Source organism: Cannabis sativa, chromosome 2 (genome assembly GCF_029168945.1).
Source record: "Cannabis sativa cultivar Pink pepper isolate KNU-18-1 chromosome 2, ASM2916894v1, whole genome shotgun sequence".
Classification (NCBI taxonomy): domain Eukaryota; kingdom Viridiplantae; phylum Streptophyta; class Magnoliopsida; order Rosales; family Cannabaceae; genus Cannabis; species Cannabis sativa.
Genome location: NC_083602.1, coordinates 82,641,879 through 82,786,057, shown reverse-complemented (window position 1 = coordinate 82,786,057; position 144,179 = coordinate 82,641,879). Strand labels below are relative to the sequence as shown.

The 144,179-nt window shown below is 35.3% G+C and overlaps 2 protein-coding genes across 10 annotated transcripts; both read right to left on the bottom strand.

Annotated features, from left to right (window-relative positions):
* Positions 1 to 28,739: 28,739 nt before the first annotated feature.
* On the bottom strand, positions 28,740 to 69,611 carry LOC115719013 (BEACH domain-containing protein B). Of its 9 annotated transcripts, none has more exons than XR_009686415.1 (42): positions 69,422 to 69,611; positions 68,766 to 68,999; positions 67,988 to 68,051; positions 67,562 to 67,796; positions 67,031 to 67,210; positions 64,110 to 64,430; positions 62,992 to 63,214; positions 62,451 to 62,519; positions 60,742 to 61,197; positions 60,220 to 60,544; positions 58,215 to 58,676; positions 57,963 to 58,121; positions 57,672 to 57,821; positions 55,505 to 55,660; positions 55,302 to 55,343; positions 54,800 to 55,144; positions 52,906 to 53,079; positions 52,553 to 52,713; positions 52,141 to 52,456; positions 51,581 to 52,013; positions 51,119 to 51,455; positions 50,829 to 51,017; positions 49,655 to 49,916; positions 49,386 to 49,571; positions 49,087 to 49,305; positions 48,622 to 48,795; positions 48,159 to 48,274; positions 46,967 to 47,419; positions 46,619 to 46,829; positions 44,129 to 44,350; positions 43,527 to 43,994; positions 43,115 to 43,444; positions 42,561 to 43,013; positions 42,107 to 42,153; positions 41,578 to 41,671; positions 33,468 to 33,674; positions 32,828 to 32,953; positions 32,356 to 32,724; positions 32,025 to 32,256; positions 30,139 to 30,899; positions 29,679 to 29,734; positions 28,740 to 29,240 (listed from the first exon to the last, which is right to left on the bottom strand). XR_009686415.1 is itself a non-coding variant. In XM_061110940.1 (40 exons), exons 2-40 carry the CDS (start codon positions 68,885 to 68,887, stop codon positions 30,202 to 30,204), a joined length of 9,786 nt encoding a protein of 3,261 aa, XP_060966923.1. In that variant the 5' UTR covers positions 68,888 to 69,043; positions 69,422 to 69,596; the 3' UTR covers positions 28,740 to 30,201. The 9 variants fall into 9 exon arrangements, 2 of the variants coding, with proteins under 2 accessions (XP_060966923.1, XP_060966924.1); XR_009686416.1 differs by having other exon boundaries at positions 68,766 to 69,072; positions 69,422 to 69,596; XR_009686417.1 differs by having other exon boundaries at positions 28,740 to 29,259; positions 68,766 to 69,043; positions 69,422 to 69,596.
* A 510-nt stretch (positions 69,612 to 70,121) lies between these two features.
* LOC133034547 (uncharacterized) lies at positions 70,122 to 81,727 on the bottom strand. Its single transcript, XM_061109652.1, has 3 exons — positions 81,508 to 81,727; positions 80,518 to 81,393; positions 70,122 to 70,504 (listed from the first exon to the last, which is right to left on the bottom strand). Exons 1-3 carry the CDS (start codon positions 81,725 to 81,727, stop codon positions 70,122 to 70,124), a joined length of 1,479 nt encoding a protein of 492 aa, XP_060965635.1.
* Between the last annotated feature and the right edge of the window lie 62,452 nt (positions 81,728 to 144,179).

Genomic DNA, 144,179 nt, shown 5'->3' with positions numbered 1-144,179 from the left:
AATGGATTCTTTTCTTGGCCTTTATCTCTTCTGGAATAGTTGAAACTTTTCCTTAGATAAATAAAATCTATGTCTAGAAGTCGAGAAGGTTCTATAGATTTCTAATAGAAAAATGCTCAGTATCTTACTAAAGTAAGTTGCTTGCACTAGAGTAAGTAAAATTACCAGGCATACCACAAGCCACAGGTTTAGATAAACTCAAACCTTTAATACTAGGATCAAGAAGTTTTGTTAAGTCCATTGAATAGACTTATTTTTCAAAATTTCCTTTCTTGTCCTTGTAATAGAAAACTTTTTGTCACTCCATATGAATGGTTTTAACCATAGTTCTCTTGGCTTTACTTCTTAGTTCCTTATTCTGACTATCCATTACTTGTTTAAACTAACAATGGATTTTAATCATGAGTGTCTTCCAAGTAATAACAGGGTGAGTTCTTTAAAACCCTCCCACTACGACAAGGTACCGTGACTTTCTGTCTAAGAACATAAATGGCATTGTCTTCATCCATTGTATCAAGACAACAGAGGTAGTGGGACCATCTTATATAGAATAAGATGATTAAACACTTTGGAATCAAAAAAAGAACATCTCCTCTACTTTGCTACTTTATTTTAAGACTTAGTCATTTTCTTATAAAAGTAGTATTTGTTGAAACAAACACTTTCTTATCTAAATGACCATAGGATGGTCCACCCCTAATCACTTAGAATAGCTAACAAACATGCAAACCATAGTTAATTGTTCTAGCTTTTTTTAAATTCACGATTAGGACATCCCTGAATCTAGTAATAGTTTACACTAAGTACACAACCATTCCATCATTCTGAAATTTTCCTATCACTAGGGTATGTCCCTAGAAGGACTCAGGAAATTGCTAGTAACTAATCATAACCTTATACTATCATCAATATGCAAATCAAATTTCTTGGAGGTAAGTTTGAATACAATTCAAAATTCAACTTAATGATCTTTGAACTGCATATCCACTTGTTAACGCAGATTTTCGTTAACCAAATTTGAGCTTGAATAGTGATAAATTTGCACAGAAAAATAAAAACAGTAAAAGAATAATCAGAAAATGATGAACACGAAGGTTTTTACATGGTTTTCCAGTTAAAATTCTGCATAGTACATGAGTCAATCTTATTAGATTTCTAATACTATTTCAGGGGCTTCTTCCTTATGATTTTTTCGTCCCCTTTCTCAGTCTAACCTGCCTCTATTTATAATTACATAATCAGGCAGTTAATTGAAGAGTTGATTAATTTCTTTACAGCAATTATCCCCTGAAAATGGGGGATTCTATTACATCCCACATAAAATGAATGCGGTTAATATTTGAAAATCACATAGCTGTGATTGGCTCGCTTTTACTGGGTCAAGGTAAACGTGTATTAAATACGTTGCAAATCATATCATCTGGGCCGTCTCGCTAGGAACATGGCAACAACAACCCTAGTAGCAAGCTGGAGCTTTTACTACATCTTTCCGAGGTTGATAATGTAATTCTCATCTCCTAATACATAGCGAGGTTGATGCCTCACCTTGTACACTTGAAGTTGTATGGTTTCTCGTTAATGCACAAATTAACTGTTTGCATATTTTTATCTCGCCTAGGACCATCCAAATAACTGAGTTATAAATATACTCTGTCAATTTCGCCTTTAACGAGTTATTCCATTTCAAATATGATTACTATTACATGTGTTGATTCCTATTCTCCCCAGTCTAACACGTGTCCTCCTTTGATGTGATAGCCAAATTTTGGGTTTAACAATTGCTCCTTAAAAAGTTTTTTTTTAAAAAAAAAAGTGCTTCTTAATGATTACGGAGGGTATTTTTGTCACGATTTCTTTTGAAAAAACACACATCCTCTGATATTGGCAGTTTTGCGGTTTCGAGGCACATCAATAGCATTAATGGTCTGTCTTTTCCATTTCCCTTCTATTTTCATCCATTAGATCTTCCATATTATGATCTGATGGTTGAAAAGTGCAAGGTATAAAACTATAAGAATCAAATTTTCTACCATTTTCATCTTCTCCAAAAATTTGTGCTTTCTGAAACTTCCACTCGAACTCTCTGAACTTGTGCATGCCATCCTTATCTTTGACATTCTTCCTACGAATTTACTCAGACCCGCTCTTCAAATCCTGGTATTCAAAAAATTTACCCCACCAATCACCACATCTTCTCTCGCAGAAATCTTTAGCATTCAACTTTTCAGCTTCGCACAATAAGTATCTCATTCTCCTTTTATGTTTATTTAAGTTATGGCTTGTGTTACATCCCACTACTTCGTTTGGTTCAGCAATTAAGGTTCGTACTTCCTGGGTGGTTTTTTAGGGTTTTCCCATAGTTTAGGCTTATCATATTCCTCAAACTTCTAGTTTGATAAACTTTGTCCAGGAATTTGGATTTTCTTTCTTTTGCAAAGATATCCCAATCTTTTTCAGAGGTTTATTCTCCAGAATCTACAATGCCAAAATGTCCCAAACATATAGCATGTCCATATAAACCTAGAAACCTTGGACCTCAATCCAAATTGGAAGTAAACGATGCCAGGATTAGAGATCATTTGATTAAGTCGAAACAAGAAGAGACTGTCAGTCGTTATAGGCTGTTTTTACAAGAGATTTTTGAGGGTAAGTGTTGCTTTTTGTGAGATGCTGCCTGGCCTGAGACCTTGTGTTTATCTTCTATTCCACTCGCAAGACCAATGTTTTTACCCAACGTCATTGTTGCTTTTGAACTAGGTGACCTTGAGTTTGAAATCATGTCTTCTAAGCCCCGCAAATCAAAGACCCTTCAAGACCCCAATGTAAGATTTGAGGTAGAACTTATCGAGTCCAAGGTTAAGTCTATTGGGGCCTACATTAGTGGCATCCTTCAGTCTTGCAGCATTAGACAACGGAAGGGGTACGTTATCAGGTCTGTGGCACCTAGGGAACTCCGTTGTTATCCTCCAAAAAGGTGATCACATGACATCTCGCTTTCAAGGTGTTCCCCAGTTTCCCCAGGTTGTCTTTCTTGAGCGTTTTGGGGATTCTTTTGGGCTGCTTCCTACCCCCTGGTTCGTGAGTCTTGAGGTTTGCCTCGTGGTTCTCTCTCTCCAGGTTTAGGTTAATTTCGGGAGCTATTCCCTTGTGCCGCCCTGGGTGCAGCTGCCTCACGCTCTAATTCAACATTACGCCAGTTTGCCTCTTCCAATCGACGCCTGAGATGGTGGTTTTCTAATTCGATGATTGGTATATACTTTGTTGAATCATAGGCGCCATCCTCATCAACTAGATTGGGAAGAGACCTGCAATTTTTCATTCTAGGCCCTTCAAGTCTGGTTCCTAGATTCTGGGTTTTCCCAGAGCTTGTGGTCCGTTGAAATGATAAGTCAAAAGATCCTTGTGGACTCATTGGCTCTTTTCCAAGATGACAAGTGGTTTCTTCATGAGGATTATTTCCTTCGTTGTTAGCCATAAAGAGGATTATTATTTTTCATGTAAGGAGGATTTTTTCTGAGCTTTTTCACGAAGGCTCTCAATGAAAGCACCAAAGTGTTAACGCAGATTTTTCGTTAACCAAATTTGAGCCTGAATAGTGATAAATTTGCATAGAAAAATAAAAATAGTAAAAGAATAATCAAAAAATGATGAACACGAAGGTTTTTTACATGGTTTTGCAGTTAAAATTCTGCACATGGCAACAACAACCCTGGTAGGGAGCTGGAGCTTTTCCCACATCTTTCTGAGGTTGATAATATAATTCTCGTCTCCTAATACGTAGCGAGGTTGATGCCTCGCCTTGTACACTTGAAGTTGTATGGTTTCTCGTTAATGCACAAATTAATAGTTTGCATATTTTTATCTCGCCTAGGACCATTTAGTCAACCGAGTTATAAATATACTCTATCAATTTAGCCTTTAACGAGTTATTCCATTTCAAATATGATTACTATTACGTGTGTTGATTCGTATTCTCCCCAATCTGACACGTGTCCTCCTCTGAGGTGATAGCCGAATTTTAGGTATAACACCACTAAATATTTTTCCACCCCTATCAGTTTGCAAGATCTTTAACCACTTACCTTAACGGTTTTTCACCATTGCTAGAAATTCATGAAATTTCTCAAACATTTCAGATTTCTTTGCATAAGGTAAAATCTAGAGTGATCGTCATAAGAATTCGACGATAAGTCATATCCACCCTTGAATGTACATCCATATTCAAATATAGAGGGTCTTACTTTCAAGTGGATATAGGCATATTTATGTTGGGTTTTATGCCCTAAATAAAACTCCATTTCAATGTAATCTTTATCCTTTAAATATCAATAAAGAAACAGAAGTATTTTTCATCACTTTGTGAGTCATTTGGTTCATGTTATCATTTAGTTGTTCATTTGATTTATAAATTCATCCAAACCCATATCACATTTATATTCTTGTTTATTGTGTCGTCAGCACAGTGGAAAGTAATCAAGATTATGTGATTAAATATATATTCCTAAATTTATTAGTACACAAGGTTTAACTGATATGTGAATCTACAATATAGTTTACTTGCACCTTGGATAAGTGCTATGTTCTTTCGTGAGCATTGGTTAAAGTAAAGCTTGGGTTGATGCATGGAGAATGCATCGGAAGGGACCGATATTGAACTTTGATTAGATATATTAAACTTACCGTAATATCTATTCAATTCAATATCACCTAGTTGATCCTAGATCAAATAATCTTAATCCTGATATGGTTAGGTTCAATCTCAGGAGTATTACACATGTTCTTTCATTTGTTAGTTAAGCCTACATTTGGGTCAGGGTGATATGTACATTTTAGGAACATGGTAGTGCAATTGAGTGGGAGCGCTAAACATAGATATGGAATCTATAACTTCTATCTAGCAAATAGAAGTAAAATGTTGATTTCCTTCGAGCTTGGCTAAACAAAGATAAATGGTTGAGTACTCATTTCAGTTCGCTGAAATATCATTTATGCGAGGCTAAGTGTTTTAAGGATAAAATACATTGAAGGGTGTAACGGTAATTTAATCCATATACAATGTAAATCATCTATAGAGGATTATTGATCGTTTGGGATTATAACAATGGATAATTGATAGTGTATCTATATGGTGGAACATATAGAGCGTTCTATATAGCTGAGAGTGCAATTCCAAGTTCTATGCGTGGATGCAACAAGGAATTAATAAGTCAGTGAATTTACTTGGTAAGTTCTTGGTTTGCTTATTGGAAGCTCGGATATATAGGCCCATGGTCCCCATACTAGTTGAGACAATACTACTTGTAAGACTCAGTTAATTGATTTTGATTAATCAATTATAATTCTAAAATTAGACTATGTCTAGTTTGTGAATTTTCACTAAGCAAGGGCTAAATTGTGAAGAAAGAGTTTCTAGGGTACATTTGTTAATTAAGAGACTTTGGTTAGTCTAATTAATAAATATATTAAATGAAAATATTATTTAATAATTAATTTTTAGTTATTAAATAATTGGAATAGGCATTTAAATAATTAAATTGGAAAGTTGGCGTTTTTGAAGAAATGAGATGCATAAATGATAAAATAGCAAAATTGCAAAAGTGGGGCCCATTATCTTTTACCGAGGTCAGCCACTTATGTAAGTATTTATCATTTATTTTTTCATTATCTTAATGCCAAATAATTCTAACCTAACCCTAGGTGGTTGACTATAAATTGGTAGTGATGGCTTTAGGAAAAAGATGATGCATTTCCTTCAGAGAAAAACTGAGTGCCTTCTTCCTAAACCTAGCCGCCACTCTCTCTTCCTCTTCTTCACTTCTGAAAACCGAACCCTATAGTGAGTGAGTGAGTGACCACACACATCAAGTGGTACCTCAATCATAGTGTGGAAGATTGTGAAGAATCCAGATTCAAGAGAAGGACATTCGGGCTCAGATCTTAGTGATACTCTGCGACAGAAAGGATACAAGGGTTAGAGATCTGAGTGGAAGGAGACATTATATTCCACTGCAATCACTGTAAGGTTTCTCATACTTTATATGTGTTTATTTCATATTATTTTAGAAGTTCATATTTAGGACGTTAAACAACATACTTGTTAGTAAATCTAAGATCCTGGTAAAATATTTTCAAAAATTTACTCTTTGCAGAGCATGATCTTGTCAAAACCACTATGAACAAGATGCAAATGCCATAAATACATTGAACTGTTGGGTTTTATGCCCTAAATAAAACTCCATTTCAATGTATTCCGGATTATTCAATATCAATAAAGAAACATAAGTATTTTTCATTCATTTATGTATGTTTTGGTTCACCTTATCAATTATTTGTCTATTTCATTTATAAATTCATCCAAACCCTTTTCACACACTTGATCCTATTTATTGTGTTGTCAGCACAGTGGAAATTAAACATGACTATGTGATTAAAGATTCCTAGATTTATCAGAAAACTAAGTTTTACTGATATGACAATCTACAATAGAGTTTACTTGCATTTGGAGAAATGCTATGTTCTTTATAGAGCATTGGTTAAAGTAAAGCTTTGGTTGGATGCATGAAGTATGCATCGGAAGGGACCGATATTGAATTTTGACATAGATTTATTAAACTTACCGTAATATCTATTCAATTCAATATCACCTAGTTGATCCTAGATCAAATGATCTTAATCCTGATATGATTAGGTTCAATCTCAAGAGTGTTATTCGTGTTCTTTGATTTGTTAGTTAAGCCTACTTTTGGGTCAGGGTGATACGTACATTTTGGGAACACGGTAGTGCAATTGAGTGGGAGCGCTAACATAAATATGGAATCTATAGCTTCTATCTGGCGAATAGAAAGTAAAGGATGATTTCCTTCGAGCTTAACCAAAAAAAAAAATAAATGGTGGAGTACTCATTTCACTTAGATGAAATATCATTTATATGGGGTTAAGTGTTTTAAGGATAAAATACATTGTAGGGTGTTACGGTAATTTGATCCCTTTACAGTGTAGATCCTCCATATAGAGGATCATTGATCAAATTAGGATTATAACAATGGATAATTAATAGCGTGTCTATATGGTGGAACATATAGAGCGTTCTATATAGCTGAGAGTGCAATTCTAAGTTCTATGAGTGGATTCAACGAAGAATTAATAAGTCAGTGAATTTAAGAGGTAAATTCTTGATCTGCTTATTGGAAGCTCGGATATATAGTCCCATGGTCCCCACACTAGTTGAGACAATACTACTTGTAAGACTCATTTAATTGGTTTTGATTAATCAATTATAATTCTCAAATTAGACTATGTCTATTTGTGAATTATCACTAAGTAAAGGCGAAACTGTAAAGAAAGAGTTTATAGGGTATATTTGTTAATTAAGAGACTTTAGTTAGTCTAATTAATAAATATAATAAATGACAATATTATTTAATAATTAATTATAGTTAATAGTTGAAATTGATATTTAAATGGTTGAATTTGAAAAATGGCATTTACGTTTAGGTCATATAGGTTTTGATAGACTCAATAGGCTAACCAAGGACGGTCCATTGAAAAATGTCGTCTTAGGTGAATTGCCAGTATGCGAGTCTTGCCTAGAAGGAAAAATGACCAAATGTTCTTTCTCTGCAAAGGGAGAGCGTGCCAAACAACCCCTAGGGTTAGTGCATTCAGATGTTTGCAGACCTCTGAATGTAAAAGCCCGAGGTGGTTATGAGTATTTCGTCACTTTCATTGACGATTTCTCTAGATACAGTTTTCTTTACCTAATGCAAAAGAAATCTGAAACGTTTGAAAAGTTTTAGGAGTTTCATGTTTTGGCTCAAAACCAATTAGGTAAAACATTAAAGATCTTGCGAGCTGATAGGGGTGGAGAATATATGGATATGCAGTTCAAAGATCATTTAATTGAACTTGGAATTGAATCCCAATACACTGCCCCAAGCACTCCACAGCAAAATGGAGTTGCAGAAAGAAGAAATCGCACTCTTTTGGAAATGGTTAGGTCTATGCTGAGTAATTCAACTCTGTCTATGTCCTTCTGGGGATATGCTATTCAGATGGCAAACGACATTTTAAATGTTGTTCCATCTAAAGCAGTCCCTAAGACACCCGTCGAACTATGGAATGGTTGTACACCTAGTTTACGACATTATAGAATTTGGGGGTGCCCTGCTCATGTCTTGAGAAAGAAAGAGGGCAAACTGGAATCACGAACTGAAGTTTGCATGTTTGTCGGAAATTCTAAAGAGACTAGGGGTGGACTGTTTTATAGTTATAAGGATAACAAAGTGTTTGTTTCTACAAATGCTACTTTTCTTGAAGATAACTATATTAAAGACAACAAACCGAAAAGCAAAGTTGTATTAGAGGAAATGCTTACAGATATCACTCCTTCCAATGTTCCGTCCTCTTCCACTCAAGAAGAGGATAATCCCACTCCTTCAGTCGAAACCACTGAGAAAACTACTACTAAAGTTCATGTTCAGAAGATTACCGCTCCTCGTCGTAGTGGGAGGGTTTCTACAAAACTGTCTCGTTATGGCTTAGAAGGTGAAATCAATATGGTCGTTGGTGACGGTATTGAAGACGAACCATTAACCTATAAATAGACAATGGCGAGTCCAGAACGGAAACGATGGTCAGCTGGCATGGATTCAGAAATGGATTCCATGAAAAAGAACAAAGTCTGGGAATATGTAGACGCACCCGATGACTATCGTCCAATCAGATGTAAGTGGTTCTACAAGAAGAAAAGAGGTGCTGGAGGCGAAGTCGAAACTTTTAAAGCTAGACTGGTCGCCAAGGGTTATACCCAAAGAGAAGGTGTGGACTATGAGGAAACTTTTAGTCCAGTCGCCATGCTCAAATCCATCCGAATTCTTCTCTCCATCGCAGCCGCTTTCGATTAATGGGGTTCTTGAAGAAACCATCTATATGGAGCAACCATAAGGCTATGTTCTTCCAGGGCAGGAAAAGAAAGTTTGCAAGCTAAATAGGTCTATTTATGGACTTAAGCAAGCTTCTCGCTTGTGGAATAAAAGTTTTGATGAAATCATCAAAACCTATGGCTTTCTTCAGAATGAAGATGAACCTTGTGTTTACCAACTCAAGGAAGACCAAGTAGTAGTATTCCTGGTCCTTTATGTTGACGGCATTTTGATCATTGGCAACAATATCAAGAAAATGACTGACATCAAGGAATGGCTAGACACTCAATTCAAAATGAAAGATTTGGGTGAGGCTGCCTATGTTCTAGGTATTCAAATTATTAGAAATCGGAAGAACAGATCCCTTGCTCTCTCTCAAACAACTTACAGTGATAAAGTTTTAGAGAGATTCTCCATGACCAACACCAAAGGGGTGACTATGCCTTCTAGATATGGTATCCGTCTATCTAAGAAACATTGTCCTACTGATCCTCAAGAGATAGAGGACATGGGAAAAGTTCCTTATGCTTCTGCAGTTGGAAGTCTAATGTATGCAATGTTATGCACTAGACCTGACATCTGCTATGCAGTAGGAATCGTGAGCAGGTATCAGACGAATCCAGGTCAGGAACATTGGAATGATGTTAAGTATATTCTGAAATACTTGAAGAGTACAAGACCTTATGTGTTAGTCTACAAGGTTGGTGCTGTTGGGTTTTATGCCCTAAATAAAACTCATTTCAATATAATCAGATTTGCTTATTAATATAGATCAGAAATAACATTTAATGTTGCATGGTTCACATGATTTACTTCATGATTATATGTACATAATGTATGAATTCATCTGAAACCCTTTTCACATACTTGATCCTGTTTATTGTGCCGTCAACACATTGGAAAGTAAACATGACTATGTGAATAAAGTTTCCTAGATTTATCAGACACAGGGTTTTACTGATATGATAATCTACAACAAGAGTTTACTTGCATTTGGAGAAGTGCTATGTTCTTTCCAGAACATTGGTTAAAGTAAAGCTCAGGTTGGATGCATGGAGTATGCATCGGAAGGGACCGATATTGAACTTTGACTTAGATTTATTAAACTTACCGTAATATCTATTCAAGTCAATATCGCCTAGTTGATCCTAGATCAAATGATCTTAATCCTGTTATGATTAGGCTCAATCTTGAAAGGCTATTCGTGTTCCTTGAATTGTTAGTTAAGCCTACTTTTAGGTCAGGGTGATACGTACATTTTGGGAACACGGTAGTGCAATTGAGTGGGAGCGCTAGCATAAACATGGAATCTATAGCTTCTATCTGGCGAATAGTAAGCAAAGGATGATCTCCTTCGAGCTTGACCAAACGAACATAAATGGTGGAGTACTCATTTCACATAAGCTGAAATATCATTTATACGGGGTCAAGTGTTTTAAGGAATAAATACATTGTAGGGTGTAACGGTAATTTAATCCCTTTACAGTGTAGATCATTCATATAGAGGATCATTGATCACATTAGGATTATAACAATGGATAACTAATGATGTGTCTATATGGTGGAACATATAGAGCATTCTATATACTGAGAGTGCAATTCTAAGTTCTATGCGTGGATTCAACGAAGAATTAATAAGTTAGTGAATTTTAGTGCTAAATTCTTGATCTACTTATTGGAAGCTCGGTTATATAGACCCATGGTCCCCCCCACTAGTTGAGATAATATTGCTTGTAAGACTCATGTAATTGGTTTTGATTAATCAATTATAATTCACGAATTAGACTATGTCTATTTGTGAAATTTTCACTAAGTAAGGGCAAAATTGTAAAGAAAGAGTTTATAGGGGCATATTTGTTAATTATGATACTTTGTATGGTTCAATTAATAAATATGATAAATGACAATATTATTTAATAATTATTTATAGTTATTAAATAGTTAGAATTGGCATTTAAATGTTTGAATTAGGAAATTGGCATTTTTGAGAAAATCAGATACAAAAGGTGGTAAAATTACAAAATTGCAAAACCTAAGGCCCAATCCACTTATGTATGGCCGGCCACCTATATGTATATTTTAAATTGATTTTTTCATTATTTTAATGCCATATAATTCAAATCTAACCCTAGTGGAATGCTATAAATAGATAGTGAAGGCTTCAGGAAAATTACACTTTTCTTCTGACTTTTTCTATTCAGAAAAACTGAGCCTTCTCTCTCCCTATCTTTAGCTGACCACTCTCTCTCTTCTTCCTTGATAATTTCGAAATCCTTAGTGTATGAGTAGTGCCCACACACATCAAGTGATACCTCAATCATAGTGAGGAAGATCGTGAAGAAAGATCATCAGCAAAGGAGTTTCAGCATCAAAGATTCAGAGAAAGAGATCCAGGTTCAGATATTGATAATGCTCTGCTACAGAAAGGAATCAAGGGCTAGATATCTGAACGGAAGGAGTCATTATATTCCGCTGCACCCAATGTAAGGTTTCCTAAACTTTATATGTGTTTATTTTATCGTTTTAGAAAGTTCATATTTAGGATGTTAATAAACATACTTGTGAGTAGATCTATGATCCTGGTAAAATAATTTCCAACAGGTGCTTTAAATCCCATAGGCTATACCGACTCAGATTTCCAGGCATGTCTTGATGACAGGAAATCTACATCAAGAATGGTGTTTACCATTGGGGGTGGAGCAGTGGTTTGGAGGAGTGCTAAACAAACTGCTATTTCAGATTCTACCATGGAGGCAGAATACATAGCTGCTGCAGAGGCTGCCAAAGAACTAGTCTGGCTGAGAAAGTTCTTCACCTGTCTCGGTGTTGTGCCTGGAGTGGAAAAGCCTCTAGTTTTACTTTGTGATAACACTGGAGCAATAGCCGACAGTAAGGAGCCTCGAAGCCACAAGAGAAGCAAACATATAGAAAGGAAATATCATATCATCAGAGAATATGTGGCAAGAGGGGATGTACTGGTGGAAAAAGTGGATACAGAAGACAACTTAGTTGATCCATTCACGAAAGTATTGGCAGTGACTGCATTTGAAAAGCATCGTCAGAATTTATGATTAATTGAGATGTACTGATTAGTTTTATATTAGTGCAAGTGGGAGTTTGTTGGGTTTTATGCCCTAAATAAAACTCCATTTTAATGTAATCCGGATTATTCAATATCAATAAAGAAACATAAGTATTTTTCATTCATTTGTGTATGTTTTGGTTCACCTTATCAATTATTTGTCAATTTGATTTATAAATTCATCCAAACCCTTTTCACACACTTGATCCTGTTTATTGTGTTGTCAGCACAGTGGAAAGTAAACACGATTATGTGATTAAAGATTCCTAGATTTATCAGAACACTGGGTTTTACTGATATGACAATCTACAACCGAGTTTACTTGCATTTGGAGAAATGCTATGTTCTTTCCAGAGCATTGGTTAAATTAAAGCTTGGGTTGGACGCATGGAGTATGCATCGGAAGGGACCGATATTGAATTTTGACATAGATTTATTAAACTTACCATAATATCTATTCAATTCAATATCACCTAGTTGATCCTAGATCAAATAATCTTAATCCTGATATGATTAGGTTCAATTCCAAGAGTGTTATTCGTGTTCTTTGATTTGTTAGTTAAGCCTACTTTTGGGTCAGGGTGATACGTACATTTTGGAAACACGGTAGTGCAATTGAGTGGGAGCGCTAACATAAATATGGAATCTATAGCTTCTATCTGGCGAATAGAAAGTAAATGATGATTTCCTTCGAGCTTAACCAAACGAAAAATAAATGGTGGAGTACTCATTTCACTTAGCTAAAATATCATTTATACGGGGTTAAGTGTTTTAAGGATAAAATACATTGTAGGGTGTTACGGTAATTTGATCCCTTTACAGTGTAGATCATCTATAGAGAGGATCATTGATCAAATTAGGATTATAATAATGGATAATTAATAGCGTGTCTATATGGTGGAACATATAGAGCGTTCTATATAGCTGAGAGTGCAATTCTAAGTTCTATGCGTGGATTCAACGAAGAATTAATAAGTCGGTGAATTTAAGAGGTAAATTCTTGATCTGCTTATTGGAAGCTCGGATATATAGGCCCATGGTCCCCACACTAGTTGAGACAATACTACTTGTAAGACTCATTTAATTGGTTTTGATTAATCAATTATAATTCTCAAATTAGACTATGTCTATTTGTGAATTTATCACTAAGTAAGGGCGAAACTGTAAAGAAAGAGTTTATAGGGTATATTTGTTAATTAAGAGACTTTAGTTAGTCTAATTAATAAATATAATAAATGACAATATTATTTAATAATTAATTATAGTTATTAAATAGTTGAAATTGACATTTAAATGGTTGAATTTGAAAATTTGTATTTTTGAGAAAATGGGATGCAGAAATGATAAAAGAGCAAAATTGCAAAAGTGAGGCCCATATCCACAAGCCATGGCCGGCCACTTGCATAGGGTTTATCATTTAATATTTTTATTATTTTAATGCCATGTAATTCAACCCTAACCCTATGTGGTATTCTATAAATAGAAAGTGATGGCTTCAGGAATGTAACACAATGCATCTCATTCCTTTCAGAGAAAAACCTGAGCTATCTTTCTAAACCTAGCCGCCACCTCTCTTTCTTCTTCTTCTTTGATTGTTTCGAAATCCCTTTGTGATAGAGTAGTGCCCACACACAGCAAGTGGTACCTCAATCATAGTGTGGAAGATCGTGAAGAATCCAGATTCAACAAAGAAGGATATTCGGGCTCAGATCTTGATAATACTCTGCGACAGAAAGGATACAAGGGTTAGAGATCTGAGTGGAAGGAGATATATTATTCCGCTGCACCCAATGTAAGGTTTCTCATACTTTATATGTGTTTATTTATAATCGTTTAGAAGTTCATATTTAGGATGTTAATCAACATACTTGTGAGTAGATCTAAGATCCTTGTAAAATAATTCCAACATGAACTGTGGTAGTGCTCTTTGATGACTTAGGTCTAGTTACAATAAAGAGTTCTTAGAATAGTTCCAGTGGATTCTGGTCACAAAACACAGAACTCATATTCCATACATAAACATATAGTTTGGATCCATTGACAGAAAATGAATATTAAAACTTGTGAAAGTCAGACTGTTTTGTCCAATGTATTCTAGGAAATTGCCATTTAAAATTTTTATTTGGAATCTAAAATTTAAACTCAAAGACTTAAATATACCAAATATACATGAGTAATTATTATTTCTTGGACCACCACTACTAATCTATCTCTAAGTTTAATTTGCCTAAAGTAAACATATACAAGTAGGAGATTTCTAAGATTAATGATTTATATCATTTCGGGATAGAATGTCGGGAATATAGTCATCTACACCATTCAATTTCATAAGAGAAATTAGAGTGACATCATAAGCAGATAATTTATAAATCATTCATCCAATGATATACTATTTAAGCAAATTCAAAATGAAAAAGCTAAGAGGAAACCTTAAAGGATAATTTCGATTAAAATAAGAATCCAACGATATTCCGGTAGGCGAGAGTCAAAGTTATTATTATTTTATAAACTTCTTCATTGTTTCATATTGTTAATACTAGTCTAAGTTATCATCTTTGGATGTAGAACTAGATGTTGCATTTACAAATACTTTTCTGTTGAGATCTAACACTATTATGTTTGTCCAATGGATGACAATCCTTTGGGATTTGTCTCATTAAAACAGCAAGCTAAGTTAGACCAACAATGAAGATTCAAAATTATACTACAATTAATAACATAAAATAACATGGTTCAATATAAATTCATGCACAATTCAAAAATTATCATACAATTAGAAAGTAAGAAAGACATGTGAAAATACAAAACAAGCACATCTTAAATAATTTTTAAAGTTTCCAACAAACTGATACAGTGTCCCGGTAGGCGAGAGTCAAAGATATCATTCATTGAATAGAGTAGTCAGCTCATCTAAAATGGACACCATTCTAGCAACCTTTTATTCGATCAAAACAAGAATCCAATATTGTTCCGGTAGGCAAGAGTCAAGATTATTCTTATTTTATGAGCTTTCACCTTTGTTTCATACTTCGTAAATTTATCTCTAAGTAGTCACCGTAGGGGAGAGAGTCTAATAGAGGCGAAAACTTACAAAATACTTATCATAAGAGATCGTTATGGTATTAAATGCTTCAACGAATAAACATCCATAAGGGGGACGAAGTCTAGCGTCTCGAGGTTATATTGAAAACAATTAACCATGTAGGACCAACAATGGAGATCAAATATCCTTATAACTAAAGCTCATTATTTTAAAGAGTTGTAATTGCATTTGATACTTATTTTAAACTATTTATTTTAACATATATTTATTTAATTAATATTACTAATTTAGATAACTCTAAATATAAATTTTAATTTAATATTTATAAAATTATACCTTAGGAAGATCTGAAAAATAAAGAAAAATATTTTCCATCCTTAGTATTAATTTTCCAATAAATATTATGAAAATTACTTAATTTAAGTTGGTCCAAAATTAATTAAATAATTTTCAACTCAAATTTAATTTTCTATAGATAAATAATTGAATCAAAATTCAATGTATAAAAATACATTTTCGAAATCACTTAAAATAAAATAAAATAAAACTGGAAAAATTATTCTAATTTATGTTGATCTACAATTAAATAAATTAATTTTTAACATTAATATAATTTTCCTATTTAATTAAATCTCTTAAGAAAAAATATCAAATATTTAAGTGTCTTGAATAAAATTAACTTAAATATTAATTTTCTTATTTAATTAAATATATCTAGAAAAATACCAAAAAGTCTACCTAGAAAATATCTATCTAGATAATTCTTAAACTAATTACTTATCTTCTAATTAAAATATAATATATTTTAGTCTTTTTATTTTAAATAAATTATTAATGAAAATTACTTGATTTAAGTTGATCTAAAATTAATTAAATAAATTAATTTCAAACTTTAATCTGATTTTCAAAACAAAATTCAAAATATCTACATTAAAAAAATGTAATTTTGAAATTTAAGTGGGAAATGATCATTAAAATAAAATAAAATATATTCTGAAAATTATTCTAATTTAAGTTGATCAGAAATTGAAAAATTTCCAACATAAATTTAATTTTTTATTTAATTAAATTCATTAAAATAGAAATAATTAAGTATCTAGAATAAAATCAACTTAATTATTATTTATAATTTAATATCTAAGAAAAATATTCTAATTTAAGTTGGTCCAAAATTAATTAACAAATCAATGTTCAACTTAAATATATTTTCTAATTAATTAAATTTCTTAAAATAGAAATAAATAATTAAGTATCTAGAATTAAATCAACTTAATTATTAATTTAAATTTTAAGTTCTAAGAAAAATATCCTTATTTAAGTTGGTCTAAAATTAATTGAATAATTAATTTTCAACTTAAATATATTTTTCTACTTAATTAAATATTAGAAAATATAAATTAGTTACTAAAAATCACTCTCTAGAATCTGTCCTATAAACTAAGTGTGTTTTTCTAAATTAATTTTAAAATAATCCAATGAAAAATTAATTCCATTTATTTCAAAATTAATTATGTTGCTAATTCAATTTTAATTAGGTTAAACTAGTATAATTAGCCTAATACAATTATATAAATAAGGCCACTGGGCCTTCACAATTGAGATATGTCAAAATATTTTAAATTAAGTTTTTTTCAAATTTCTACAAAAATATCTACGTTATTTAAATTTTTAAAATACTATTCATAAATTTCTAATAAGTAAAATGATATAAAATATCATTTATCTAACTTATAATTTATAAATAATTAAATATTTAACAAAATAACCAATTTTAAATTTAAAAATATTATGGTTATAATATCTATAAAAATATTAAGGTTAATTTCAAATTTATTAATTATTTAATGTATCTTATAAGATAATTTTAATATAATATTTCAAATTAAAAGGATAAAGTTATCTTGTAATTTAAACTATGGCTAATATTAAAATATCTGATCTTATGATTAAATAATATATAAATATTAAAGAAATTAAACAATTTTAAAAATATGACCATAATTAAAAAATAAAATAATCAATTTTTAAATTTAAATCTCAAAATATCAAAAAATTAATAATAATCTATTAAAAATTAAATATTATTATTTTAAAATTGATATTTAAGTTTAGATATATTAAAAATAATATTTTATTTTGATTTTTAGGGTTTGAAATTGGAAAAATTAAAAAAAAAAATAGAAAAATCCCACAAAAATTGAGTTTGGGGTGTGGCTGCCAGCAAGGCTGTACGTGTAGCCCTCGAGAGGCTGCAAACAGCCCATACGCGCGCGCAAAGGAGCTTGCTGCAGGGTGTCTGACCGAGTGTCAAGAGGCAACTATTTGGACACCCCTAAGTAGGCGGAACATGCGACACTTGCTGGCACCTCGAACTTGCAAGTCAGCCTAAATGCGCCTGGAGGCTAACAAGATCGAAGGTTAGGCACGATACATGTCTTGCACATGTTGAGTGCAAACAAGAAGCATGAGCAAGCAAACATAAATCGTCCCCCAAGGACCAATCTCACACAACCCACAAGTAAACAAACAGACAAATGGCACGCAATGGCCCAACAAAGGCAACAAACAACCATCACATAGGAAACACAAAAGCAAGCACAAGAAGTATGAATAAACATCATTTTACTATTATATGGCCTTGATAAGGCAAGTGAGTACACAGCTGAGCCCCTACCATGCTGGTGACAAGGTGCTTCATAAGTCACCAAGTCACCCCCCTAAAGAGCTTAATGGGGTTTTAAGGGATTTCCAAGAACATATATGATTATAGCTCTCTATACATATTTAAATGGAAATACAAAAGAAAGAAAGCTAATCAACAAAAGTCTCAGCACCCCAATGAGGTGCTTGGTGCAAGACTTGACTAATGATCAAGCACCAAGGCATGCTCATGTTACACAATGGCCCCGTTGTGGGTATACCATGGAGTAGCATGCCACATTATCCCCCACTTAATTGTTTGGCATCCTCGACGAACCTGCTGCATGATCTTCAGTCTTCTGCATAAACTGCTGCAAGTCCTCCGCCTTCTCCCAGCTGATCTCGTCATCAGTGAGGCCCTTCCATTTGACCAGGTACTCTTTTCTCTTCTTTCTCTTCACACGAATTGTTCTTTCGGCAAGGATTTATTCTAATTCTCTGCTGCTGCATCGTTGAATGCTGATGTCGTCCCTGGTAGACTGGTTGCACGCTGGATCTTCTGGATCTTCATGATACGGCTTAAGGTTGCTGACGTGAAGGACCGGGTGTATCTTCATCCAGGATGGTAGTTCAACTTTGTAAGATGCTAGGCCAACTTTGGAGATGACTTGAATAGGGCCCTCGAATTTGCGTACGAGTCTGATGTCCTTGTCCCCTCGGAATCTCAGATGTTCTGGTCACAGTTTGATCAACACTAAGTCACCTGCTTTGAACTCTAGCGGTCAGGGTTTTTGATCTGCCCACTTCTTCATTTTTTGTAAGGCTTTCTCTAAGTATGCTTGGGCAATCTCTGTATTCTTCTTCCAGTCTTTTGTAAAATTGAAGGCCCACGGTATCCATCCGTGGTATTCATCCACTGTGTGGGGGTAACAGTTGTTGCTGTCCATTCACAACTTCAAAAGGGCTCTTGTTCGACGAAGAACTCTTCTGAGAGTTGAAACAAAATTGAGCTACGTCTAGTAATTTCAGCCAATTCTTCTGGTTGGCATTGACAAAGTGCCGCAAATAATCCTCCAAAATCCCCCAATTCTACCATATGGTGTATGTTTTAGAGCCAAAATATAAGTTTTATTTTAGTGTATTTAAACTACGGGGTTTGGTAGGAAACTCTACGTTATCCTTTGCAACTGTTGAGTAGTGTTTTGAGATAAACACTTATTGGTTTATCATTGTTATGGCATAGGGCCCGGGATCATAGATCGTTCTCCAAGCAGGTCGACCAACATCTTGAACTGAAACTCAAGGTAAGAAAAGTATAATGCACACATGGCATGACAGGTTTTGTGATCATCGGCTGTGTGATTAGATAGTAATAATATGAATGTGACATACAACTTCACTTTATTAGGTGATATGATAGATGAATTTTAAATAGTGAAATAAGTTTGCCTGATTAGGCAATATGATTTATAAATACACCTGATTAGGTGATATAGTGCCAAGTTATGGCATAAGCTTGTCTGACAAGGTGATGTGGTATACGAATGCAAAACTATGACATGAGCTTGCCTGATTAGGCCATGCAATATATGTATATAATAAATGACAGGCTATGGCATAAACTTGCTTGAATAGGTAATGTAATATGTGGATACCGATATTCAGGTTGTGCTTGTGAGGCAACCGATATAAAGTCATGACTATGAACCAAAACCGTTGTTAGGTTTCCAACTGGCAGCGTACCTTATTGGATACAGGCGGTAGTAATATGAAAATGTCTGGTTATGGCATAGATCGAAATCGTTGTTAGGTTTCCAACTGGCAGCGTACCTTATTAGATACGGGTGGCAGTAATATGAAAATATCTGGTTATGGCATAGATTGAAACTGCTGTTAGGTTTCCAATTGGCAGTATACCTTATTAGATACGGGCAACAGTAATATGAAAATGCCTTGTTATGGCATTGATCGAAACCATTTTTAGATTTCTAACTAGCAACATACCTTATTAGATACGGGCGACAGTAATATATGAGTACCAAGCTATGATACAGACTCCTCTGATTAAGCGATGCAATATATTGGTGTCAGGTTGTGGCACAGTCTCCCCTGATTAGGTGGTGCAATGATATTATATTCACCTCATTAGGTGGTGCAATGATATTATATATGATATTACATTATGACACAGGCTTACCTGATTAGAAAATATAAATATATGTGCATATCTATTTCCATACATATGGCTGGTTATATTACCTATTGTTGAATATTATGGTTTAATCATTTTATGATAATGAGATATATATATAATTAGCTATTTAATGTATACTTCTTTATTATTTTCCTTACTAAGTCTACGTGACTCACGGGTGCTCTGTGGTGCAGGTAAAGGTAAGAAAAAGTTAGAACAGCCATGAGATGACTGTCTTCTCCAACAATGTACCTATTGACCTCACCGGCATGCGTGTTGGACTGTATCTATTGTGTGCTTTGGTTTTATGTTTTTGAGGTATCGTTGTATATAATCCTTTTGTAAAACTTTTTATAGCAGGGATCCCCGGAATACCTTTTTAAAGTCGTTATAATGTCTATTTTTAGTGTTTTATTTTTGTCAAGTTTTTAATATTCTCACGATTTTTAATAATTAATTAATGTATTAGTATTAAACTAAGTTATAAAATCACACGTGGCGTCCCTATGGAATAGGGCGTTACACGTACTTCCTCAAGTTGTTGTATATTGTGAACTTGTTGATGTGTTAGTCCATCCCCATGGACTATCCTTAATGACCAATTTCGGAGCATCATCTTGCTCCAGGACCTCCTCTTCCATTTTGACTTCGTCTTGTTGGATCCTCTTAGGCATAGTTTCTGTAAAAAGAAAAAAAAAAACCTAAGTAGTTAGCTATCCAAACTAATATAGAAAGGGAGCAGGGGAGTCCTCTCCCATAAACTGCTTGGAGAGGTCCCAATTAAACCTACCATCCAGAAACAAAAACCCTCAGGGGTCATTCATTCCAGATGGAAAGCTAGGAACAATGAAGAGAATAAATGGAGTGAAAATTAACAAAGTACCCAAAACCAGAAGGATCTTGGGCATGGAAAAATTTTGCCAGCACTTCTGGTACAAAACGACTTATCCTAGGAATTCCTAACATTAGAATCTAAAAACAACATGGTTTATGACACCTAAATCTATCAACGATAATAATCGTAGAGTCAGAAAACCCTAATTTCATTCAAAACAAAGCATGCAAATGCAATGTGTGCTGATAAACTCAAAAAGCACAATCAAAGAGAAAAAAATTGAATCGATACATATATGATAGTGAAAATAGAGATGTCAAGGTTATCATTGCTGGGTTCGGTTGAAGAAGTTGATCACACTTTTCACAAAGACAATATGTGAGGGCAATCAACAAATCAATTTCTGTATTGAAATCTGAAATTACAATTTCCTCTAGCATAAAGTTCACAATCACTGGGGGTAGATGATTTGGAAACTCTCAAGCCCTAATCCTCAGTAGAAGTTAAATGCAAAGATCGACAACACATTCTAGATTGATTTAGATGGCTTGGCTCTGAGTTCGGTTTTAATTCTCAAAGAATGTAGAGAAAACTTAAAGTTTTGAAAGGTTGAAAATTGAAAATAGGGGAAAAGTGGTAACTGGAAGTCGTGAAGGGTATTTATACTCAAAGTAGCAATCCACGTGAAAAGGAATGGACGATTCCGATCATGTCTCCAGAAACACAAACTCCATCTAACGGTTGGGGATCACAGCTGTCAAGGCATGTCAACTCAATTAATGCACGCTGGAATTGAAGCGCATATCAATAATGAAGATGTTACTATTTAATTTTTGCACCAAAAAGTGAACATCTGTCAAAATAACCGTTTTTAGAAAGCAACTTCTCGATAAACGTGTTCTTCCACTACTAGGAAAATGTCATGTAGATGTACCACGACTGAAGATGGAAGTCACCTTCCATGATCGATTAACACTTGGAAAATTATAATATTACTTCTAATCCTCCACATGTCCACACTAAGGGAATGATGCAAGCTTCCACCATACATAGCATTCTGGAAGCTTGGGGGTAAATGTTATTTGTGTTTCTGACACGGGACACGTCGAATCCAAGTCAGCATCAAAGGCCCACAAGTGGGTCTCAAGGAATAAAATTTGGGCCAAGCCCAAATTATATAGGACCTTCTATGAACGTATCTTAGCTACGTGATCAAATGATCTTCTGCCAGTGACAGCTCGTATCCGGAAGCAGTCCAGTACCGCGATGCCGAAAGAATCAGATAGCGTGTTCCTGGAAGACCAGTCTAGTTTCCCTTTTTATTCATGCACACAGATAAGGAAACAAATGCTTCCCCAATCTCGATAGAGGTTCATATCAAGCTAAAAGGGGAAACTTCCTAAACAGAGACCAAGCAATTAATTCACAATTAATTGCCCACAATTATGGGACACAGTTTTGACCAATTTAGTTTGTATCTAATCTGCCTAGTTAGCATATTATGTCCTTCGTGGGCTAAACTTCACAAGACAACCCAAGTTATGTAATTCAATGTAAACTCCCAAATAGAGGAAAAAAAAAGAAAAACTAAGTGTAATTCTCTATATACTATAAATACCCAATGAATCTTACGAATTAAGGGTTGAATTCTATTGTAGTATTTTCTCTAGCAAACTTGAGAACTTATATGCTCATTGTATTCCTGAAAGTTTTTCTAGCTTAAAGTTACATAATAATATTTACTCGTGGACTAAGGCTAGTTAACGCCCCAACTATATAAAAATTATTTGTCTTTCTTACGCTTTCTCTTTTAATTGTTTATTTCTTCAGTTCTAATTATTTATAATTAGTTTTTCCGAAATCTCAGTAAACATCATCGTTTTAAGTTGATTCACATTTAGGTTGTTAAATTACAAATTTATAATCAACATACATATTAGTAAATAAATATCCTTCTAAAATAAGTTCCAACATGTACGCCCTCTTCAATTTGGGAATATGCACTTCAAACTACGAATTACATTTTGAATGTAGTTCCATCCAAAGTTGTGAGTAAAACACCACTGGAATTATGGAAAGGATGTAAACCTAGTTCATGACATTTTCTTATTTGAAATTGTCTTATAGAAAGGATGTAAACCTAGTTCATGACATTTTCTTATTTGGAATTGTCCAGCTCGTGTGCTTTAACCTAAATCTGGAAAACTAGATTCGAGGTCTGAAGTGTGTATTTTTGTGGGATATGCTCCAGAAACAAGAGATGGATATTTCTGTAGTCCATGTGAGAAAAAGGTGTTTGTTTCAACAAATACAACCTTCTTAGAACATGACAATATGAATAACTATAAACCCCGGAACAAAGTAGTAATAGAGGAAATAATGACAAACAAGATTTCCTCTCCACCATCTTCATCAGTTAATGTTAAATCAACCAGAGAGACCATAACTCTTGAAAAGGAAAATCCGGTGCAACGTCGTAATGGGAGGATTGTGAGACAACCTGTAACATCCCCACTTCAAGCCTTTATTGGACCCTTACACCCACGGAATGATGGCTCTTATACACGAGTATGTCACTATGCCTGCTTCATGGAATGACGACTGACCCTACAAACCACCCGAGTGTTTCCAGCGTGCTTTCTCCTCACTTGCACACTTCTTGGGAAATCTTCCCAGGAGGTCACCCATCTTGAAATTATCCCAGGTCAAGCACGCTTAATCGTGAAGTTCTTTTGCGATGGGCTACCAAAAAACAAGACGCACCTTGTTGATATAGGTTGTACTCATCAATCCATTTAAGCCCTCTTCAACTGTGTAGTCCCATACCTACACAGTCTCAGGATCATCACACATGACCTTCCCCAGGCGATGTGGGATTGTACAGCTCCCGATCTTTTTCCTTCAAATCACAGGGCTTTGACTGTCATAATCACCCCCTTTGGGAGTTCGACGCCCACGGAATGATGGCTCTTAAACACGAGTATGTTACTATGGCTGCTTCATAGAATGATGACTGACCCTACAAACTAACACGAGTGTTTCCAGGATGCTTTGTCTTCACTTGCACGCTTCTTAGGAAAACTTTCCAGGAGGTCACCCATCCTGAAATTACCCCAGGTCAAGCATGCTTAACCGTGGAGTTCTTTCGTGATGGGCTACCGAAAAACAAGATGCACCTTGTTGATATAAGTAGTACTAATTGTTGGAATATGTTTTACGAGGATCTAGATTTACTACCATGTATGTTAATTAACATCCTAAATATGAATATCTAAAACAATGTAAATAAACACATAAAGTTTCATAAAACCTTACATTGGGTGCAGCGGAATATTAATGGCTCCTTCCACTCAGATCTCTAACCCTTGTATCCTGTCTGTAGCAGAGTATCACCAAGATCTGAGCCCGAATGTCCTTCTCTTGATTCTGGATTCTTCACAGCCTTACACACTATGATTGAGATACCACTTTATGTGTGTGGGCACTCACTCTATCACTCAAGGTATGATAAAAATGATGAAGAAGGAAGAGAGAGGTGGTTCGAATATTGAAAGAATAGATGGCTCAATTTTTTCTGAAGGCAACAAATTTCATCATCTTTTAAGTGTGAGCCATCACTTTCTATTTATAGGCAACCACCTAGGTTTAGGTTAGGATTTATTAGGCATTAAAATAATAGAAAAATTAAGTGGGAAATACTCATCAAGTGGCCGACCATAGTTAGTGGGTCCCACTTGGGAATTTTTCCACTTTTGATAATTTTTCCTTATTTTCTCAAAAATGTCATTTTTCCAATTCTAACTAATCAAATGTCAAAACTAATTATTTAATAATTAAAATTAATTATCAAATAAAATTGCCATTTAATATATTTATTAATTAGACTTAATAAAATCTCTTAATTAATAAATGAGACCTAGAATCTCTTTTCTTCACAATTAAGCCTTTGCTTAGTGATAATTCATAAACTAGACATAGTCTAATTTTAGAATTACAATTGATTAATTAAAATCAATTATCTGAGTCTTACAAGCAGTATGGTCTCAACTAGTATGGGGACCATGGGCCTATACAACCGAGCTTCCAATAAGCAGAACTAGAATTTACCAAGTAAACTCCCTAACTTATTAATTCCTTATTGCATCCACTCATAGAACTTGGAATTGCACTCTCAGTCATATAGAACGCTCTATATGTTCCACGATATAGATACGCTATAAACATTTAACCATCGTTATAATCTCAATAATCAAAGATCCTCTATAGATGATTTACACCGAGTAGGGATAAATTTATCGTTTCACCCCTCAATGTATTTTATCCGTAAAACACTTAGCTTCCTGTAAATGATATTTTAGTGAACTAAAATATAATCACTAAAATAAGAGCTCTTCCACTTACCTCTATTAAGCCAAGCTCAAAGGAAATCATCATTTCACTTCTATGTCCTGATAGAAGCTATAGATTCCATATCTATGTTTAGCGCTCCCACTCAATCACACTACCATGTTCCCAAAATGTACGTATCACCCTGACCAGAAAGTAGGCTTAACTAACAAATCAAAGAACATGTATAGCACTCCTGAGACTTAACCTAAGCACGTCAAGATTAAGATCTTTTGATCGAAGATCAACCAGTGATATTGACTTAGAAAGATACAATGGTAAGATTATAATATCTTTACCAAGATCAATATCGGTCTCAGTCCAATGTATACTCCATACATCCGAAACTATACTTTTCTAATTTCTGGAAAGAACATAACACTTATGCAAAGTGTAAGTACACTTCATCGTTGATTATCACATCAGTGTAAATCCAATGCACTGATGAATCAGGGACTTTGTCTTTTGAAGCATATAATCACAATCACATTCCACTGTGTTGACATCACTGTAATTGTAAATGACTATATGTTCTGGACTTACCAGATTTTGTATATATTAAACCATAAACATCAAAACTACATGTAAACATAAATGACTTCTAATCTTTCATTGATAACAAATCATATTAGATTGAAATGGGTTTTATTTAGGGCATAAAATCCCAACACTAATAAATCTTTTTAAGCCCTCTTCAACTGTATAGTCCCATACCTACACAGTCTTAGAATCATCACCATGACCTTCCCCAGGCGATGTGGGATTGTACGACTCTCGGTCTTTCCCCTTCGGATCACGGTGCTTTGACTGTCACACAACCTATATTCGCTACCAACTAGAACCACACGTTCTTGCATCATATACAGAAAAAGATGATCCATTGACTTTTAAAGAACCAATGGAAGTACCAAAACGGCTCCCGGAGAGTCCTAGAGGAAGCACCCAGGAAACTATTCGCAAGTTGGGTAATCCCAAGTCACCCGATTTCCCAAAAGAGCAAAACCTCCAAGAATGGGTGAACAACTTCACCAAAGCAAAAAAAAAAAAAAGCTAAGAGATGCAATCATATCATTTAAAAGTCATAAAATATGACTACAGTACGATTTTCCAAATATCAGACGCCCAGGTTGACATCGGATAACTTTTCAATCACAGGACTGTCAACCTGGTCGTAGGGTCCTAAACAACCTTCAGTAAAATAACCATACCTCGCTCAATACTACTCCAATTGAAGCAATTACAAGTGCATTAGAAAGCTCTTTTCAATCTCTTTCTACGCATGTATCACACTCATACATCAATTCTAGAGTTTTTAAGTCAAAAAATAGCTCCTAAGTCGAAGTGTGATTTTTACTGCAGATAACTCGAAAATAATCCAACAGACACGATCTGACGTCTAAAAATAAACGATCATCATCCGAATTCAAAATGGAGCATCTCAACTCATTGAATCTCAACTCATGGTCAAAATCACTCCAGATAGAATATTCCCAAAATATTCCATATTTTTGTAATATGGGTAAATGGCGGCAAAACTCCCAAAATTTTCATTTTGGTTTCACTTAACCCTCAAAACCTAAATTTGGGCGGTAAAACCCCCAATACTCGTGTTCTGTTAGCAATTTAACACTTCCGTCTAAATTTAGCTGTTAACTGCCAAGTTGGATTGTCCACGTGGACACAATATACACGTGGCACAATTTTATTGGCCGACATAAATAATTATATTAAAAAAATTAAAAAATTAAATTAAATTAATTTAAAATTAAAAAAATATATAAAAATTAAATAATTTTTCTTTTTTTTTTCTTTCTTTTTTCCTTTCTTTCTTTTTCTTTTCGTCTGAAACATCTCTCTCGCTCTCTCGATCTCCTCGGCAACCCCATACAACCGTACACTGGATCTCTCAGCCTAAGGTTTGCTTCATATACCAAACTATTAGTCGCATCAGCTCTCTGGCTTTCTGCCAATTCCTACATATATATATAATTAATTATTACTTATAAGACCACAAAAAAATCATTACGAAATTAAATTAATTACCATAAGCATCTTGGAGATGTTGCTTGCACCAAAAACTTTGTGGACAGCGGCAAATTTTTGAGGTTCTCGAGGTGAAAAGTAGGGAGAAAAAGGACATTTCTCGGCACATCTTCTTCTCAAAAGCTTACAAGCAGCACAAGGTGTTATGGTGTTAAGGTCCCAGCAGCTGCTGTAAGGCAGGGGAAAAGGACCTTGTAGAGGACGAGAATGGTGAGGGAGAGGAAGGCCAAGGCGGTGACGCAGGGGAAAAGATAGGATGGTGAGCGGTGCATGATTCGGGCGGTGGGTACTAGTCCCTTTGCAAGCGGTGATTTTTTTGGGTTTAGTTTTAGGAAGAAAAGAAAGAAATAATAATAAAAAAAAAAACTCTAATCCTAGAATCAGGTGGTGAGGTCTGGGTCGTAGTGGCGATGGATCGGAAGGAAGGGAATGGTGGTGGGTGGTGCTTGGCGGCTAGGTTAGAGAGAGGAGTCGAGGTGGCTTGGGGTGATCGGAGAACTGCCGGGGTGGCTGCCGAGGAGATCGAGAGAGCGAGAGAGATGTTTCAGACGAAAAGAAAAAGAAAGAAAAGAAAAAAAAAAAAGAAAAGAAAAAAAGAAAAAAAAAAAAAGAAAAATTATTTAATTATTTATTTATATATTTTTTTTAATTTTATTTTAATTTTTAATTTTTTTAAATAATTTTTACTTGGACCATCAAAATTTTGCCACGTGTACATCGTGTCCAGTCCAACATAGCACTTAACACCTAAATGGACAGAAATCTTAAATTGCTAACAGAATATGAGTATTGGAGTTTTACCGCCCAAATTTTAGTTTTGGGTTAAGTGAAACCAAAATGAAAGTTTTTGGAGTTTTGCCGCCATTTACCCTTGTAATATTTTATTGTTATTTTAATGAACCTCCATTCTTATAAATTGGAAGCTCCTCCTCTAAACTCATTTTTTACATTCTGAAAAAACTTCGTAAGATCAAAACATCTCTTTTTAAAATTTAATTTTCTCTGACTAATTGCCTTATAATTTTCGTGAGAAATAAAAGCTCTAAATAAACGTAACTCCATTATCATTACAACACCAAGAATAAAATACTATAAAATTCTAGTCTCTTAATTACTTTCATTTCTTACTTTTGTCCTCAATCTAGCCGACGATATTAGCCAATTCTTAGCATCAACACGAATCACCCATTGAAATAAGTACTCAAATATTATCCTTCAATTTATCTTCTCTTCTCCTATTTCTTTTAGGATTTTATATTATTTTATAATAATATCACTATATTAGTAATAGTTAAAAATATTTTGACCATAAGATCCTAATGATAATTTACACATTATACTACTGTTCTAAACTGGTAAAGGATTAAAACTCCAAAGCCAAAATAGAATATAAATTAACTTATAATTAAAAAAAAATGTCATAAATTATTTGTTCATCATCTCCCTACTCTTTTGGAAATGCTATCGTTGGGTTTGGCATTGGTGGCCTTTTCAAGCATGAGTTTGTTCAAATACTCTTCTTTCTCTTGTCACCAAAAATAGTCCATTGTGGGCATCCTCATTTTTTTTTCTTAGAGAAAATGATAGTTGTATTAATCATTGAAACACATGAGATACAACAGATATAATTGAAGGTAGAATTATCATCCAGCATGACAAATGTATATCACTGCTAGAGCAAACAAGGCGGCCAAAACATAAGCCACAATAAGAGCAGATCTATTTACATACGAGAATTTTTGCCCGAAGAAAATTGGATACAATATTCTATTATCAGACAAACGAAAATGAAACTCATTAGGACGAGTATGACCTCGATTGACTCTCCATGTACAACTAATAAAATCAATTTCATAGTCAAATGTTTGTTGCAAATCAAGGAGTAAGATTAGCTTCCATTTCTTCAGTCTTGAAATTGTCCATAACAGGCTTGGAGATAACTGCAAGTACAGCCATTGCAGAGCCTCCTAGAACAACCTCAACACCAAACATTCAATTCGAGTCAAAAACGGCATCTGTGTAAAGCTTCAGCCCACTTCTTGAATAGTAAATGTGGCCGAGAAAAAGCAATGTGATGATGCTGAAATGCCATGGCTCTGAAAGAGAGTGCATTTTCTTGTTCAGTAAGAGTGAGGGTGTTGGTCAGGTTGTCAACCAGGTGTTCCAAGGAAAAAATGGGTCAACGATTCAGAGAAAAAACAATAACGTAGCAAATGGACGGCAGGACAGTGGAGATAATGAAGCAAACTGCTATAAAATATCAAGGAAAATACTCAACTGCCACAGAGCACGAAAAGATGGACAGACGTTTTTCAAAACACAAAAATATCCTCAATAAGTATTTTTAAAAAAAAAATAAAAACAGAAACAAACAAACTCAACAAAAAACGCATACATGAGGCTACACTCTTATCATAAAAAAAGCAAAGTATATGTACATAAAAACATATAACACAATCAGAAATATATACGTACATACTACATACAAGAATATAGATATAACATATTAATATTGATAATTAGCAGTTAATTACCTTTTAACCTTGAACTGCTATGAAATTAATTCTTCAAAAGTATTTCTACATGCTCCCTGCAAGAATGATTACAAGTAAGCAATCTTCGTAGAAATGCCACACTTTCGGATTCATACAGTATCAAAGGGGAAGCAGGGAAAAAAAAATTGTTTGCATGGCTACAGCACTGATTGTAGCAGAAATCGTCATATTTTCCAGTGAAACTCATCTTGTTTCTTCTTTACATTTATTTTACTATGGCCAACCATGACAAAAGTAGTGGAATTTCCAATGACACCAGCTACATTGACTTCCACAGGCCATATCTCTCTCTCCACAATTACCTTAATAATTTCATAACTTCCAAAGTAATTAACATTCTCATCCAATAGGACTTCACCAATCCCTGATAGTTAATAGTGCTAAATCTCATCAAATTCTAAAGAAAAATACAAATATTCAAGAAAAGGCTGCAGCATACCTTTTAACATCAATATCAGAGTTAGTCATTAGATCTTTTGGTACTCCAACCTGAATTGTTAATCTATCCTGCTACAGAATGTTTGGACTTAAAATTTCGAGGCACGTTGCCTAGGCGTTGTTGAGGATTTTCTATAGAGTACACAAGTAGGCTTCCATCCTTGGTTCCTGCTAAGAAGCATTCTTCTGGGGTTACTGTCAGGGACGTTATTATCTTTCCAATTCCATTATACTTTTTTATGACCTCAAGTGAATTCATGGAGCGTACAACTATCTGCCCTTGGTCTCCAGCACAGACCAGAAACTCACCACATCTACTCAGCTCAACACAGTTGAGGCGTCCATTGGATTCAGAAGAAGCAAGATGCTTACCATTTATTGAATATAAATGCAAACTGAGATCATCATCAGCATAAAACACGATTCTTCCATGCTGAGAGGCAACAAGCTTAGATAAAGCACAGTTATTGGGATGGCGTAAAGATCTTACATATCTTCCCTCCCTTAAGGTATGGAAAATACAGGTTCCATCTTTTGATCCACTGATAACTATGTCAAGCTCCATGCTAACAAACAAGCATGTGATTATATCATCATGCCCACAAAGAATATGAAACGGAGTTTCAACGATTACACAGTCTTTCCTTGGGAATTCCATCTGCGCAGTACGAAATTTCTTTTCTGCATTTCTTCCACGAACTTCCCAAACCATAACTGTGGTGTCAAAACTTCCAGTAGCAAGGACGCTTCCATCAGATGTCACTGCAGCATCATTGTTAATTTTAAACCAATAACTTGGAAGAAACAAACTGATAAAGAGTTATTTTGACTGAAATTTCCAAACATAAACACGACAAAACAAAAAGAAAAAGGGAAGGGACTTGGATATCTTTGTTTTCAGTGTAATAATATTTTAACAAAAAATGTTCTAAATTTCTCATACAATAGGAAACAGGAGATTTATTTTATTTATAGACATGTTTCAATCAATACAACTTATTTTGTAGAGTTTAAATTTTCATATAAATTTCAGATTTGCATTACTTTTTCTTTTTGGCCTTCTCCATTTTGGGGCCATCATGATAAGAAACAGAGAAGAATTCAATGCCAGCTGTATTACTTATCTCTTTAAGCATGGCAAATCGTTAAATTTTGGAAATATAGTTGGTACCTTACCCAGAAAATAACACCTCCACTATACTAGCAATGGAGGGAATTCACACCCAAGACACTTTTTTCCCTTTTAAAGAAATATATATTTATTTATGAGAAATAATTGGTTAGTGATTGTTTGTTTTTAATTACTATTTCTAGGTACTTTTATTATTTTTGGTACATAGATAAAGCGAAAATTCATTTTTTTCTTTTAAAATAATGTAGTTACAGAAGACCTTGCAAATTTTCAAGAAATTCCAAATAATTTAGCATGCTGAAACCAGTATTCAAACAGCCAAATTACACACATGTACAAATATCTGATGTCAACCTCCTAAATTATTCAGAATTTTCTAAAAAATTGCATGAGTCTGTAACTACATTATATTATACGCTTATAAAAAAAATGAAATTGCAACTTATTCATATGTACGGAAAATATTAAAAGAAGACAATTACTATTATCGTGGTACCCTTTATATATGTGTGTGTGTGTACACTAAAGACAGAATAAATTGTGGGAAAAGCAGCAGTTTCCTTCCTTTCTACGCATTGAGAAAACATTGAGTTAACCTATGCAAAAAAAGTCACAAGATAACCAACAATATGCTTGGTGTAAACCATTGCAAGGTTAGATATTTTATCCTGTTCTGCATTGCATACATCATCATTGTTTTTAGACTCTTGACTCTTGAGAAGATACTTCAACCAGTCCTTGAGTTATAAAATTACCTGCCACACAGCTGACCACATCCTTGTGCTGTCTGATGCTTTGTACCATTCTGCCATCATTCAAGGATATAACTTGGAAGCTGTTTTCCCAATTGCCACAAGAGATCAAAAAATTCTCTGATGGTGTTTGCATTGTTGCAAAGCATTGTGCTCCAAGTTCAACACTTTCAGCCAATGGGCTTCCAATTTTTCTTGAAGATAGAATATCAGAACCAACACCAAAGAAGGGATCCTGTAAATTTTTGATAGAATGTTTATCAAATGTATACCCTACAATAGGTCTGAAAGGTTTAGTAATCTATTGATACAAATATAAGAACTGAAACCCTACTTGAGAGCCCGAGAAGGTAAAATTTCCACCAGATTGCAATTGGGTTGTTAACCACATCTTAACTGACAAGGTGATCCCCTGATTAATAATGACAATATTCGAGTCTAATATATGAACATATAACACAGAAGATGGATAGCTTGTACTAGATACAATAGAGGTTAAGTTAATTGAGCCAGGTGCAAAGTAAAGAGGATGAGCAATCGGAATGGGTGGTCCCCTTCTTGGGTGTTTTTTGCGGAAGATCTGGATAGGTGTCTGACCAAAATTTGCAATTTGGTCTTCAATTGCTGATCTTTGCAAATCATCTTCCATGGTGTCTAAATCAACTGCACCTTCATAAGTTAAATAGTAGAAGACATTCCCTGCCTGTACAAGGAGACCAGAAAGTACGCCACAAATGAATGTCAACGAATTCAAAATCATAAAACAAAAAAACAGAAACAGAAAAAGACAAGATTTTAGAGGATACCTCCACTGCAGGTTTCCCACGCTGCTTGTAACCAAATACCAAATCTATCCAGTGATGAAGGTTTGAGCTAACATATTCACTTTCAAGAGCCTCTCGATTTTTACGAACAAATTCTTCAGGTGAACCCTGACAAAATAAGTACAAAATCATAAATATTTACCATTTACTATAGGGAATCTCGGCGGTTCCTTATCTATAATTAATGGTGATACCTATCACCATTTACCATGATGGCTGGTATCGTTTCAGTTTTTTTTTAGCATAAATCTGATCTTTTAGGTTTGTATGAATATATCTGATTTTTTTTTTTTTGGAAAGACAGAGGTCACTTGTCTAATGACTTCCTCCCGAATGTTATTGAGTATGAACATACATATATATGAGTTAATAAGAAATCTGGAGCAGTTTATCCAAGGGGGAGAAAAACATAATTCCTTTTATGCTCTAGGTGGTGGAAGGGGATTTGGTTGTAGAGAATAAACTGCTACATCTAAATTATAAAATTTAATGGCATTTGCATGTATCAGAAATATTTTGGACTTTGTTCAGAAAAGAATGGCATCCCATGAACACTTGGCCCAAGGAGGAAGAAAGAAAATGAATACAAAAGTTCAAATTGGTTGTGAGTAAATGCACATACCTTCGCCCAAGGAGGAAGACAAACATCACTAATCAATTCACCATCTTGTTTCACCCCTAGATGATAAGTGTTTGAGTTGACGAGAAACTCTGGCATGTAAAAAAACTCAGGTATTAACTCCTTTACATCACTTGTATTAGAAAGGCAGTTCCGATAGGTGCCCTCAATGCTTTGGAATAGCCGATCTGCATGGTCAAATTTACCACCCTGACCAAGGCACTATGTTAGATCCTTTAACCAAGAATCTTGATGCACAAAAACAAACAGAATGAAATGCAAACCAATGTAATGCACCAACAAAAGCATAAATCAATGAAGCTATCATTGGAATTGCTATAGTGTATACCCAAAATAAAATTTTAATTTTTTTTTTTTTTGAAAAAGAGAAAAGATCCTTTTGTCATTGACAGGATCCTTCCCGATAAATATTAGAAGCCTCCCTTGTGGTGGGAGAAAACCATAGTTACAGTTAATAACAAAACATGACTTCTAGGGCCAAAGTACACCCCACTTTGCCTCAGAAAAAAAGAGGAGGATAGATACAATCATCTACAACCCCTATACAATAGTTTCCCATTCTCTACACAAGTCTAAAAAGGATAGGTCCTCAAAGTGTTTAGTTCTAAAGACCCAAGTAGCTGTCCAAAATTTAATTTGCTCCCACACCTCCTCTTCTGATTTAGAAGTCCCTTCAAAAATTCTGGCATTTCTTTCTAGCCATACGGCCCAAATTGTTGCTAATATCGCTGATTTCCATAGCTTTGTTTTGCGTTTACTTCCGATTAGCTTGGATGCTATCAAATGTGATACAGACCGTGGCATGACCCAAGACAATCCAAATTCTCCCAACACGTATCGCCATACTCTTCCAATAAATTTGCATTCGAAGAACAGGTGGCCAACACTTTCTCCGCTTCCTTTGCAACATACGCACCATCCAGGGGAAATATAAAGGAAAGGCTTCCTTTTTTGGACCTTATCGTGTACATTAACTTTTTCCAAAGCCAGAAGCCATCCGAACACTTTAACTTTAGATGGAGCACAACTTTTCCATAGGGACTTCGTCCAATCCAAATCCCTAATTGATGGATTTGATACCATCCAGGAAAAAGCTGATTTACAAGAGAAGACACCAGAAGGATCTGGTCTCCAAATACGGCTATCCTCCGATATGCTCAACACTCTTACATGTTCCACTTTTTGCATCAACGAAATAAGGCTTGGTAACTCTCTATCCATTAAATTCCTTCTGAATTTGAAATTCCAGCTCTCCACCCATCCACCTGGTAATCCCTCGTCAACTATCAATTCCTTTATAGGAGTGTTCCTCCCTTCTGAAATCACTGCTAGGTCAGGGAATGCACTAACCAAAGGATAATCGTCAATCCAAACGTCTTCCCAAAATCGAATTCTATCCCCTCTTCCGAGTTTAAAATGTACCAAACCCAGAAACTCGTCATACAAATCTGAGATGTCTCTCCACGGACCTTTAGGAGATAGGCGACTTCCTTTCTTAGAGTCCCAGAGGTTATCAGCCCTACCATATCTACTGACGACCACCCTGTGCCACAATGAGTTCTGCTCTAGGGGAAATCTCCACAACCACTTCATAAGCAAGCTTTTGTTTCTTAATTCTAACCTTCCAATTCCTAATCCTCCCTCGTGTCGGGGCCTACAAACCTCATCCCAAGCCACTAGATGCTCCCCACCTGAGGACTCACTACCTTCCCATAAAAAATCTCTCATCATTTTCTCCAATGCTTTAGTTACCGACCTAGGTGCTTTAAATAGTGATAGGAAATATAAAGGAAGAGAAGATAGAACTGACTGAATGAGAGTCAACCTACCCCCTTTAGATAAGAATGCGCATTTCCATCCATCGAGTCTTTTAGCACACTTGTCCATAACTGGTTCCCAAAAACTCCATTTCCTAGGCGAGCCCCCCAAGGGCAGCCCCAGATATTGCAATGGCCAACTTCCTACTTCACATCCAATTCTCCTTGCAAGCCTTGAGACAATCTCCTCATCCATACATATTCCCAATAATTGGCTTTTGCTCAGGTTAATCTTTAGTCCAGATATAGCACAAAAAGCTTCTACAACCCTCAACAATTTGTGTAACGATTGTTCATTCTCCACAAAAAATATTGTATCATCTGCGAACTGAAGGTGACTAACTTGGACTCTCTCCTTTCCTACCAAGAAACCGGAAATATTACCGGTGCTGACAGCCTTATTCGTCATTCTCCCCAGCACATCCACAACCAGTGTAAATAGGAAGGGCGAAAGTGGATCACCTTGTCTGAGTCCTCGCGACCCGGAAAACTTTCCCCTTGGTGCTCCGTTGATGAAGACTGAGAATGATGTAGATGATATACACCCTTTGATCCATTTCCTCCAAATCTCTCCAAAGCCTTTCTTGCCCAAAACTACGTCCACGAACTCCCATTCGACTTGGTCATAAGCTTTTTCAAAATCAATCTTAAATACCAAGCCACTTCGACCTCTACTTCTATAGTCTTCTACTGTCTCATTAGCAATGAGAACTGAGTCTAGTATTTGTCGACCCTCAACAAAAGCCGACTGAGTTTCAAGGATAGTCTCCCCCATCACGCCCCTGAGTCGAATAGAGAGCATCTTGGCAATAATCTTGTAAACACTTGTTATCAGACTGATTGGTCTGTAATCTCTAACCCTGCAACTGCCCAGCTTCTTAGGAATTAGGCAAATGAAAGTTTCGTTGATGCTTCCTTGAATACTGCCATCTCTTTCAAACGACTTAACCACTTTCATCAAATCTTCTTTGATTACCTCCCATTGAGACTGAAACAAAGCCAAACTGAACCCATCCGGGCCCGGGGCTTTACTGCCTTCACAACTGAAAACTGCCTCTCTGACTTCGCTCTCAACAAACGGTCTCTCTAAGTGCCTAGCAGAGTCATCTGGTATTGCGTGCCAGTCTATTCCTTCAATGCTATTACCCGCTCTTCTTTCAGAAGTATACAAACTTGAGAAAAAAGAAATTATCTCCTTGACTATTTCTTCCTTCTCCTCAAGAAATGATCCATCTTCTCTTTCAATTCTGGAGATTGTGTTCCTAGATTTCCTTGCATTCAACAAATTGTGGAAGAATCTTGAATTTGCATCGCCTTCCTTCACCCATTTACATTTTGATTTCATCCAAACACCTCTTTCTTCTTCAAAGACCAATTGCTGCCATTCTTTTTTGATTGCCCTTCTCTCCTCCATTAATGATTGGTTCCACTCATCGGAGGCTTCCAAACTATCCAGAAGCATCAATCTTCTTTCCATTGCAATTTTGATCACGTGCTTATTGCCATATGTCTTTTTACTCCATTCCTTAATGTTTCCTTTGACTTCCCTCAATTTACTCATAAACTTAGTACCCTCCCAACCGGCTCCTACAACCTTCTGCCACCAACTCTCAAAACTCTTAGAGAATGTGTTGTGCTCCAACCATTGATTATCAAAACGAAAAGGACTATGTCCCCAGGATGGGGGATTCGAATCAAGTACAACTGGACTGTGATCCGAAACAATCCTGACTAGCATCTCTTGCCTCACAAAAGTGAACGCATTACTCCAATTGTTGGTGAAGAAAAATCTGTCCAGTTTGCAGCAAATAGGCTTATTTCGAAAGTTCGACCAAGTAAATTTTCCATTATCCAGCTTTGGGTCCATTAGCTTCAATTCTCGCACCAATTGATCAAACATCTTCATACTCTTAGTCCAAGAGTTACTATTTAGTTTCTCTTGCACCCTCCTAACCACATTAAAATCCCCTCCTAGACACCACATATCACCACAGATAGCACTTAGCCCAGCCAACTCATCCCAAAATGCTACCCTGTCTTTATACGAACATGGACCATATACTCCAGAGAACCACCACGGTCTTCGACCTTCTGCTTCAATTAAAACTGAGATGGAAAATTCACCGACCAATGACTCCAAAACATTGATACTTCTAGTATCCCATATCAACAACGTACCTCCTGATCTTCCTATGGCCGGCAACAGAATCCATGCTTTAAACCGGGATCTCCAAATACTACCAATGAACTTTCTGTCAACGGATGCCTTCTTCACTTCTTGTAACACCACCAAATCCGGATTCACCTTACTTAGTGTAGCTTTGATTGCCTTTCTCTTCATCTTGTCTCCACTTCCTCTAACATTCCAAGTTAAAATTCTCATAATGATCTTTTTGGAAGCCCCTCTCTTTTCTGACCTTTCTCATAATTTATGTTAAAAGTCAAGTTTTTGAGTTCTCTACTGCTCTTCCTTCCACTCTTGAGGCACTGACTCTTTTGATGCTCTTCATTCTCTTTAAGTATTAGATTCATGCCCATTTCCGCCATGGATTCAACTAGCTCCGATTTCGAAAACAACAAAGTATTCCTCTCTTCTGGATCAACCACTTCCATTCTTTCTTGTTCCGCAACTAGCTCATGAGGCTCTAAGTCACCTTTGAATCGATCCTCCTCTTGCCAAAGTTCCTTGATATGACACAAAGTATCTTCATCTTCTTCTTCTTCATCATTTTCTTCTTCAGTTCCGGAATCATCTTCCTCCTCCGAATTGTCATCTTCTGAGCTGAATTCAATAACTTCTTCCACTCTTGGGTCTTCATCCTTATCCAACTCATCAAGGTGATCTTCCCCGAAAATCTGCTCACTTCCAACATCGCTGCCATAAGAAAAGAATTTTCTTTTTCTGATGTAAACTTTCAGCTTCTTTTTACTAATTGTTTCCTCCCCAAGTAGGCCTTGTTCCGTTGCTTGTAATACTGAGTTTGCAACAATTTTCTCTTTAACATTGAAGTCTTCCCACAAACTAATAGCTGCATTTTTAAATTCTTCTCTTCTCTTCGGTCTGACTGCCTTGAGGATGCCTTCAAAAATTAAATTTAGTTTCTTCAGGGCAGCTGTTGTTTGACAAAATGAGGGTACCCGATCAGCCTTTTGGTCCAATAGAATAGTATATGGGCCCAAATGTTTATACTTAAGATGGCCCATGTCACTTCTCAGCATCTCCACACCCACTGAATGGGCAAACTTCACAAGCGGCCCACTTGAATTCTGGTCCAACCTGTCTTTTGACCCCTCACACTCCAAGTAATTAATTTTGGGCCTCTCCCCTTCATAAACTCGGCCCACCTTAAATAAATTACTTTCCTGGCCCAATTTATTAACAATATTTTCTTCAAAACTTTGCCACATGTACTTTAAATTGATAAAGGTACTAGGTATTAAAAATGATCTCACACGTGGCCCTTCTAGGTCCCTCATCAGCCGCCTAAACACCTTTTGAATAAATATCACATCCCTAGATTTCTAAGATTTCATTTTGGAAATTCCAACCGCCTCCATACCATTAATTTGCGCGTGTACATCAGTATCGATACCCACAAAATCCTCTCTGCCCGTTGAGTCCTTCCCTGTCAGAGCACCGATCACCATACTTCCTGGAATGACTGAGTTCTCCACTCCAACTCCGGTCACCATAGCCACCGATTTCGCCACCAATAATTTCTCAGGAAGATTCGTTTCAGCTTCTTTGTTACTGTCGATGTCGTTCGTGTCCCAGCCAACCGTCTCGAAGTCGACTCCTCCAGAAACCTCATCGCTGCCAGCCAACTCCACAGGTTCTGGTTCGACTTCTAGCGAGCAGGCGGCTTCATCCTTCTCGAAACCTGACACCCTTCCTAGCTCTTGATTCCTCTCTTCTTCTCCGACTTCTTCATGATGTCCAGGGTCCCTCTCATCTTCGATCCTCCTTCCTATTTCAAAATCTTGATGCCAACATGTATTAAAAAAACCACTGAACTTGTATCCCAAATCATTAAGCTTAAAGAGTTCTAGCTTAAAAACAGATTTTTCAGACTCTAATGACAAGGATTCTGGCACAAAACCATTGTTATCCCCCTCAAGTTTGATCCTCAAATGATGGAGAAAGTTCATTTCTGCTGTATCTTTCCCAACATCTAACAATCCCCCACACAAAGCTCCAATCTTTCGAAATACCTTCATGTTCCATATATTCAAAGGTAAGCCTTTGACACCAATCCAAGAGCCACGGCATTCAACTTTGATGTCCCTATTTTGCTCCTCTACTGACCATCTCTTGAAGGAGACTTTGGTATCTCCTGTTCCCGGAATACTCCAAATGCCTTTCTCCAAAAAATACACTACTTCGGTCTCATCTCTGCACCAAATGATGGTTCGATCATCAAACATTTGGCTCACTTGCAGTTTTCTACCCAACTCTCTTGAAAGATTATAAAAGATGCAGCTCCACGATAACCCGCTATTATCTCTAAACATGATAACCGCCTTCTTCCAATCTTTTCCATCTTGTTTTGCTTGCATAAACTCATGGAAATTCCTCTGTTTCATTCTTCTAAGCGGGAAATCATTTTTTGGTCTGAAACTTCCATTTGCTTTAGGTAAAAAATCCCAAGATCCCAGCCCTTTATTCTTCCAGTTAGAAAATTCCACAGGGGCCTTATTAGCAGTAACAAGCTTTTTGACAGCACCATTCTCTACCTGAGAATTCTGATTGGTCATTGGTCTCCATGGCTCCTTCACTACATTTGCCCACGATCTCTGGTTCAACAATCTTCCATTACTTGTGTATGCTTTCTGTGGAGCTCTAATCTCGTTATCAAATGCTTGCTCTCTCTTCATAGTGCTGTTGAGACACCTTAAAAATTCCGACCAACCATTTGCCTTCTCTTCTTCAGGTATTATGACTGTTTTCATCATATTGTTCTTAAGCACTGAAATCTTCAAAAAGCTTCCTTTTGTGTTCAAGAAGTACTCCACGAGATAACAGCTAGAACTGTTTCGAAACGATCGTTTGAAACTGACCCTTCGCCTTTCCTCTTTCTGCTGGACTTCCTTCACTGTCTCGATGATCCAATCCACAGCATCAATCGTTACAGCAACCTCATACCCAAAATGTCTAGTTCTTTCACAAATGCGGACCGAGCCACCATCACAAGTCAAAGTGATCATGAACACCTTGTGCTTAGTGTGGAAACTCCAATATTTTCGGATTTTCGGATTATAATTCGAAGCAGTACCATTTTTCCAGTCAAAACCAGTGGGGTATTGACCTTTTTTCTTCCCAAAACCAGTGGGGTTTTGGTGCTTTCCATGGCCAGAAGGACCATGGAACCCCCTCGTGTGCATGGCACAGTTCTCAATCAGAGGAGAGAGAAGAGAGAAAAAAAGTATGCACCCTTACCTATTTTGACATAGTATACTATATCCAGAATTTTATACCCACATTCCCAACCTTATATATTTCCGATAATTCGAAAACAGAGGAAGATTACAAGTACAAGAAAAGGTGTGGTTCATAACAAGTATACAGAATAATAAAATTTTAATTTTTTCAGTATCCTGTGTTGATGTTATGAGTTAAATTGTGTGGCATTGTCGGTTCATTTTGTAAGAGTTCAGATATTTCTATCTCGAAATGGTTGAGAGAAAGGAATTTTGTTAAGTAATTTATATATTTTGCTTCTTTTAAAGACTTAACGTTACATTTTTGTTACTTCCGTCAGTATCATTCCGTCAACTGATGGACTAATTATGTTGGCATGTGTTAGCATATTATTGGTCCAAGTCAATTACTTAATTAATAAGAAAAACAAGAATCATATTTTAATTTTTTTAAAGAAAAACAGATTTTTAATAAATAAATAATATTAACTAATAAATGTTGTTTAGTTTTTTTTCTAAAAAAAATTAGAATTATATAACAAACCTTTTATTGAATATATGAGATGGACTACTAATATGCTGACACATGTGAGCTTATCAGTTTTAATAAGACTTGATGCAGATTGGTAATGACGAAAGTAACATGAAATTAACATTAGGTATTTAATCGGACAAAGAAGAAAAATGGTATATGAGTGTATCAAACCGAAAATATTATGTATTTACGCCTCAAATGCTCAACTAAAAAATGATTGATCATCTTTCTCCTTTTTCTTCGCACCCCAAGATTGATCATCTTTTCAAGCATTGGGGGCAGTAAGAGAATTAGAAACAACATCAAATGTTTCTTAACATACCTGCAAGTTCCTGTGAAGAGAAGTAAAAGGCTCCAATCGAAGAAGATAATAAAGTACAATTCCCATGCTTGAGTAATGAGACCCGTAGTAGAAACTGCATAAGTGAATAATAGCTGTTAGAAAAGGAATATTTTTTTGAAAAAAGGAGAGAAGAGGGCCAAAGTCTTTGGCCCCCAACCCCATTATGAATAAAAACCCTCTCTTGTGGCAGAAAAAAACCGTGGTTACAAAGTAAAACTAAATTCCAAAACTTGTAACAACTCTAGGTACCCTAAAAACAAACCACTGCCTCATAAAGTTGATTAAAACAATCAACCCCCTAGAACGCACATACACAACCAGATCTCTCACAGTGGAAGAAAACACAAGGCAGCTGTAAAAATCTTACAGCAATGTTCTCCATTCTCTAATTAAGTCTAAAAATGAAACACTTTCAAAATGCTTAGTCTTGTACACCCAAGACTGTTAGAAAAGGAATATTAAGGAATCAATAAAACCAATTCATCCCCAAAAATGGGCTAGGTATTACCTGGGTATATCTGGATCAGAGAAACTACGATATCTCTCTTCAAACACCTGTAAAATGTAAATCATTCACCATTAAGATATTTTAATTAACTTAAAGAGTCCGTGAACTCCTTTGAAGGGGACCCTTTCCAGTATATTTCTTCAGGATGGTGTGTTTTGTGTCTAAAAATAACTAAAAGAGTGAGACAATAATTGTTGATAAATTGAAGGTTTCCATTTTCTTCGTGGCATAGGATCTTAACCGAGAACGGAGCAATCCTGAAAATTTACAGGATTAGTGTCCATGGATATTTCAGGCAGGAAAACAAAAAGGTTGGTAGTAGCTGTTATGGAAGTTTGGTGGTCTATCCGGAGTGAAAGGGTTTTGGAGGATAAAGAAACTGATGCGGAGTTTCTCTAGGATAAAATTAAACATTGTGTGCTATTACAATTTGAAAATAGAAAATAAAACAAACCTCAAACCGTTTTGAATCCAATGCTCCAACTGGCTTTGAGAGATCCCGGAAGGTTGATGATTTGTTAAAATCAAGAATTTCTGAAGAGTAATCAGCTAAGATCCAGGGGAAAACAGGATATTGTGTTAGATCATTATAAGATCTTCCTGCCAGTGTATTGAGAATCATTAGATATTCAAAGTTTGTTATATCCCTTTTTCTCCATCTTTCTCTCGCAATATCTGCCATCACCAGTGCTACACGTCTATCAACAAATGAAATAACACCACTCTTGTCCCTACCACTTCCCTTTGGGAACAAATATTCATTTCTAGTGGCAACTATCAAGGTTCCAACATCTTTTGCGTCCTTAAGTGATGCAAAATTAAAAAATACGGGAGCAACTGAATCACTGAAGAATATTTCTATAGCAGTGTATCTTAGCAAGTACCGAGTCCAGTGAACAGCTTTTATCTTCGAACAGTCATAAGAACACATGCCACAAAAAGAAAAATGCAAAACATCAGACAATATACAAGATTTACAGTGGTAAAAGTAAGTGTTCAATTCCCTACCTTGCTAATGTTCCATCTCCTATGTCGCTTTATGTTTTTTAGTTGTTTCTTCTTAAGCTCATTTTCATGTATGTCTTCAACGTTATCAGCAGAGGTACCCTTCTCAGAATATAGATCCAGATCTATTGGCATTCTCAGAGATTTTTGCTTTTGATCAGGCTTGGTTGTGTCAGAACTGCTTGAAGCATGGAAGCCTTTAAAAACTGATAATCCTCCAGTACCTTCAACCAAAATTTCACCAAAGAAATGCAATACACTTTTCTTAACTGCTAATCGTCCAGCTAATTTTCTTTTTGTAGTTATAAGTACGCAAGGAACTGATGTAAGAACCTGAAACATAAATCCACTATCTATTAGCAAAACCAAAAACATGTACATAAATGTCCTTCCATATAATCAATCCCACGTATACCTCACTACTTTCTGCCTCTAGTGAAATCAAAGAAGAATCTTTTCTCTCTTGCACCCAATCACTGGAGTCTTTGACTAGCTCAGGGAACGGACTGTCTAAGAGATCCTTGGCAATTGAGGCCTTCTGCCCAGAGTGTTCAGTATCGCTTTCATTAGATTCTGAAATCACCTCATCGGTTATCCTACGAACTCCTTTCAGCAAAAACTGCTTCATCTGTTCAGGAAGATTCCCAGCTAACCCAGATTTACTGTCATTCATGGGAACTGTAACCTCATCGCTAGTCACTGAGGATGGAGGATGACAAAGCCTTTCATCAAAATGATAATTCTGCCTTAGCTTTAGTCTCCTTCTCCAAGTATCTTCTTCCTTGTCAAGTTTCCAATGTTTTTCAGATTTATCTGGAATTTGGTTAGCAGACCATGGACCTCTTTCATCAATCAATGCACGAAACATGTGTATCCATTTTTCCTGTTAAAGAAACATTTTAGTATTGCAGTGTGACAGGATGTCCTGAGCCATATGAAGTGTACCAAAAAAAACACTAAACAGTAAGATAAAAGGGCATTCTTTAAAACACAGAAAATGGCACAGAATTCACATACAACTATGTTTTGTTGCTCTTCCTCATGAGTAAGTTGGAATGCACCTCTTCTGCTCTCATCTGAAGCTAGAATGGAGTTAAGGCTGCTTTCTAAATCATCTTCAAATGCTTTCCTATTATTTGATTCTGCAGATGAATTTTCATCCATTCTTGTGCTGAGGTCATGCAACTGTCTGATGCGATCAGTATTTAGTGTTTTTACATAACTTGTCTCATCAGCAACCTGAAAATTAAACTAGCGAGTTAATGCCCAGACAACATTATTACGGAAAATAGTGAATGAAACAGCACTACTCGTATTATTGATAAAAAAAAGTAATACAGCACACGGGGTTCAAAAGCAAAACCAGCCCAGAAGACAAAATTCCTAAGCAGCAAAACACTAGGAACATTCTTACAGAAAACACAAACACTGTTAGTATTACACAAAATACTATCATTTTCTACAAAGATCCGAAAAGGGAACATCATTGAACTCTTAAGTGTTGAACAGTGATATATGGCTACCTAATGTCTTGCTTTATTCCAAGTAGCTTCTACACATTCTTCAGAATCTTCAAATATCCTTTAAGGTTTATTTTAATTGCTTTGATTGCTGTAAATATCAGTCTCAACTCTCTTTATTTAGCTGGTTTTGTTTCCTATACAAAAAGGCCAGATCTCATCCATTTCTCTGTATAAATACCTGGTTGTGTGTCAATAAAACATAAGAAACTATTCTCGAAAATGTTTCAAGTTTCACAATTCCTACTTCAATTTTCCTTCTCTCCTATTCTAGGCACCAAAGTACTACTGTATCACAGTACAAGGGACTTATTTATGATTTTCTTATAAAAAAAATGATTCCAAACGGTATTGGACACTATCCACGCAACCATCTAACACACTTTACACCAGCTTCTATTGTGCATAGAAAATTTCCTCGATTTTGAGAGGCTTCCTACCATCTTTGGGTCTTAATCCAAGAAATTACATACTATGGGAACTCCTTTTCTTGCTCTGGGCAGCTAAAACGACATGTTCATTCTCGCTTCTGTTACACCTTATGGATGCGTTTAGTTGGGGGTAGTGGAAGGGAATGAAAAAAAAAAAAAAATTATTCCACTCCTTTATTTGGTTGCATTTTAAAGTATTGGAATGTCATTCTAATGGAATGATTTTTCCACCATTTTAGGGAATGGCTATTCCATTTCAAAATAAGTGGAAAGACCATTGGATGCAAGATGAAAAAAAATTAATACTTTTTTCATTTATTTTTTTATGTGCATGTTAAATTTAATTTCAGTCCTTTTCTATTTCTATTCTCATTCCCCCTACGTTCCTAGTTCCTTTCATTACTAACCTTCTCCGTTTGATATTTCTTGTACCAGAACTTCATGGTAAGCAGATTGTCCAAGCAATTTTTCTAGCTTCCTCCATCTTCAGAAGCTTCCTCTTTTAGGAATGACACTATTCTTGACGCCTCCCCTACTTATTCCATTATCATCATAATTTTTCTTATGTTTTGAAATACCGCCACCAACAACTAAAATAAATTATTTCTGAATTTTCTTTTCAGTTTAATGTATCTTTTCTTTTTACTACAGCTTCAAGGACTTCAGCCATCCACACAACAATGTCCACGGTGATCACTAGCTCCTAGCCTGAGAATCTAACTGACGCTACATGTTCTACCAAGGACGACAAAAAGACTGTTCTATTGTTCTATCCTAAAACTCCAACACTTTCTAAATCTAACTAATATATAACTTGAAAAATCCAACATTTGGACACATAACATGTGAACCACAATTATTAGTCATAAGGGCATAATATACTTTGTGCAAAAGTATTAAAATAAAAAATAGAGTAAAATTTAAATGAAAAGCCCCACAGGTTGTTGGTACAGGATTTATCTCCTCAAATAGCTATTGGGCCAACTATAATTGGCCCCAAGACTTTAAGGAACCCCAAACATAAGTTTAAGGAGCGAGCCTAGCATAACCCTTGCTTAGAATATTGAGGTTTCCTCAAAAAAAAAAAAAAAAAAAAAAAAAAAGAGAAAGGCGAATATGGAGAGCCTTGTGGTAAATTTAAGTAGAGAATGGAGAGCCTTGTGGTAAATTTATTACCTTTTTTGGGTTATTGATCTTCTGTTTACTGGTTTTTTGATTTCGGTTCTGGTATAGTTTTCAAAGTTGTCTCTTTCTGTTTTAGAGATATAATGTTTGTATCCACGGTTTTCCTCCGCCACAAGTGAGGCTTCCAATAATTTTTGGGGAGGGGTCAGTCTAAGACAAGTGACCTCTTTCTCTTCTTTCAAAAAAAAAAAAAAGAGAGAAAACATAAAGTCTCTCTTCTTTAATCTGACATTAGCCTTACAAGGCAGAACTTCTAAACTTAGTTGCACTTTCTTTATAATTTGGCCACTTTTTTCAGCATTTAAAATGATAAAAGTATTCAGAAAATTTTTAAATTCTTTAAGAATCACTAAAATATTTGAGAGACACACCGCTATAAGCACTCGATCCTTCTGAATTAGATTGTGAATAGATCCCAATTCTTTAAGATTGCTGCCTGCATCTGAGTCATCTTTTCCCATAATGGTGGATGCTAGCACTGATTTGCCACAATTTACAGTTTCTCGAATCAAGTGTGATACAACTTGAAAACGGGCGCCATCATTTAACGTTTTGCACTGTGAACGAACAACAAGCAAAGACCTGGCCAGTGTCGATTGAAAGTTACATTACATAAGAGAATTTGATGAATAGAATGAGACATCATAGATTATGTTGGCAACTATAATAAAACATATCTGGTAATTTTAAACTTGTTCGGGAGGCATAAGAAACAATACCAAATGAACAACTGCAATCTGTTCTTGCTTTGCTCATCATCAGCAGCTAACAAACATGGCAAAAGTTGAATAACCTGTTGTACACATCGTGATGCTCTTTCCAGAGAAGATCTGCAGAGGTAAATGATTACAAGTCGAAAGATTATTCTTGGGCATCTTTCTCCTCGTAAAAGCATGGCCTTATCAATATTTTTGTTTGGTTTTCCACCTAATGCACTGCCAATGCCTCCTGATACAACAACCGCAGCAACTTCTGCAGCAGGAATATTCAAGGACTCCACCAAGCCACGTGCTCTTTGGCCAAAGGATGGACCTACTTGGGGTGAAGATTTCGGTAACATTTTGCTTGGCCCCTTACCATTCATCTCACTTATAATTATCCATATGTTATCATATAAATGCCACCACTTGTCATCTTCATTTGTAGTTGGCTGATTAGAACTCCATGAATTTCTAAAATTTATCAAGTGAAACTAGTATTGGTAAGATGCTAAAACACAATGAAAACAAGTAACAGAAAAATCTGCATAGTTCTGAAACCACTAAAACCTCACATGCAACCTTCTGGTATAGGTTCACCCAGCGTGCAATACACTAAATATGAAATTGAGGGAGAGCTAAAGTTAAAACTATTGCCAAGCTTGCTATAATGTTTTGCAAACTGTATTAGGTCTAGACACTTTTCAAATTATGGTAGTTGGTCAACGTATGGCAATATTAGGCACTCTTACAGCATGAAATTACACAGCAATGACAATGTCCTTAACATTTAGTTTTTGAAATAAAATGACAACGAGATTAACTTTTTCACCAATCAAGGCAACATGTTACACCGAAAATATAAACATCAACTTGTGAAACAATCCATACACAACCTGTAGATCTTCAATTGAAAATATAGATCAAAAAACCTGCCAAAAACCAACAAGCCATCTCTTGGCCTAAAAGGCATGAAAATATCTCAGACTAAAGAAACTTATTATGAATAGTAGGGCACTGTAGCAAAAATATAAAGAATACATATATATATATATATGTGTGTGTGTATATGATTCACGAGAGCAAATAATTTGGAGCTGCCCATGATCAAAATTTACAAAACTATTTGTTACAAAACAAAGTTCAGTTTTGCAAAAATACCAGCATTGCTAATGATCAACATCAACTCAAACTAGGAATTAGTTGTCAATACCTGGATACTTGACTATCAGATTCCCCTTGCAAAACCTCATATAAGGCAGAACCATAGTCTTTGTGACGTTCTATTTCCAAAGTATCAATAGAAAACTCTGAGCCGCTTGAAGGAAACTGTTTAAAATTAAACATTAGTTCTAAATGATTTGTCTTATGCAATGAATATAAAGTAGAAATCGCAAATAGCATTATCTGATGTTTTAAGCACAAGAATTAAAGGAATGCTTAAAAGAAATGTCATATGATAGTTTATATCTACCAGGGCAAAGATGTTATTAACTATCAGAATTAAGCAGCTATGTTTTCTCGTGAGCTATTCATCCTTTGCTTGTTCCTCCCTATTTCTTTAATACATAAAGCATGCTATTGTATAAAATCACAAGCTCAATTTATATTCAGGACCACAGACAGAAAGCAGTTATGATAATATGACACAACAATTAACAGGGGAAACTGAATACCGGAAGTTCATGATCAATTTCAGAGATAAGCATCTCATCAACCAATCTTAAAAGGTACAATGTATTATCTCGACAAGGTTGGGATATAAAAATATTTTCTTCAGAACATAGATCCACCAATCTCTGGATTAAATCCTCATATATATCACGAAGCAAATGACGAGAAACACTCCCCTGCAAAAAATGTTATATCATTACTACCTCTTTTAACTATGAGATAAGACAATAGTTAAAGATTATTTAAACTAGTTAACAAATTAGGGTAGCTGCTCAAAGTCGTTTCTTTTCTAATCTTTCAAGGGATAGAGCTTTGTTTTGTAATATTTCATCCTCTTCAATATGGTGAATTTGTTATCCACCTAATCTTGGTGTACTGCCATTTCACCCTTTTAATAATACGTTTTGTTTCCTTGTATTATAACACACACAAGAAATAACAAAGGCATGGTGAGGATTTCAGCATACATGCTCACACTGTATAAGCAGGAAATTCGAGGTCTCTTCTAATTGTTGCCAACCTCCTTTCACATAATGCATGTAGTGACAAAGAACAGAACAGAATAGGCTCCTAACAAAGCTTTGTTCATTTATCCCATTGATGTCCTGATCGTGTGAATTGACCTTGTAATCTTTTAACACATCTAGCTTTATACAAGCTGCTAACCAGGAATTCCACCCAAATTCCTATTTATGGAAATGTAGTAATGAGATAACAATTTTATAGAAAACATTTTAAGCATCAAATTATTTTCAGAAACCAATACCATAAAAGCCTCAACATTTGATGGATGTGAATCAAGAAGATCAAGTAAATCTCGGATTATTTTCACTCTAGCAAATGCATCCTCAGAGCCAGAAAGGAATCTAAAAATGAGAACCAAGATCTGAGGAAGGAAAAAATGAGAATTATGTCCCTTGCTTCTCTGTCTGTTAACTTGCTTTTGCAAAACCTGTCCATAAGATAAAAGTCAGACAGTATCCACAGAGATTTTACATTTCATATCTATTTTTCAAATTTTATGTCTATAAACACCTGTTTCGGACTAGCACCACCAAGAAGAACATCAAACAAGGTGGCACACAAATTATCTGTCTGTGGAAACCTGAACAACCTGTCAGCCATTGCTGCAAAAATTGGTTGCAACCTTAAACTGATTTTCTTGTGGTCTTCAGAAAGTGAACGGGATCTTCCAACAGCCAGACTAAAAAATCTAGGTCCCTTCTTCTCTGATGGAAGACCCACCAGAAGTCTCCCAAGAAACTGTAAACCAAGTAATCTAATAGGCTCATATTCCCTAAGAGAAAAGACGAATGAGAATGAAAGTGAGAGAGAGGAAAGTTTAGACCAAACAATATTGAGTTCATACTATCCACACTGATTTCAGAGATTCGCAAACTGATGGCATGCTTACTGAACCACAATTAAATCAATGTTCAAATTACAGAATTAAGCCTCAAATATTTAAATGAAAAAATACTTTACAGCACCTAAAATATCAAGTACAAATAAAATGTCTCATAAAACTAACATATGTAAAATGTCTCATAAAACTCAAACATAGCATAAAATCTCTCGTAAAACTCAAACTTAAAATGATAGGAAAATGAAACAAAATGCTAGGATATGCTCGTATGTGTAGTTATTATCAAAGGATCATTTTAGGGTAAAGTTATGTTTTAGGTTTCTAAAAATAGAAAGAGAAGGAAACAATTAAGAAAAGAATATTATTCTACCTTCATGACAGAAATAGCAATCCATTTCTTTTCCCTTGATTTTATACAAGGTCCGTAGATTCTCCCATTACATAATTTCATCAGAACACTTGAATGACAATTATCACTCCACAAATGATTCTCACTCTCATTTAAACATGTCATGTGGGTTTATAGTTGTAGATAGCAGTTACATTTCTTTCTTATAATTTATTATTCACATCACATAAAGAAGAAGAATAAGCATAAGGAAATGAGCAAAAATAGAATAGGAAACAGAGTAAGTTAATAATTTTCTAAAGTTTAGTGATCTATAATTTACCAGCACACAACTAGATAACACATTAGAGGCAGACTAAGAATTATGCATCAGTTGTTGGATCAAATTTGAGAAAATTAACACCATTTACAAAAGTTTTACTTTTTAAAAGCAACATACTCACAATATCAATTCTTAAATTAAATAATTCTCAGCTACTTTAACATATTCACACCTCTGAAGAAGATTGACAAAGAGGTGACAACCACCAATTAAATTGACTTGTTCAAGGAATGCTGCAAGCAGCGGCTTTTGAGAAACATCTCGAATAACCATATGTAGAACATCCTCTATACATGACATGTCATGACTTGTCTCACAAAAAGCTATGAGGGCTTTTATATCTGCTGCTACAATGTTCTCCCTGCATTTTTCCCATAACTCTTAATAATTGGATTATATAAAGAAAAGATGATACTAACGATATGCATGTGAAAAATAACCAAGTCTTCTAAAAAGCAATACCTAAGGCTCATTTCACCTAGACTCAACAGCAGGAGACGAATTTTATGGATTTCTTCATTGATAGGCCTCTCTCCTATAACTTTTCCAATAACAGGGTGTAGAAGAGGTTTGTTCCCAATAGCAGATTGAGATTTTGCATTATCCCAATAAAACTGACGTATTATATCAAGTACACGAGGAAGCCGGCATAAGCTTTTAAGCAACCGTGGATCATTATCAAATTGCTGAATGAGAAACATGTACAGTTCACGCTGCACCCTGTAAGCTGTGTAAATCCAGATAAGAGGATTAAGAAATATGCTAGATATAGCATCTTTGACAAGCAGCTCCGCCAAACCTGCAGGGATGATAAGTATCAAAAATAGAGCATGTTTCAGCTTTCAGAGTGTAAAATAAATACAGCGGAAAGATTAACATCATAATCTTCAATAATATCAAGTTGAGTGAATATTAATTATTTACCACAGTTTGCAATGACATTAAACAAGTGTTTCAAAGCTGAAAGCATTTCTAAATTAAGTTGCTGGGGAGGAACTGATTGCAACAAAAATCCCAGAATTGAAAATCCAGATAGAAGATGCATCTGCTGTTGATTAGCCAAATTCTCATCAAGAACGGAAGCTATAATCTCAATAACATCAGCAGATACCCGCTCACTTGTAATAGGACTAGTCAAAGCAGGTTCAAACTGGGCACTTTCTTCATTTTCATAGTTATCAGACTGGGCAATAAGAGGGAAAAATACTGAAACACCGCCAACACAGTAAATTATCTGTTGCAATAAGCGTCTTGAGCATAACTGTGTGCCAATCATCACATTTGCTTCAAATAAGTTTCTATCTGGTACATAATCCAGCATTGGTGAAACATTAAACAATTTCTTGCCATCACTTGCCTGAAAGAAGAAACCTACTGATTAATTTTTGTTTTTCATGAGAAGAGACAAGTAAATAACTGTAATAGTTCATAAGGCGGCAACAAATAAGTAGAAAACAACAAGAAAATAACAGAAAAGTAAAAACCTGTGCATTGATTCCAAAGATAATTCTGGAAGCAAGACCATCCTTAACATCAAGAATTCCAGTAGGAATTAGATTATCACTGGAAGGGACAGCTTCATTATCAAGGAATGAATACATGTAGCTTGGTCCAAGAGAATATATACCACGGACTTGATCTGGAGAAATGGTATCATTGAATAAATAAACAGGACCAATCTGACCAAAGAATGGAGCACTGACTTTTACAGAGTCCTGCGGAATGTCATCTTCGTACATTGCCATATAAACCTTTGCACCAATTTTACAACTTGTCAATGGTTCATTAACTTTAGCATATCTGAACCAAGAAATTAGAGAAATTAGAGTAAAGAAATTTTGTTTCAAGAAATTAATTTTATAAAGAAGGAAAAAAAAAAAGAAGAATTTGACCAACCTGCATCTTTCAGAAGATACAAGCTCACCATCCACATAACACCTTAATAAGCTGCCTCCAGAAAAGGCTCTCCCAATACTATGAGTTAGACATAGAAAATGCCATTTCTTCCTAACCAGAGTGATAGGTAGGTGAACACATTGTCGCTTCAGATTTATTGACTACAAAATACAAAAATGATTATCAGCGTGAAAATGGCAGAAAGTTTAAAACAGCAAGTGTAAAGCATGAAGCACACAAAGAGAATCAAGAAAAATTAGGAGCACAGTATGTTAATAGAATAGCACAAAAGCATAGATGTGCAATTAGAATACATGGGCAACACTTCCATACATAAAATACGCATGTTTTACCTCATAGGTTAATTTGTCCTTAGCAAGAACTGCCAAGCATCCTCTTCCATTATCTGTCAGAAAACTGAAAATACCCATTGCTCCATTTCTAGGGAAATTTTCTACTCTAAGCCAGCATGAAAAAGAAAAACCCTTACTGAGAGGCCACTGGACAGGTGTTTTTATAGCGATACCCTGCAAAAATATATTAAAATAAAAATAAAAATAAAAATAGAGAAAGAAAGAGAATCGCATTAATGAAGGTTACAAGATAGCTTAGACATTCCGCATTTGTACTGATGTAGCATCAGAGCTGAAAAATTCTAATGTCACTGTTAGAGATGCATATTAGCTGTATATATATTAGCTGTAAAATTAGTTAAAAATTAGTACACAACCTTTCCAGAGGGTTTTGGTCCAAGCAAAGTCCCTACTAAGTAAACCGGTGGGAAGCAAAAGAAAAGTTAAGCTTTGGATGACTACAATGTTAGCACTGCTATGGGCTGTGTGGAATGAGCGAAATAGCAAAATTTTCGAAGGGCAAGAGAGATCAGCAAACTTTTTATGGGAGAGAATAAAATTTTGGACAGCCACATGGATCTTTAAAACCAAACACTTTGAGGCTTTTTCTTTCCTAGATTTAAGCAGGGATTGGAGTGGTTTGTTGTAAAACTCAAGAATTCTCTCTTTTTGTTTAATTGGTCAATCAATGTGCTAATTCATTGTATTGTTTTACAATTTATGTACCAAGGTTTTCCTCCGCCACAAGTGAGGCTTTAATAATACAGGTGAAGGCCTACCAAGTGGTCTCCTTCTCTTTTTTCAAAAAAAGAATGGAAGATCTTGAGAGATATAGAACGTTGATTGAAAACTTAAAGTATCTTATGGTGACTCGTCTAAATTCATAAAAGGTTCAAAACTCAATTGAAAAGTAGTGAAAGTTCTAAACATATGAAGAAGACATATATGCGCGAGGTTGATGAGGACCAAGGAGGGAGGGACTTGGCTAAGGAGAGAGATGAGCAGCGATTTCATATGAGAGTGAGGAGGGAGGGACTTGGCGAAGAAAGAGAGAGATGAGAGATTCCATATGAGAGGGTTAGGGTTCTTAGGACTATATTTTCCTACCTTTCTATTAAAAATCTGTTAAAAAAGACCCAAACTAAAGTACATTAGAGTATTTAAAAGAACGAAAAAATAGCTATTAGAGAAGCTATAAAAAAATAGCCCAAATCAGCCCACCAAAAACACAAAAAACGCCCATTGTTGAGGCCACGCCTCATGCGCCTCAGTATGCATCGCCTCAAAAGTCCACCTCATCAATGTGAGGATACGCCTCAATGACAGCAGCTGAGGTGTAGCCTCAGATACGTTTCCTCACCACCTCGCCTCGACTGATTTTTAAAACTATCTTTAGAAGTTCTATTTCTTTAGTCATAAGTTCGATTTGTATTCTTAGAATTAGTTCCCAGTTGATTTGATATGTTTAGTTAGCATCCTAATTAGTCTTGGTTATCGTGGAAGAAATTAAGATATCTAATGTTATATTAGATGTTAAATAAAAATAAATATATCAATGAACTCTAAAGTGGCCTACTCTAGGCCTAATCCACATGTCACCCCTTCCATAGTTCGTCCCTTCTGCGACGTTGATCCCACTTGAGGGTGCATGGTTCTGATGCCACTTAATATAACCACTTGGGTAGAACTCACTCTCAAAAGCTAGCCTAAGAAAGGAGGGCACCCAAATAGTTATATACTATTAATCATACATGGTCAATGTAAGATCCTAACAAAAGGCTATGTCCATAAGTGTGAAAGTGCACAGAAAGGTACACGTAGAATATTCTAACATTTGGAACAAACAAGAATGCATAAAAACTTTTGTCAAAGAAAAGAATGCATAAAAACTTACTGAATCATTCCCATTGAAATCAAAGAAGGCAGTCGGTCCTTTCTCATGTAGCATTGACGAAACAGTGGACAAAAGCAATGAGCAATACTTTTGCTGACTCACAAGCTTCTCACTTCGGAGGAGAGCAAATATCTTACGGATGTCCTTTCCGGAAATACTGTGCCCACCAATAACCTGAATTAAGTGTGCAATCTTAAATATAACGCTATCACTGCTTTCTTGTGGAAACCAATCAAGCAAAAAATTAAGCATTCCTGCTCTGACACAAGAAGCTCGGTTAGAAATCGAGTCTCTCAGTAACTGTTGAAACACATCCAGTCCGTGCTGCTGTAATGACTCACTACTCTGCCCAATTAAACAGCAAATAATATATGGGAAAACAAAGTTAATAGAATGAAAGTTCAGAATAAAAAGATTCAGCCAAAGAGAGAAAGAGAGACCATTTAAGTTTCAAGATAACATTAAATTAGAAAGGATACACAAAAAAAAAAAAATCACCAACCTTCCGCAGGACACTTAGATAAAGTATGATTACATCTTCATTCTGAGTATGAAAAAAAAACAGTTAGAGGTCCCTCAGGTATTATGATTGTACATTGGGTTAAATTTAAAAATCAGCAAAACTTGAGCAAGTATAGTTGAATATAAAGAATCGCAAATGTGGACTAAGAAACTTTTGAGATAATGTTTGCATCCTGTAGAAACCTTTATTATAGCACCTGCTTTTAGATCAAACTTCCCATCAACAACCATATCAAGCAGTGCATTCAAAAGACCTTCACTTGGATGCCACTGGCAAAAGTCGAGCAACAAACTTTGCAATGCCTGGTATCCTGTGCCGGCTAAAGCTCTAAATGCAGCCTGTAAAAATACACCAACAAATCAAGAAGTTCACAAGAGACAAAGGTTTGACACATAGACAAGCAAAGACACGTCATTCAAATAGCAATCAAAGATACATCAAAATATCTTTAGTAAATAACATATAATTGAATACCAAAGAAAAAATAAAAGTCACAAACATGGAGAAGAAATGTCATCACACAATCACATAGACAGCATCTCAGTACAGCTTCCAGTCCAAGCCAAAATAGCAGAATATGGAATCACCGCACTCCTAGGAAGACGAAATCCATGTAGAGGCCAGCATATGACCCTATAATCAAACTTCTGCCTGAGTTTTATAGGTCACATATCCAACGGTAACATTCTCCCAAATTTATTGAGAGTCCTCACTTGTCGCAGAGTAAAACTGTGGTTACAACTGTTAACACCAGTTAACTACACCTAGTTATTTTTCTGTTAGCTTAGGTTAGTTAACCTGTGTTATCAGTTAAGGTAGTTAGTTTTCTGTTATTTGTTTTTTCTTTGTTTCGTTCTTTAATTCTCTTGTATATAAACAATGGTTGTCATTCAATACAAATGAGCTTCTTTCATTTTCCTTTCCTTTGTTCTTTCTTGCTTATGCTCTGTTTCTCTACATGGTATCAGTAGTCTTGACCCAAGACCATGTCGTCGTCAACCTACGATCCTCAGGCCCCTGCCATTAATCCTACAACTGAAGCTCCTCAGGCTCCTGTCATCACTCCCGCTGCTACTGAATCTTGGAATCCGTTCTCCAACTCTCTGTCTTCCTCACTCACGGTCAAGTTGGATCGTGCGAATTTTCTCTCGTGGAAATCTCAAGTTCTTCCCACGATTATTGGGCATGATCTCGATGAGATCCTGCTATCTGGTGTTCCTCCTCCAACCACACTTGTCAATGATGCTTCAAATCCTGAGTATCTTCAATGGCGTCGCAAAGATCGGATGCTCCTTTCTTGGCTGCGCTCTTCCATGTCTGAAAGCATTCTTGCATCGGGGGCGAACTACACCACGTCTTCCTCTGTTTGGCGTGCTCTTGAACAGAAGTTTGCTTTTCAGACCAAGGCACGAAGACTTCAACTCAAAGGCCAATTTTCTCATGTTCACAAAGGCGGTTTGTCCATCTCAGAATTCATTGAGAAAGTTCAAAACATAGCTTGATTTCCTACAAAAACCATTGCTTGTGGCGGAGGAAAACCGTGGTTACATAGCAAAACTAAACTCCAAAACTTGTAACAACTCAAGGTGCCTTAAAAACAAACCACTGCCTCATAAAATTGATTGAAACAATCAACCCCCTAGGACGCACATAAACAACCAGAACCCTCACAGTGGAAGAAAACACGAGGCAGCTGTAAAAATCTTACAGTAATGTTTTCCATACTCTAATTAAGTCTAAAAATGAAACACTTTCAAAATGCTTAGTCTTGTACCCCCAAGTAGCTGTCCAGAATTTAATTTTATCCCATAGGACCTCTACTGAGCATTCCAAACTTTCAAAAATTCTATTATTTCTTTCTAACCAGACCACCCATAGAACTGCCAAACATGTACTTCGTTTACTGCCACAAGTGAGGGTATTAATTTCTATAACGGGGGGAGGTTGGTCTAAGACAAACGACCTCTTTCTCTTTGTTGAAAAAAAAAATGGAACAACTGTTTTATGGTTCCTATGGCTTGAAAGGATAAAAAGAACTTTCACGGAGTGAAAAAGTGAGATTAACAGAATATGGGATAGTAGAGTTAAAAGTTGCTTTATAGCTGCATAATGATAATAATTTTGTAGATGTTCCTTTCTTGTTTTGGTTGCGAGATTAGGGTATTCTGTAGTAATTTTCTCTGATTTGATTAGGGAAAGGATTTATATTTGTATTTTGTAATGTTTTGTTCTAAGTATCACAGATATTGCACTCTATATTTCCTAGTATTGTAAAACCATATTCACAATACAGGTAGCATTGTTTTGTTTCAAAGAAAAAAAAGAAGAAAGAAAGAAACAGAGGATTACCTTAGAGGCATCATTACTTGCGAGCAAACAGGTAAGAGTTTGAAAAACATTCAAAACCAACTTTTCTCCACCCACTTTATCAAGGTTACCATTTAGTAAAGACACAACATGCAAAAAGCACTCTCCATCACGAAACAAAGCCTGATAGTACTGAAAAAAAAAAATTCATAGCACATCAGAATAATAAACTCTAGTTAAGCAGATTTCCTAAATTTTTTTTTTCAAAAAAAAATTGAAAAGGCAGTGTACGAATGAAATTATTGGTAAGATCTGAACTAGAAAGTTAATTACCACAGGATCAGTTAAGAGTATATCTCGCATTCCAACCAGTAAATCAATAGACAGTTCTTCAAAACTCTTCTCACGTTCCTTTATTTGTGTAAACATTTCTAAATATTTAGAACATAACAGCAATTTGGCTGTTTGATCTTCCTCAGATGCAGGTACAATCTGAAAATATGTATAAATTTGAAACAAAACAATCAACCATCAGTTCAATTCTTAATAGCACAATAACAATTCAAAAGAAAGAAGCAAAAATACCTTTAAGAGCTCGAGTATATACTTAAGCACATTATTTCTCAAACGTTCTTCCCAAAACAAATCAAACAAACAATCAATACATGCAGAGCTATGAAGAATCAAACTCCTTGCATCATCTGCTGCTGAGAAAATTGCCGTAAAGAGCTCCATGGATATATCCAGGCATTTGAACCAACATTGACCTATTGCCTGCTCATTAGGCATCTGTTGGGTGTAAGACGAAACCACATCAATAGCATTACCCTCAACACTTGAACCTATACTTTGGAACCTCTTGGATTCTTGGGCTTGAAGACAAGCAACTTTAAGCACCCGAGCAGCAGCATTAAGTGACTTACAAGAAGCAATAGTTTTCTCAGTTGAAAGCTGTAATATACGAAGCAGACTCTTTGCAAGAACATTAGAAACTTCAGGATTACAAGCAGATTGCTCAAAGGCATCTAGCAGAGCAGACAATTCAGGCTGCCACAAAATGAGGGGATAAGATATAAAAAGGTAAGATATCATTCTGAAAATTTGGCAGCATACATACTTGGAATGCAGACGAACAGCATATCTTCACTTACACAAATATATCAAGTATGCAAAGAGATATTATATTTACACAGAATGTCATGCAACTACCAAATCTAACTTGAAAAGCTATAGTTTAGCATGTCGCTGGAAAAAATTAACAGATCTTTTTGAAGATAGCACTGACAGTCCTACATCACCTTTATCTCTTAGATGCCTTGTTCCCAAACAAAACATAGAATGTCCGAATGCAACCTAAACAATCATACATAAACATATATTTTACATTGTGATTTTTCCTTCAAGCTATGGTATAAACTAGTCAAATGAGTTTAGCCTGTGATGGGGTATTCCTGCTCAATTATGGAGAATCGCAAGGATAAAAAGGTTCTTTGGGTGGCTCTACCTTGGTGGTTATAGCTCAAAAGAAAGAAAGACTCTTTCTGAAGGTCAGAACAGTGATGTTAACAGTCATTGAGCGAAGATCAGGATATGGGTAACCCTTCGACTGCATAATGTGAAGAATTTCAAAAAGATTTCATTCTCTAGTTTGAAGAGTGGAAATTATTTTGTAATTATTGGTTTCGGTTATGCCTATTTGCTATCTCTTTACACTCTCTACACTTTCTCTAATCTCAATCATTCTACACTCTCCCCTGACAAAAATAAAAATTTAGGGTGTGTTCTTTAAAAAATTGATTTTTAAATTTTTAAACATAGAAATTGAAATACATGTTTTAATTTTGTTTTTTATTTTTGAAAACATAAAAATGTGTTTAGTAATCATTTTTGTTTTCTTCTTTAAAAATAAAATTCATTAGGTAATTATTATTTTTATTTAAAAAAAAAACACTTATTTTTATTTTTTGTTTTTATTTGAGGATAGAAAAAGTAAATTGAGTGAATATTGTCTAAGAAAAAAAGTACAAAATATGATTAAAAAAATTATTTAAAAAAAAATTTGAAAGAAACTTATTTTGGTTTTCAAAATTTTTTTGATTCTTATTTTAAAAAATTAAAAATGAAAACAATTCTACAAAACATGTTTTCTTTGATATTTTCATTTTTTATTGAAAAAAAAATAAAAAACTGTTTAAATAACTGTTACCAAATGCTAGAGTAAACCCGTTGTAATGTCTAGTTGTTGAGGCTCTTGCCTATGGTGGGTTGTAAATTGTCAATTGATTAATGAAAAATTCTTTTCAATAAAAAAAACTGTTACCAAATGCACCCTTAGTAACCCAAAAAAAAAAAGATGTTTCTCAAAAATATTATCCCTATTTTATAAAACAAAAGAAAGTGATAATATTAAAAAAACAAAAGAATGTGATACCAAATGGAGCCAAAGAAATTGGCAATTCTGATACTCGATACACGAGTAACCCTGTCTGCACCTCAATTACTTTATGCAAATGGCAAAACATGTAGAGATGTAATGATAGATGAAATGTATACAAACAAGCACCCAATAAGAATGGGAAAGGAAAAGTACCAAGTTATGTGCACTTCCACTCAAAGTAGCAGCAAACTCCAGAAATGAGATTAACTCCCTCTGGAGAATGTCAACCCCGTAACTCTTTGCCTGATTGTCAATGATATGAGAAGTAGAATAAACTTCATTCTTGGTCAGAGACTCGTTATATGTGCAAGACTTTGCAGAAGCATCCTCAGAAGTTGGTCCGAAATAAAAAAAACTCTCGGAAAAGATAAGTTCCCATATTCCTTCTTCCCGAAATACATCTAATGATAAAGGAAATGTAACAAGGACCTTCCTGAATGCAACTAGAATACAATGCTGCAGAGTTTTAATAAAGACCCTGAAAATATTTGGAAAAAATAATAATAATAATAAGCCTGGGAGTGAGAGACGAACCCAGGAATCAGACAGAAAAAGTTGAAAGTTAACAAAACACTATCTTCAAAAACAAATGCATGTATCCACACCAACAAAACATACATATTCCTACAGAAAAACAGTGGACAATAAAAATTATAAACAAAAGGGGACTTTCACCTTAAATGGATGGGAAGTTCATTTTGGTTTGAGCAAGCCTTAAGGTATGGGAACACTGTAAGAAGAACCCTCATTACCCATTTAATTGAAAGTTCACCGTATAATGAAGATACAGGAGTTGATGTTCGACCAGATGATATTTGGACATGATGAGATCCACTATCTCCCGGCACAAAAAGGAAAGAACAGAATACTCTGCTCAATTTAACAACATAATCACTCCAAAGTTGAGGATAAGAACCAGCAATTTCGACAGAAGGTTCTGCCATCAGATTTTTCGAAAGATCCTTACTTCCAAAATTGGAAAGGTCCATTTGAATACCACTGTTTCCTGACAAATCCTTACCTCGGAGACTGTACTCTTGGAGCATGAAAGCAGGTGAGCAAAAGCTATTTGCAAATTTTTGAACTCTCCCATTTTCACACAAGAATTGCAAGTTGCTGATATTGGTGAAGCTAAATGTTCGTTAAGGACAACAATAATTAGAATTTAACAGACAACATACAAAAGTTTGAGCAACAGAAATTGTTGATCCCTTTCGCTGAAAAAGGAAATAAATAAAGAGTTAAGAAATGAAAAATATAGTTCAAATGCCGACAAGCTTGCAATAATAGATAGCTTACATTCCTATTTATTTTTTAAAAGAAACATGTAACATCAATCAGGAAACGCTTTTTACAGAAACACTGCCACACCCTAATGAAATTAAAAAAAATAAAATTCCTTAAACGATTTTACATTGTGTTACAAAAAATGCTGCCACTTTTAAACAGGTACATTTCTCCCTTTATTATATCAAAAGAAAAAAAAAAAGGAAAAAGACATGCATCACTTCCTCAAAATACCCTAATACTTAAAAAATTAGTAATTATAATGGCTTGACATTCTCCAAAGTAATCAAAATTTGGTGGACAATGGCTAGCTAACTAAAAGCAATGGTAGAAAGGAAGAAAAGAAATACTTAACAATAAGGAAACGAAAACATGATTCATAATAATGAGAGTGTTCTCACTTAGATCTATATTCTCTACCATAGACAAAGAATGCGATCATCCCAAACAGAAACTTATTTAAAAAAAAAAAAAAAAAAAAAAAAAGCAAAGAATTTGATTGCGAAAATCCAAAGTTAGACCAAAAGAATTTCCATAAACTGTGGCGTTTTTAATCAGTTTTCTGTTTTTAAAAGTGGAAAAGTGAAAATATTTTTCAAAAACATGTTTTATAAAACTGTTTTTACTTTTCAATTTTATAATTAGAAATTAAAATTTTAAAAACAAAAAAAATCACTTTCAATATTTTTTTAAACAGTTTTCTTTTCTTATTAATCCTTTGGATTACAACCAGACCCGGACCCAAATCCCCTCCTCACGGCCTTAGCGCTGAATCCGGCTTCTGACCCGAACCCGAATCCAACCCGGATCTTGACCCGACTTAAATAAAATCAAAAAATAAAAATAAAAATGAACTTTACAGAACACACTTTTATTTTCTGTTTTTAAAATTGAAAAACAAAAGTAGTTACAGAACGTATTTTTGTTTTTTAAAAATAATTTTTTTAAAAACAAAAATTTTACTTTCATTTTGTGATTAAAAAATAAAAAAACAAAAGTGTTACCAAACGACACCTAAATTTATGGAAATGCTCATTGTCATTGCTGACTCACAACAGGAATTCACCAAAACATATGAAAGACTAAATGAAGGATACACAGCTTCTCTAAGAACTTCAAGAGAAAGAACATGCAGCTGGAAAATGTTTGACAACGTATTTTCACCTCTGAAACCAAAAAAAAAAGTTAGCCTTGCTGAGAAATGATATGAAAATGCATAATAATAATTAAAAAATAAATAAATTAAATAAAAAATAATAAAATCTCCTCAAACATCTTCTAATTTAAAATAAAGTTGACAAGATAAATCCATTTTGAGCAGTCACTTTGAAAAGAAAAATTCTCAAAAAATTGACTAGTTTCTTTTGTATACAAAATTTTCAGAATGTCATATAATAGGTATTATTTGCATAAAGGTAACAAATGTCCAATTCTTTTGGTTGTAAACTCAATCATTTACAATCTCTGATAGGTTTAGTGTGGATGATTGTTCTTTTCAAACTATTTTGGTTGGAATCTCAATCATAGTTTGCAGCAATACATTAACCTCATCATTAAGAATATACATGCACATTATTATATTAACTCCTCAATTTGAACATCATGATACAAACAACTAAAACTTTGTATAAGGATTACCTTTTCTCAACAGCACAAGTGGAATTCATCAACATCTGATTGTTGTTTGGTGGTAAACCAAGACCATCCAACAGAACTTCAAGTCCCCCAATGCTTTTAAAATGATTTTGACCACGAGGATTGTCAAATAACGCTGAGCGCAAAATTCTTAGAGCCAACTGATGAAGTGAAAAATCTATCTCCTGTTCTCTCATGCTTAACCTTCTGACAACACGCAGCAGTTCTGAAACAAAACCAGTATCTATAAATTGGAAAATCACCACCAAAAAATACATTGTTTAACAAACTAATACCCTAGTGAGAACACAACTACACGCATATGTTATTGTCATGCAATGAGGGTTCTAAAACAGAAAATGCCTTCTCCCTGTGTTGTAGAAAAAGGAAAAATGGGATAAAGAGTATGATTCAAATTATTTTATTTTATTTTTTTTGAAAAAGAGACAGAGGCCATTGTCTTAGACTGGCCCCTACCCGTTATATATTGAAAACCCTCACTTGTGGTGGAGGAAAACCGTGGGTACATGAGTTTTAGAATGATTCAAATTATTGACAGCATAGAGAATGCACACTGGCTCAAACATGAAACAACATGTAGAAATCGCCTTGGGCGGATAGGAATTGAGACTTTCAATGGTCCGCTCTTCTCTCCTCGTGATCGAAGCTGACCCGGGTATTCCTTCTTAAGAGGACACTAAACCTCCCGATCTTGCTAGCCGGGGGCTCCGTCGATTAAATTTAAATAAGTGAGCTTTCTCTCTCTAAGATGTTCTCTAAAATTTAAAATTTGAATATCACTTCCCCTGACCATTAAAAGAGTCCATGCATTCAAGATATCATTTACAAGCAATTGCCTTCATAGCTAAGAAGGAACTGTTCCAGAATTCAAAACAGACAAAGGAAAAGAAATACCGTCTAGTTCAAATGTAATTAATAATGGGATAAACAAGTAGATGGAGCACAAGCACGCAGTTTTACTTTTTTTCTTCTTCTTCTTTTTACAAGAAAAGGTTAATTATTTATTATTGTTTTGCAAGTTGATATGTCTTATGCAAGTTTCGCTTCTAACATACCATGTTATAGTGCAATTATTTTTAAATAGAAACTGCCTACCTTACCTACTAACCAATTAAGGCCACCAGCTTCCATCACGGACACAACAGCCTTCTGATGCCAGCTTATCATTGTTTCAGAAGGAACATTCAAGCTACTAGAAGAGTCAACTGATGATTCACCAACCCCCAAAATAAAGCCTATACTATTGTTGTACAACTGAGAGTTCTCGTACACATTTGAATTTAGTTCAATGAAACTGAATATTATTGACACCATATACACAAGTATTTGTTGCAAGAGTGAAGCCTTCTCCACGGTGATGCTAGATAAATTTTCATCAGCACAGAGTGCACCACTTATTGATTTTAGTTGGACAACAGATCCTGCAAAATAATTAATAACAATAAATAAAAAAAAAACAAGACAGATATTGATGGTACAAAAAAAAAATGGCAAAAGATATAATTTAAAATGAGAACACAATGATTAATAGCTTCTCATAAATTCCAAGTGTTAAACAAATAGACCTCCCTTGCCTAAGCCATAAGGCATACTAATAGAAAATTTAAACATACAGCTAATTGGTCATTTTGAGATCTGCCTTGATGAATTCAAATTGGCTAAAAGTACACATAACCAACACCAAAAATATAAAACACAAAACCTAAAATTGGCAAAATAGGCTAGATTCAACATTTGTCCAGTGGCAAATGATCTTATGGACAAAGGTAATGGTTAATGATTGTGTGGCTCTGTTAGGACTGAATTTAATCACTACAAAAAAGCATAAATTTGGAGTCCAATGAAATGTAATGCTAACTATGAAAGAAGTTTAGTTGACCAAGGGAAGAAGAAAGATCATTGATGAAGATTATGTCATTGTGTATACAAGGAAGTAGGGTTTTTTTTTTTTTTTTTGTGTGAAAAAGAGACAGAAATCACTTCTCTTAGACTGACCCCCACTCAAGTTAACGTAGCTTCTCGTGAAGGAAAACTATGATAACAGAGATATTTTAATATAAAAGATTAAATATCTACATCGGGATTGAAAACTCCCCCAAAGGATAAATCTTACTAGATGGTATATTTTCCCAGTCCCTGAATAAATCTAAAAATGACAAAACCTCAAAATATTTTGACTTAAAAAATTCAAGTTGCTACCCAAAATTTAATTTTCTCTCATACTTCCAATACTGAACTCCCATACAAGTAGCTCTTCAATAAAAAAGTAGAGGTATTAAGGTGGTAGGCAACGATAAACATTAAGGAATCAGTACAAGCCAAACGAAAATATCAAAATAGAATATAACCCATAACCTTGGCAAAGATGATGCGAGATTTTTTATGGAAAGGCAAAGACCTTTTGGGTGGCGATCACTTGTTGCAGGAGAGGAGGTGTGCATATCTAAAAATGAGGGAGGTCTTGCAATTGGGAGATTAGATATGAGAAACAAGGCGCTGCTTATGAAATGGCTTTGGAGATACCCTTTAGAACCCAAATCATTATGGTACAAAGTGATCCAAAGTTGTTATGGTAAGACAGAAAATTTTTGGGATACAAGAGGAGGTATTAGGAAGTCCCCAGGGGGTCCCTGGAAGGATATTCAGATCTTTATGAGGAATTCTTGGAGCTGGTGCAATTTAAAGTGGGAAATGGGATGAGTATTCTTTTCTGGGAAGATGTTTGGATGGGGGATTCTTCTTTTAAGAACCGTTATCCAGATCTTGCTGTGATATCTAAGGCAAAGAACGAGAGCATTAAAGATCTTGTGGCCATTGAGGGAGAGGTGGGAAATTTTGTTGCAAGTTGGAATTTTAAATTCAAAAGAAACTTGATGGAAAGGGAAATACCTAGCCTTGTAGAACTACTACAACAATTGGAGCATGTCAGATTGCTCGATATCTTGGAGGACAGCAAGTATGGTCACCAAGTCCGGGTAGAATGTTTTCTTATAAATCAACTTTTAGTTGGTTTACCTCGGATCAAAACATAGGTGAATTATTCTGGACAAGAATCTTATAGGTAAGCAAATGTCCTTTCAAAGTGAAAGTTTTTTGTTGGTTGGTGGCTCTAGGAAAATTAAATGTACATGTTGTGATGCAAAAAAAGAGACTGTATATGTGTTTGTCTTCAGGTTGGTGTGTCTGCTGTAAGAAAAGTGGAGAAGAGGTGGGGCATCTGTTTTTGAGGTGTAGTTTTGTGCATAGTTTGTGGATTAAATTGCTGAATGAATTTGGAATTCAGTGGGTTTTCCCTGATTCGGTCCCCCATATGATAGTTAGCAAATTGGGTGGTAATAGAAGGACTTGCTTATGGAGAACCACAATTCTAGCAATTTTATGAGTGTACAACAGAAGGACCTTTGGGATAAGAAAGAATAGATTTTGGACAACTACTTGGGTGTATAAGACTAAGTTTTTTGATCAATTCTCTTTTCTAGACTTAAGTAAGTAGAGAATGGAGAACTTAGTTGTAATTTAATTTTATTTCTGGGCAATTGTGCTTCTTACTATTCAACTGTTTTGGTACGGTATGTTTTTAGTTCGTTTGTGCTAAAGCTACTGTATCCACGGTATTCTTCCGCCACAAGTGAGTTTTCAATAACATAACGAGGGAGGGGTCAGTCTAAGACAAGTGACCTCTTTCACTTTTTCAAAAAAAAAAAACCCATAACCTTTGTTTGTGGGCTTCCCTTAATTATGAACAAAACTAGACCTGGACATATGATGGAACCTTTAGCAAGTCTCAAATAATTATGAGTATGATATATGATGATTAATATTACTTGGAAAATATTTGTCAAAAAAACCTATCAAAAGAAGAAAAACCACACCTTTAATATTAGTTTTGAGATTTAAGAGAGGTTGGTCTACCTCTAGAGTGAAACAGTTCAGTAGGTAGATATATCAAAGGCCTGCTGACCGCAGGCTTTTGAAACAATTACTTACAAGAAAAAAGTTATATAAATAAGACAAATAATACCTTTCATCAGTGCAATAAGCTTTTGTATCCCACCATAATATCCAAAAACTCTACAATTATGCAAGGACCGAGAGATAATTAACAGCGCATCAAAGACAAGAAACCCTTCGGAAGTGATACTCAAAGTTGCTGAAGGACAGGAGAAGTCTGTTGCTGCTGAGCGCACTAGGCTGGTGCTTACTGAATATCATTGGAAGAAACAAAAAAAAAAACAACTGTAAAATGATATATTATAAAGCTTGGTCAAGAAAGTATTGATGAGGAAGTTACATGTTCTATCAATATATAATAGGGATATATTATAACATAACAGCCAAAGGAGTGTTTGTGATGAAACCAAACCACAGCAACAAACTCAACCAGAATTTAGTACCAAAACATTTTACATGCAGCAAATAGTCCACAAGAAATTTGATCACCACCACATTTTTTCTTTCAGATAAGAAATGAGAATTCTACTGATGTTATCAATAGATAGGTACAACTTTTATAGACAGGGCAATAGAACCAGTTACACAAAATTAAACTTACAGTCGGTGACCAGAGCAGTTATTTGTTTCAGCTCCTCAGACAATGTCCAAATAATTTCAGCTGGATGTCCAGCAAAACAACCAATAACTACATCACCAAAATGTGATGGAAGCTCTGCAAGTGGGATAGAAGTTGAAGCAGCATCTGACAATTGCCCAAAATTGTCTGGTTCCCATTTCTTGTATACAACAAGAAATTGTTTGAGAAAAACAAGAAACGCCCTTCTTTTATCAACCTAAACATCAATTTTGTAAATAAATCAAAGCAGACAAAGCCAATATTTTAAATACCATTTTAAGTCCCCAAATTTTCTGGTTCTTTATAATTGCACATCCACACACAATTTTTGTTTTTAAAAAATAAATAAAAGCCCTCTTTCTCTTTTTCAAAAAAATGCCAAAATAATTGAAGAGTTTGGAAAAATACCTTGTCAGCAGCTTTCTCAAATCTCTCCCAAAGTGCTTTCAGAACTGCCTCATCTCCAATTTCACTAAAACAATGTCAAAATGCTTGAGAAGTTATCAAAGGGAACATGGTTTCCATTGTCAAGGAAAAAGTGATACAGCTCTTGGACATAAAAACATAGTGTAGAGAATCACCTTACTCAGATGCCATTATAAACCCAATATAAGTTTTACTCATAGAACGCTTATTCGAATCTTCAGATATATTTTTTGCTAAAAAATGTAAGAAAGCATGGTTGATTGAAGAAGCCTTCACTGTACTTGACAGTGGTAGTTATCCTTTTTTTTTTTTTGAAAAAACAGTGGTAGTTATCCTTAGGTAGGTATGAATTTGCATCCGTGAGGAAGTTCATAGAATAACATACAAATACATTGGAAACTAATGGAGAAGCTAAGCTTAATGCTAGGTAAGCGCCAGAAAATTCCAACGCTTATAAGGAAGACTATACAATTTCTCATTCTCGTCACTCAACCTGACCTAACAGTCTATCTTAAATTTCAACCCAAAGCCTCTCAATTATTTTAAAGTTAATTAGCATATCAGTCAATTGTCTTCCAAGTAATAATGAATGTTAACTTTTAATCTATATAAATTTGTTCATTAGCTTAAATGCTTCACCAAAGTCTACTCCATAAAGTGTTTAGACTGACCACATACAAACTCACTGAGGAATAACAAGTAAAGAAGTTACGAGCAGCAGCTGAGAGCTAGTAAAGGGTCCTAGCAAAGCATAATTTACCTAAAGCGGATCCTGGGACCAGGGGGGCAGAAACTCCCAGCTTGTGACCCCGAAGCAGACTCTTCATTTTGGCCAGTGGAAGTCCTTCGAATAAGGTCAGCAACACCCTTGACAATATTCATACTTCTCCGTTGCAAAGATTATACAATATCAGAGCTGCATGGTCAGATGAGTAACATGAAATTTCCCATTCTTTCCCACCATATTCACCAACCTCTTTCTTTTATACACGCCCTAGAAAAGAAATTTAAGACTTAGAGCCACCATCTCGATTCACTCTGGTGAATTGATAACAAAAATTAGATTACTGATTCAACAAGGCCAACGACGCAACGTCAGTACAGCTACTCATTGCACACATAAAAATAAACGAATAAAAAAAAATCCCTGTTTTGTTTTTTTATCCATTTCACGCTAACAACTTAACTAGAAACTGATCAATCTGCTAATAGATTGAACAAAAAAATCAAACATAAATATATTCCGAAGAGAAAAAAATTTCGAGAAAAATAAGCGAAAAATTAAATACTATAACAGCACATGAACGTGTGTGTAATCATGTTTAATACACCAAAATTGGCATTTTAGTTCAACGCTTTGAACAATGTAAACATATAAATATACTTAACTAATTTGAGGATCGAATTGCCACTTACCTAATCAGATCGCACAGTTTGAATTTGATGTATATTCTAGAGTTATTTGTTTTTTTTTTCTTTTTTCTTTTTTCTTTTTTGAAGATCTGAGCTTTAATTTCTAAGCTTCTTCAATGGCGCAGTGTAGAATCAAATAAAAAGCGAACGTGAGGGAGAGATGTGACTTTTAGAGAAAGAGATTTAGAAATATTATATTTACAAAATAATCCCGTAGCTTGTTATATTTGCATATTTACTCCTGATCTTGTATTTCAATTTTTTTCCATTCTTATTTTATTTTTATATTTTTTGAAAAAAGAGAGGAGGGACCATTCATTAAGATTGGCCCCCACCTATAAATAAAAACCCTCGCTTATGGCGGAGGAAAACCGTGGTTACAAAGTGCACCAACCTCTAAGACTTAAACAAGGTCTCAAAGATATGATTACAGCGAGCACTCCCCTAGGATACAACTAAAGAACTGGAAACTTAACAGAGGAAGAGACTATAATGCATAAGCGAAAATCTTACAACAACACTCTCCATTCTCTCATTAAATCTGTGAAAGAAATATTTTCAAAGAGCTTAGTCTTGTACACCCAAGAAGCAGTCCAAAATTTAATTTTATCCCATAGGGCCTTTGTTGAGCTCTCCGGACCTTCAAAAATTCTATTATTACGTTCTAACCAAACCACCCATAGAACTGCCAAGACTGTCGTTCTCAATAAACATGTGCTTCTTTTACTGCCCCCACCTTGCTCACTATCATTTGAGAAACCACACAAGACATAACCCATTGAGTCTCAAATTCGTTAAACAGCTTTGTCCAGAGATTACACGCAAGGCGACACCTTAAAAACAAATGTGCCACATCTTCCCCACTTGACTTACAACAAACACACCACCCCGGTGACAAGCATACAAATGGGCGCTTTTTTTGCAATCTGTCATGTACGTATAATTTATCTAGAGACACCAACCACCCGAACACCTTAACTTTAGAAAGGTCCTCTGCTTTTCCATAGAGTCTTTGTCCAAAACACCTCGCCAGACTGCATGGACGAATAAAACCAGTAGAACGCTGATTTAGAGGAGAAGATCCCACTGGGATCCGAAATCCACAGACGGCTATCATCAAGGATGTTGAGTACTCTAACATGTTCCAACCTCTGTAACAGTTGTGTCAGACTCGGGATTTCCCTGTCCATAAAGTTTTTTCTGAATTTAAAGTCCCAGCTTGCCACACAGTTTCCCACCTCGCCCTCATCGGCAATAATCTCCTAAATACTTGTTGGGTTTTATGCCCTAAATAAAACTCATTTCATATAATCAGATTTACTTATTAATAAAGATCAGAAATAACATTTTATGTTGCATGGTTCACATGATTTATTTCATGATTATATGTATATAATGTATGAATTCTTTTTAAGTCCAGAACATATGAGTTGGTTAAAGATTATAGTGTTGTCAACACAGTGGAATATAATCTTTATTATATGTTCAAAAGTAGATTCCCTGATTTGTCAGAACACTGGATTTAGACTGACATGGTATAATCAGCGATAGGTATTCTTACACCTTGGAAAAGTGTTATGTCCTTTCCAGGACATTGGCAAAGTTTACCAGTATCGGATGCATGGAGTATGCATTGGAATGGACCGATATTGAACTTTGAATTAGATTTTGAAACTTACCGTAAACATCTATTCAATTCAATATCATAAGTTGATCCTAGATCACATGATCGAAATCCTGATATGGTTAGGCTCAATCTCAAGAGTGTTATTCGTGTTCTTTGATTTGTTAGTTAAGCCTACTTTTGGGTCAGGGTGATACTTACATTTTGGGAACACGGTAATACAATTGAGTGGGGGAGCGCTAACATAAATATGGAATCTATAGCTTCTATTTGGCAAATAGAAGTAAAGGATGATTTTCTTCGAGCTTAACCAAACGAAGATAAATGGTGGAGATCTCATTTCACTTAGGTGAAATATCATTTATACAGGGTTAAGTGTTTTAAGGATAAAATACATTGTAGGGTGTTACGGTAATTTAATCCTATACAGTGTAAATCATCTATATAGAGGATCATTGATCACACTAGGGTTATAACAATGGATAACTAATGACGTGTCTATATCGTGGAACATATAGAGCGTTTCTATATGACTGAGAGTGCAATTCCAAGTTCTAAGTGTGGATTCAATGAGGAATTAATAAGTTAGGGAATTTACTTGGTAAATTCGGTTCGACTTATTGGAAGCTCGGTTATATAGACCCATGGTCCCCATACTAGTTGAGGCCATACTGCTTGTAAGACTCAGTTAATTGATTTTAATTAATCAATTATAATTCTAAAAGTTAGACTATGTCTACTTTATGAATTCTCACAGTTTAAGGATGAAATCGTAAAGAAAAGGGTTTCTATGTTTAATTATTAATTAAGAGACTTTGTATGTCTAATTAATAATTATTTTAAATGACAATATTATTTAATAATCTATTTTAGTTATTAAATAATTAGTTTTGGCATTTAAATGATTAGAATTGGAAAAATGGCATTTTTGGAGAAATAGAAATAAAATTGAGGAAACTGCAAAATCCAAGTGAGGCCCATTTCCCTCTATGGCCGAGCACTCCCTTTGTGTTTCCCAATTATTATTTTTATTTTTTAATTGTCATGTAATTGCTAATCAAAGCCTAGCTATAATAGGAAAGTGGTGAATCACACTAAATAAGGCAGTTAATCAATTACACAGTAAAAGAGGAAACTGTTTTATTTGGAAAGTTGTGCTCTCCCTTCTCCCTATATAAAGCAACCTTTGTGTCTCTTCTCTTGCATGCTATCAGCCACGAAATTCAAGAGAGAAAAAGAGAGAAAATTTCGAAATCCTTGTGAGATGAGTAGTGCCCACACACATCAAGTGGTATCTCAATCATAGTATGGAAGACTATGGAATTTCTGCACCAAAGAAGGAGAAAAGAAGATCCAGGTTCAGATCTTGGTGATGCTCTGCTACAGAAAGGAATCAAGGGCTAGAGATCTGAACGGAAGGAGTCATATTATTCCGCTGCACCCACTGTAAGGTTTTCTAACTTTATATGTGTTTATTTTCATTGTTTTAGAATTCATATTAGGTTGTTAATCCAACATACTTGTTAGTAAATCTAGATTCTGGTAAAATAATTTCCAACAACTGGCACCAGAGCCATGGTAATGATTTACTTTCATGTAATATGAATTAAAATGATGATTTGCATGTTTCTGTGTTGATTTGGATGGTTTCATGTTGGTTTATGTGCTTATGTGATGAATGTATGTGTTGTACAAAATTTCTCCATGAAATACATTTTTTCAATTTTTGAAAATATTTTATTTGGATTCCTTGTGAAAAATTGAGCAATTTTCGTTTTTACGGAATTCGATTCCGATAAAAATTGAGAAAGATATGAATTTTGGAAGATTGGAAATCATGGATGCTGCATGCAGCCTATCCTGGCAGTTCCCCACAAATTGCGAATTTTTGAGGTTTTTTCCCCAAAAATCCAATTTTTTCATGGGATTGTTTCCCAAAATTCATTTTTCCTTTCTTAAATATTTCTAAATTGAAATGTTTCCAATTTTAAATATTTTCAATTTGGAATTTTTCCAATTTTAAATATTTCTATTTTGGATTGTTTCCAATTTTTAAATATTTCCTATTATGGTCAGATTTAAAAATTTGTTAAGTTCTTTAATATTTATTTATTATTTAATTATAAGATTAGATATTTTGATATTTAAGATATTTTAAATTAAAAGATAACTTTGTCTTTTTTATTTAAAATATTATATTAAAATTATCTTATATGACAAATTAAATAATTAATAAATTTGAAATTAACATAGATATTTTTATAGATATACTTACCATAATGTTTTTCAAATTCAAAAATTTGTTATTTTGTTAAATATTTAATTATTTATAAATTATAAGTATAAAAATGATATTTTTTCTATATATATCATTTTTTTCCTTATTAGAAATTTATAAATCATATCTTAAATATTTAAATAACATAGATATTTTTGTAGAGATTTGAATATTGCTTAATTTGAGATATTTTGACATATAATTATGGTAATTATTATTTAACCAAATCTATTTTAAAATTGGTTTATTTTATTAAATTATAAGATCTGAAAGTGATATTGGAGATTCTTTCCTTTCAAATCATTGATCTTATTAGATATTTAATTTGATTTAAATAAACCTAGATATTTTAAAAATTAGTTTCCTTTATTTGGTTAGTTTAAGAATAATAATTTAATTATATTAATATCTTGATTCACATCTGTTACATGGACAATGTTTGTTTGTTTATTTTGTTTATTCAAAATTTTTTAACAAACCTATTATTTATCTGATCTAAATTGCTATGATTAACTTGTTGACAGATCATGATCCAATGATCTGATTTTAATCATAGTCCAATTGACGATAGATCTTATAAATAATTTGTAACAGGTAAATTTTGTACTTCTTTCATCTGTGTAAACCTAGTAACATGATAGGGTCCATCCAAATCATTTGACCTGTGTGAGCCTATATGTTTGCTTTTGGGCTTAGATACATATAGGAAGCCCATTTAAGTTTTTACTAAGTAAATGGACTAAGTTGCTAAAATAAATTTTGACATAAGGAAATTTATTTAGGCCCAATTAGATTTGGGCTTATTCAATGAATAACAATTGTTTATTTTAAGGTTAAATTCCTCTCTTTTGGGCCTTGTGTGAGAGTTGGGGGCCATAGAAGTGGGTACGACATACTGAACCCAGCTCCCCCTCACATGAACTACCCCAATTGTGAAGGCCCATTTGCCTTATTTAAATAATTGTATTAGGTTAATTATATTAGTCTAACCTAATTAAAATTGAATTAGCAACATAATTAACTTTTAAAATATATGAAATTTATTTTTCATTGTAATATTTTAAAGTTAATTTTAGAAAAACACTTAGTTAATGATATATTCTAGACAGTTATTTCTAGTACTAGTTATTATTTCTAATATTAAATAGGAAAATATCATAGATTGTGAAATTAATTGTTTCCTAATTAATTTTGGTACAATCTAAGTTTAGTATATTTTCCTAGTATTAAACTAGAATTAATAATTAAGTTTCCTCTTTACTTAATTATTTATTTCTTGAATTTAATACATTTAATTAAATTGAAAATTTCAATATCTAAGTTGATTTTCATCATGATACTTTAATATTGTTATTTTCATGTTATTTAATTAAAGTTGAAAATTATTTTAAGTTTGGAATCTTATTTCAGAATAACTTAAGTTTGAATAATTTTCAGAATATATTTTATTTTATTTTATTAATCATTTCCCAAAATTTCGAAATTACATTTCTTTAATGTAGAAATTTCGAATTTTATTTGAAATTAGATTAAAGTTGAAAATTATTTATTTAATTTTGGACCAACTTAAATCAGTGATTTTTTCATTTAATGGTTAATTAAAATAAATGAACTAAAATATATTATAATTAGAAATTAGATTAATTAGTCAATGAAAGTCTAGATAAATATTATCTGTTTTGCTTGAAGTATTTTTCTAGTGTATTTAATTAAATAGAAAATTAATATTTAAGTTGATTTTTAATCATGATACTTAAATATTTGAAATTTTTCTTAGATATTTAATTAAATAGGAAAGTTATATTTTTTGTTGAAAATTAATTTTTATTAATTTTGGGCCAACATAAAATTAGAGTAATTTTCCAGGATTTATTTTATTTTATTTTAAAGCATTTTCGAAATGCAATATATATTTATAGAAAATTAAATTTGAGTTGTAAATTAATTCAAATTAATTTTGAAACAACTTAAATTGAATAATTTTCTAAATATTTATGGAAATTATTACTAAGATGGAAATAATTCACGTTATTTATCTATCTAAGTATAATTTATAAATATTAAATTAAAGTTTATATTTGGAATTTTTCATTCTAAATTGGAAATTTTAATTAAATAAATATATATTTAAAATAAATGGATTAAAATAAATATTAGAAGAAAATACAACCCTTCATTAAATAATGAGCTTTATTATTATAAGGATATTCGATCTCCATTGTTGGTTTTACATAGCTATTGTTTTAGTGAGTAATCCTCCCTAATGGAGGAACGTTCATTAGCAAGTTAGCACCGTTTAATCTCGAAAGATAAGTAATCTTGTAAGTTTTTTATATAGTTTATGATCACCCTAATGGTGGCGACTATATAAGACTTGCAAGAATATGAAACAATGGTGGAAGCTCATAAGATAGAATAGCCTTGACTCTCGCCTAAACGGGACAACGCGGATTCACATCTTGATCGAATAAAAGGTTGCTAGAATGTTTGACATTTTAGATGAGCTGACAACTCTATTCAATGGATGATAGCTTTGACTCTCGCCTAAACGGGACACTGATATCAGTTTGTTGAAAACCTTGGAAATTATTTAGGATTGTATGTTTTAGTATTTTCACTTGTCATTCCTACTTGCTATGTGCTTCATAATTTCTGAATTGTGTATGAATTTGTATTGAACCATGTTATTTTCTGTTATTAAATTGTAGTTTAATTTCGAATCTTCATTGTTGGTCTAACTTGATTTGTTTTTTTCTAATGAGATGAATCCCTAATGGATTTTCACCATTAGACTAACATAGTAGTGTTAGATCTCGAAAGATAAATATTGTATATGCAACATCTAGCTGTTCATCAATTGATGACACCTTAGACTAGTGTTTTACAATATGAAACAAGAAGATTGTATAAATAAGATTACTTTGACTCTCGCTAATCGGAGCATCGTTGGATTCTTATTTAAAACGAAATTATCCTAATTCCTCTTAGCTTATTCATTTCGAATTAGCTTAATAACATATCATTGGATGAATGGTCTATAAATCATATAAAGTCTTAATTTCTCTTAAGAAATTAGATGACGCATATGATTATATTCCCGGAATTCTATCCCTAAATGATATAAATCCTCAATCTTAGATATCTCGTACTTGTATAGGCAAATCATAGAGTTAGATTAGTAGTGGTGGTCCAAGAGAGAATTACTAATTATACAGTTACACTTTCACGAGTGTTTCATAACCATTTTCTATCAATGGATTCAAACTGTATGAGTTTAGTATTCTGTGACCAGAATCCACTTGCACTATTCTAAGAACTCTTTGATGTTGATGTAACTTAAGTCATCAAAAGATACAACCACATATTTTATAAATCTATGGCATTTGTATCTTGTTCATAGTGGTTTTGACAAGATCATTCTCTGCAAAGAGTTAATATGCCTACATCCATTGAAAGTAATTTCATCTCATTCGCAGATGGATGTACATTCAGGGGTGGATATGAGTTTTTGTTGTATTCTTAAAACGATCACTCTAGATTTTACCTTATGCAAAAGAAATTTGAAATGTTTGAAAAATTTCATGAATTTCTAGCAATGGTGAAGGTAAGTGGTTAAAGATCTTGCGAACTGATAGGGGTGGAGAAAAAGTTAGTAGATATGCAGTTCAAAGATCATTAATTTGTTTTTTGAATTATATCCAAACTTACCTCCCCAGAAATTCGAGTTGCATATTGATGATTAGTTACTAGTCGTTGCCTAAAATCCTTCTATGGAAATAAAATTTCAGAATGATGTAATGGTTGTATACTTAATGTAAATCATTACTAGATTCACGGATGACCTAATTGAAATCTTAAGAAAAGCTAGAACTGCTAACCCTGGTTTGCATGTTTGTTAGCTATTCTAAGTGATTAGGGGTGGAGCATCCCATAGTCATTAGACAAGAAAGTGTTTGTTTAAACAAATACTATTTTCTAAGAAAATGACTAAGTCTGAAAATAAAGTAGCAAATAAAGGAGATATTTTTTCTTGATTCCATAAGTGTTCTATCATCTTATTCGTTACAAGATGATCCCACTACCTCTGTTGTCTTAACACAACTGAAGAGGTCTATACCATTTAGTTTTCTTTGACATAGTTCACGGTACCTTGTTGTAGTGGGAGAGTTTCTAGGAACTCACCTTGTTATAACTTGGAAGATACTAGTGATTAAAATCCATTGTAAGTTTAAACAAGTAATGGATTGTCAAGATAAGAAACTAAGAAGAAAGCCAAGAGAACTATGGTTTGATCCATTCACATGGAGTAACCTTAAGTTTTCTGTTACAAGGACATGATAGGAAATTTTCGTTCATAAGTCTATTCAATGGACTTAACAAAACTTCCTATTCCTAGTATTATAGGTTTGAGTTTATCTAAACCTATGGCTTGTGGTATACCTGGTAATTACTTACTCTAATGCAAGCATAAGATGCTGGAGCATTTTCTTTCCAATGGCAATCTATAGAAGCTTCACAACTTCTAAGCATAGATTATATTTATCTAAGGAAAAGTTTCAACTATTCCAGAGAAGATAAAGCCATGAAAGAATTTCTTAAATCAACAGTGAGAGGTCTCAGATATGCTTTAGTATGCCTTAGACCAGACACCTACTGTTGAGTGGGAGTAATGAGTAAGTATCAGATTAATCCAGGAGAGGAACATTGGAAGACAATCAAGTAAATCTTAAGATTAAGAAGAGGAACTATATGTTAGTCAATAAGGGTGTTTGTTTAAAACTCTTAGACTACACCACATCAGATTTTGAGACTTGCCTTTGTGCTAGAAAGTCTGCTGATGAGATGGTGATTACTTTGGGGGTGGAGTAGCGATTTTGGAAAAGTGTAAAAACCTATCTGAAATCTCTTGGTCTACCAGAAAGAGACTGAATGTTAAAAGTTGCAGGTCAGATACTTTTTTAGTCTAAGGAAAGTTCTATACATTTGTGGCAGTGTTCCAACTTGCCTTAACTACTAGGGTTACTTCCTGAATAACGAAAGAGTAGTTGCCCAAAAGTATAGAATCCAGTATCCCAAAAGAGTAGACATATAGAGAGGAATTTCACATTATCAAGGATTTTGTGATTAAGGAAGAGTAATGGTGGAGAAGAGGTTGTGTTTAATTCAACCTGTCAGATCCCATTACGAGGAGTTTACTACTATTACACTTGATTGGTGCATCAAGGTGTTAATGATTATTTGAAATGCACTTTTTGTTTTATATTAGTGCAAGTGGGAGTTTGTTGGGTTTTATGCCCTAAATAAAACTCATTTCATAAAATCAGATTTACTTATTAATAAAGATCAGAAATAACATTTTATGTTGCATGGTTCACATGATTTATTTCATGATTATATTTATATAATGTATGAATTCTTTTTAAGTCCAGAACATATGAGTTGGTTAAAGATTATAGTGTTGTCAGCACAGTGGAATATAATCTTTATTATATGTTCAAAAGTAGATTCCCTGATTTGTCAGAACACTGGATTTAGACTGACATGGTATAATCAGCGATAGGTATTCTTACACCTTGGAAAAGTGTTATGTCCTTTCCAGGACATTGGCAAAGTTTACCAGTATCGGATGCATGGAGTATGCATTGGAATGGACCGATATTGAACTTTGAATTAGATTTTGAAACTTACCGTAAACATCTATTCAATTCAATATCATAAGTTGATCCTAGATCACATGATCGAAATCCTGATATGGTTAGGCTCAATCTCAAGAGTGTTATTCGTGTTCTTTGATTTGTTAGTTAAGCCTACTTTTGGGTCAGGGTGATACTTACATTTTGGGAACACGGTAATACAATTGAGTGGGGGAGCGCTAACATAAATATGGAATCTATAGCTTCTATTTGGCAAATAGAAGTAAAGGATGATTTTCTTCGAGCTTAACCAAACGAAGATAAATGGTGGAGATCTCATTTCACTTAGGTGAAATATCATTTATACAGGATTAAGTGTTTTAAGGATAAAATACATTGTAGGGTGTTACGGTAATTTAATCCTGTACAATGTAAATCATCTATATAGAGGATCATTGATCACATTAGGGTTATAACAATGGATAACTAATGACATGTCTATATCGTGGAACATATAGAGCGTTTCTATATGACTGAGAGTGCAATTCCAAGTTCTAAGTGTGGATTCAATGAGGAATTAATAAGTTAGGGAATTTACTTGGTAAATTCGGTTCGACTTATTGGAAGCTCGGTTATATAGACCCATGGTCCCCATACTAGTTGAGGCCATACTGCTTGTAAGACTCAGTTAATTGATTTTAATTAATCAATTATAATTCTAAAAGTTAGACTATGTCTACTTTATGAATTCTCACAGTTTAAGGATGAAATCGTAAAGAAAAGGGTTTCTATGTTTAATTATTAATTAAGAGACTTTGTATGTCTAATTAATAATTATTTTAAATGACAATATTATTTAATAATCTATTTTAGTTATTAAATAATTAGTTTTGGCATTTAAATGATTAGAATTGGAAAAATGGCATTTTTGGAGAAATAGAAATAAAATTGAGGAAACTGCAAAATCCAAGTGAGGCCCATTTCCCTCTATGGCCGAGCACTCCCTTTGTGTTTCCCAATTATTATTTTTATTTTTTAATTGTCATGTAATTGCTAATCAAAGCCTAGCTATAATAGGAAAGTGGTGAATCACACTAAATAAGGCAGTTAATCAATTACACAGTAAAAGAGGAAACTGTTTTATTTGGAAAGTTGTGCTCTCCCTTCTCCCTATATAAAGCAACCTTTGTGTCTCTTCTCTTGCATGCTATCAGCCACGAAATTCAAGAGAGAAAAAGAGAGAAAATTTCGAAATCCTTGTGAGATGAGTAGTGCCCACACACATCAAGTGGTATCTCAATCATAGTATGGAAGACTATGGAATTTCTGCATCAAAGAAGGAGAAAAGAAGATCCAGGTTCAGATCTTGGTGATGCTCTGCTACAGAAAGGAATCAAGGGCTAGAGATCTGAACGGAAGGAGTCATATTATTCCGCTGCACCCACTGTAAGGTTTTCTAACTTTATATGTGTTTATTTTCATTGTTTTAGAATTCATATTAGGTTGTTAATCCAACATACTTGTTAGTAAATCTAGATCCTGGTAAAATAATTTCCAACAATACTTGCATTCTTAGCCTTAGAGATCACTACAACGTCCAGGAATTGCTCCTTCAATGAGGATCCCCCAATCCATACATCCTCCCAGAAACGTATATTTGCTCCGTTTCCTACTTTGAACTTCACCAATCGGTTGTATTCCCCATAATAATATGAAATATCTTTCCACGACCCTCTTGGAGATGCTTGAACCCCCCATTTAGTATCCCAGAAGTTATATGCTTTACCATAGTGACTTTTGATTACTTTGTGCCACAGGGAGTTTGGTTCTAAAGGATATCTCCATAACCATTTCATCAGCAGCCCTTTGTTCCTCAGCTCTAGCCTTCCAATTGCTAAACCACCCTCACTCCTTGGTTTGCATAACTCATCCCAAGCCACTAAATGGTCAGCCCCTGCTAAGTCTCCACCTTCCCAGAAGAAATCTCTCATCATTTTTTCTATTGCCTTTAGGACCATTTTTGGGGCTTTGAAGAGAGAAAGGTAGTAGATAGGAAGGGAAGATAGGACCGACTGAATGAGAGTAAGCCTACCTCTCCTAGACAAGAAGGAGCATTTCCACCCATCTAATCTTTTCGCACATTTGTCCAAGACAGGCTCCCAGAAGGTCTCTTTCCTCGGGGAGCCACCAAGTGGCATTCCCAGGTATGTCATAGGCCAGGTACCTACCTCACAACCAATTATTTCTGCGTTTTGGGCCACCACTTCCTCTTCAAGGCATATGCCCAACAGTTGACTCTTGTTCAAGTTAACTTTCAAACCAGAAATGCCACAGAAAGCTTCAACAATCTCAACCAGTTTTCGTAGTGAGGCCTCATCCTTGACAAAGAAAAGGGTGTCATCCGCGAATTGTAAATGACTGATTTGAATGTTTTCTTTGCCTACTTGAAACCCCGAGAATGTGTTTGATTATGCTGCCCTATCCACCAACCTTCCAAGCACATCAACTATCAGTGTAAAGAGAAACGGCAATAGGGGGTCTCCCTATCTAAGACCTCTAGAACCTCTGAACTTGCCTCTCACTCTGCCGTTAATGAGCAGAGAGAATGATGTAGATGAAACACATCCTCTAATCCACTTCCTCCATACCTCCCCGAAACCTTTTTCATTCAACACCAAATCCAGAAAATCCCAATCAACACAATCATATGCTTTCTCCAAGTTAATCTTAAACACGAATCCCTTTTTGCCACGACTCCTAAAATCCTCTACCATCTCGTTTGGTATAAGGACCGAGTCTAGGATTTGTCATCCTTCGACGAAAGCCAATTGAGTTTTAGAGATAGTCTCTCCTAAAACACCTCGTAGTCTAGTAGCAAGTGTCTTGGCCACAATTTTGTACACACTTGTGATGAGACTAATTGGTCAGAAGTCTTTGACCTTGCAGCTGTTAAGTCTTTTGGGGATCAAACAGATAAAGGTTTCATTGATGTTACCTGTTGGAATTATTTTACCAGGATCTAGATTTACTAACAAGTATGTTTGATTAACATCCTAATATGAATTCTAAAACAATGAAAATAAACACATATAAAGTTAAGAAAACCTTACAGTGGGTGCAGCAGAATAATATGACTCCTTCCATTCAGATCTCTAGCCCTTGATTCCTTTCTGTAGCAGAGCATAATCAAGATCTGAATTTGGATCTTCTTTTCTCCTTCTTTGATGCAGAATTTCCATAGTCTTACATACTATGATTGAGATACCACTTGATGTGTGTGGGCACTACTCATCACTCAAGGAATTTCGAAAATTTAGAGAGAAGAAAAGAGAGAAGGTGGCGTGTGGCCTTTTCTGAAGGAAACTGATGTTCAATGTTGTGTGTGTGTTTCCTGAAGCCAACACTTTCTATTTATAAAAAACCCTCTTGGTTTAGGTTAGAATTGTATGGCATTAAAATAATAGAAACTACAAATGGAAATTCTCATGCATAGTGGCCGGCCATACAAAGGGATTGGGCCTCACTTTGCAACTTTCCCATTTTGTTATTTTCCATTCCCATTTTCTCAAAAATGCCAATTTTCCAATTTAACCTTTTAAATGCCAATTCTAATTATTTAATAACTTGAAAATAATTATTAAATAATATTGCCATTTAATATAATTATTAATTTAGACATATAAAGTCTCTTAATCAATAAATAAACCTAAAATCTGTTTTCTTTACAATTTCGCCCTTGCTTAGTGAAAATTCATAAAGTAGACATAGTCTATCTTTTAGAATTTTAATTGATTAATTAAAATCAATTAACTGAGTCTTACAAGCAGTATGGTCTCAACTAGTATGGGGACCATGGGTCTATATAACCGAGCTTCCAATAAGTCGAACCGAATTTACCAAGTAAATTCCCTAACTTATTAATTCCTCATTGAATCCACACTTAGAACTTGGAATTGCACTCTCAGTCATATAGAACGCTCTATATGTTCCATGATATAGACACGTCATTAGTTATCCATTGTTATAACCCTAATGTGATCAATGATCCTCTATATAGATGATTTACACTGTAAAGGGATTAAATTACCGTAACACTCTACAATGTATTTTATCCTTAAAACACTTAACCATGTATAAATGATATTTCAGCTAAGTGAAATGAGATCTCCACCATTTATTTTTGTTTGGTTAAGCTCGAAGGAAATCATCCTTTACTTTCTATTCGCCAGATAGAAGCTATAGATTCCATATTTATGTTAGCGCTCCCACTCAATTGCACTACCGTGTTCCCAAAATGTACTTATCACCCTGACCCAAAAGTAGGCTTAACTAACAAATCAAAGAACACGGATAACACTCTTGAGATTGAACCTAACCATATCAGGATTAAGATCATTTGATCTAGGATCAACATGTGATATTGAATTGAATAGATATTACGGTAAGTTTTAATATATCTAATCAAAGTTCAATATCGGTCCCTTCCGATGTATACTCCATACATCCGATACTGGTAAACTTTGCCAATGTCTTGGAAAGGACATAACACTTTTTCCAAGGTGTAAGAATACCTATCGCTGATTATACCATGTCAGTCTAAATCCAGTGTTCTGAGAAATCAGGGAATAAACTTTTGAACATATAATTAAGATTATATTCCACTGTGCTGACAACACTATAATCTTTAACAAACTCATATGTTCTGCACTTAAAAAAGAATTCATACATTATATACATATAATCATGAAATAAATCATGTTAACCATGCAACATAAATGTTATTTCTGATCTTTATTAATAAGTAAATATGATTATATTGAAATGAGTTTTATTTAGGGCACAAAACCCAACAAACTCCCACTTGCACTAATATAAAACAAAATGTGCATTTCAAGTAATCATTAACACCTTGATATACCAATCAAGTGTAATAGTAGTAAACTCCTCGTAATAGGATCTGACAGGTTGAATTAAACACAACCTCTTCTCCACCATTACTATTCCTTAATCACAAAATCCTTGATAATGTGAAATTCCTCTCTATATGTCTACTCTCTTGGGATACTGGATTCTATAGTTTTGGCAACTACTTCTTGGTTATTCAGGAAGTAACCCTAGTAGTTAAGGCAAGTTGGAACAGTGCCACAAATGTATAGAACTTTCCTTAGACTGAATAAGTACCTTTCCTGCAACTTTAACATTCAATCTCTTTCTGGTAGACTAAGAGATTTCAGATAAGTTTTTACACTTCTCCAAAATCACTACTCCACCCCCAAAGTAATCACCATCTCATCAGCAGACTTTCTAGCACACAGGCAAGTCTCGAAATCTGATGTGGTGTAGTCTAAGAGTTTTAAAACCACCCTTATAGACTAACATATAGTTCCTCTTCTTAATCTTAAAATTTACTTGATTGTCTTCCAATGTTCCTCTCCTGGATTAATCTGATACTTACTCATTACTCCCACTCAACAGCAGGTGTCTAGTCTAAGGCATACTAAAGCATATCTGAGACCTCATACTGTTAATTTAAGAAATTCATTCATGGCTTTATCTTCTCTAGAATAGTTGAGACTTTTCCTTAGATAAATAAAATCTATATCTAAGAAGTTGTGAAGCTTCTATAGATTGCCATTGGAAAGAAAATGCTTCAGCATCTTATGCTTGTATTAGAGTAAGTAATTACCAGGTATACCACAAGCCATAGGTTTAGATAAACTCAAACCTATAATACTAGGGGCAGGAAGTTTTGTTGAGTCCATTGAATAGACTTATTAACGAAAATTTCCTTTCATGTCCTTGTAATAGAAAACTTTAGGTTACTCCATGTGAATGGATCAAACCATAGTTCTATTGGCTTTCTTCTTAGTTTCTTATCTTGACAATCCATTACTTGTTTAAACTCACAATGGATTTTAATCACTAGTGTCTTCCAAGTCATAAGAAGGTAAAGTTCCTTGAAACTCTCCCACTATGACAAGGTACTGTGAATTATGTCTAAGAAAACTAAATGGTATTGACCTCTTCGGTTGTGTTAAGACAACAGAGGCAGTGGGATGTTTAAACAAAACACTTTCTTATCTAATGACTATGGGATGCTCCACCTCTAATCACTTAGAATAGCTAACAAACATGCAAACCAGGGTTAACAGTTCTAGCTTTTCTTAAGACTTCGATTAGGTCATCCATGAATCTAGTAATGATTTATATTAAGTATACAATCATTGCATCATTCTGAAATTATATTACCATAGAAGGATTTAAGCAACGACTAGTAACTAATCATCAATATGCAACTCGAATTTCTGGGGAGGTAAGTTTGGATATAATTCAAAATCAAATTAATGATCTTTGAACTACATATCTACTAACTTTTTCTCCACCCCTATCAGTTCGCAAGATCTTTAACCACTTACCTTCACCATTGCTAGAAATTCATGAAATTTTTCAAACATTTCAAATTTCTTTTGCATAAGGTAAAATCTAGAGTGATCGTTTTAAGAATACAACGAAAACTCATATCCACCCCTGAATGTACATCCATCTGCGAATGAGATGAACTTACTTTCAGTGGATATAGGCATATTAACTCTTTGCAGAGAATGATCTTGTCAAAACCACTATGAGCAAGATACAAATGCCATAGATTTATAAAATATGTGGTTGTATCTTTTGATGACTTAAGTTTAGTTACAACAAAGAGTTCTTAGAATAGTGCAAGTGGATTCTGGTCACAGAATAGTAAACTCATACAGTTTAAATCCATTGAAAGAAAATGGTTATGAAACACTTGTGAAAGTGTAACTGTATAATTAGTAATTCTTTCTTGGACCACCACTACTAATCTAACTCTATGATTTGCCCATACAAGTAGAAGATTTCTAAGATTGAGGATTTATATCATTTTGGGATAGAATTTTGGGAATATAATCATATGCGTCATTTAATTTCTTAAGAGAAAATATGGAATGACTTTATATGATTTATAGACCATTCATCCAATGATATGTTATTAAGCTGATTCGAAATGAATAAGCTAAGAGGAATTAGGATAATTTCGTTTTAAATAAGAATCCAACGATGCTCCGATTAGCGAGAGTCAAAGTAATCTTATTTATATAATCTTCTTATTTCATATTGTAAAATACTAGTCTAAGGTGTCATCAATTGATGAACAGCTAGATGTTGCATATACAATATTTATCTTTCGAGATCTAACACTATTATGTTAGTCTAATGGTGAAAATCCATTAGGGATTTATCTCATTAGAAAAACAAACTAAGTTAGACCAACAATGAAGATTCGAAATTAAACTACAATTTAATAACAGAAAATAACATGGTTCAATACAAATTCATACACAATTCAGATATTATGAAGCACATAGCAAGTAGGAATGACAAGTGAAAATACTAAAACATACAATCCTAAATAATTTCCAAGGTTTTCAACAAACTGATATCAATGTCCCGTTTAGGCGAGAGTCAAAGCTAACATTCATTGAATAGAGTTGTCAGCTCATCTAAAATGTCAAACATTCTAGCAACCTTTTATTCGACCAAGATGTGAATCCGCGTTGTCCCGTTTAGGCGAGAGTCAAGGCTATTCTATCTTATGAGCTTCCACCATTGTTTCATATTCTTGCAAGTCTTATACAGTCGCCACCATTAGGGTGATCAATACTATATAAAAAACTTACAAGATTACTTATCTTTCGAGATTAAACGGTGCTAACTTGCTAATGAACGTTCCTCCATTAGGGAGAATTACTCACTAAAATAATAGCTATGTAACACCAACAATGGAGATCGAATATCCTAATAATAAAGCTCATTATTTAATGAAGGTTGTATTTTCTTCTAATATTTATTTTAAATATATATTTAATTAAAATTTCCAATTTAGAATGAAAAATTCTAAATATAAATTTTAATGTAATATTTATAAATTATACTTAGATGGATATGAAAATAACGTGAATTATTTCCATCTTAGTAATAATTTCCATAAATATTTAGAAAATTCTTCAACTTAAGTTGTTTCAAAATTAATTTAAATTAATTTACAACTCAAATTTAATTTTCTATAAATATATATTGCATTTCGAAAAATGAAGTGTATAAGAATACTACTTTCGAAAATGCTTTTAAAATAAAATAAAAATAAATCCTGGAAAATTACTCTAATTTTATGTTGGCCCAAAATTAATAAAAATTAAATTTCAACAAAAATATAATTTTCCTATTTAATTAAATATCTAAGAAAAATTTCAAATATTTAAGTATCATGATTAAAAAATCAACTTAAATATTAATTTTCTATTAATTAAATACACTAGAAAAATACTTCAAAGAAAACAGATAATAACTATTCATTGACTAATTAATTCAATTTCTAATTATTATATATTTTAGTTCATTTATTTTAATTAATCATTAAATGAAAAAATTATTGATTTAAGTTGGTCCAAAATTAAATAAATAATTTTCAACTTTAATCTATTTTTCAAATAAAATTCGAAATTTCTACATTAAAGAAATGTAATTTCGAAATTTTGGGAAATGATTAATAAAATAAAATAAAATATATTTTGAAAATTATTCAAACTTAAGTTATTCTGAATGAAGATTCCAAACTTAAAATAATTTTCCACTTTAATTAAATAACATGAAAATAACAATATTTAAGTATCATGATGAAAATCAACTTAGATATTGAATTTTTAATTTAATTAAATGTATTAAATTCAAAAAATAAATAATTAAGTATAGAGGGAACTTAATTATTAATTATAGTTTAATACTATGAAAATATACTAAACTTAGATTGTACCAAAATTAATTATGAAACAATTAATTTCACAATCAATGATATTTTCCTATTTAATATTAGAAATAATAATTAGTACTAGAAATAACTATCTAGAATATATATCATTAACTAAGTGTTTTTCTAAAATTAACTTTAAAATATTAAAATGAAAAAAAAATTCATATATTTTAAAAGTTAATTATGTTGCTAATTCAATTTTAATTAGGTTAGACTAATATAATTAACCTAATACAATTATTTAAATAAGGCAAATGGGCCTTCACAATTGGGGTAGTTCATGTGAGGGGGAGCTGGGTTCAGTATGTCGTACCCACTTCTATTGGCTCCCAACTCTCACACAAGGCCCAAAAGAGAGGAATTAACCTTTAAATAAATAATTGTTATTCATTGAATAAGCCCAAATTTAATTGGGCCTAAATAAATTTACTTATGTCAAAATTTATTTTAGCAACATAGTTCATTTACTTAGTAAAACTTAAATGGGCTTCCTATATGCATCTAAGTCAAATAGCAAACATATAGGCTCACACAGGTCAAATGATTTGGATGGGCCCTATCATGTTACTAGGTTTACACAGATGAAAGAAGTACAAAAATTACCTGTTACAAATTATTTATAAGATCTATCGACAATTAGACTATGATTAAAATCAGATCATTGGATCTGTCAACAAGTTAATCATAGCAATTTAGATCAGATAAATAATAGGTTTGTTAAAATTTTTTTTTGAATAAACAATATAAATAAACAAACATTGTCCATGTAACAGATGTGAAAATAAGATATTGATATAATTAAATTATTATTCTTAAACTAACCAAATAAAGGAAACTAATTTTAAAATATCTAGGTTTATTTGAATCAAATTAAATTAAATATCTAATAAGATCAATGATTTGAAAGGAAAGAATCTTCAATATCACTTTCAGATCTTATAATTTAATAAAATAAACCAATTTTAAAATAGATTTGGTTAGATAATTATTATTTTAGGAATAAAATAATAATTACCATAATTATATGTCAAAATATCTCAAATTAAGCAATATTCAAATCTCTACAAAATATCTATGTTATTTACATATTTAAGATATGATTTATAAATTTCCAATAAAAAAAAATGATATATATAGAAAAATATCATTTTTAAACTTATAATTTATAAATAATTAAATATTTAACAAAATAACAAATTCTGAATTTGAAAATATTATGGTAAGTATATCTATAAAAATATCTATGTTAATTTCAAATTTATTAATTATTTAATTTGTCATATAAGATAATTTTAATATACTATTTTAAATAAAAAGACAAAGTTATCTTTAAATTTAAAATATGTAAAATATCAAAATATCTAATCTTATAATTAAATAATAAATAAATATTAAAGAAGTTAATAAAATTTTAAATCTGACCATAATAGGAAATATTTAAAATTGGAAACATTCCAAAATAGAAATATTTAAAATTGGAAAAATTCCAAATTGAAAATATTTTAAAATTGGAAATATTTCAATTTAGAAATATTTAAAAAAGGAAAAATGAAATTTGGGAAACAATCCCATGAAAAAATTGGATTTTTGGGAAAAAAATCCCAAAAATCGCAATTTTGGGTTTGGCTGCCCAGTAAGCTGCATCTGCAGCCCAGGAGAGGCTGCTAGCAGCCTGTTACTCGCGCGGAGGTGATGCACCCAGCCGAGGTTTCTCGGCGTTTGCAGGGTGCTTGTGCAGGAATCATGGGCACTGGCAGGGGTGACACGGGCGAGGCTCAGGCGCGCGGAGGGCTTCGTTGTCCGAAGCCTGATGCGTGCGATTGAGCACCCATGCATACCCGAAATCCCGATTTTCCAAAATTCATAACTTTCTCAATTTTTATCGAAATCCAGTTCCGTAAAAACGAAAATTGCTTAATTTTTTACAAGGAATCCAAATAAAATATTTTCAAAAATCGAAAAAGTATTTTTCATGGAAAAAGGTACTGTACAACATATACATTCATCAACTAACACATAAACAAACATGAAACCATCCAAATCAATACAAAAACTTATAAATCATCATTTTAATTCATATTACATGAAAGTAAATCATTACCATGGCTCTGGTGTCAGTTGTTGGAATTATTTTACCAGGATCTAGATTTACTAACAAGTATGTTTGATTAACATCCTAATGTGAATTCTAAAACAATGAAAATAAACACATATAAAGTTAAGAAAACCTTACAGTGGGTGCAGCGGAATAATATGACTCCTTCCATTCAGATCTCTAGCCCTTGATTCCTTTCTGTAGCAGAGCATAATCAAGATCTGGATTTGGATCTTCTTTTCTCCTTCTTTGATGCAGAATTTCCATAGTCTTACATACTATGATTGAGATACCACTTGATGTGTGTGGGCACTACTCATCACTCAAGGAATTTCGAAAATTTAGAGAGAAGAAAAGAGAGAAGGTGGCGTGTGGCCTTTTCTGAAGGAAACTGATGTTCAATGTTGTGTGTGTGTTTCCTGAAGCCAACACTTTCTATTTATAGAAAACCCTTTAGGTTTATGTTAGAATTGTATGGCATTAAAATAATGGAAACTAAAAATGACAATTCTCATGCATAATGGAAACTACAAATGACAATTCTCATGCATAGTGGCCGACCATACAAAGGGATTGGGCCTCACTTTGCAACTTTCCCATTTTGTTATTTTCCATTCCCATTTTCTCAAAAATGCCAATTTTCTAATTTAACCTTTTAAATGCCAATTCTAATTTTTTAATAACTTGAAAATAATTATTAAATAATATTGCCATTTAATATATTTATTAATTTAGACATATAAAGTCTCTTAATCAATAAATAAACCTAAAATCTCTTTTCTTTACAATTTCGCCCTTGCTTAGTGAAAATTCATAAAGTAGACTAGGGGTGTTCGCGGTGCGGGTGGTGCGGTTTTTAACCATTTTTTCAAACCAACCCGCACATGTGGTTTTTCTAATTTTCTAAACTGCACCCGCACCGCGATACTAAAAACCCGTAAAAACCGCACCGGAAAAAATAATGCGGTGTGGTGCGGTTTCTGCGGTTTGAACTATTATAATTTTTTTTTTGAAATCATCATAAAATAATTAAACTATCATTAATATAATTATTCCAAAACACTTAAGAAAATACAACAAACTTGAGACTAATAAAAGTTATAACAACAACAATAAGTCAATAATCTTTTTAAAGTTTTAACAACACACCTAAATTAAAATAACAAACTTGAAACTAATTAAATTCCAACAATAATATAAATGTACAACTAACATACTTGAGCAATAGATTAAAAATAAAACAAACACAAACTTCCAACTCCAAATTTCAATGTATGGGCTTGGGTTTGTTGCTAAGAAGAGAGGGTTTGTGAAGAGTTATGAATTTTGCCCTAAGATTTATGGGCTTGGGTTGGGCTCATATGTATGGGCTTAATTAAATAAATATAAAAAATTAAATTTTAAAAGATGCGGTGCGGTTTGAATCGCGATTTAATAATTCAAAACTGCAAACCGCACCGCACCGCGCGGTTTGGGAAAAATTCAAACCGCAACCGCACCGCGAAGAATTTCAAACCGCATTTTTTTTGCGGTGTGGTGCGGTGCGGGCGGTTTGAGCGGTTTAAGCGGTTTGATGTACACCCCTAAAGTAGACATAGTCTAACTTTTAGAATTTTAATTAATTAATTAAAATCAATTAACTGAGTCTTACAAGCAGTATGGTCTCAAGTAGTATGGGGACCATGGGTCTATATAACCGAGCTTCCAATAAGTCGAACCGAATTTACCAAGTAAATTCCCTAACTTATTAATTCCTCATTGAATCCACACTTAGAACTTGGAATTGCACTCTCAGTCATATAGAACGCTCTATATGTTCCATGATATAGACACGTCATTAGTTATCCATTGTTATAACCCTAATGTGATCAATGATCCTCTATATAGATGATTTACACTGTAAACGGATTAAATTACCGTAACACCCTACAATGTATTTTATCCTTAAAACACTTAACCATGTATAAATGATATTTCAGCTAAGTGAAATGAGATCTCCACCATTTATTTTTGTTTGGTTAAGCTCGAAGGAAATCATCCTTTACTTTCTATTCGCCAGATAGAAGCTATAGATTCCATATTTATGTTAGCGCTCCCACTCAATTGCACTACCGTGTTCCCAAAATGTACGTATCACCCTGACCCAAAAGTAGGCTTAACTAACAAATCAAAGAACACAGATAACACTCTTGAGATTGAACCTAACCATATCAGGATTAAGATCATTTGATCTAGGATCAACATGTGATATTGAATTGAATAGATATTACGGTAGGTTTTAATATATCTAATCAAATTTCAATATCGGTCCCTTCCGATGTATACTCCATACATCCGATACTGGTAAACTTTGTTAATGTCTTGGAAAGGACATAACACTTTTTCCAAGGTGTAAGAATACCTATCGCTGATTATACCATGTCAGTCTAAATCCAGTGTTCTGAGAAATCAGGGAATAAACTTTTGAACATATAATTAAGATTATATTCCACTGTGCTGACAACACTATAATCTTTAACAAACTCATATGTTCAGCACTTAAAAAAGAATTCATACATTATATACATATAATCATGAAATAAATCATGTGAACCATGCAACATAAAATGTTATTTCTGATCTTTATTAATAAGTAAATCTGATTATATTGAAATAAGTTTTATTTAGGGCACAAAACCCAACACTACCTTCAATTCTCCCCTCTTTCTCAAAGGCCGGAAACACCTCCATCAAATCATCCTTGATAGTTTCCCAGTTGTTTTGGAAAACTGCCAAGCTAAAATCGTCTGGCCCCGGCACTTTACTTCCTTCACAGTTAAAAATTGTTCTTTTGACTTCTTCTTCTTCAAAAGAACTTTCAAGTTGGCATGCTAAGGAGTACGCGATGCATAAAGGCTGGTCGGCCATGGTGTTGGGCTTTGTGCCCTAAATAAAACTCTACTTCAATGTAATCTTTTCTATTCAAATCAATAAAGAAACATATTTAATTTCATTACTTGTTTAATGTGTTATTTGGTTCATGTGATCATCTATTTACTTATTTGATTAATAAATTCATCCAAACCCTTATCACACTGATATTCTTATTTATTGTGTTGTCAACACAGTGGAAAGTAATCAAGATTGTGTGATTAAATGTATTCCTAGATTTATCAGTACACAGGGTTTAACTGATATGATAATCTACAACGTAGTTTACTTGCACCTTGGATAAGTGCTATGTCCTTTCCAGGGCATTGGTTAAAGTAAGCTTGGGTTGGATGTATGGAGTATGCATCGGAAGGGAACGATATTGAACTTGAACTAGATATGATAATTTTACCGTAATATCTGTTCAATTCAATATCACCTAGTTGATCCTAGATCAAATCATCTCAATCTAGAGATGGTTAGGTTCGATTGCAAGAGTATTATTTGTGTTCTTTGATTTGTTAGTTAAGCCTACTTTTTGGTCCAGGTGATACGTACATTTTGGGAACACGGTAGTACAATTGAGTGGGAGCGCTAATCATAGATATGGAATCTATAGCTTCTATATGGACATAGAAGTGAAACGATGATTTCCTTTGAGCTTGGATAAATATAAATAAATGATAGAGCGCTCATTCTAGTGATTATATTAGTTCACTAAAATATCATTTATAGGTGGCTAAGTGTTTTAAGGATAAAATACATTGAAAGGGTGTAACGGTAATTTTGTCCCTAAGCATGTAAATCATATATAGAGGATCATTGATTATTGGGATTATAATAATGGATAATTAATAGTGTATCTATATCGTGGAAAATATAGAGGCTTCTATGTAATTGTGAGTACAATTCCAAGTTCTATAGTGGTTCAACGAGGAATTAATAAGTTAGTGAATTTACTTGGTAAATTCTAGATCTGCTTATTGGAAGCTCGGTGATATAGGCCCATGGTCCCATACTAGCTGAGACAAACTGCTTGTAAGACTCAGTTAATTGATTTTAATTAATCAATTTTAATTCTAAAATTAGACTATGTCTAGTTTATGAATTTTCACTATGTTATGGCTTAATTGTGAAGAATTGGTATTTTAGGGTTAATTTATTAATTAAGAGACTTTTTGGAGTCTAATTAATAAATATTATAAATGAAACTTTTATTTGAAAATTATTTTAATTATTAAATAAATAGTTTTGGCATTTATAGGGTTGAAACCATCCAAGCCATAACGAGCAGGTTTTGTTGAAACCCTCCCACTACGACGAGGTACGGTTGTCTTCTGAACAGAAACTTTAGTAGTAGATTTCTCAGTTTGTTCAACTGAGGGAGTGGGATTGTCCTCTTCACGTGTGGAAGAGAACGGAACATTGGAAGGACTTATATCTGAAAGCATTTCCTCCAACACTACTTTACTTTGTGATTTGAAATTCTTAATATAGTCATCTTCAAGGAAAGTGGCATTTGTAGAAACAAACACTTTATCATCCTTGCGACTATAAAATAGTCCACCCCTAGTCTCTTTTGAATTACCGACAAACATGCAAACTTCAGTTCGTGACTCAAGTTTGCCGTCTTTCTTTCTTAAGACATGAGCAGGGCACCCCCAGATTCTGTAATGGCGTAAACTAGGTGTACAACCATTCCAAAGTTCTAAAGGTGTCTCAGGGATTGATTTAGATGGAACAACATTTAAAATTTCGGTTGCCATCTGAATTGAATATCCCCAGAAGGACGTAGGTAGAGTTGAAAAACTAAGCATAGACCTAACCATTTCCAAAAGCGTGTGATTCCGTCTTTCTGCAACTCCATTTTGTTGTGGAGTGCTAGGGGAGGTTAATTGGGATTCAATTCCAAGTTCAATTAAATGATCTTTGAACTGCATATCCATATATTCTCCACCCCTATCAGTTCGCAAGATCTTTAATGATTTACCTAATTGGTTTTGGGCCAAAGCATGAAATTCTTGAAACTTTGAAAATGTTTCAGATTTCTTATGCATAAGGTAAATATGTCCATATCTAGAGTAATCGTCAATGAAAGTGACAAAGTACTCATAACCACCTCGGGCTTTGACATTCAAAGGTCCGCAGACATCGGAATGCACTAACCCTAGGGGTTGTTTGGCACGCTCTCCCTTTGCAGAGAAAGAACGTTTGGTCATCTTTCCTTCTAGTTAGGACTCGCATAATGGCAATTCACCTAAGACGACATTTTTCAATGGACCGTCTTTGGTTAGCCTATTGAGTCTATCAAAGCCTATATGACCTAAACGTAAATGCCATAGACATGTTTCATTATCATCAACGATCTTTTGCTTTTTGTGGTTTCTAGGTTTAGCTACTTTAAAAAGTTCGTTATGTAGAGCAAATGGTGTTTCTGGTCTAAGAACATTACGCCCCTGTTCCATGGATGCAACACAAATCTGAATGTCATTTCGAGAAATGGTAGAACCAGAATCCGAAAAATCTAATTTGTATTGTTCCAATTGTAAGCATGAAACAGAAACCAAGTTTCTACTGAAATTTTGAATGTATAAGACATTGTCTAATTCCAAAATTTTGTTTTGAAACTTGAGTTTGGCTTTTCCTCTAGCTCTAACCGAAACCATTTCGCCATTACCAACTTTAAGTTTCAACTCTCCAGATTTCAAATAATTCCAATTCTCAAGCAATTGCAATGAACAACTTACATGGTTTGTAGACCCAGAATCAAGAATCCAAATGGATTTATCATTCTCTAACACACATGATTCGAAGACTAAAGCATTACTGCTTATTCGTTTGTTAATTATTTCTCTTGCTAGTTCATTTTGTTGTGAAGTATAACTTGAGGAAGTGGAATCACTTTCTCTTATCTTCTCAACTAAGCTTGAAGTAGTAGGATTTATGGAGTTATGAACTATTTGCTCTTTAGAGTGAACAATTCCCAGCTTACCTGCTTTCTGGAATTTAAATTCCATCATGAGCATATGTGAAGTATTAATCTGACAAGGAGTTTATAACTTCAAGTTCAATTGCTAAGATATTAACTAGGAGTGGAATAAGAAGGGGATTATAGACACTACAACACATCAATAAAACAGAAGTAAGGTTTTGGTTCAAAATTCATACACAAGTTCAGAAAATAACAAGTAATGACATACGTTATAGAAATACTAAATCTAACATAGTTTATTTTCCAAGGTTTCCAACATAATGAAATACAGTGTCCCGGTAGGCGAGAGTCAAAGATAACATTAGTTGAATAGAGTTGTCAGCTCATCTAAAATTAAACATTTTAGCAACCTTTTATTCGATCAAAATGAGAATCCAACGTTGTCCCGGTAGGCGAGAGTCAAGGTTATTCTCATTTTATGAGCTTCCACCATTGTTTCATGTTTTATGAGTTTATCTCTAAGTAGTCACCGTAGGGGAGAGTCTAAATAGAGACGAAAACTCACAAAACACTTATCAAATGAAATCTTACGGTGTTAAAAGTGTTCAACGAATAACCATCCATAGGGGGACGAAGTCTAGCCTCTCGAGGTTATATTGAAAAAGTTTAACTATTGTAAGACCAACAATGGAGATCGAATATCTTTTGATTAAAAGCTCATTATTATTTTTTTTTAAAAAAATATATATATGTATTTTGTATAATCATAATATTCGATATTATAATAATGAAAAATTACAAATTAAAGTTGGTTTAAATAAAAAATCAACTTTAATTAATTTTCAATTATTATTTAATTCGAAAAATAAATTCGAATAAATATCGAACAAGTTCCATAATATAATAATGAAAAATTACAAATCAAAGTTGGTTTAAATAAAAAATCAACTTTAATTAATTTTCAATTATTAATTAAATTCAAAAAATAAATTTGAATATTAAATGGAACAAATTTGAAAATATCTTGTTTAAGTTGTTTTAGAAGAATCTAAAAAAAATCAACTTAAATATCTTTCAAATCAGATTTAATTAAATTAAAATTAAGTTGTCACCACTTAATTTGAAGATATTCCATTTTAAGTTAATATTCGAAAAGATATTAACCTAAAAAAATATCTAAAATATTCTATTTTAAGTTAATATTCGAAAAGATATTAACTTAAAAAATATCTAAAGAATCTTAATAACCAATTCCTAAAATTCCTCAACTTAATTTTGAAATTTTAAATCCAAAAGATATTCAGATTTAAGTTGGTTAGTTGTAAATAACTAAATATCAACTTAAATAGGAATATTTAATGAAAAATTTAAATTAAGCTTCAGAAAGAATCTAGATGGTTATAATTCTATATTTAATTAAATACAAGAAAATACATATAGTTTAGCTTAGAATATAAAATTCTTTAAACTATGATTTTCTAAATTAATTTCAAAATAAATGAAATTAATTATGTTGCTAATCAATTTTAATTAGGTTAAACTAGTGTAATTAACATAGTACAGTCATTCAAATCAGGCAAATGGGCCTTCACAATTGGGGTGATTCATGTGAGGGGGTGCTGGGTTCAGTATGTCGTACCCACTTCTATGGCTCCCAACTCTCACACAAGGCCCAAAAGAGAGGAATTTAACCTTAATAAGAACAACTGTTATTAATTGAATATGCCCAAAAACTAAATGGGCCTAAATAAATTCTATCAAGAACTATGATAATTTATTTTAGCAACAACAACCTATATGCATCTATAATAAGATTAAACACATAGGCTCACACAGGCACACTTTGGATGGGTCCTATCATGTTGCTAGGTCATACACAGATGAAAGAAGTTTGTAAATATACCTGTTACAAATTATTATCTTGACCAAGGGAGCCATCAGATCATTAGATCTGGCAAAAAGTAACCATGACTATTTGCAATCAAGTAATAATAGGTTTTGAAAACTTACACACAAGCTAAAACACATACTCTTGCAACAAGGTTAGTTGGATAGTTGGATGTAGGATTTATTTAATTTTAAATTAAATAATTAATTTCGAAAATAATTAATTAAATAAATAAAAAAAATTCGAAAATTTAAAAAAAAATTTGAAAAATAAAAAATTTCGAAATTTAATTAAATATTTAAATTTAAAATTAAACCTACAATTTTGAAAAATTAGGTTTCAACCAACCTAAATATCATTTCAAAAAATTTGCTAACTACTTTTAAAATTTAAATGTTATTTTATAAATAAAAATTAAATAAAAAATTAGAAAAGATAAATGAATATCTTTTCCAAATTTTAAATGTAATTTAAATAAATAAAATAACAAAATTTAAAAAATTAGCAAAATATCTTATATCATTTAAAAATTACATGATTATAGTTATCTTATTTTAAATTTAAATAAAGTCAAATTATTAAAAAAAATTAATTTAAAATACTTTAAATCTGACCTTAAATTTAAAAATAAGATAAGATATAATCAAATTTTAAAATAAGATAGATTATTAAGCAAAAAGATAGATACTAACTATTTTCAAATTCAAATTACACTAATATCTTGAATTAAATTTAAAAAATATTAAATTAATTCAAAATGATAATTAGAATTGAATTAGGAATAGTAATAGTATAAATACCGAACTACACAAAAAATCGGAAGTTAATTCCATGAAAAAGCATGAAAAAACGAAGAAAAACGAAAAAATTGTGAGTTGTACGGACAGTTTTCGCGATCCCAGGAAAATTTCAGTACAACTCCGTTTTTTTTTTCGAATCTTCAAAAAATCATAACTAATTCAAATTAAATCGAAATTGAGTTCTGCAAAAAAATAACTTGCTTAATTTTTTCCATACTATCCAATAAAAATAATTCCAGAAACAGAGATTCAATTATTTTTATCGAAAATTCACACACACCAATCAATCGTCAAATAACACTCAATACAACATGATACCATCCCAAAACAAACAAACAATCGTTTTAAAGTCCAAATTTCTTGCAAGTAAATCAATTACCATGGCTCTGAGGTAAGTTGTTGGAATTTATTTTACCAGGATCTTAGATCTACTCACAAGTATGTTTATTAACATCCTAAATAAGAATTTTCTAAAACGATAAATTAAACACATATAAAGTTTAAGAAACCTTACATTGGGTGCAGCGGAATTAAATGACTCATTCCGTTCAAATCTCTAACCCTTGTATCCTTTCTGTAGCAGAGTATTATCAAGATCTGAACCTGGATCTCTTTCTCTGAATCCTTGATGCTGAATCTCCTTTGCTGATGATCTTTCTTCACGATCTTCCTCACTATGATTGAGGTATTGCTTGCTGTATGTGGGCACTACTCTAATCACTAGGGTAAGTTCGAAAATCAAAGGAAGAAAAGAGAGAGTGAGTGGCGGCTAGGGAAGAGAGATAGGAGGCTTAGGTTTTTCTGATTCAGAAAGTGTTATTTTTCCTGAAGCCTTCACTATCTATTTATAGCATTCCACTTGGGTTAGGTTTGAATTATTTGGCATTAAAATAATGAAAATATCAACTTAAAAAGCCTACAAAGGTGGCCGGCCATGGCTTAGTGGATTGGGCCTTGCTTTTTGTAATTTTGCAATTTTAACACTTTTGTATCTGATTTTCTCAAAAAAATGTCAATTTCCTAATTCAACCATTTAAATGTCAATTCTAACTATTTAATAACTATAAATAATTATTAAATAATATTGTCATTTATCATATTTATTAATTGAACCATACAAAGTATCATAATTAACAAATATGCCCCTATTAACTCTTTCTTTACAATTTCGCCCTTACTTAGTGAAAATTTCACAAATAGACATAGTCTAATTTGAGAATTATAATTGATTAATCAAAACCAATTACATGAGTCTTACAAACAATATTATCTCAACTAGTGCAGGGATCATGGGTCTATATAACCGAGCTTCCAATAAGTAGATCAAGAATTTAGCACTAAAATTCACTAACTTATTAATTCTTCGTTGAATCCACGCATAGAACTTAGAATTGCACTCTCAGTATATAGAATGCTCTATATGTTCCACCATATAGACACATCATTAGTTATCCATTGTTATAATCCTAATTTGATCAATGATCCTCTATATGAATGATCTACACTGTAAAGGGAATAGATTACCGTAACACCCTACTATGTATTTTATCCTTAAAACACTTAACCCCGTATAAATGATATTTCAGCTTATGTGAAATGAGATATCTACCATTTATTTTCGTTTGGTCAAGCTCGAAGGAGATCATCCTTTGCTTACTATTCGCCAGATAGAAGCTATAGATTCCATGTTTATGCTAGCGCTCCCACTCAATTGCACTACCGTGTTCCCAAAATGTATGTATCACCCTGACCTAAAAGTAGGCTTAACTAACAAATCAAAAAACACGAATAGCCTCTTGAGATTGAGCCTAATCATAGCATGATTAAGATCATTTGATCTAGGATCAACTAGGCGATATTGACTTGAATAGATATTACGGTAAGTTTAATAAATCTAAGTCAAAGTTCAATATCGGTCCCTTCCGATGCATACTCCATGCATCCAACCTGAGCTTTACTTTAACCAATGCTCTGGAAAGAACATAGTATTTCTCCAAATACAAGTAAACTCTTGTTGTAGATTATCATATCAGTAAAACCCTGTGTCTGATAAATCTAGAAAACTTTATTCACATAGTCATGTTTACTTTCTAATGTGATGACAGCACAATAAACATGATCAAGTATGTGAAAAGGGTTTAAGATGAATTTATAAATCAAATAGACAAGCAATTGATAAAGTGAACCAAAACATACACAAATGAATGAAAAATACTTTTGTTTCTTTATTGATGTTGAATAAAATAGATTACATTGAAATGGAGTTTTATTTAGGGCATAAAACCTAACAGAAAAGTGGAAGGCTTGTTTCCACATTTCTAGGCCGGCCACCTTTGCTTCCCTTTTCCCATTTATTTTTCATTTTTTAATGCCAAGTAATTCAACCATAACCCTATGTGGTCTTCTATAAATAGAAGGTAAAGGCTTTAGGTTTTACACACACTTTGACATTATTTTCTTTCACTCAAAAAACCTTGTTGAAGCCGCCTCTCTCTCTCTCTCTCTCTCTCTCTCTCTACCTTCTTTGTTTTTCAAAACCCTCTAAGTTATAGAGTAGTGCCCACACACATCAAGTAATACCTCAATCATAGTGAGGAAGGCTGTGTAGAATTCAGAGTCAACAAAGAAGGACATTCAGGCTCAGATCTTGATTATACTCTGCGACAGAAAGGAATCAAGGGTTAGAGATCTGAGTGGGAGGAGACATATTATTCCGCTGTACCCAATGTAAGGTTTCTCATACTTTTATGTGTTTAATTTATTATCATTTTAAAAGTTCATATTTAGCTTGTTAAATCAACATACTTGTGATTAGATCTAAGATCCAGGTAAAATAATTCCAACAACCTCTTCCTTTCTTCTCTTGAATTTTTGAAATACCAGATCCATTCTTCAGAAACCAAATTCAACCATTAGTGATTGAGTGCATGCCCACACACATCAAGTGAGTCCTCAATCATAGTATGTAAGACTGTGAAGAGTCCAATCAACAAGAAGGAGAATCGGGCTCAGATCTTGGTGATACTCTGCTACTAAAAGGATACAAGGGTTAGAGATCTGAGTGGGATGAGTCATTTAATTCCGTTGCTACCACTGTAAGGTTTCACATACCTTTTGTTTGTTTATTTTCATCATTTTAGAAATTCATATTAGGATGTTAAAAACATACTTGTTAGTAAATCTAGATCAAAATATATTCCAACACATGGTGCTGTCCCTAGGCTGACCAGCCAAGGGGCCTGTCCAGCTTATAAGAAGGAGTTGGTCTGTTGATCTCCATTTGAGTGTTGGGATCTTTGTTTGCTCGGTGCTAACTTGGTCTTCCGTTTAGTGAGTTGTATGTCATGTGGCACTGGTTCTGTCCACATGAGCATGCCACGTCATTAGGACAAAAATTGGGATAACAATTACTTTTATTTCCATGCATATGGTTAGTTATATTATCCACTCTTGAATGTTATTAATTAATCATTTTATAATAGTGAAATAAATAAATAGTTATTTCATATATTATCTTTTATTACTTTTCTTGCTGAGTCCTTGTGATTCACGGGGGCTCTGTGGTGCAGGTGAAGGCAAAGAAAAGTTAGAGCATCCATGAGGTGACAGTCTTCTCTAGCAATGTACATGTTGACCCTACTGACATGTGTGCCAAGTTGCCATGACTTGTTTTTGGCTGTATCTATCGTGTATTTTGATTTTTTATTTTAACTTGTTTACCGAGATTTTTGGAAACAGAATGCAAATAATAAGAATTGAAGTAATAATAATCGAAAGGGAAAATATAGCAAGAGACAAGTAGGTTTTTTATGTGGTTGGGGCACTAAATAGCCTTAGTCCACGAGTCTACTTTATTTTGTAAGCTGTTTAGTTATAAATGCTTTGAGAGATAGATAGGATGTATGTTTGTATGTTTGCCTTAGCAAAGTACGTAAGAGAATTCAACCCCTAATCCATGAGATTAATGGGGTAGTTATAGTAGTTGTAGGATTACATTAGCATTTTTCCTTTTCCCTCTACTAGGGAGTTTACAATTAAACCATCTCTTTGGGCTTTTTGATGAAGCTCAGCCCATGAAGAACACGATTTGCTGACTAGGTAGATTGAAATTGGGTTGATCGAGTCAAAACTGTATTTGCTAATGGTAGGGAAGTTATTCTGAAATAACTACACCGCGCTTGTTATGGGAAGTTTCCCCTTTAATCGTGATAAAACATTCTGACGTGGTCTGACAGCTATAATTTCCTTATTTATAGGCAAGGATAAATAGGGAAATTGGAAGGGTGTTCCAGGAACACAACATCTTGCCCTTCCGGGCTCGTGACACCGAAGGTATCTTCCAGGCTCGGTTAAGATGAAGGCAGAAGGCTCTGAGAGTACGGAACCAAGATAACTCCCAAAAAGGCATATCCAGGTGGACTTGGCCCACTTTATCATTGATGAGAGGGTCCCACTAAAGGGTCTTAAATGCTGACCTGGAATCCACGTGGCTAGTGCCGGAAATGCAGATAACATTCAACCCCAAGCTTTCAGTATGTTGCACATGGTGGAAGCTTGCTCTGATCTCTTAATTTGGACACGTGGAGATCGAAGAATGAAGTAAGGATATCTTGAACATTGTTCGAGCACGGAGGCTGGCTTCCATCTATAATGATGGCTTGTCCATGTGGCAGTCAAGCGTGTGACAAGGCACGACTATCGAGGAGTCGTCTTCCAAGAGCAGCTACATTTCAATGGTTGTTCACTGACTGACACAAAAAATGAAAAAGAGCATCTTCATCATTACTTCACACCTTTATTCTGGATAGCGTTAAATATGAGAATACACATAGATTGTTAATCTCCCTAATCGTTGGATAGAGATCGCGTTTGTGAAGAAAAGATCATAGCTGTCTAGTCCTTCTTCATGTGGATTGCTTTCTTGAGGTATAAATACCTCAAGTGACCTTCAGTTACCACTTTTACTTCTTTTTCAAATTTTCAATCTTTCAAATCGCACAAGTCTTCTTACCATTCCCAGAACTTCAAATTACCTTCAAGGAGAGTCCCTTTTCACCAACCTAAAAAACGCTGTGGACCTCCATCTTTGCTTGTTACTGAGGATTAGGGCATGAGAATACCCTTATCTTCCTTCTCTAGTGATTAGGATGACTACAACAAAGGAGATCACTACCCTAGATTTTGGAGAAAAAATTGACTCGTTGATTGTTGCAACTTCTTGTCTTCAAGAAAGGTGCAATCAACTTCCTGAGCCAAGCCTAGCAACGATCAACGTAACCTCTCCTTTATCAACATCAGGTACATTGGTGTTATTTATGCAATGCATTTTCTAAATTTGTCGTTTTGAATTGTATGTGCATGCTCTGTTCTAGGATGAGATTAGGGTTTCTTGAATTTTTTTTACTGAGAAATTTCTGTAGTAGATTAATACGTAACAATAAAGTTGGCCAATTTTTTGCCCAAAATCCTTCTTGTTGACCTCGTTTTTAGCCAACGACAACGAGTCTATTTTATAAGCGATAAGTGATTTATAGCAACAAATATATGATAAAGCAATATAAAGACACATGAATTTTAAAGAGGTTCAGCCAAGCAGTTCAGTAATAGCCTAATCCTCGTTACTTGTATTGACTTAAGATCAAGGAGAAAGATTCCTTTTCTTATAGCTCTTACAACAGTATTTTTGAATGTATAATTCTTAGATAATATATTTAGGGTATAGTCTTAGCTCAACTGCTTTTTTCGACCTTTTGCCCAGTGAATATGCATCACTATTTATAGGGCTAGTAAGCTTGTGGAGGAAGAGTTTCCCCTCTCGTTACAATGCATATAAACAGAAAGATCGTGGGATCAATGCTGAATGCAAGGATTGTGGGATTGAGGCTGAATACACTGATAGTGGGATCGTGTGTATGTCATATCCACGTAAATTGATCCCTGAGTTATAGGGATTGTGCTGATGACTCACGATGCGAAAGCTGAATTCGTTAAGTGTTGGTCGCTCTGTGCAGATTGCTGAATACTTTGCCCTGGGCATGCCAGCGAGGCATCCTGCTCGGACTATGCTTCCCGAGCAGATGTTCCAAGTGGATTCCACGTGTCACCATTCATGTGATGCCATGTCAGAGTGTAAAAATTGGGATAACATTTGCCCCCAAGTCTGTACGGGACTTCCAAAGTTTTGTGTAGACTTTATCCAAGCCGCTTTTGTCTTTGGATGGGGACACGTGTCGAGTGCGACCGTCTGAGACTCGATGTGAGGATGACTGGGTGTCCCTTTGGTTTTCGGCTAATAAATGCTCTGACAATTAATATTTCAAAATCCGATGTCCACGGCTGATGGCTGCACTTGATTGTTTTTGATTTCCCATATTCGCTTTTAAGGAGGGAAACTGAGGCGTTTGAGGTTCCTTTGAGATGATTACCTCTTTTCGTTACTTGCCTATAAATATCAAACAGCATTGGCACATAAACTCATTTTCATCACCCTTCTTTGCTAAGTAAGCTTCAGAGCGAAAAGAGAGATTCTTGGCTTCAAAGTTGCCGAAGTGCCTTCATACAAACTGCTTGTTGGATTGACGTTGCTCGAACCTAAACATCCGACTCTCGAGTAAGTTTCTGATTTCCTTTATGCTTATCTTTTCTTGTTTATATGTCAGATGCACCTTCTACTTTGCTATAGAAAATGTTTAGGAAACCCTAGGCCCAAAAACCTCTGTGATTCTTCTTTATCATGTCTTCGTGCAATTTTACAGTCATAATGCTTGTTTTTGAACTGCGTAATGTCTATCTTTCATCTTGCTTATTCTAAGCTTCATGAACTTTTTTGCCCTAACTCGAGAAAATTTTTGACTTCTTGAGTTCTGACTTTTCTTCAGACATAATCGTTATTTAGTCTGTTAAGTACTCCTGGTCGGCATATTTGCTTGTTTATCGTTTGATATTTTGACCAAACACTCATCTTGTGCGTTGTCTTTTGTAGATGAACTCAGGTGAGTCTTGGGAAAACGGACATCGGATCGACCAGGACCTGCTTCAACTTCTGCACAAGGATCATCCTCGTCTTTGTTCTAGCCCACCTTCCTTTAGCGAAGGACATTCTTCAATCCCTGTACCCAGCCATAGAATGATGGCTCGTACAAAGAAAACCACGCATCTGGTTGACGCATCTGACCCTCAAGTGGCTCGGCATGCCACTTTGCCCAGCGCCGAACAAGATCTAGCCGTCCAGATGGAGGGGGATCATGAAGGGGACGCTGAGGTCCAAGAGTTTGAGGGGCAGGACGATGTACGTCCTGGCAGTTCCTCCTTCGAGGAGGAAGAGGCAGAGTTGAACCCCTAAACTACGGGGTGTACAACGAGGCTGGGGAGCCAGTCGATGCTGACGGAGACGTCCTGCTTGAGGGCTTGGACTACGTCAGTGAGGAACTTGGTGCTGCGGTTCCTCATAGAAGGCAAAGTGCCTTGGGCGCCAGGTGGGTAAGCCCTCCGTCCAAGGTTACTGGGGCGCGCCTTCGGTCTCTCGACCAGGATTGATACCTGGGCGACTTGGATTGCTACATTTCCGCCTACAACAATTGTGCCACAAACCCTGAAAGGGGGATGTGCGCCTGGTCGGGTGCCTATGGTCAGCAAGGGGCATTGATGCCTTTGCATCAATACTTCAAGAATACGGTGGACTGCTTCGGCCTCTACCCGACTAGTTCACTCCTAAGGGCATCAAGTATCTGTCTGCCCTCTTCGTCCTCTATGCCTCTCGGAAATGGGGTATGCCCTCTCCCCACGAGGTTGCTTGATTCTTTGATTTGAAGTCCACCCCCAAGCAAGGCAAGTCGGGGTACTTCTACTTCTCTCAACCAGGTTTCAAGTGGTTGACGGGCACGAACGATACGACCATCAGCAAGATTGGGCATTTTGCTGATGAGTACTTCATGGTGGATGGAACGGGTATCACCCGCACTCGGTTTCAGCAGATTCTGACCTATAACCGCCCTCCCCTCACTCTTGCTCTTAGGGATAGAGCTCAAAAACTTGCCCGGCTTCTGGGGGAAGACCGAAATATTATCCGGTTGACCTTTGAGGATAACTTTGTGAGGTACAGGCTCTATCCTCACTCCTAAGTCCGTGACGGGGAAGAAGAGGAAATCTGGTGCTGGCCGACCGAACGAGCTCATTCGGAGGATGAGTTGATTCAACTGAAGCGCGAGGCTAAGTTGAAGGGAGGTGCAAGGGCCAAGCAGTATGCTTAGGAGCCCCTGAATCCTGAAGATGAGGCTGAGGAAGAGCAGGTGACTCCACTGAAAAGGAAGAAGAAACTCCCGGCCCCGCCCAGGCCTGTTGAACATGCGATTCGCATAAGGGAGCCCATTTCACCTGTTCGGCCGCCCCCTCCCGTGTTTGGGAAAGGGAAAGTTGTTATGTCTAAAATAAGATCAATGTTAGGTGATGATGGACTTCTGAGTCTTGTTCGGGCAGTCACCTTGCATTTTACTTTGTCTTGTTTTTGAGCTTCTTGACTTTCATACCTTATGTTTCTGATGTCTGTTTTCTAACCATGTTGTTTTTCGTTCTGTACAGACATGTCTCGGTAGATGTTTGAGGCTCTGAAGAAGAGAATGGGCGGAAGCTCTAGTGCCTCTCTTCCGGCCAAGAAGTCTAAGGGCGGTGAGGGGTCCTCTTCTAAGGAAAAGAGGCCTACTGGGGAGGTCATTGATCTTTCCAAGGAGCTAACTGCTGCAAACCCCTCTAAGCTGCTAAGTCCAAGGAGTCTGGACCATCGAAGGTTGGGTCTGAACTGGTCAGGAGTGATCCTGAACGAGTGCGGGCACCTATTCCACCTTTGCCGGTGCTTCTAGAGGCCAAGAAGGGCAAGGAGATGCTAGCCCATTACATGAACTGGCTGGTTCCTGAGGTCAGTGAACAACTGGCTGGTGCTGACAATGACTCTTCTTTGAAATTGCTGGTGGACGGAGTCTTGAAGGAGTTCACCAGGTTAAGTCTTTCTTGATACTTCCCTTTAATCTTCCATACTTAGCTCAAATGCTAAAGTTTTTTCCTTGTGCAGGCCGGTCTGAAGTTGGCCTATACTTACTCCCGGGCTAAGTCTACTGCTTCCAGGAACACGGCTCTGTCCGACACCATGAGGGCGGAGGCGGACTTGGCCAGGAAGGATGCTGAAGAAGCCAGTGCAGAAGTCGGAGTTGTTCGGTTGGAGTTGGGTGAAGCCAACAAGAAGTTGTTTGCCGCTCAGAAGAAGATCACTGAGCTGACTAAGGATCTCGAGGTTGCTGACCGCTTTGAGGAGACCATCAAGACCTTATCTGTTGAGGTAAACAGTCTTCAGGATGAGAGGACCTCCCTTCGAGCAGTTCTTCATCGGATGAAGGAGGAGAAGGAAGCCAAGGAGGAGGAGCTTTCGGTCGAGGTGGCCAGGTTGAAGGAGAAGGTCAATGCCTTGGAGACAGCCGGTCTTGAGCTCTTCTTTGATTTTTGGAAGGCTAATCCTCAGGCCAATTTCGACTACTTGGGTGTTGCTAAGAACATGTACCTTGAGTTTTGCGCGTCCCAAGTGGCCTATGGAGAAACTGAGGTGGCTGCTTCAACCTCTTGTCAGACTGCGAATGTACCTCTTGTTCAAGCAACAGATCCTCCTGCTCCGATTGGTCCAAAAGAACCGAACCAAGAGCCTGGGACTCCAGCTGCTTAAACACTTCTCTTTTTATCTCTTTATTTTATATATCTTATTCGACCTCAGGGCCTTTTCTAAGACATCAAGACCGGCAAAGCGGTCTTTAAACTTGGAATTATTTTTCATTTTTCGGACAACAGGCTGACCAGGCAGCTTTTAATCCCAGTATTACGTGCTTTTGTTATCCTTAATGAATATCATTCTCTGTTTATAATTGTCGTGCAATTGTGATTGTTTTATTTTTACCAAATGCTTTGTACAGGTATAGGTGCCCCCCAAGTGACCGAGCACACGCATGACTCTTGGTCACTTGTCTTTTACAAATATATTGTTTATCTGTTCGGTGTTTTGGGTTTGACCAAACCTTTTGTACGCATTGTATGGTAAATTAGAAACATACTGATAATTTCGACTCAATCTGAATTTTGAAATAACTATCTTTATTCATTTATTGATCGAAAAGTGTATTTGTTATCGTAGTAACTTACATCCGAGCTATTTGATCTAGTATGAGCTTTTAGCTTAACATGAGATAAAACAAATTGCAGACATAAGAAACTGTACGTTAAAGTGGTCACCTGACCTGAGTACTTTGTTTCTTTTATCGAAACCTTTGAGCGTAGTCCACCCAGAAGGCCATTCACTTAAAAGAAAATGTTCATTTAGTTCTTAAAGTGGTCATCCAACCTGGTACTTCATTGGTAGTATTTTCTTAAATGTTCTCCATTCCAATACCGTGGTACTAGAATGAGTTGCATTTTTTCGTCATACTTACCTAACTTGTATGCTCCAGAGTCGAGAACTTCGACCACTTGATATGGTCCTTCTTAGTTAGGTCCAAGTACACCTGCCGTACTGTCTTTGGTGTTTAGGAATACCCTTCTCAGGACCATATCTCCCACGAAGAATTTCCGAGCCTTCACTTGTTTGTTGAAATACCGAGCTACTTTTTGTTGATGGGCCATCAACTTTAAGTTTGCAATTGCTCGTCTTTCTTCGATTTCATTAAGTGATTCTACTAGGAGTATGTGATTGGTACCTTGATTGTACGTCAATCTTCCGTGGGTAGGTGGCTCAAGTTCGACGGGCAGCATAGCTTCATAACCGTACGCCATTGCGAATGGTGTCTGTCCGGTTGCCGTTTTTTCAGTTGTACGGTATGACCATAGAACTTCAGGAAGCTCTTCTGCCCAGTTTCCTTTAGCATCTTCAAGTTTTTTCTTCAGTGTATCCTTCAAGGTTTTGTTGACTGCTTCAACTTGACCATTTGCCTGAGGATGCGCCACTGCGGAGAAACTTTTGATGATACCATGGTTCGCACAGAAATTAGTAAAGGATTGGCTGTTGAACTGTTTGCCATTATCTGAGACTATTTTGTACGGTAGTCCGAACCGGCATATTATGTTCTTCACAATAAAGTCTTGAACTTTCTTTGATGTAATGGTTGCGAGTGGTTCAGCTTCAGTCCACTTAGTAAAGTAATCAATCGCTATTACTGCATAGTGCACTCCACCTTTACCTTTGGGTAATTGTCCGATCAGGTCAATCCCCTAAATGGCAAAGGGCCACAGACTTTGCATCTATGTTAACTCGTTGGGTGGAGCTCTTAGTATCTTTGAAAATCTCTGGCATTTTCACACTTCTTAACATAGGCTTTTGAATCTTCAATCATCGTTGGCCAGAAGTAACCATGCCTTAGAATTTTCTTGGATAAGCTTTGTCCGGTGGCATAATTTCCACAGAATCCGTCGTGTACTTCGGATAGGAGTTGTGCAGCTTCTTCTTGAGTGACACATCTGAGCAATGGCATCGAGAATCCTCTTCTGTACATGACTCCCTCTACTATGATATACGGTGCCACTTTCCTTCTCATTTTTCAAGCTTCATTTCGGTTATCTGGGAGTTTCCCAGACTCGAGGTAGGCCGCTATTGGTGTCATCCAGTTTGGGGATGTATCAATCATTTTGATTTCTTCCGTGCCAGTGATGCTAGGCTCTTCGAGGAACTGGATAGGAACCAAGTTTGCCTTGTCACTTACATTGCTGCTTGCCAATCGAGCTAACGCGTCTGCAGTTGTATTTTCTTCTCTTAGAATTTGTCTGAGACCATAGCTTTTGAATTATGCGAGCATATCATGTATTTTGCTCAGATATGCTATCATCTTTTCTCCCCGAGCTTCGTATTCTCCGGATACATGATTTACCACCAGCTGTGAATCACTGCAGATTTCGATGTGTTCGGCCTTCATCTCCTAGGCTAGTCTTAGCCCAACGATTAGAGCTTCGTACTCGGCTTCGTTGTTAGATGCTTTGAATCCGAACTTGACTGCATCGTGCAGGTGTTGCCCCCCAGGCGTGACAAGGGCAATTCCTGCACCAGATAGTTGATCTGTAGCCGACCCATCCACATGTAGTTTCCAGGTCCATTTGTCCTCATTGTGACTTGGCTGAGGTATTTGTACTGGTTTGGGGTTGTTTTCTGGTATGCTTTCTTTTTTGCCTGTGCATTCTACCACAAAGTCTGCTAAAGCTTGGCCTTTGATTGCTGTTCGGGGTTGGAAAGTGATTTCATACTGGCCCAACTCTACCGCCCACTTGAGTAGCCGTCTAGAAGCATCTAGTTTTTGCAGTATTTGGCGTAGTTGTTGGTCGGTATATACCCGAATAGGATGAGCTTGAAAATAAGGCCTCAACTTCCTTGTTGCTAGAATGAGGCAGTAGGCGAGTTTTTCTATTAACGGGTATCGGCCCTCGGCCTCAATGAGTCTTTTACTGATGTAATAGACTGGGTGCTGTACATTATTCTCTTCTCTGATTAGTACGGCACTCACGGCATGTTCCGTGACAGCTAAGTATATTCTCAGTTTCTCGCCGTCCAAAGGTTTTGAGAGTACGGGAGGTTTTGCAAGTTGTGCCTTTAGCTCTTAGAAAGCTTTTTCACACTCCTCCGTCCACTCGAACTGCTTGTTTCCTCACAGGATGTTGAAGAATGGGACACACTTGTCTGTTGATTTTGAAACGTATCTGCTGAGCGCGGCGATCCGACCAGTTAAGCTTTGCACTTCTTTGGTTTTTGTTGGCGAGTTCATATCCAGGAGGGCTTGAATCTTTTCTGGATTAGCTTCAATTCCTAGGGCATTGACGATGAAGCCTAGGAACTTTCCCGAGCTGACTCTGAAGGAACACTTTAAGGGATTTAGTTTCATGTTGTATTTTTTGAGGACTTTGAAGCATTTGTCCAAGTCGTCTATGTGCCCCCCAGCCTTTCTGGATTTGACGAGCATATCATCCACGTATACTTCATTATTTCGCCCGATCTGATCTTTAAACATTTTGTTTACCAATCTTTGGAACGTAGGTCCAGCATTTTTTAGACCAAACGACATGACTTTGTAGCAATATAGACCCATATCTGTTCGGAAACTTGTATGTTCTTGGTCTGGTGGATGCATTTTGATTTGATTGTAGCCTGAGTAAGAGTCCTTGAAGCTTAATATTTCGTGCCCTGTTGTTGCATCTACGAGCTGATCGATTCTTGGAAGTGGAAAACAGTCTTTAGGGCATGCCTTGTTGAGGTGTGTGAAATCAATACAGACTCGCCATTTCTTGTTCGGCTTGGGCACTAGGACGGGATTCGCGACCCAAGCTGGGTAGAAAGCTTCAATTATGAAGTTGTTGTTGCGCAGCTTTTCAACTTCATCCTTCAGGGCTACTGCTCGATCTTTGTCCAACAGTCTTCGTTTTTGTTGAACTGGCCAGAAGTTGGGATCGATATTCACAACATGTGAAATGATAGAAGGATCAATTCTAACCATATCCGCATGTGACCAGGCAAAAACGTCTAGGTTTGCTCTCAGAAATTTTATCGATTCTGATTTTACTTCGAGCAACAAACCTTTTCCGATCTTTATCTTTCTGGTCGGGATATCTGGATCGATTTCGATCTCTTCTAATTCTTCTATAGGTCTAACATTGCTGCTTGGGTCCCCAAGTTGAGGATCTACATCTTCATCCCCGCCTTGGGAAGTTCCCTACTTGGGAATGTCTTTCCCCTTGTCCGTGCTCTGGCTGGAGGATACTTCCTTCTTAGCCTTGGCCACTGCAAGGTTATAACATTCCCGAGTAGACTGTTGGTTTCCTCTTAAACACCCTAACCCATTCTTTGTTGGGAACTTCAGGCACGAGTGGAATATTGACGTGACAGCCTTTAAGTCATACAAGGCCGGTCGACCAAGCATTACGTTAAAAGCTGAAGCAACATCTAATATTAGGAACTGTGCCATTACAATCATGCTCGTCTGAGCTTGTCCAACAGTGAGGGGTAGATGAATTTGTCCTAGAGGTGCGACTCCTTAACTGGAGAAACCATAGACAGGCTAGAGGCATGGGTTTAGATCCTTGAGTTGGAGTCCCATCTTTTCGTAAGCAGTTTTGAACAAGATGTTGGAAGAGGCTCCATTATCGATCATGGTTTTGGCCACCATTTTATTGGCTATCTGGACTTCCACAACCAGTGGGTCATTGTGCGAAAATCTAATTTTGACAGCGTCTTCATCGTTGAAGGTTATGGTTGGCTCTCCTGCTCCTGGAACTTTGGGCTTCCTTTCTTCCACGGCCAGGATGACTTCTTCTTGCTCGTGCTGCACTGTTCGGGCATACCTCTCCCGAGCTTTGCCCAAATCTCTAGCAATGTGTGGGCCTCCAACAATGACTTGCAGATGTCCATCTACCAGTGGAGGTAGAAAATCTTGGTTGTTGTCGTTCCTCTGACCTTGGTCGGTCTTAACATATTTTTGCAGGTGTGGATTGTTTTTCCTTATTAGGAATTCAATTTCCCGCTTCAAGTTGTACATTCATTAGTGTCGTGGCCGTAGTCTCCGTGGAACCGACAAAACTTTGTCATGTCCTTTTTGTTGGCATCTTTCTTCATTGGCCCAGGCTTCTTATACGGGGCTAGCGATTGAGTTGCCATGTATATACTTTCTATATCTTCAGTCAGGATAGTAAATGCAGTGTATTTGGCATGATTCTCCTAGGGAGCTTGTTCGGATTTGCCAGTAAACTTTCCATTCTTCCCATTCCCTTGCTTGTGGTTGTTACTGGAACGCTTACCACTTGAGCTTGAATTACTTGGGTAGTGGGGAAGTTGGGCGGATGTTCTAGTGGAAGGAGCCTTTGACTTGCCAGGCTTTTACTCACCTTCCGCTCGTTGAATGGCTTCTTTGAGCTTGATGAAGCCTTCGGCACGGTCAAGAAAATCACTCATTGAGTCTACCGACCCGTTCTTCCTTATATCCTTCTAGAGTTCACCGAGGACTTCGATGCCCCTCGTATTGCGGATAACTTTCCATCCTCCGTTACCCGTGAAGCTTTGGTCGCCTCCGTCATGAATCTACTGATGTATGCTTGGAGAGGCTCGCCTGGTCGTCGCTTAACTTCGACCAAGTCTCCTAAATGCAATGGGAGTTGGTGCAAGGAGGAGAATTGTGCATGGAATTCCGATGTAACGCCCTGACCCTCAGGGACGCCACGTGTGTGCTTTTTAAAAAAAACTTATTATCACTAATCTATAAATTTTGGAAAAATGTGGTGTAATTTAAATCTTGATATAAATTCAAAATAAAGACTTTCATTTTAAATACTGTCGTAATATAGGGATCCCCTGTTAATAAAATAAAAATATTCTTTTACAATAGTTTACATTTCCAAACATAGAAAGGAATTCGATCATGCTTCCCAGAAGCCAAGACCCCACGACTGATATGTACATTGCTGGGAGACCTTTGACTCATGGCTGAACACAGCTTCTAACTTCCTTACCTGCATCACGAAGCACCCGTGAGTCACAATGACTCAACAAGAAAAACTACTAATTAGACATTATGGAAAGTACAGGCAGATTTCATAATAATATAATATACATACCGGTAGATCTTACATATGTCAATTTACATATACAAAAATAACATAATGCTTATGTAAGCATACTTAGTACATAATAAAGTATATTTATAGCTATTCATAATCAACCATCTCAGTGGTTCATAAAGTACCCTAATCACACATCATTATAAACACTCACTTTCAGTACTTCATAAATCACTCTAATTCATATGTTACAGTAACCACATAATCTCAGTGCTTCATAAAGCACTCAAACACATAATCTTAGTGCTTCATAAAGCACTCAAACACATAATCTTAGTGCTTCACAAAGCACTCAATTCTTACATCCCTACAACATGATTTTTACCCCCCGTCAGTTACAGATATTAATTTCATAAGTAATATAACGTTCATTCAATCATACCATAACACAATATATTTAGTTACAACTCATCACATAATAACACGCTTGATCGTTCCACAACTTCATAACCACATAATTTAGGTACTTCATAAAGTACCGCTACCACTCGTTAACCACGAGCTGTATATGTCACTATCGTTGTCCGATACAACAAACGATAAGTAAGAAACCTATCCGCGGTTTCAGGAGTAATTACTCATAACGGTAATAACCGTTTCTTTTACTCAATCATAATCGAGCCACAACGATAATAATCGTTTCATAATTCTTCCCTCGATCATAATCGAGTCAAATGATAATAATTGTTTCATAATATTTCCCCTCGATCATAATCGAGTCAAACGATAATAATCGTTTCATAATATTTCCCCTCGATCATAATCGAGTCAAACGATAATAATCGTTTCATAATATTTCCCCTCGATCATAATCGAGTCAAACAATAATAATCGTTTCATAATATTTCCCTCAATCATAATCGAGTCAAACGATAATAATCGTTTCGTAATATTTCCCCTCGATCATAATCGAGTCACATCCAGTACATATCGTTAACCTCGATTAGGATTAAGTCACAACAACGTATAACAAGATTTCGATCTTAATCGAAACTGTAACAATCATAACATTAACTTTATACAGTTTTTAATACTTTTCTTACCTTAGTTCAGAAGTCAAGAGTACGAGCCGACCTGAGTGGAAAACAAGCTAGGCGATCCCGGTCCTATGTCACGACAATTAAAACTCAAATGAATACCTGAACTTGATATTTTTCGGATTAAAACCCTAATTTAAAACCGATTAGACTTAGCCTTAACCAACTTTAAAATAGCTTAAATCACTCAAAAACATTCAAATGCAGGTACTAGGTTCCACCCCGAGTCAAAACAGGGTTCGGAGAAAACCCGAGAAATTTTTCCCCTACTGTAACCGGTTGACCGGTTCTGGTACACAAGAACCAACCGGTCGACCGATTGCTGTCAGACCAGAAAAATTCTAGGTTTTCTTCCCCAACTCGAACCAAAACCATTACAGACCTAAATTGCATTTCCAGAACAGTTCAATATACCAAGTACAACATATCCAACACATCATTTAATCACAATTCACCATTTAGCTCAAAATCACCATCTCACATGAAAATTAAGCTCAAATTGCTTAATCAAATACATTCAATCTAAACAGCCATTAAAATTACATGATTCAAACTTCAACACACCCCAAAATAGACCTAAAAACAGCATCACAACCCAAACTAAACCTACAGCCACGAAATCCCAAAACCCTCATCCAAAACCAACCTAAATTAGTGAAGTTTTCAATCCCCAAGGATAAGAACTTACCTCCAAAGCTTCTAGGATGATCTTGGGTATCCAATCTGCTCAAAAACTGAGAGAAATCAAAATGAATCCCCTGGTTTTGGCTAGCTCTAGGTCACGAAAAAGAGAGAGGGAGAAGAGATGAGGCTTCCTTGCCTTGGAAGTTTTCTTTCTAAAATGAGGTTTTTCCATCCCTTTCCTTTTCATTTCTTTCCTTTTATAAATAATAGGCAGCAGTAAAAAAAAATAAAAGAAGAAAAGTCAAAAATACCATTGAATTTACTAATCTACCCCTTTCTCATAATTTTTTTTTAAAAAAACCCTAGGGGCATTTTGGTAATTTCACTAATTCTCCAACCCGATATTCTAATAAAATTCTAACTTAATCCAAAATATTCTCAAAATAATTATTTCATTAACGTCGTGACATTACTAACCACATCGCTAAATTCTCACAATTGTCGGGCCCGAAAATATCGTATTTCATTAAATAATTTCTCAACAATTAACCTAAGTAAGATCATAATCTTACTTCATTTCCAAAGTAATTACATATTTAATAAAATATGTCTATTTAAATATTATTTATTTTCTGAGATATTACATCTGAAGAGAAGGTTTTTCATGAACTAAACTTTCCAGGAGCCAACTTGAAATACCATTGCTGAGCGGCTTTCGACAGAGTGGCAGGGAAGATTCTGCAGCATACATCTCCTCGTACCCCTTGCAAATCCATTTGCATTTTAAAGTACTTGAGATGGGAAAGGGGATCTTCTCTCTCGGTGTACATCTTCCACGTCGGCATTTTGAACTTGTGGGGCAGCGGCAGGAGATTGATCTCAGGTGAGAAAGGAGTTCCGCGTGCTCAGTCTAGCTCAAGATCATTGTTTCTTTGTCCAGCCATGCCGTGAAACATATTTTTCAGTTCATCTAGCTGAGGCTGTACGGCTGGGCTGACCTACTCGACATTCTGGTCAATTTGAATTACATCAGCAACTTTCTGAGCGGGAATTTGAGTACGAGTTCTGGGCTGCGAGATTGTCGTAACATTCTGATCGTCTACTCCCCTCCTTCTGTTCAGATGATTCCTTAGGTCATGGGTTGCACCCAACCTTCCGAATACAGAGGTGCCTGGCTGCCTCAGCGATTGATTCGCTTGGTTGACGGGTGGAATGGCACCATTTATCTGGTTGGAACCATCGGGTATGACTTCTCCCGATGAATTACTAGACAAGGTCTGCCCGCCTACTGCTTGGCCCACGAGTGGAACTCGTGACTGGGGATTGGGCGGCTGACCATTTGCGTTCTGAGAAGCATTCATCGCTGGATCTTCATCTGTTTCACCCAGGGGAATGACGTTCGGCGGTTGCTGACCTACAGTTTGGTAGCCTTTTCGTATCAGTACGGTAGCCTGCTGTTGTGAAAAATTGCATATGCAAGTGCACGCAATCGTTAACAAGTAATAAAGTGGTAAATCGAGTATCGTCTCCACAGGGATTGAAAATTGGAAATTAATTTATAAAACTAATTACTCACAAATTGGTTTCAACAAAAGAATAAAATAAAATAAAGTGATGAGAATATGTAAAAAAAATTAATAAACACAAACTATAAAGAAAACAAGCTAGAACTATTAAATTGGCCTAAAAAATGCAAAGTTGATATAATGGTGCAAATGAATATTGTTGCAAATTGATGGTGTCAACTAGAAATTTAAAATGTCATAATCCTTTTTCCAAAGTATTTATGGTTTGATTCTCTAATTAATTAACATATTCCTATGCCCAATTAATTTTAAGAATACCAATTTAATCACAATTCCTTCAAGTCATACAAGGTAAATAACATATTCCTATGCTATTTACAAATCACACTTTTTCAAGTTGATATTCATGCATCATTCAAGCAATTCTACTAAGCCTATTTTTTCCAAAATCAAGATTAGCTTGCAACTTACTAATGGTGATCAAGCAAAAGTAAGCTATTACACAATGAACACTCTTGAATGAACAAAATCAATTCACTAAACATAGCAACAAAATATTAAATCACAATTTTTAGCCAAGAAAATAATTCTAGCAAAAAGAAAATTAGCTCATACTTAATTGTGCAAAAATTACAAAATTCCAAATAAGAGAAAGATGAAAAGAAAAACCCATATTGGAGTTGTCACAATACTCCAAGCTTTCTTTGCCAAAATCCTCTTCTTCTTCCTCTTGATCTTTGCCAATCTCCAAAAATAAAAATACTAAATTAAAACCTAAATAAAACTCTCTTTTTTTCTTTTTTTTTTCTTCATTTTCTTCTCTTCTTTCTCGGTGTTGGTGTCAGGAGCTCACTGCCGCCTATTTTGTCAATTCACATCTATGCATATATATATATATATATGATAATGAAACCCTTCAATGCAATGCAAGCCCTTTTATAAAACAAAACAATAATCAAGCCCTTTTTTTTTGTCTTTTCTTTGCTATGTATTTTTATTTTACACCTTTAATCATACTAAAAGCATATTAGCCCATTAATAAGTAAAAATGGACTTGAAAAAAGATATTTGGGCTTCAATTGAACTTTGGTAAATTAATCTAAGTACATCAACCACATAATTCAAATTATTTTCTATTTTGACCATTTTGACACTTAATAAGAACAAATTTTACATTTAATCTTTTTTTACAAAAATACACAACATTAAAATTAACACTTATAAAATGGGAAACTAAATAAAATTGATAAAATATTAAAAAATTAATCTAAAAATACTAAAATTAATATTTATGAAAAACTAAATAAAAGCAAATTAAAATCACTAAAATAAACTAAAAATACTTGAGAACAAAGCTAATTTAATGCCCAAAAAAATATTAATAACTCTATTTTCATAGAGTTATCACACCCCAAACTTAAAACTTTGCTTGTTCTCAAGCATAAAGAAAAATAAACAAAATGAAACAAGAGGTAATATGATACTAAAGTTGGTGATCTCCAAAATTTTCTTAGAGATTAATTAGTGTACATAGCTTAGAGGAAAAAATAAATAAAAAGATTGTCTAATGATTGTGAAAAATTCAAGAATAAGTTTCATTCCAATTTTGATTATTCTAAGTGTCTGTGTGAAATGCCTTTTCTCAAAATATTACTTGCAATTTAGATCAATTTATGTAAATATGAATTAAGCACAAAATCTATAAAACGACAAAGTCTCATAGGTTTATTTTTCATCTCTCTCTCCACTAATGTAGACAAACACAAAGCTAAAGATCAAAAGGACTTTTTCAAACTTGTAATGTAAGGTTTAGGTGAAGGTGGTTAAGAGAAGTCATTTTTGGCTCAAATCACCTAAAAGCACCTTAATTATTCTAAGACCAAAATGAGACCTCACACTTACTTCCTTAAAGAATATCCCACAAAAAATTGAGTATTGATATTGCCATTATTTATTACTCCAAAATTTTTCAAAATAACGTGCTCCTAGGAGTTATAGCAATGCCTTAGCATAGCATTTTTTTTTTGTGTCTCTGCTCCAGAATGCTGAAGCAATGCTATAACACCTGAGACTTCAAGCTTCTAAAAAAATCCTGCTCTTTTCTTTTTTTTTTTTTTTGCAAGGGGTGGCACACCCCAAAGTTAATTTTAAACACACTTTTTTTCAAGGGGTGGCACACCCCAAACTTAAGTTTGAGCACTCTTTCTTTTTTTCAAGGGGTGGCACACCTCAAACTTAATTTTAAACATTTTTTTTTGAATAACTAACAATACAAATATAATAATGGCAATATACACAAAATATGGTAACGCTCCCCCAACTTTAAATTCAATATTATTCCCAATGGTGAGAATAATAAAGTACCACAATGAAAACACTCACCCAATTACCACTCTACCAAAATTGCACCCCTCCCATCCCCTTCATGACACAACAAACAAAATCTTAGAATAATAAGGTGCTCAAAGGGTATATGGTGAGAAGATTTGTATTTAGCTAGGCTTACATGTGGTAAAAAAAAAATAAAGGGATTCAATTATGCTTAAAGAGGGTGACTAGGAATATAATAATATCATGGTTGGCTCAAAAGGCTCAAACGGTCCACAAATGGCCTAAATCATGTCTTTGGTTTAGTGTCGCCTAGAAATTCGCCTCAAGAGAGAATCAAACAAATTCTAAGACTTGTGAGATCACAAAATCACATATTTACACAACTTTCACCAAATCACACACAATTAAATGATCGAGGCATTTGTGCTCAAAATTGGACATATCTCAATCAAAATGAAACTAACACAAGAATTAATCACAAGCTCAAACAATATTTACATTTTTCAACAAGTTATGGACACTATCAATCTTGTATAAAAATGTGAAAAATCACCAAACCAAAGCGCATATGCCTCAATTTTTTTTTTAAACAAGCAAAATAAAATAATAAAAAAAAATATTTAGTTTCCCAAAACATGTTTAAGCACAAAATTCTCAAATATGTGTGATCAAGTTTAAAAATAAATAAAGAAGAGTTAAAGAAGAACTCCCCTAGTTAATGATGTGCAAACTTGCTTGTGTCGACCTCCATAAGTGCGTCCAATTCCACTTGACTTTATGCTCGCACCTAAAAGGGAGAAAAAGAAAAGAAAGAGAGAGAAAAAAAAACTACAATGCAATTGTCAAAGCTATTTAACATTGCATGTTTATTGAATTTAAAACAAAATTAAGACAAAGTTTAGAAAGCTTGGGTTGTCTCCCAAGAAGCGCTTGATTTTTAGTTGTTGGCTTGACTTTTTGAGAAGCACTCATCAAAGAGCGGCTTCCGCCCATAGAGAGTAGGCATATGCCCTCACAAATGGGTCTTTGTCATGAACGCCCTCAAGCTTGGCAAGATATGGAATTGAAAAGGCAAAATGCTCAACTTGACTTGAATTCGATGAATGCACATGATGGATGCCAAGGTACCATGCCAATGGTGGAGGAGGAGGTGGTGGCCAAAAAGGATCTTCATAAACATAATATTCCATTACCATGAGCTCTTTGATTTGAGGAATGCAAAAATGTTCTTGCTGAATTTTTTCAAAAATTGGGCAGTTTTGCTGTGATAATGCTACAACATTATGAGCAGCAATAAATGTTGACCAACTTGGAATGCTTGCTTCCTTATCTTTTTTTTCACTACTTTGGATTGAAGTGAGCTCTTGTAATTGCTCAAAATTTTCCCCAAGTATCTTCAACTCATTACCACTCCTCAAAATGACATTTTCACTTTCTTCTTTCTCCCTTTAATTTTCCATATCAATACCCAAAGTTTTATGGGATTTATTACGCAACTCATTCACCAAAAGCTCAAATTGGTTCTCCAATTTCCTCAAGGATGAAGGTTGGCTTTGAATTGAGGCATCATTTTTTGCCATGAACTCCATCATCAATACCTCAAATGAGCTTGATTGAGCCATTTGATGAAGATCTTCTTCTATGTTGAAATCTTTTAAATCTTCTAAAATCTCATCATTTGGTCCTTGAGTGTAAGTGTCAAAATTTGGCTCCAAATTATTGTAGTTGTCCTCCCAAACATGGTCTTTGCTTGGACAATTACAACACCACTCATTGTACTCCGCCATGCCTTCCAACATCCAATAGGCTTCATCGATTGATAGTTGGTAGAAATTGGTGGTACCATTTTCTCTTTCTACCCATTTTCATGTGCTTGGATTCAACCCATTTAGGAAGATTTCTAATTGATACTCTTTGGACAACCCATGATATGGAAACCTCACTAGAAATGCCTTGTATCTCCACCATGCTTCAAACAAGGGCTCCAAGTCACGTTGAACAAAATTCATAAGGACTTGTAAATGAGACATCTCAAGACCTTGCAGAAACCAAAACAAGACAAACAAAGCGTAAAATAGAACAAGGAAAATTGAATGAACAAATGAAAAACTAAAAAAAAAAAAACCAAATTGATAGTAATTAAGTTCCAAAAATAAAATTTCACTAAATCAATCCCCGACAACGGCGCCAAAAACTTGTTGTGAAAATTGTATACGCAAGTGCACGCAATCATTAACAAGTAATAGTGATAAATCGAGTATTGTCTCCACAGGGATTGAAAATTAGAAATTGATTTATAAAACTAATTACTCACAAATTGGTTTCAACAAAAATAAAATAAAGTGTTGAGAATATATAAAAATTAACAAACACAAACTATGAGAAAAACAAGCTAGAACTATTAAATTGGCCTAAATAATGCAAAGTTGATATAATGGTAGTAATGAGTATTGTTGTAAATTGATGATGTCAACTAGGAATTTAAAATGTCATAATCCTTTTTCCAAAGTGTTTATGATTTGATTCTCCAATTAATTAACTTACACCTATGCCCAACTAATTTTAAGAATAACAATTTAAGCACAATTCCTTGAAGTCATACAAGGTAAATAACATATTCCTATGCCATTTACAAATCACACTTTTCCAAGTTGATATTCATGCATCATTCAAGCAATTCCACTAACCCTATTTTTTCCAAAATTAAGATTAGCTAGTACTTACTAATGGTGATCAAGCAATTGCACAATAAACACTCTTGAATGAACAAAACCAATTCACTAAACATAGCAACAAAATATTAAATCACAATTTTTAACTAACAAAATAATTCTAGCAAAAAGAAAATTAGCTCATACTTAATTGTGCAAAAATTACAAAATTCCAAATAAGAGAAGGATGAAAAGAAAAACCCATATTGGAGTTGTCACAATACTCCAAGCTTTCTTTGCTAAAATCTTCTTCTTCTTCCTCTTGATCTTTGCCAATCTCCAAAATAAAAATACTAAATTAAAACCCTAAATAAAACTCTCTCTTTTTTTTCTTTTTTTTTTGCCTTTTCTTTTTCTTCATTTTCTTCTCTTCTTTTACTGTAACATCCCCGCTTCAAGCCTCCATTGGGTCCTTACACCCACGGACTAATGGCTCTTATACACGAGTACGCCACTCTGGCTGCTTCCTGGATTGATGACTGACCCTACAGACCAACACAAGTGTTTCCAGCGTGCTTTGTCCTCACTCACACCTGTTTCCTTGAGTTCTAAGGAGACAGGAAACCAAACCTGGCTCTGATACCATTTGTAACGTCCTCGCTTCAAGCCTCCATTGGGCCCTTACACCCACAGAATGAATGGCTCTTATACACGAGTACGCCACTCTAGCTGCTTCCTGGATTGATGACTGGCCCTACAGACCAACACGAGTGTTTTCAGCGTGTTTTGTCCTCACTCACACGCATCCTAGGAAAACTTCCCAGGAGGTCACCCATCCTTGAAATTGCTCCAGGCCAAGCACGCTTAACTATGGAGTTCTTTCGAGATGGGCTACCGAAAAACAAGATGCACCTTGTTTTTCGGTAGCCCATCTCGAAAGAACTCCACAGTTAAGCGTGCTTGGCTTGGAGCAATTTCAAGGATGGGTGACCTCCTAGGAAGTTTTCTCAGGATGCGTGTGAGTGAGGACAAAGCACGCTGGAAACACTTGTGTTGGTCTGTAGGGTCAGTCATCAATCCAGGAAGCAGCCAGAGTGGCGTACTCGTGTATAAGAGCCATTAGTCCGTGGGTGTAAGGACCCAATGGAGGCTTGAAGCGGGGACGTTACAAATGGTATCAGAGCCTTGACCCAGCCGGAAGTGTGGTCGACGAGGACGTCGGACCCCGTAAGGGGGGTGATTGTGACAGTCAGTAGTCCCGTGATCCGTAAGGGGAAATACCGGGTAAGCTGTGCAATCCCACACCGCCTGGGGAAGGTCAAGTGGGATGATTCTGAGGCTGCGTAGGTATGGGACTACACAGTTAAAGAGAGCTTAAATGGATTGATTGGTACTACCTATATCAACAAGGTGCATCTTGTTTTTCGGTAGCCCATCTCGAAAGAACTCCACAGTTAAGCGTGCTTGGCTTGGAGCAATTTCAAGGATGGGTGACCTCCTGGGAAGTTTTCTCAGGATGCGTGTGAGTGAGGACAAAGCACGCTGGAAACACTTGTGTTGGTCTGTAGGGTCAGTCATCAATCCAGGAAGCAGCCAGAGTGGCGTACTCGTGTATAAGAGCCATTAGTCCGTGGGTGTAAGGACCCAATGGAGGCTTGAAGCGGGGATGTTACATTTACGCCTATTGCCTCTTTTGTCAATTCACATCTACACATATATATATTTATATGATAAGGAAGCCCTTCAATGCAATGCAACCCCTTTTACAAAACAAAACAACAATCAAGCCCCCCTTTTTTTATTTGTCTTTTCTTTGCTTTGTATTTTTCTTTTACACCTTTAATCACACTAAAAGCATATTAGCCCATTAATAAAAAAAATGAACTTGAAAAAAGATATTTGGGCTTCAATTGAACTTTGGTAAATTAATCTAAGTACATCAACCACATAATTCAAATTATTTTCTATTTTGACCATTTTGACACTTAATAAGAACAAATTTTACATTTAATCTTTTTTTACAAAAATACACAACATTGAAATTAACACTTATAAAATGGGAAACTAAATAAAATTGATAAAATATTACAAAATTTATTTAAAATTAATCTAAAAGTACTAAAATTAATATTTATGCAAAATTAAATAAAACCAAATAAAAATCACTAAAATGAACTAAAAATACTTGAGAACAAAGCTAATTTAATACCCAAAAAGATATTAATAACTCTATTTTCATAGAGTTATCACCTGCCGACTACGATTTTCAATCTCTGCTTGGTGAGCCCTTAATGCCTCCATCTTTCTATCTCTCCATTCGGCGAACATACGCCTTTGTTCGTCGAATGCGAGATTTATTGCAGCGTGTAGTTCATCCTGATCATGATGTAGGGTATTGTTATGACCCTGCATGAGTCCGAGAGCGTCACGAAGATTTTGTAATTCAGTGGCATCTCCGATGGTCGTCTGGGCGTTGGTTCCAGGCGAAATAGTTGTGTTATGAATGCCCTGGTTGGGTGCGGAACTGTTATTCCCAATCTCTTGCACACCAGGCGCGATTTCATTTATAGGAGCTGTCACACCATTCCCCACGTTCGCCGGCTGTCCAGGATTAACAGCTGGCAGAACCCTTGTTTTTCTTGGGTTCTGCGATGCAGGATCCAGCGTCTGTGAATTTGCTGGATCAGTCAGGCCTCTACGAGTTTGCACCATCGTATTTGTGGCCTCGCTTTTAGCCAATGACAACGAGTCTATTTTATAAGCGATAAGTGATTTATGGCAACAAATATATGATAAAGCAATATAAAGACACAAGAATTTTATAGAGGTTCAGCCCCGAGCAGTTCAGTAATAGCCTAATCCTCGTTTCTTGTATTGACTTAAGATCAAGGAGAAAGATTCCTTTTCTTATAGCTCTTACAACAGTATCTCTGAATGTACAATTCTTAGATAATATATTTAGGGCCTGTTTGGTACGCAGGACTGGATTGGATTAGACAGGTTAATTTGTCCAATCCAGTGTTTGAGCATGTTAGAAGTTTGGATAACAAATCCAGCTAACCTCATCTGTCTGGGATTATTTATCCCATCCAGCAGGGTGGGATAAATAATCCAATCCAGTCCTGCATGCCAAACGGGCCCTTAGGGTATAGTCTTAGCTCAACTGCCTTTTTCGACCTCTTGCCCAGTGAATATGCATCACTATATATAAGGCTAGTAAGCTTGGGGAGGAAGAGTTTCCCCTCTCGTTACAATGTGTATAAATAGAAAGATCGTGGGATCAATGCTGAATGCAAGGATCGTGGGATTGAGGCTGAATACATTGATAGTGGGATCGTGTGTATGTCATATCCACGTAAATTGATCCCTGAGTTATAGGGATTGTGCTGATGACTCACGATGCGAAAGCTAAATTTGCTAAGTGTTGGTCGCTCTGCCCGGATTGTTGAATACTTTTCCCTGGGCATGCCAGCGAGGCATCTTGCTCGGACTATGCTTCCCGAGCAGATGTTCCAAGTGGATTCCACGTGTCACCATTCATGTGATGCCACGTCAGAGTGCAAAAATTGGGATAACACTTCTAGTTTTGGGTTTGATGTTAGTTTATGTCGTCTCTCTTCTTGTATTGCTCCTAACTTCCTATCTAGAACGACTAACTCCTGGAAGTTATTATTTTTGGATAGTGAGTCTAGTTGGGACCTCTCCAAGCAGTTTATGGGGGAGGGCCCCCAACTCCCTTTCTATGTTAGGTAGTTAGGGTAGCTAAATTCTTAGATTTACTTATTTCTGTACAGAAACCATGACTAAGTGTTCTTATCAAAAGGAGATTAATTCAGAGGAGGAGGCTTCAGGACACCAAGGGGCTTCCCAATTGGTCCTGAATGATAGCCCCTGGGTAATAGACCAGCATGTCAACTTGTTCAGATCAACTTAAGATAATTTTCATAGTATTTTTTATTTTATTTTAATAGTCATTTTTATATAGATTTTGAAATGCATTTTTTTGAATGTAGATATTTCAAAAAATCTCAATTTTGAAAATTAGATTAAAGTTGAAAATTAATTTGTTAATTAATTTTAGATCAACTTAAATCAAGTTATATTTTATTAATGATTTATTAAAATAAATAGACTTTTATTTTATTTAGAAAATTAAATAATTAGTTTATGAATTATCTAGAAATATATTTTCTAGGTAGACTTTTTGGTATTTCTCTAGATATATTTAATTAAATAGAAAATTATTATTTAAGTTGATTTGTTTTAGACACTTAAGTATTGATATTTTTCTTAAGAGATTTAATTACATAGGAAAATTATATTTATGTTGAAAATTATTTATTTAATTTTAGATCAACATAAATAAGAATAATTTTTCCAGTTTTATTTTATTTTAGTTTAATATGAATTTCAAAAATGTATTTTTTTAATACATTGGATTTCGAATTCTGTCATACATATTTATTGAAAATTAAATTTGGGTTGAAAGTTAATTTATTAATTTTGGACCAACTTAAATTAAGCAATTTTTATAATATTTATTGGAAAATTAATACTAAGGATGGAAAATAAATTTTATTTTTCAAATCTCCCTAAAGTATAATTTTATAAATATTAAATTAAAATTTATATTTAGAGTAATCTAAATTAGTAATTTTAATTAAATAAATGTATATATTAAAATAAATAGATTAAAATAAGTATAAAATGAAAATACACTCCTTAAAATAATGAGCTTTAGTTATAAGGATATTCGATCTCTATTGTTGGTCCTAGATGGTTAATTGTTTCAATATAACCTCGAGATGCTAGACTTCGTCCCCCTTATGGATGGTTATTTGTTGAAACATTTAACACCGTAAAGATCTCGAAAGATAAGTATTTTGTAAGTTTTCATCTTTTTTAGACTCTCCCCTATGGTGACTACTTAGAGATAAATTTACAAAGTATGACATAATGGAGGAAGCTCATAAAATAAGATAGCCTTGACTCTCCCCTACTGAGACAACGTTGAATTCTTATTTTGATCGAATAAAAGGTTGCTACTACATTCTTATATATCTATGTCATTTGCATCTTGTTCGTAGTGGTTTTGACAAGATCATTCTCTGCATAGAGAAATGTGCCTATATCTACTTGAAAGTAGGATCATCTATATTTGAATATGAATGTACATTCAACGGTGGATATGAGTTTTCGTTATATTCTTAAGAAGATCACTCTAGATTTTACCTTAGACCAAGAAATTTGAAATGTTTAAGTAATTTCATGAATTTCTAGCAGTGTTAGAAAAACATTAAGGTAAGTAGTTAAAGATCTTACGAACTGATAGGGGTGGAGAAATATTTGGTAGATATGCAGTTCAAAGATCATTAAGTTGAATTTTTGAATTATATCCAAACTTACCTCCCTAGAAATTCGGTTTGCATATTGATGAAAGTGAAAGGTCTATGATTAGTTACTAGTAGTTGCCTAAGTCCTTCTAGGGATATACCCTAGTGATAGGAAAACTTCAAAATGATGGAATGGTTGTGTACTTAGTGTAAACCATTACTAGATTCATGGGTGTCCTGATCGTGAACTTAAGAAAAGCTAGAAATGTTAACTAAGGTTTGCATGTTTGATAGCTAATCTAAAGTGATTAGGGGTGGACCATCCTATGGTCCTTAAGATAAGAAAGTGTTCGTTTTTCAATAAATACTACTTTTCTAAGAATATGACTAAATCTAAAAATAAAGTAGCAAAGTAGATGAGATAATTTTTTTTGATTCAAAAGTGTTTTATCATCTTATTGTATGTAAGATGGTCTGACTACCTCTGTTGTATTGACACAACCGATGAGAACAATACCAGTTATGTTCTTAGACTGAAAGTCACGGTACCTTATCGTAGTGGAAGCATTTCAAGGAACTTATCCTGTTAAGACTTAGAAGACACTAGTGATTAAAATCCATTGTTAGTTTAAACAAGTAATGAATAGTCAAAATAAGGAATTGGGAAGAAAAGTCAAGAGAACTATGGTTAAAACCTTTCATATGGAGTAACAAAATGTTTTCTATTACAAGGACAAGAAAGGAACTTTTGAAAATAAGTCTATCAATGGACTTAACAAAACTTCCTAATCCTAGTATTATAAGTTTGAGATTATCTAAACCTGTGGCTTGTGGTATACCTGGCAATTTACTTACTCTAGTGCAAGCAACTTACTTTTGTAAGATGCTTGAGCATTTTTTTCTAATGGCAATTTATAGAAGCTTCTCAACTTCTAGACATAGATTTTATTTATATAAGGAAATGTTTCAACCATTCCAGAAAAGATATGGCCAAAGAAAGAATTCCTTAGGATCAACAGTGAGAGGTCTCAGATATGCTTTGCTATGCATTAGACCAGACACCTGCTGTTGAGTGGGAGTAATGAGTAGGTATCAAATAATCTAGGAAAATACATTAGAAGATAATCAAGTAAATCTCAAGATCAAGAAGAGGAGCTATGTGTTAGTCGATAAGGGTGGTATTTAATACTCTTAGATTACACCAAATTAAGTTTATAGACTTGCGTTAGTGCTAGAAAGTCTACCAATGAGATGGTGATTACTCTGGGGGTGGAGCAGTGATTTTGGAGAAATGTAAAAAATGATCTGAAATCTCCAACTCTACCAGTGAGACTATATGTTAAAGTTGCAGGAAAGATACTTATTCAGCCTATGGAAAGTTCTATATAGTTTTTGGCACTGTACCAATAATTTATTCACAACTGGTGTTACTTCCTGACTAACACAAATGTAGTTGCCAAAAAGTAAACAATCTATTATCCCTAGAGGAGTAGACATATAGAGAGGAATTTAACAATATCAAGGATTTTGTGACTAAGGATATGTAATAGTAGAGAAAGTTTGTATTGAATACACCTTGTCAGATCCTGTTACAGAGAGAATACTACATATTACACTTGATCTGGATATCAAGGTGTTGAGATTATTTGAAATGCACTTTTAATTTTAACGGGGGAATAATTGTAATGACTACCCAAGGATAAGGGGATTCATTGCTGGATTTTGTGTTTTTAGCCAGGGTTGGAGGAGGAATCAATCAAGGTAAACCCTAGTTGCTCTCTAGTTATGTTTTTCTCAAATTTTTAGTTGGTTTGATTATGTGATTTTGTGAAATGGGGGCTGTTAGGGTTAGGTTTGTTTAGGGTTTGATTTTTTAGGTTCAATTGAGTTGAAATTAGTTCCTAGCAGTTGGTTTTGGTGTTTGGATTAGGTTTTGTGCAAGTTTAAGCTTTGAGTTCAAAGCTTTGATATCTAATGACATAATTTGATTCATTGAGTTTTTCTGTGAAATACTGGTTGGAAAATATTGTCCATGCATTGTTTAGGTACTCTGGAAGGTTTGGTGGCATTTGGTGGAAAATTGAGCAAGAGGTGAAAGGTTTGGGGTGACCTGGTGCAAACCGGCTAGCCGGTTTTACCAGACCTCTAAAATCGGTTAGCCGGTTTTGGCAGGGTCCCCAAACACTTCATTTTCTCAATTTTCATCCATTTCAGTGTCGTGGTTGGGTGTTTCTATATTTCCAGAGATTGAGTAATCTCTAGTGAGTATAGTAGAACCTAAGGTTGTGGGTTCTGGTTTCCCGGGATTAGGGTTTTGATCATGTAACTTACCCGATTTCATAATGTGATTAGGGTATAGCCACTATACCACATACACTACGTACCTCACTGTACGAGTGTTGGTAGGGTTTGTTTCATACCCTGAGTACCACTGAGTGATATACCACACACACTTCGTACTTTCCCGCACTTGTGCTGATATCACTATAATGTACTCTCAAATAACATTCCCTATACCAATGCACTCTATACCTTAACTGTACAAGTGTTGGTAGTGCAACTAACACTTTAAGCATGCATATACACATAACATATACATACACTCAGATATTGATATCAAACATTATATACAGTTCTTACCTTCTTTCTGGATTCAAGTGAACGTTCTTACTCATACGTTGAGCCTTGTAAATAGGTGTATGGGCGCCTAAATACAAGTCGGAAATTATATGATATGTTATATACTTTTCTTACTGAGTCTGTCGACTCACAGTTTTGCTTCCATGTGTAGGTAAAGGAAAGGCGAAGGCTGAACAGGAGTGAGCCTAGCCTTGATGGGATTGTACATGTCGAGGCAGCGCGACCTGGAGTGTTCGGTCTTGGGACATCTATGGTTTTATTTTGTAGTCGATGTGCGACTTGAATATTATGTATTTTGAAGTATTATGTTTAAAAAGTTTGAAAACGGGATCCCGGAACTTGTAAATAATTTTATAAATTATAAAGTTTAATAATTAATATAAAAGTTTTAATTTGACACGTTTTTCAAGAAGATTCTTTGATTATCAAAGACAGCACTGTAATTGAAATAGCACTGTAGCGTGCCTTAGCATTAGGTCATTACATTGCCCAAGCTGCCCAAGCTGCTCAGGTTGCCCGAAATTGGGAAAATAGGTTTGCAGCAATGCAAGCCAGGATCAATGAACAAGATAATGAGATTCGACGGTTGAGACAGCAGGGTGCTCCTGCAGTGCCTGCTCCAGAAATTCCAGTGGCAACTGCCCCTGCTCTCCAGGCCAAACCATTGGTGGCAGTGAATCGGATGGATCCCCTGTATGAAAGGTTCCGCAAGCAAGCACCTCCAGTTTTTTTGTGAGGTTCGTATGTCATGAAAGCCGAGCAATGGCTAACATTGATTATTAGAATCTTGAATTTTATGGGGGTGACCGGTAATGATAGGGTGGTCTGTGCCACCTTCTAATTTCAAGAAGACGCTATGGTTTGTGGGACATGGTGTCCATGATTCATGATGTGACAACTATGACCTAGGAAAAGTTCTAGGAACTGTTCAACGCTAAATATTACAATGAAGCAGTCAAAAGTGCTAAGAGAAAAGAATTCACTCAACTAACTAAGAAAGAAAATATGAGTGTTACTGAGTACACAACGGAATTTGACCGTTTGGCAAGGTTGGCCTCGGGAATTGTGGCAACTGACTTCAGTAAGAAAAGAAAATCCTGGATGGGTTAAATGAGAAGATTAGACACGATTTGATGATCACTACTGACGATGGAACCACATATGCTGAAATGGTGGATAAGGCACTGCGAGCTGAGGGCGCAGTGGGATGTATGGTTGAGTCTGGTGGGACTCCGGTTGTTGGCGGGGCTCTTACCTCTCCTGCACTAGGTTTTAGCAGGGGAGGTAGTGGTTCGGCCATAGATCAGAAAAGAAAGACATCCACTGCAACCTGTGGCTTGGGTCAGAACAAGAGGTTCCAGGGGAACCAGGGTTTAGGCAATCGCCAAAGTGGCACCGAAACCCAATACGCTTACCCAGATTGCCCCAGTTGTAAAAAGCACCATCTAGGGGAGTGTAAAGGGCAAGGGTGCTTTCAGTGTGGCATGCCAGGGCATTACAAAAGGGATTGTCCCCAGCTCAGAATTGAGGCACCGAAGACTGTACCGAAACCCACTCCAGCCAGGGTGTTCGCGAGAACCCAGGTTGATGCAGAAGCCAACCCCTCTGTGGTAACAGGTCAGCTCTCGGTCAACAACTCTTATTTCTCTGTGTTGTTTGACTCTGGGGCCACTCATTCTTATGTGGCGGCCAGAATTTTTAGTAAATTGGATAGACCGCATGATACCTATGAACAGGGTTTGGAACCCTACTGCCTGGCGGAGAGTTAGTTATCTCCAAAAGGTAGATTAGGTCTATGCCGATCAGAGTAGAGGATAGAGAGTTGAGTGTTTATTTGATAGAGATGAATTTAGTAGATTTTGATATTATACTGGGAATGGATTTCTTGTCCAAGTACTCAGCCAGTATTGATTGTAAGAGGAAGATGGTAATCTTCCAACCTAAAGGTGATGAACCGTTTGTCATTGTTGGTTCGGTTCAGGGATCTCGGATTCCAGTAATTTCTTTACTAACAGCTAGGCAATTGTTACGAGAGGAATGTCTAAGGTTTCTGGCCGTGGTATTGGATACCACTCGGCCTGACCCTATTCGGCAAGAAGACATCAAAGTGCTTCACGAATTTCTAGATGTTTTTCCCGACGAACTTCCGGGTTGACCACCTCAGAGAGAAATTGATTTGGTTATTGACTTGGCACCCGGAGCAGAACCGGTTTCTAAACCCCTTACAGAATGGCTCCAGCAGAACTTAAAGAATTGAAAATTCAACTCCAGGGGTTGCTTGACATAGGGTTTTCTCGGCCCAGTGTGTCACCCTAGGGAGCTCCAGTACTGTTTGTTAAGAAGAAAGATGGATCTTTGCGAATTTGCATTGACTACCGGGAATTGAATAATCTAACAATCAAGAATAAATATCCTTTACCTAGGATAGACGATCTTTTTGATCAACTTCAGGGGAAGACTGTCTTTTCAAAGATTGATCTCCGATCAGGCTATCATCAGTTGAGAATCCGAGAGGAGGATATCCCAAAGATAGCTTTCCGCATTAGGTATGGACATTATGAATTTTTTGTTATGTGTTTTGGACTAACCAATGCTTTTGCAGCTTTTATGGATTTGATGAATAGGGTATTCAAGGATTTCCTCGATATTTGTGTTATTGTATTTATCAACGACATCCTTGTGTACTCTCAGTCAGAAGAGGAGCATGAGCAACATCTCTGGATGGTTCTGCAGCGACTTCGGGAACATAAATTATATGCCAAATTCAAGAAGTGCGAATTTTGGCTATCTCAGGTGTCTTTTCTTGGACACATTGTTAGTAAAGATGGGATCAAAGTGGATCCGGGAAAGATAGAATCCGTCAGGGATTGGGCGAGATCGAAAACAATGGCGGAAGTTAGAAGTTTCTTGGGTCTAGCTGGTTATTATCGTCGATTCGTGGAAGGGTTTTCTAAAATTTCCACACCCTTAACCGAGCTTACTAAAAAGAATCAGCGTTTTGTATGGACGGATAAGTGTGAATCAAGTTTTCAAGAGCTGAAGCTAAGGTTAATTACAGCTCCAGTGTTACCTCTGCCTTCTGACAGAGAGAAGTTCATGGTTTATTGTGATGCATCCGGACAGGGTCTGAGGTGCGTTCTAATGCAGGCCGATCGGGTTATTGCCTATGCCTCCCGTCAGTTGAAAGATTATGAACATCGATACCGGACTCATGACCTAAAACTTGCCACAGTAGTGTTTGCTTTAAGGATTTGGCGGCATTACCTCTATGGAGAGAGATGTGAAATTTATATACACCATAAAAGTCTCAAATATTTCTTTACTCAGAAAGATTTGAATATGAGACAGAGGCGTTGGTTAGAGTTGGTTAAGGATTACGATTGTGAAATCCTTTATCATCCTGGGAAAGCCAATGTAGTTGCTGATGCCCTGAGCAGATAGGGTCCTAGGCAAGTAGCTAGCATGGTTCAAATTTAACCTCAGTTAGCAAAAGATATGGTCAGATCAAGCATCAAGTTTGTTGTAGGGAAACTTCATAACTTAACGCTGCAATCTGATCTGCTAGAATGTATTAAAGATGCTCAGCTAACTGATCCAAAGCTAGTAAAAGTCAGAGAAGAGGTTTCAGTTAGTCAAGCTAAAGACTTTACAGTATCAGATTGTGGAATGTTGTTGTTTAAAACCGGGGTCTGTGTTCCTAATAGTATGGAACTTAGAAATGAAATTCTTGAGGAGGCTCATACCACTCCATATTCCTTGCATCTCGACACCACCAAGATGTATCAGGATCTGAAACCCTACTTCTGGTGGAGCGAAATGAAGAAGAATGTGGTAGAATTCGTATCGAGATGCTTAACTTGTCAGCAAATCAAGGCTGAACATCAGAGACCGGCAGGGTTGTTACAGCCATTAACCCTACCTAAGTGGAAATGGGAAGATATCACAATGGACTTTGCGGTTGGATTACCTAGAACCACGAGTTTATTTGATTCAATTTGGGTAGTGGTGGATCGATTTTCAAAGTTTGCTCACTTTCTACCAGTTAAAACAACCTTCTCAGTGGATCAGTATGCAGATCTGTACGTTAAAGAGATTGTAAGACTATAAGGTGTGCCAAAATCCATAGTTTCAGATAGAGATCCGAAGTTTACTTCAAAATTTTGGCAGAGTTTACAACGGGTTATGGGTACCAAACTGAAGTTTAGTACAGCTTTCCATCCTCAGACAGATGGACAGTCTGAAAGGACGATTCAGATACTGAAAGATATGTTACGAGCCTGTGTTATGGATTTCGAAGGCTCATGGAGTAAGTACCTACCGTTGATAGAATTTTCGTACAATAATAGCTACCAAAGTACGATAGGGATGGCTCCCTATGAACTGTTATATGGCAGAAGGTGTAGATCTCCCATTCACTGGGATGAGACAGGGGAGAGGAAATATCTAGGTCCGGAATCAGTGCAACGGACTAATGAAGCGATTGAAAAGATTAAGGCCAGAATGCTTGCTTCTCAGAGCAGGCAAAAGAGTTATGCATATCCGAAACGCAGAGATGTAGAATTTCAAGTAGGGGATCATGTGTTCCTATGGGTGTCTCCTATGAACATGATCAAGCGTTTCGGGAAAAGAGGCAAGTTAAGCCCTAGATTTACAGGACCTTTCGAGATTCTCGAGAAGGTTGGACAAGTGGCATATCGATTAGCTTTGCCTCCAGCTCTTTCAGCAGTTCACAACGTATTCCATGTCTCTATGTTGAGAAAATACGTTTCTGAACCTGCTCATGTACTTAATTATGAGAATCTTGAGCTGCAACCAGACATGTCTTATGAAGAACAGCCAGCTCAGATCCTGGACAGAAAGGATAAGGTCCTTCGAAAAAAGACCATAGCTTTGGTCAAAGTACTCTGGAAAAACAGCAAGGTGGAGGAGGCCACCTGGGAGTTAGAATCAGACATGAGAGCTCAATATCCAGAGTTGTTCAGGTTAGATTTCAAGGACGAAATCCTTTTAATGGGGGATAATTGTAAAGACCGCTTAGCTTTAATTTGGAAATTAGCAGAAAATTAGGGCTTTATTAGGAAAATTATTTATTAACATTGAATTAATTATTTATGATGATTTATTTGAATTCAGAATGCATTTTTATGTCACATATAGAAATTTCATATTTTTGCATATTTTTATTCCCGGCAACATTGGAACGCGGTGTTTGGCTATTAGAATCACATCCTAGTATTTTTAGTATAGCGGGATAATAAAGTTAGACATTGGGAATGTCGGGTTTAGTCGAGATATTAGAATTTCCCAAAATACCCCTAAGTACCCTTTTATGTTGTTTTAGTGTGGGAGGGACAAAATGGTCATTTTGCCCCATTTGTATTTTGTCCTTTTGTGAAATTCTTAGTGGCTTTAATCTGATTTTTAGGTTAATACTAACCTGAATATTAAGTAGATAAATCAACCTTTTTCTCATTTTATTATAAAATCAAAAATATCATTCTTGAAGGAAAGGTTCTCTCTCTTGCCCTCTCTCTTTCGAACCCTATAGGACCAGCTAGGGTTCTTTGTTTTTCTTCATCAAATTGTTGTGTTTTCTAGCAATTCTTGGTGAATCCAAGCCAAGGTAAGCTTCTAGCACTTCCCTCTCTAGTTTTCTTGAATTTTAAGAAATGGATTTTGCATGAAATGGAGTTTTTATTGGTTGTTTTTGCTGTAGTTGTTTGATGTTGTTTTCTAGAGTTAGATTATAGTTTTATATGTTGAATTAAGCATGATTTAATTGCTGTTATTAGGTTTAAACAAGTTTTGAGTTTTAGAACTCAAATTTGGAGCTTTAATGGTGAAATTTGATTCTGAGCTTTGATTGTTGTTTTGTTGCTTGGAAATGGTTTATTGGGGTATAATATGCAGGTCTGGAAAGTTTGGTTGGGTTTGGAAACGATTTGGTTAGGGTTTGGAGCTTTTTGGTTTTTCTGGGTAAAACCGGCTAACCGGTTTTACAATGCTTGTAAAACCGGTTACCTAGATTTTGCAGCAGGTAAACCTAAAAATTTCGCTTGTCGTTTCGCGTCAGTTTCAGGTTTCTAGTTGGTTCATTCCCTGCTAGTTTAGGGTATTGCCATATTAAGTTGCAGTAGATAGGTTTTTGGTTTAAAACATAAGTCCCGGTTGTGATTTAGCGAGTCACTTATGCGTGTTGTTATCGATGTGATTTAGGAGCCTATAACTCACCGAGCAGTTGTTCCACTCAGGTTGACCAGCACACCTGAATTCGAAATTGAGGTAAGATTAGTATAATGTCATGCATATGTTATTACATGTTTAGCGTACATGTTGTTATTGCCTATTAGATTACATTGATAGCGGTAATATATACATAGAGTTGTGCTGATTACTGATAAATGTATGCTAGCTAAAATACTGATCGATGTTGTCACATCAATATGGCTAGAGTATGACTAGCATATTGAGTATAGGCTGACATTATGGTCGATAGTATTGTCTTATGAACGTTCTAGACTCAGTACCGTGTGGGACACGGGGATTAGGGTTATTATCGGGTGTATGGGCGCCAGATTATAACCTGGGTTATTTGTATGTTATATGTTATGCTTTTCTTACTGAGTCTGTCGACACACAGTGCTATCTTTATGTGTAGGTAAGGGCAAGGCTAAAGTCGAGGAGCCGTGAGTACGAGCAGGTGAAGATTGTACATGTCGGGGCGGTTAGGCTTGGAGCGTACGATCTTTGGGACATCGAGGCTTTTGCTGTATAGTCGCTGGGCGATAAACTTTTGATTATATGTATAGAAAATTTTATAAAGTATTTGTAAACGGGATCCCGAAATTTTATATATGTAATATTTTAAGTTTCTAATTAAATAAGCAAATTTTAATTATTCACATTTTTCAATAACCTCGTTGATTAGCAACGAGCTGCACAGTACGTTTAAAATCATATTAACACGCCTATGCTAGTTAGGGTGTTACATGGGAGTTTGTTGGGTTTTGTGCCCTAAATAAAACCCATTTCAATATAATCAGATTTACTAATTAATAAAAGATCAAAAATCGTTTTATGTTGCATGGTTCACATGATTTATTTCATGATTATATTTAATGTATAAATTCTATTAAGTCCAAAACATATATTTATATCCGTTCATGATTATAGTGTCGTTAGTACAGTGGAATATAATCATGATTATATGTTCAAAAGTTTAATTCCCATGATTTGTCCGTTCACTGGATTTAGACTGACATGATAATCAGTGATAAGGTAGACTGACATGATTTGTCAGTTCAGAACATTAGCAAAGTTTACCAGTATCAGATGTATGGAGTATACATTGGAAGTGACCGATATTGAACTTTGATAAGATATCATAAACTTACCGTTATATCTTTTTAAGTCATATCAATGGTTGATCTTAGGTTTATGGATCTTAATCCTGATATGGTTAGGTTAGGCTTAGTTGTATTATTTATGTTCTTCAAGTTGTTTGTGGATGCTAACCAATGGTTCTGGCAGATATTTACATCTTGGGAATATGGTAGTTCAATTGAGTGAGAGCGCTAATCATAGATATGGAATATATCTTCTATAAGTATTTAGAAGTGAAATGATGATTTCCTTCGAGCTTGGTTGAATAGAGATAAATGATTGAGGCCTCATTTTAGTAATTATATTAGTTTACTGAAATATAATTTATAGGTAGCTAACTTATTACATGATAAAAATTTTAGAGGCCAAATATGAAATGAAAATTCTTCTTTTTATTTGAATGGTTCCTGTCCTGAGGCATACATGAAAATTAATAAAAAGGTAAAGTAAAAATAAATAGAAACTTGACCACCCCCAATTTACTGATAGTATCGGCGCAGGTGATCAGCGTTCTAGGCTCTTGGAATTCTAATTCCAACTAATCTCTTCAAATGATAAGTCCCATCACCAATTTTGTCCATTACTTTGTATGGACCTTCGCAATTTGGTCCTAAGACTCTTACTTTGGGCTCCTGAGAAGTAGGGAATACTCTTCTCAAAATAAGTCACCAATTTCGAATCTTTTGCTCTTGACCTTAGAGTTGAAATTCCTAGCGATTTTGTTTTGATACATCTAAAGTTGGACTTGTGACTGTTCTCGGAGCTTCTCAATTAAATCTAAGGATTCTTGAAGTAGAGCATGATTCTGAGTTGGGTTGTAGGTATCCCTTATATGTGTAGGTACCGTGGATTCGACTAGGATTACGGCCTCACACCCGTAGGTCATGGAATATGGAGTGTGACCCATAGAAGTTCTATTAGTGGTTCTGTAGGTACAAAAAACACTGGGAAGTTCTTCTAGCCAGTGTGCTTTGCAAGCTTGAAGCTTCCTTTTTAGAGTGGTCTTTAGAATTTTAGTGATGGCCTCCACTTGCCCATTTCCTTGAGGTTTGGCTACAGCATAAGAACTCTTAATTGTTTCGTGCTTGGCACAAAAGTCGGTGAACTGATCACTATCAAATTTTTTTCAGTTGTCAGATACTATCTTGTGTGGAAGTCCGTATCTGCACACAATGTTCTTAATCACGAAGTCTAGGGCCTTCTTGGAAGTAACTATATTGATGGGTTCAACTTCCACCCATTTAGTAAAATTATCAATAGCGACAATGGCAAATTTGACTCCTCCTTTGCCGGTTGGAAGTGATCCTACTAAGTTAATTCCACAGATTGTGAAGGGCCAAGTACTATTCATGAGGGTTATTTTTGTTGGTGGTGCTCTGGGAACCTTTGAATAGCATTTACATTGCTAGCACTTGCGGACATATTCAATGTAATCCTTCTTCATGGTAGGCCAAAAATAGCCTTGACGAGTGATCTTCTTGGAAAGACTAGGTCCTGATGTGTGATCTCCACAAAATCCTTCGAGAATTTCGTGCATGACAGTGCTAATTTCTATTCTGGCAATGCACTTAAGATACGACATCGATAACCCTCTATGGTATAGATTTTCGTCCATGATTACATACTTGGGGGCCTGATAAAGGATTTTCCTTGAGGCAGCTCTATCCTCTGAGAATGTGCTTGTTTCTAGGTATGTGAGTATTGGGGCCATCCAGGAAGTTGAATGATTAATGACAGAGACCCCCAGTGTTTTCGTGCTTGGAGTTATTATGTATGCAATGGGGACTAGTCCATATTTTTCTATTTTTGGATCTGCTACTAGTTTTTCTAGCATATTTGTGAAAGCTCTCTTATCCCTAGAGATTTGCTTTACAAAATAATGCTTGAAATGCTGCAACAATTCTCGAATTTTAGCTACGTATCTAGCCATCTTCTCCCCTTTCGTCTGGTACTCTCCAGACACTTGGTTGACCACAAGATGTGAATCACTGTACAATTTGATGTATTGAGAACCAACCTCCTTTGCCAGTTTCAAACCAGCAATCAAAGCCTCGTGCTTCGCTTCATTGTTGGAAGCCTCAAGTTAAAATCTAAGTGCACTCTGAAGCTAGAGGTGTTGCAGAGATATTAGTATGACTCCACCTCCGGAGCCTTTCTCATTTGACGCTCCGTCAATGTAGAATCTCCAGAATTCTCTCTCTGGGTCGATGTTTCAGGGTCGTCATTTATCCCAGTGCACTCCACAATGAAGTCAGCTAGGACCTGACCTTTAATCAAAACTCTGGGTTGATATTGTATGTCAAATTGACTCAATTCCATTGCCCACTTCAAAAGTCTTCCTGATGACTTTGGTTTTTCCAACACTTGACGAAGAAGGTGGTTGGTTAGTACCCTATGGCGTGGGCCTAAAAGTAAGGTCTTAACTTTCATGAAGCTATTAGCAAGCTAAAGGAGAGCTTTTCAATCATAGGATATCTGGACTCCTTGCCCAGTAGTCTCTTTCTCATGTAATGCATTGGAAGTTGTACCTTTCCTTCTTCTCACACAAGTGCGACGCGTACGACATGTTTGGACATTGCCAAGTACAAAAACAACGATTTTCTGTCAATTGGTTTGGACAGTATTGGGGCCTTCACTAGATGTTCTTCCAATTGTTGGAAGGTTGTTTCGCATTTTGTTGTCCATTCAAACTTGTGATTCCCTCAAAGTACATTGAAGAACGGTATGCACTTATCTGTGGATTTGGAGATGAATATTGTAACACCCTAACAATTAGGCACGCTCGACAACCGATATAGAAACCCTAAACTCGCTAATCTGGGATTATTAGAAAGATAAGAACAGATAAATTTAAACTTTATTAACAATAGAATGAAAATATAACTTGTAATGATTTTTAACTTTACAATAAACCAAAAGATACAAGTTTTGGGATCCCATATACATTTTTCACAAAATATTACAAGTTTACTTCACGTGCCAACCTAAGCGGCAAAATCAGATGTTACAAAATACAATCACTGGTAGACCCCAACCCGCTTGGTCTAGTGTGGCCCGAACATGCACCAGCACTGCCAAGCTTTCGCACTCATGGTTGATCACAGACTGATTTATCCTTTCCTGTACAGTCGAGCACGAGTGAGCCAAGCCCAACAGACAATATAAATATCAATAATCACAATATACATTTCACATATATAAAAATAATGCCATTATACTTTTTGTCTATTTGACATAGACTTGCGTGTTACGCTCACATGCCTAATTACGTCTATGTGGCATAGACCCACGTGTTACGCTCACACGTCTATTTACAATAAGGCCTTAGATCGGTTCATCTCAGTTCTAATTACCGAGTCCAACCAAATTATGCCTTGAATGCATAATTCTTTAAATCAATATATAAAGCATGGCATAGAAATTAAAAATCAATAATCACTAGGGTAATAACCCTAGACCATATAACCGCTTACTTTAGGGTAATAACCCTAATCTCGGTTCTTAAGTAATCATATTTAATATTCAACATGAGTGCCACTGCGCTTTACTCTATGTACTAACTAGTGTCTTACTTGATGTCCTGCAAATGTGGAGATTCCAAATCCCCGAGTGCTCTTGACCAAGTGCTGGTAATCCTAGTCACAAATTCTTGAGATTCACAAATAGGGTTAATCCCTAAATCCATTCTCACATAATTATAAAATTGGAATTCAAATCCAGATAAAAATATAGAGCTCAGAACGAGCTTTCCAACGATACTCGGAACACCCAAATCGGAGTCCGGATCACAAAGTTATGAATATTCGAATATTGCATTCGAATATGCCTAGAAACACAAGACGAGTCGCGGCACTCCCCCTAAGGGGCCGCGGAACCTGGGTTGAAAACCTAGGACTTTCAAAGAGGCGGGTCGCGACGCCTAGTGAGTGGAGCCACGGTACCTGGGTTCCAAACCCAGAAAGCCCAAAAATCAACAACACGAATTCATGTCCAAACCCTCCAAAACTCACTCAAAAGGATGCAGAAACTCAAATGTATTATACACAAATTATAGCTACCACAATAGGGAATTATGAACACAAAATTAAACCCCCGTCCAATATAAAAATAAGCATTTATGGTAGCAATCCTCAACAATCAAAAATAAGCTCAACCTTGAGCTAAAATCATCATATCTTCATAAAAAGAAGTTGCACTCCAAAGTCTCAAAATAACTCCAAGAACTTAGCATGCAATTTAAACAAAATCACTTCAATTTTAGTAATTAAAACCCCAATTTCAACATAATTAACACACAAAATAATCAAAATGCAAAACATATAATTTCCAAGCTTAAACAATATACACATCACCCGAAACTATCACAATCAAACCAACATGCATTTAAGAACATCAAAGAAAATCATGAATATTCAACTTCAGATTACAACAACAAAAATTAAAGGAAGAAAGAGGTGGAAAGCTACCTCAAGCTCTTCACCAAAACAAGCACCAAAATCTCCACAACACAAGCTTGATTCAAGGTTCAATTCACAAAGATTAGAAATTTGAAGAGATGAGAATAGAGAGACGGTTAAGGGCTGGACAAAACCATAATTAAAATGCATTTTAATTTTCTGCCAAAATTCCTTTTATTGAAAATAAAATTAAATGGTCAAAAAGACCAAAATCCCCCTAGGGCCATAATATAACATATGCACAACTCAAGGGCAATTAAGTCATTCAATCATACACCACATTTAAATAATTTCTCAGATTATTCAATCACTAATAAAATGCCAAAATAAAATCTTGAAAATGTATTTCGGTCCCGAACCCGGTTCGGCCTGAAATACCCGATTATGACTATACCGCACCGACTTGTCAGAAAATACCTACAGAAGGACAAAACAAGAATACTATATAATAATATAGTCCATAAGCACGGTAGAACATTAAAATTACAGTTTCACCCCTCTCGGGTCAAAATTACAAAAATGCCCCTAGCTCACCAACGGAGTCTTAACATGTCATTAATCAGCATAATGCACACATATTAAATTATACAATAATATAATTCCACATTAATACACATTTAACTACTTCATCCCAGTGAATAGGTGACCTACATTTTCTTCCATATAACAATTCAGATTGAGCCATCTCGATTGTTGCCTGATAGCTGTTATTGTACGAGAACTCGATCAAGGGAAGGTACTTTACCTATGATCCTTCAAAATCTAACACAAATGCCCGTAGCATGTCTTCTAAAATTTGAATGGTCCTCTCGGACTGTCCATACATCTGAGGATGAAATGATGTGCTGAATTTCAATTGAGTACCCATGGCTCGATGTGGGCTCTCCCAGAATCTTGACATGAACTTCAGATCCCTATCAGAAACAATGGAATTCGGGACACCATGGAGACGAACTCTTTCTCTAACATACAGTTCAGCATACTGATCAATTGAGAAATTCGTCTGAACAAGTAAAAAGTGTGCTAACTTTGTAAACCTGTCCACTATGACCCACACGGAGTCGTATTGTCCCGTAGTCTTAGGCAATCCAACCACGAAGAGGGAACCCAACGGAGACAACAAAGGAATAGGGTTCACCAAAGGGATGATAATAAATTAGATTGGGAAGGGATAATTTCTGATGAAGAGTTTGATGGGATACCAGTAGGTAACCATAGGAGGTATGGTCGGGATAGAGAAGCTAGGAACCAGGTAGATAATTATTTGGGAAATATAAAGATGAAAGTCCCTCTTTTGAAGGGAAGAGTGATCCTGAAGCATACCTGGAGTGGGAGAAGAAGATGGAATTAGTGTTTGATTGTCACCACTATTCTGAAACAAAAAAGGTAAACCTTGCTGCTATTGAATTTACTGACTATGCTATTGTTTGGTGGGATCAATTGTGCATCAATAGGAGGAGGAATGGAGAACGAGATATTGACTCTTGGGAGGCTATGAAGAGGGTAATGAGGCGGTGTTTTGTACCATCTCACTATTATCGAGACTTGTACCTCAAGTTGCAAGGTCTTCGTCAAGGCTACAAGAGTGTTGATGAGTATTACAAGGAGATGGAGATGGCTATGATTAGAGCCAATGTGGAAGAGGATCGGGAGGCAACACTGGCAATGTTTTTAAATGGATTGAATAGAGAGATTGCTAATACCATTGAAATACACCATTATGTGGAATTGGAAGATTTGGTGCACATGGCAATCAAAGTTGAAAGACAACTCAAGAAGGGTAGTTCGAGCTCAAAGCCAAGGCCAAGTCCACACAATCCAAATACAACACCTTGGAGGTCAAACTTCCCAAAGAAAGAGGATCAACCTAGTTCATCCTCTACACCTAAACCAGCCACCGCAACTACAACCCCTCAAGGAAAAGCAGCCCCTCTTTCATCTCGTTCTAGTGAGATAAAGTGTTTCAAATGTCAAGGGCGAGGACACATAGCTAGCCAATGTCCAAATTAGAGAGTTATGGTGATTTGGGAAAATGGTGAAGTAGATTCTGAAGATGACGAAGAGCTTGCTAATATGCCACCGTTGGAAGATGTTTCTATAGAAGATGAAGAGTATGGGCCAGAATACGGTGACATGCTTGCACCAGTCACCAGACGAGCATTAAACTTGCAAGC

Excerpts from the sequence above, each read along its gene's own strand:
- LOC115719013 (XM_061110940.1), bottom strand. The coding sequence starts at position 68,887 with ATGAATATTGTCAAGGGTGTTGCTGACCTTATTCGAAGGACTTCCACT. Across the intron at positions 32,954-33,467 it reads GTCTTCCTCCTTGGGCGAAG|GGTTCACCTGAAGAATTTGT; the intron begins GTATGTGCATTT and ends TTATTTTGTCAG. Across the intron at positions 32,725-32,827 it reads GTGGGAAACCTGCAGTGGAG|GCAGGGAATGTCTTCTACTA; the intron begins GTATCCTCTAAA and ends CTCCTTGTACAG.
- LOC133034547 (XM_061109652.1), bottom strand. The coding sequence starts at position 81,727 with ATGGTAGAGGATTTTAGGAGTCGTGGCAAAAAGGGATTCGTGTTTAAG. Across the intron at positions 81,394-81,507 it reads CAAGTTCAGAGGTTCTAGAG|GCAAAGAAAACATTCAAATC; the intron begins GTCTTAGATAGG and ends GGTTTCAAGTAG. Across the intron at positions 70,505-80,517 it reads CTCTAAGGCTAAGAATGCAA|TGGGATCTTCTCCTCTAAAT; the intron begins GTATTGTTGGAA and ends TTCGGATCCCAG.